Source organism: Canis lupus, chromosome 21, assembly GCF_048164855.1.
Source record: "Canis lupus baileyi chromosome 21, mCanLup2.hap1, whole genome shotgun sequence".
Classification (NCBI taxonomy): Eukaryota; Metazoa; Chordata; class Mammalia; order Carnivora; family Canidae; genus Canis; species Canis lupus.
Window position 1 is genome coordinate 51496911 of NC_132858.1, and position 144179 is coordinate 51641089.

General features: G+C 34.8%; 2 long non-coding RNA genes and 1 pseudogene across 4 annotated transcripts; 2 read left to right on the forward strand and 1 right to left on the reverse strand.

Annotated features, from left to right (window-relative positions):
* Positions 1 to 20880: 20880 nt before the first annotated feature.
* LOC140613546 (uncharacterized) lies at positions 20881 to 49381 on the forward strand. Its single transcript, XR_012014535.1, has 3 exons — positions 20881 to 20995; positions 30618 to 30707; positions 49245 to 49381. It is a non-coding gene; the product is annotated as an uncharacterized lncRNA (long non-coding RNA).
* Positions 49382 to 60711: 11330 nt separating this feature from the next.
* LOC140613189 (14-3-3 protein zeta/delta pseudogene) lies at positions 60712 to 62471 on the forward strand (annotated as a pseudogene).
* A 24612-nt stretch (positions 62472 to 87083) lies between these two features.
* Positions 87084 to 103040, reverse strand: LOC140613547 (uncharacterized). 3 transcript variants are annotated; one of them, XR_012014537.1, is made up of 7 exons: positions 102945 to 103040; positions 101622 to 101730; positions 99807 to 99870; positions 94697 to 94886; positions 89908 to 90056; positions 89074 to 89143; positions 87084 to 87216 (listed from the first exon to the last, which is right to left on the reverse strand). It is a non-coding gene; the product is annotated as an uncharacterized lncRNA (long non-coding RNA). The 3 variants fall into 3 exon arrangements; XR_012014538.1 differs by having other exon boundaries at positions 87092 to 87216; positions 89069 to 89143; XR_012014536.1 differs by lacking the exons at positions 87084 to 87216; positions 89074 to 89143; positions 89908 to 90056 and having other exon boundaries at positions 94109 to 94886.
* Positions 103041 to 144179: the final 41139 nt, after the last annotated feature.

Below are 144179 nucleotides of genomic sequence, written 5' to 3' on the forward strand. Positions count from 1 at the left end.
CTGGGCAAATCTGCAAACCTCCTCGGTCCATAGGGCTCAACACACCTTTCTTAATGAGGCTTGGGCAGTGACATCTCTTCCAAGCTTGTCCAATGCGTGTAGCCCCTCAGCCCTAGAGCACCATGGAGTTTCCTTATATCCTGTAACAGCTTTTTATCATTGGCATTTAATAATTCTTTATATTAAACTTGCGTCTTACTGTTTTACTGGACTAAGATTGGTGCAAAGATTCTGAGTAGAATTCGTTAAGGAAAAACAGTTGTTGACTACAGCTTTTGGCAGGGCAAGGCCACAAGGACTTTTGCTCCTGGTAATTTGCAGGAAACTATACCAGTCCCCTGACTCATTTTTACCCTTTTGCTATTGGGTTTTAGCCATTGCAGCTCAGCAGGACTTTGACATTTTAGGTCACATGTGATTTTGGCCTTGGCAGGTCACTGCAGTTTATAGCAGCTTGTCCAAATGTGAGTGGCTATTTTTATATAGGCGGGGGTGTGGGGCTGAGGATCCCTTAGCCAAATAGCAGTGACCCTAAAGCACAGATTGCTGTAGTTTGAGCTTGAACCACACAAGTGCAGCCTGGTTTCATATTGCAGACAAAAATTCAGGCAGAATTTTGCCTAGAGCGTTTTAGACATCGATGAGTACAACATTTTATAGCTTTAAAAATTGCAGTGCCATTGGGCTTTGTGTTCACTACAGATCACAGTTAGGTTGTACCCTTAACTTGTTATAACCTAGACCTGGGTAAGTATTTAAACTAGCTGCATTCAGAGTTAAAGAACGAATGAAGAGGCAGCTCACCCTGAATTCATCTACATCCTGTTTAGATGTAGATGGTCTATGGCAACACTGATAGTGTTCAGGGGAACAGAACCTGTCCTAGGATTTCTGCTTTAGGAAATGGGCATTGACATATTCTCTGCCTTTATTTTTTTTAATATTTTATTTATTTATTCATGTGAGAGAGAGAGAGAGAGAGAGAGGCAGAGACAGGGGCAGGGGGAGAAGCAGGCTCCATGCAGGGATCCTGACATGAGACTCTATCCTGGATCTACAGGATCAGGCCCTGGGCTGAAGGCGGTGCTAAACCGCGGAGCCACCTGGGCTGCCCCTCACCCTGCCTTTAGTATGAAGCTAACATTGTAATAATTTTTAACATGGAGAATCTAAGATGTGAATCTCATTGAGAGATGTGGTGTTAAATATACTTTATAATGTGACTTTTTCTTTTTTAGTAGGGTTTATTTTTATTTCCAAATTTGAACTCGAGATTTTCTAACACAAAGAATAAAGTGCAAACTAATTCTACACAGTTTTGGAAACACGAATGTCAAAGATTTCACTTTTCTGCAAAAAGTCCCTACTTCGAATATAACTAAACTATATATTTGATTTGGATTTCACCATTTTTTTGTTGTTGTTGTTCCTGCTTCAGAATACCATCCAAGATGCCATGGTGTGTTTAGTAATTGTGCCTTTTTAGTCTCTGCAAATCTGTGGCAGTCTTCAGGTTTTCTCTTGTTGTCCATGACTCTGACACAGCTGCGAGGTCTAAGTATGCTGTAGAATGTCCCTCAGTTTGAATTTGCATGTTGTAGGGTGCCTGGGTGTCAAGTGGCCAACTCCTGATTTTGGCTCAGGACATGATCTCAGGGCTGTAAGATTGAGCCTTGCGTTGGGCTCTATGCTCAGTGGACAGTCTGCTTATGGATTCTCTGTCTCCTTTTCCCTCCCTCTGCTCTCATGTGCTCTCCCTCTCCCTAAAAACAAAGGAATAAAATCTTGTATTTCCATGTGATTTTCTTAAGATTAAACTAAAGCCACATTTTGAGGGGGGAAAGTAATGCAGAGGCAAAAGCCTTTCTCACCCCATTATATTGTCAGTATATGAATGTTAACTTTTAGTCCTTGATTAAGGAGGAGTATGCAGGATTTCTCTGCTATAAAGTTACTATTTCTTCCCATTCTACCCTCTGTTAGAAGCAAATTTCTAAGTCCTGCAATCAAGGAATTTTGTGACATCTATAACTGTATCTATCTACATATATATAATCCTAATATATATAATATATAACCTGTACAAATAATAATATATATAATATATATATGATATTATATATATTATCATATAATATCATATATATTCTAATATATATTAGAAAGATACTTTTAGACTGTGCAAATATGCTGTTTTTCTTTAAAATTTTACCCACTAATTTTGAAATGCATCCATGGATCTTGCCTGCAGCAGTTATTGCTATAGTATTATAATGGTGATTTTGCTATTCCTGCATTCCTTTATATTACTCAGAATTTTTTGTAACAGTATTTTCCCCTGTCTTCCATTTATTCATGTATTTAATCATTTACTTACATTAACATGACTCAAGGATGCTTATTTTATTCAACACAGCACTATCATTATTTCCTTTATTGCACAAATTGTTCCAGCGTTCATCATTGAGAGCTCTTTCAGATTGGCTTCTTTTGACAAGACCCTATCTTCTATTTATTATTTTTAAAGCATTTCATTATTTTCTGGCACTCCAATATGGTCTGCTTCATCTTGTGTTTTTCCTGACCTGGCAGGGAATCATTGGATGCCCCAGAATCAATCATGTATGATGAGAGCTCTGGTTTCTTTTGTTGGGTAGCAGTATTTTGAGAATAAATATGGACACTGGTTGTGCTTGTTGCTATCAGAGTGTCACTGGTTCCAGGCCCTATTGTTAGACAGAATTAGCAGTATTTGGATTCATATATTTAGTTAAGTATATCGAAGTCATGTGACTGATTATCATACCCATTTGTCTATCTACCCACCCATCTATCGAGGTATCAATGTCTATCCATCAAATATTTATCTCTAATACCTCCAAAATCTATCCATGTACAATCTCTTCATCTCTGTTCAAATATACATTAGTTATTATTAATCCCTCCTGCTTTACTCTAGCACCCACCAGGTTTATTCTAACTTTCCTCCTGCTGTTTTATAACCTCTTTGACAGCAAAAGACGTAGCTCCTATTAACTACAATTTATTTACTTATTTGTCCAGTGAAGTATACACATAAAGTGGTTTCAGAATTGCTGACTGTACCTCGGGGAGAACCAAATCTACCAACTAGGGTAAGGGGTTTACACAGAGTGCACACTTCTTTCCATCTTCAGGCTTAACGTGGTCAGCTCAAAAGATGTTTTCCAAAGTTACAAGGGTCAGCTCCTTTTTCCATCCACTATAGCCAATGAAATTATGCTATATGCTTTCAATGCAGTTAGACTCATTTGACACCGTCTGCCTTCCATTCTGGGATTCCCACCTTCTGGTTGATGTTTTAAATTTGCCTACAGTAAAGTTCATCCTTTGTGTTGTAGAGTTCTAAAGAGTTTTGACAAATGCATGGAGCCATTTAGACCAACCTGGTACCACATAGAACAACTCCTTCAACATAAAAATTTCTAACTGACATATTTTGGAGAAACTATACACCTAACCTTGTGAGAAACAGTCCAGGAGGCTGGGAACCTTCCTCCATGCAAACAATAAAGATTTCTTTAGCTGAGAATGAGATTAAGAAATTGATGAGGACTTTATAGTAACTTTATTACCCATACAGATGGGTCATTTGGTATTACATTTAAGTGTCATTTTACATGTTTGGACTTCAACGTAACGTAGAAGACGTTTATTTTCTAATATTTATATTTTCTTTAAAATTGATAGGAAGAAAGTTTATATTTAAATTTGAGCTAGCTCCATGTTGTTAGTGTTGTCATTGAGGTACCTCTACATTAACCTCTATATTACCGTGCAATCTCATTCATGATTTGTTGATGTCATACATATGTCTGAACATAACGGGATGGGAAATAGAAAGCCGTGCACATTCAGGCTTGGAGGTTCTGTAGGCAGTACACTGCTCATGAGCATCACAAAATAAACCTGGAGCATACCAATGTTTGGATTTTATGTTTTGAGAAGTTTGAGATTTTGTGTTTTGAGATTCATTAGAGTTACATTTTTTAATCTTTTTTTCTCCCTTGTGATGGTTAACTTTATGTGTCAGCTGACTGGCCATGGAGAACCCAGATTAAACGTTATTTCTGGATGTGTCTGGGAGAATGTTTCTGCGTAAGATTATACTTGAGTTAGTATATTGTCCCCCCACCCCCCCGCACCCAATACTCATACAATGTGGGTGGATGTCATCCAATTTAAGGTCCTGAATAGCACAAAAAACAGAGGAAGGTAGAATTTACCCCCTTTTCCCCCTGTCTCACTGTTTGAGCTGAAGCATCTCCTCTCATCTTTTCTGTCCTCAGTTGGGATTTACAGTCAGCATTCCAGCTTCTCAGGTCTTCAGACTCAGACTAAATTTTACCACTGGCTTTCCTTGACCTCCAACTTGGTGGGACATCTTAGCCTCCATAAGCACATGAATGTGAACCAATTACTCATAATAACTCCCTCCCCTATAGACTTTCTCCCCCTTTCTCTCTCTCCTCTATCCCTCTCTCTCTCCCTCTTAGATTTGTATGTACAGACAACCCTAATACATCTAGGTATGTGGACAATTGAGCACATTTAAGATTGAATGGACTTAAACTCATTAGCAAAGTTCATAGGGAGATTCTAGTTTGAACAAGTCCATGAATCTCACTGGGAATTACTGCATATTAGAGCCAACTATTTTTAACAATAATATTTTAAGCAAATATATATATATATATATACACACACAATATATATTCTATATATAATCATACACATATCTATGTTCTTTATATATATAATACATATATACATAAAATCTTTCCCATTAAAAAATAGTGTATACTTTTTCATAATTCTAGCACCAGAATGTATGTAAATCTTATAATATTATTTTTTTTCACTCAATGATGCATGAGTGTTTTCTTCCTTAATTTTATATTAAACACCCTTATATATTCTTACATTACTTGTGGACAACAATTGAGACCATGCTTTTTAGTAGGAGAAGTTCTACTTTCTGATAACAGCAAAATTTATGTATTCTGATATCCACAGTGGCTTTTAAATCTTTCTTCATTTTCACTTCATTTTTTTTCTCTTCCCTTCTCTTTTTTCAGATAGTTGGATGCAGAATATGCCTGTATTATATCCTGAAGGTCCGACTCACATACATATCTCATGAGCGAATGTTTAGCCACTGGCTAACTTTAGGGTTAATGAGATCATAGGCACAGAGGTATTAATTTAGAGGACAGCTAGGGAACACATGTTTCAGAACAGACACTAAGTTCCAGTGTTGCACACCACATGTAAGAAAGCTTGTACTGACTTTCTGAGTTATTTATTATGTCACCCTAAATACAAATATTGCAGGTCCCAGATTTTACCTGTTATTGGTAGTTTTTGGCATGTTCTTGCATGGTCCACATGTATATAATGGCTTCTTAAATAGCAGACTACTCTATACACAGCATGTTTTGAATACAGGTGTAGCCTGTAGATGACAGCCTGAGGAAAAACATGGTTCAGGTATTGTTTTCATTTGAAGGCCTTCTGCATTTAGTTATAGGCTAGTCGGACATCTCCTAGACTTTACTCCTACTTGTCTTTCTTCCTCTTTTCTGATGATTTGAATCTATTTTGTTGTGACTTTATTCTACTTGCTCTTTATATCATATGTCCAACTATTTCTCTCTAGGTTTTAGTGTGTCAAGACAGCAGCATCTATGAAATTCACATATAAAAAACAAAATTTTCATTTACTTTTGCTTTCTTTGTCCTTTCTTACACAACATTCACTGAAAAAATATAATCTAGTTTTTAAATCTGTATTTAAATGTTGCTACTAAATATTATTTTATTAATATTAAGGTTTTTTTTTTTCCTTTACACTGTTACAAAAGTATGTTAAATATTTGCTCAGATTTAACGATTTTCCTGTTATCTGATGTGTTTCATGACTGATCACATCTCCATTTGTGAGATCAGCTGGCTCTATAAGTCAACAAGTTTAGATGTGTAACTTGTGGCTATGTGAGAACTTTTTTCTGAGAGCATTAGATATATAGTTTTTCCCCCTTACTTTTCTGACTCACAGAGTATATAGAAATATTTAGTAATAACATACTCTACACAAAGCTCTATGTATATTTCATTATATTTAATCATTTAAAATAAAAACTTGAAACTCTTCTGATTTTAAAATATATTTGTAGATTTATGTCTGAGTACTGGAAACTCTCTTTTTTTTAGTAAGTCTGAAATTCAGCAGGTTTGGGTTTTATTCACTACTTGTGGAGCAATTAGGGAAATTAATTTTAAAATCTAGAGACTTCAGAGAAGAATACATATTTCTTTTATTCATCTTGCTACTTCTACCTTTCTACTGATCTATATTTTAATCAGGTAATTTCTTTCATACATGAGGAAGAGTTTCATTATTTACCTTCAAAAATTCATATTTCCCTTTCATAGTTTGAATTTTATTTATTTATTTATTTAATTTATTTATTTATCTTTTAAAACAAATTTATTTTTTATTGGTGTTCAATTTGCCAACATATAGAATAACACCCAGTGCTCATCCCATCAAGTGCCCCCCTCAGTGCCCGTCACCCAGTCACCCCCACCCCCGCCCACCTCCCCTTCCACCACCCCTAGTTTGTTTCCCAGAGTTAGGAGTCTCTCATGTTCTGTCTCGCTTTCTGAATTTTATTTATTATAGAGAGGGTACCTTTAATTTTATCGATTTGCTTCTTACAGAAGTTTGTTTCTTTTGGGGGTTGTTTTTGCCTTCTTTCTATGTTTTAAGTTGCATGGACGCTGTATTTTTGATCCCATGGAGGGTATTTTAGTCTCAGAATATGCCCTTTTCATAAGTTCACAGGAACCTTTTTGTTTACTTATCGTTTTGCTTTATTTCTGAAAAGCAGAATATAGAATTTTGCTCTGATTTTATTCTTAGTACATTTACCTTTATCCTTGACAAGCTCTGCTTTTGTTCTTGTTTTTGTTATTGTTTTAAGGCATGGCAATCTATGCCATCATCCTCTCTGCTCTCTGAGGGAAGAGGATCCATCTCTTTTAATCACTTTGTATCCCTGGGCTCTATAACAATACATAACAAGCATATCATTCTTAATAAATGTTAGTTTATGAAAAGCACAGGAACAGTGCCTCCATGAGATCATTGCCTCTGCGATTTACAACACACCAGTGGGCATGGACTAAGTGTTCATACCAAGTGATCCACATAAGGCAAAGGCTCAGGTTTAGAATATATAAGTAGGATGTCTCACGTGGCAAGCAAAGGCCTTGAGCAATGAGAAACATCAAGACTGATTTCTGAACAATGAAATCATCAGCCTTACTATTCATAATCGTCTTCTCTAGGATTTGGTGCTATTCTACAGACACAACTATAGTTTTAAGTTTCAATGTATAAAAGATACAAGTGAATTTCAAAAAATACCAAATCCTAATATTCAAAATGGATTTTTAGAGGTACATTAGATACTAATGGAGTCATCTAGAAACATAAAATTTTACTACTCAAAACTGTTGATTAAAAAAACAACAACAAACATTTGGGATGAATGAGACTATATAATTTTCATTCAAAAAAACATAGCTATCTATAAATAATATGGCAAAAACTAAGAGTGTACTTCCAGGTTTTTATGAGATTTATAAATCAGATTTATGAAAATGTTATTACTTCCAACATATCTTTAATCTTAATATATTTTTCTCCCTGAATAGTCTGATAAGAACTGCAAAAGTAATATGTTCCTGAAAGAGCAAATATTTGAGGGAATTATTAATATTAAATAAAACACATTTCCCAAGTGTGTCATCAAGACATGTAATCTAGAGAATAACATTAGATTTAATATTCCCCATCCCAGTCTCTGCAGGCATTATTGATCATATCTATAGCTCTATGTGGGATTTTATATTACAACTTGAATGGATGATGGAATGTGTTTTTCATGTTGTATCTGATATTGTAGTGATTTTATTAGAACTTGATGAAATATATTCTATAGTTAATTCAGTTGATTAATACATTTTCTTTGTGAAGTTACACACATTTGAATTCAGTTTTTTTGGAACAATCCTCCATTCTATTGTCTAAAATGGCCTGCTAACCCCAAGCAATCCATTAGATATACCCAATAGAAGTTGTAGGCATTTAGAGACAGAATGAGTTAGGTGAGTTTCCAGGGGTAATACTCTCTGGTTCCATGTCTTGTGGCCTTACAAAATGTAGTAAGTGAATTCACTGCATTCCAGTGAATTTATGATTCCTTATGTCAAAATTTCATTAAATAAAATGATATTAACGTCTGTCAATTGATTAGTTTTTCAGTGAAAAATGGAAAAGTTTGGCAGGCCACCATCTTTATAGAGACCTGTCCAATATATTCTTTCCTTAGGAATACAATACACAAAGAGACAATCAGTCCTGAGTTTGTTAAAAAGGCAATTTTTACATGGTTTGAAGACTTAAAACATCATATAACAAAATCTCAACATAGATATTGAAGGAGAAATATTGATGTCTGATTTTCAAAAGTAACATCTTCCCAAGAAAGTGTTTTTTTAAGTAGTGCCTATTTCAATTGTTTTGTGTTCTCCAACCTGACAATATCCTTCCTCCTAACTGGCATAGTATTCCTTTATGTTGCAAATTGGGTTATATGCTAATTTTGCTCTGGCCTCTAAACTACTTTGTCTTCATAAACCCTGTGTAAACATTTATAATTCAGGGATCTCTAGGTGACTCAGTCAGTTTAGCATCCAGCTCTTGATTTTGGCTCAGGTCATGATCTAAGGATCATGAGATCGAGCCCCCATGTTGGGCTTGGCGTTGAGTGAGCATGGAGTCTGGTTAAGATTCTCTCTCTCTCCCTCTTCTTCTGCCCCTCCCACCTCTACTATATGTATACATATATATACACACATATATTTATAATTAAGTTATTTGCATTCAATTATCAGAATAAAATCTTATTTTTTTCTTATTTCCAAGTTTTAGAGGTACATGTGTTTATGAACCTATGGGAACCAAGGGCAGAATATATAAAGTCATCTCCAGGATACATCCATCAGTGTAACTACAGATGCCAATATTTACAACATTCAGGTTTGTTCAGTAAAATTATCATCACTTATTAGCACATCCTATCTGAGTTTCATAGGCTTATAGTATGAATTGATTTTATTCAGTCAATTTTCATGTACTTGTACCTTGGAATTTGTATGAGATAAATATTGAAAACTAATAATAAATCAATGCATCTTAAATGTCTCCCTTTAAAAATTTTTGCATTCTTTTTATGTATTTGGGTATCAACATTTATAGTTTTATTCTCTGAAAATATCAATAAAAGTTAAATGTGAAAACAAAAGCGCAAGGGAAAGTCCAAGTCCTGATCATCTTATAAAATTTTCTTCTCCCTAAATTCAAACACTGTTTTCCATAACAAATTTTGTTAGACAATTTTCCAATGTCTTTCTAATTTATGGGCTTGGCATCCAGGATAATTGATAATATTCAATTATTATAGTGCAAAACTTATAAAGGTTTACATTTTATAAACATCTGTCTTTCTAAATTAAAACTTTAATTTTATGTTGAATTTACATCAAAGTTCTTATATTTTGGTAGTCTACATTGTTAAAATTTACTTCTTCATTTTATTTTATTTAAGGATCATTCCAAGTTCTCTTTATCAGTGAAACTTTACTTTCAAAGAGTGCCTTGTTCACTCTGGGTAAATAATTTAGGGGCTTCTCTGGTCTTTAGGTCAAGTATTGGTGTCAAAGGTTCTTAACAGTCCTAAGATCTCCTTTACCTAACTGTATATTCTGTAAGTTTCCCCAATATCATTGTTCAACACACACCTTTCCATGTCCTTTTAACTTTCCCCGTGGATGTCCATGCTGTGTTATTCCTACATTACATGACCCTTAAAGCTGTTCCAAGGAGTGGAGGGGATGTTCTATTGCTCTATGTTCTGTATCCAAAATTATTTTTTTCTACTACTTGGAGCTACCTGACACAATATACTAAGTCTAAAAAAATAAGAAAACCATATCAAGCATAGCAACATAGCAACATTGTGTTTCTATCAACCTCTAATCCAATACCTATTATTTATCTATCTTTTTATGTGTGTGTGTGTGTGTGTATGTATATAGAAAGAGACAGAGGGATGTTTTATTGCTTCCAAATATTAATTAAATTGAGTGGATCTCAATAATTTATCATCAAGCCACATTTTATGTTAGTAAATAAGGGTTCAAAAATCATATAAAAATGAATTTAAACTTGCTGAATGTAAAGATTCAACCTCAAATCACTGTAGCTTCAATAATTTGTTACTGTATTAATTCAGATGCTAGCACTGCATGCACTATGCATAATCTGCTTTTATTAAAATAAAAAGTTGAACACTATGCAAAAAAATCAAAATTGAAGAAGTTTCCTTCTATTCCCAGTTTACAGAGGGTTTTTATTATGAATAGCTGTTGAATTATGTCAAATGTTTTTCTCCATCTACTGATATGATCATATGATTTTTCTTTCTATTAGTATGATGAATTACATTAACTGATTTTTAAATATTGAACCAGACATGAATATCTGGAAAAATCCAACTGGCTTGTGTTGTATAATTCTTTTTATGTACTGTCGATTCAGTTTGCTAATATTTTGTTGAGGAATTTTGAAACTATGTTCATGAGAAATATTGATCTATAGTTTTCTTATAATAGTTTTGCATTATTTTGGTATTAATGTACTGTTTTCTTTGTAAAATGAGTTAAGAATTATTTCTGCTTCCATTTTCAGGAACATATTCAAAAGAATTGGTTTTCTTGAGTTTCTCATTTTTTTTCATTGAGTATATATATACATACCAATAGGAAGGATTATAGTAGATTATGTGTTTAGAGTGTTTATACATTGTATTTATTACATTAGTCAATAAATCACATCATTTGTAATAAAAACTATTATAGCACTGACTCCTCCTGATATGGCTTACACTAATAATTAATTTCTTCAATTATCATTTTCTTTTTCAAATTATAATTTGGTATAAAAATTCAGAGTGGTTTATTTGGAGGGCAGATAGACAAATGTCCTTTTGACTTCAACAGCTATTAGTTACCACTTATATGACCAGATCAATGTACTTAATCTCTCTAAACTTCAGTTTTATAACAAATGGAAATGACAATAGTAATAGTCTCTAATGGCTTCTGTGGGAGTTGGAGGGTTGCATGAGATAACCTGTGTGACAGGCTCAGCATACCAGAGGCTCACAGGAAGTGTTCATTACACATAAGCAATAATAATTTTCTGGACTCTAGGATGAGCAATACTGGGGAGATATTTTCTGAGGTTATCTCATTTTTGAGATTTTTGGCATTTCTCCCTTAACTAAGGACAGGTCTCAGGATGTAGAACTTTGATCCATGTTTGGTTTCACTGATTAGAGGGGAACCCTGAAATAAGTAGAAGAGTAAAGTAGTATGAAGACTGCATTATAGTTGTGCAAAATATTGATGTTGTTTCTTCTGTTTTATCTAATCCAAATAAGACATGCCTAAGGGTATTGATCATGTGCTTTTAATACTGTCTAATTTCACACTTCTATACAATCATACCTTCTTTAAAAAGAGTGCACCCTGTAGACTCCATACAAACGTAAACAGATTATGATGATGATAATGATGATGATCGAGATTAGTACACTCTTGTTTCAAGGGTAAGAGAAAATGAGTTTGTGTTTATTAAGAATACAAAGTAGAACTGTTTTCCTTTGAGAAAAATGGTAAAATTACTGCTATATATTTGCATATTGTTAAAACACAGCTGAAATACTGAAGGCCCTAAATGCTAATGTCCTTGTTTTCTTACCCATCACACTATGAACACTCTCTTTAATTTCTCTCATATTTTAATTTTCTTAGTTATATTGATGCATTATTATATTTTATAGAGCATCGTTGCTGTAAACAACACTACATAGTATGAACTTGAAAATATTTTTGGAATTGCATTTAACATGCATAGAATGTAATGTCCGGCAAATTATTTTTTAATGATTTTAGATTTGTCAGAATAAAGACATCTAGACAGATGAAATCCTCTTTTCTTTTTAGGGGTGGTTGGAGAAGGAAGTCAAGAACATAGCACAGAAGTGATTTTACTCCACAAGGTATGGTATCATTTATTATCATTTTATATAATGGTCCTCCTTTTATTATATTATCAATTGTTCTTTGTTACCTAACACAATTGCACTCACCTTTATTTTCATTGCTACCCATTTTTTGTGTGTTCGATGTGTGCAATTCCAATTCATCTTCCACACATTTGTTTTCATGTATGTTTATCCATTTAGAACATCTATCAGTGTTTTATGTATTTTAAATTTACATTAATTTTCCTATATTATTGGACCTATTTACACTGAATATTATGTTTTTAAGATTGTCCATTTATCTTTGTGTGGTCCTAGTTAATTCAATTGAACTGTATTATAGTGTATGTATATTTCATATTTCATTGTTATTCACTTACATAAAGCCACCAAGTTTTCTAAAAAGGCTTTTCCCCACCATGACAAAGATTCTTCTATATGACTGCATCTGTAGACCAAAGTTTGCTTAGAGTTTACACCCAGAACTGTGTGTGTGTGTCTACATGTGTGTCTATGTAAAAGCAATAAGTATCTGGAATTTTTTTCATATGAGGATCCATTAAGCTATAAGGAAAGATGGAAGGGTATTTAACTGACTAGGTTAACAAAGAAGGTTACAACTTGCCTAAAAATGCTTTTAACTTTAATAAAAATATTTGAGATAAAATGATACATTAGAAACAGTAATAAATTCTCAAGAGTGTCTACTTCAACTTTTGGTACATTATTCTAGGCATCTAGAATAGATGCTGAAAAATGTATTTCTGCTCTTAAGAATTTCACAATCTATTAGGACACTCAGCAAAGTAATACAATATCATAAAATATAATGATAGGTCTCATAGTAGGAATACATTTAACTTATATTGTTTATGTGTATGTGAAATATGGAGGGTGATATCCTAAAACACACGAGTGAAAATATGCTTCCAAGAGTATTATACTTCTCTGAATTTTGGATGATTGAGCACTTATGTACTAGGCATATAGAAAAAAAAATCAAGGTAAAGACAACAAGTTGTAAAAAGTATAGAGTTTGTAACTGATGGAAAATATTTTGTATGTTTGGAAGATTTTGTGACATAGTAGAGGCAAGTTCAACAGGGCAAAATCCTGCCAGGTCAAGTCAGCTAACAGTGAAGCTTGAAGACATATTTTTTACTCTGTGGGCCAATTAAAGCAGTGTGATGTTCAGAGAAGTGAACTTTAGAAAGATAATTCTCTCCCATCAGGAGACTCTTGGAAATCCCTGCCACTTCGATCAAGATACTTGGCAATAACATTTTAACAAAGTTTACTTCAACGGGAAAAGTATATATTTGTTCGATTCTCATTAATCTTGATAGAGTATATCCACATGTGACAGTTCTCTCCAGTCCCAAAAGGAACAGTGACAGAAAGGAAAGCAAGAATTCTTCTGCTAAGTGAGATATGTTGGTCTCTGACCTGAGACATTATGTCTTCTTGATACTTTTATCTATGAGAATAGAGAAACCTGACATGACACCATGCTCCAAAGGAATTTGTTGTACGTGGTGTTATCCTAGTCATTCACCATGGCTATAAAGGAGAAATAACCAGGTCATACATTTGGAATTTAGACATGACTGAAAACCTCTTATTACCCTTCTGAATACAACTTTTCATTGCTGAGAACTTTGAGTTCATATTGATAAAAGAAATTTTCAACTTTCGAGGTTTGTGAGCCTTCTCCTGGTCTCCTAGGGAAGCCATACCTTATCATTTATGAAGGTCAAAATGACTTGGCAAAATCTCAAAGCACGGTCTTTATTTTTGCCCCAAGCACACATGGTACATCTGCTTCATTAAAGAAAATAACCAAAAAAGAGCATTTTGAACACAAAATATTAGAAAAAGGAAGAAACTTCCCTGGTTCCCATAAGATTAAAGTCATATGGCTCTGCATATACTAGAAACTAAAGTCTACAACTTTCTGAAATGTCCTTTGTGTGATAATTTGTAACTTTTTATGGAAAAAAAATATATTTAACCCTGTACAAAATATTCCTTTGCCAGAGCACTCTTTATTGTGAAGAATATGTATCCTGAGCAGCTGTCATAAATTGGGCTTGAACAAAACTCTTTCCTTTTCTGAAGAAATTCTAAAAGGTTCATTTTGTGTTGACAATATGGAAAGAAAGTTCATCCCTCAAAGATGAGAGGGCATTGGATGTAATATTTTCTTATTGTTTTTATCTTGAGTAAAACATACAGGGTTTTCTTTGAATAAAATGAATATTGATAATATTGTCTTTCATGATTCTAACTTCTTTGCTCAAAGTTATAGAAATTAAATAATTAACACTCCATAAGGAAGGAAGAATCTTTATGATATTTGCCAAAGCATCCCCCCAAATAGCAGTATCAATGTGGCAAACCAAATGACACATTCTCTTCTTCTTAGAGGGCCATTATTTTTTTTTTAAGTAAAATATCATCCAAATACAGTTAGAGATACTTGAGGAAAGTAAAAACACCTCAAAACTAAGTGTAACACTAGCACCATTTCACAGTCGGATGTGCTGGAATCCTGGACCAGAACAATTAAAAGAAAGGTTAGCTGAGGTTCTACAGTAGGAAAAGGGAGGGCATTCAAAACTTGGGTAACTCTCCACTTATCCCTGTTTCTGTTTTCTATGCCTACACAGCAAACTACCCAGAACTAAAACAACATTGTTATTGTATTTTGTGGATTAACATGTCAATCAAAGCTTGGCTGGGCAACCCCAATTCACATGACATTGACTAGAGTCACTTGATGTATTTACTTGGGCTGGACTGTAGATACAAAATAGCTGGGACAGCTAGAGGGCTGGGCTCAGGTGGGCTCCTCTTTCCCTACATAGCCTCCCTAGAAGAGTGCTTGCATTTCTTCCGTGGCATCTGAGGCTTCCAAGAAACTAAGGCAAAAGTGGCCAGTCCTTGTAACACCCAGGTTTCAAACCAATACCTATCCATTATACATCCCTAGCCCAAACAGTTCACCCTTGACCCAAGAAGAGTCCAATTAGACCCCACCTCACAATGGGAACAATGTCAAGGAATGTGTGGCCATCTTGAATTAGTCCTAACTCTATAAATCAGAAAAAAAAGATGAATTTTCCTCAGTCTTGCAGCCAAGTTTGCACTTGAGATGCAGAACAGTTCACAGGCAGCTAACAATACTTGGAAGGGAAAAGAAGTAGATGAATACAGAAGACTAGCTTTCTATGCACTTGAATCAAAATCAGGCTTAGTCTATCCCCAAACCACAATTATCAAAGTGAGGAGTAAAAGTCCAGGATCCATTTTTACTTTCCCTTTCAAGATATGGTGGGATACAGGGTTAGAATGAATGAAGAACTTGAGGAGAATTTAAACTACAGATATACTCACATTTAAGATTATCTACACCATGAAGGATATGCAACAATTCAGTAAATACAGAATCTTATCCCTTATAACCATTTTAATATAACAACCAGGAATAAAGCTTTCAGAATTGTGAAGCAGGCCTAAGACATACAGAGGATCATTTCATTCATATATCTGTAGTAAGACATTATGATCAAGAACATGGAGCAGGGGAAAGAAATAAAGGTCCAGGCAACAGAAGAATAAAGTAAAATGATTATTAAAAAAGGTAGATTTTCTGAATAGAAGATTGGACAAGGATTTTCCAAAATTAATGACACACCAAACCAGAGATCCAGTAAATTCATAAAACCTCAAGTAGAAGAGATACTGGAAGTATATTCCTTAGACATACATATCAAAACTGCAAAAACAAACAAACAAACAAACAAACAAAAAAAACCAAAAAACCCAAACCCCACAAAGAGAAATTCTTGAAAGAAACCAAAGAGAATAACATTTATGGAAAAACAAGGATAAGAAGTACAGAGGACTTTTCACCAAAAAAAAAAAAAAAAAAAAAAAAAAGAGTGAAGTATTTCAGTGTTGAAAGAAAAAAAAAGAACCCTACCAACCTAGAAGTCTATAATCATTGAAACTGTCCTTCAAATATGAAGAAAAAATACTTTTTTATATAAACAAAACTGAGACAATAAACAGTAAAACTGCTTTGCTAGACATGTTAAAAGAAGTTTTTTAGAGAGAAAGGCAATGTTACAGTTCAGAAACTTGAATCCACATAAAGGATGGCAGAGGGTTGGGTAAAAAATACACAACGTTGAAATAATCTTTTATTTTTCTCAGTTTTAGTTGATTTAATGTATAGCTGGGTTTTTTGTTTATTTGTTTTAAAATACTAATAGCAATACTACACTAGGTGATTATAGGGTATGGATAAATGAGTGACCACAATGTTTTTTTTTTTTAAGATTTTATTTATTTATTCATGAGACACAGAGAGAGAGAGAGAGAGAGAGAAGGAGAGACAGGCAGAGGGAGAAGCAGGCCCCATGCAGGGAGTCTGACGTGGGATTCTATCCCGAGACCACAGGATTACACCCTGAGCCAAAGGCAGGCGTTCAACCACTGAGCCACCCAGGTGTCCCAAATGACCACAATGTTATAAGAGATGGGAACATGAACTTGGGAAGGATCTTTTGTAAGATACCTGCCACATCCAAGAAGTGGTTTAATGTTATTTAAAAGTGGACTTAGTTGTAAATGTGTATGACAAACTCTAGGGTATCCACTAATTTTTTTAATGTAATTCATATACTAAGAACATGAAACCATATAAAATGCTCAATTAAAACTTGAGAAGGAAGAAAATCGGTAGGTAAAAAGAGAAGATAATATGGTTTAAAAAAAAGACATAACAGGAACAAGACAACTAAAATGATTTGTAGGGACTCAGAAGGAAGATATGAAGAATGCATAGAGAGTTTTTTAGACCAATGAAATTCAAGTTGGATACATGAATAAGACTCGTATTTATCTTAATATAGATACAGATGACTACATGTAGATATATTCGTAGATCTATGCATATACACAGGATACACACATGTACTTTTTTGCTCTGTCAGCTTGGGATACCTAAAGAAATGACTCTGTAGGAGCCAGGAGAACTGTTAGTGTTTAGATTTTGCTTTTGAATACTATTCTCAAAAAATAAATAAAATGAAATGAAATGAAATAAAATGAAATAAAATAAAATAAAATAAAATAAAATAAAATAAAAAATAAAATGAAATATAAAATACAATGAAATATAAAATAATATAATAAAATAATAAAAAAATAAATAAAATAAATAAAATAAAATAATAAAATAAAATAAAATAAAATAAAATAAAATAAAATAAAATAGGAAGTGAAACTCCTTGGAGAAGTGACTTCATGTAAGACAGGAAAAGGAAATAGACAAAGTAAATCTGAGGTATTTTGTAGTGTCAGAATGTAAGGCAGTGCTCAAATACATACATACCTACATATACATACATACATATACATACCTACACACACCCACACATACACACATACATCTTGATGGAGGCATATCGAAATAGGTATAGAAGCCAACTGAAAGAACTCCTAATGGCCAGATCTGAACCAATTTGAGCAACAAAATAATTGAAGTAGTACTGGATTATGACATAGCGTATAAAATAAATATTTATGAGTCCATGCTGATATAAACAAATAATGGAATAAATTAGTAAACTTGATCCTAAGAGGTGAACATAACCTCCCATTTCTTATGTGCAGACTACACATAGATTGCTTTCTCTCACAGAGTACACTATGGAAAGGGGGCAAATAGGAGTAACAATGGTGGAGAAACCTGACAAAGTTTACCTCTGCCAAGTGATCTATATCAATATCAGTGGTCAGAAATCTGGTTCATAGTGTAGGAAATGCTGTAATGAAAATGACAATATATCTTCGTGTTCTTCCTCCCAGAAACCCATAACCCACTCTAGTCATGAGAAAAGCAATAGACAAATCCAGCAGGGACATATCCTATAAAATACCTGAGTCTTTAAAACTGTCAAGGTCGTCAAAAACAAAGAAGGCCTAAGAAAATGTCACAGCCCAAAGGAGCCTAAACAGCCTTGACAACTGAACACGATGTGGTATTCTGCATGACATTCTGTAACAGAAAAAGAATATTAGTTAAAATAAAATAATCTAAATAAATTGAAGACTTTATTTAATAAGTTAATATCAGCTTGCTAATCGGGACAAATGCACCACACTAATATAACTGTGTGTGTATGTGTGTAGGGAGGCATATTGGAACACTTTCTACTATCTGCTACATTTTTTTTCCTGTAAATTCAACACTATTTTTTTAAAGTCTATTTTTTAATTGATAGTCATCAAATACCCCACAAAGTTTAGAGTGTGAAAATTATAAGTAACTAGGAGGTATTCTGAATTGTGCCATCAGATGATCACTGGTAATATTTGCCAGTACATTTGAGTTAAAATGTTGGTGTGAAAGTCAAGAGGAAATGAGCAGTGAGGTAGAGACAGGGCTGTCAGACCACAGAACTGCTTTCAAGGATGACATGTGATCTTTCCTGCTGTTTCCTGCCTACAAGTTTACTATTCAATAGACTGTAAACTTCCCAAAGGCAAGTGTTCATTGTAATTCTTTGGGGAAGAACCCAGCACTGTGTTTTGCCCATATCAGACATCCAATACATATTTTTAACGTGTGAAAATAAAATAAAAAAAGAGTAATCATATTTACCATGAAGTTGAAAGGAACAAAGATAGATATAGATATAAATATAATTATATAGATAGATAGATCCATCTCCTATTTTATATTTTGATAGGTCTGTCAGTAGGAATCACTCAGAAGGAATGTGTAGATTCATCTCTCTATCTGGATAAGTTAAATTATATTTTGTTTTAAAAATTACTTGTCTTCTAAGTAAATTTTAAACTCTAAAACAGAATGAAACAAACAAAAATCTCTTGAAGGGAAGTCCTTTGTGGGGCATGTATGCACATCTAGTCAAGACTGCAATGTTTCAGATCGGTGCTTTACTGACAGTTTACACCATATACGTCTATAATATATTCTGTAGCACAGCATACACTCATAGGTACACATGTGTATGTATGCGTGTTTGCATGAATATTCATACCACAAAATGGTAATCGACAGAACCATTGCCAGCACTATCAGCAGGAAATAGTCTCATGAACATGATTATGATGGAAGATGGGAGCATATGGGATCAAGGGCTCCTGAGTCATAAATCAATGCTGGAACCTGGTATGACGTATACTTACTTTGTGAATTCCTGTGCAAATTTAATTTATGCAGGCTCCACAGCCGTGTCTGTCGGATGGGAACAATGACTATTCCCACGCAGATGCCATATGTGAGTACTGAGTGGACTAAGTATCAAGGGCTGCACACATTGTCTTGTATAACAAGACTTGACAGGGTAGGATTTTTTTTTAATTATATTGTGTGCCTTTTTTTGTTTCCTCAACACACTCAGAATATAGGAATGGGGTTGATGAAATAAAATTCTAGAAGGAATAGCCTGGAAGCCTAAAACTTCTAAAAATCAGCATGAAAAGTAACTCATCAGCGATAATTTAGACATCATAATGTGTACTTCCTCTCTTTCCCAAGTTTATGAGTAGAAAAAATAACCCCAAATTCATGAAGCCATGGTGTTTAATGTCACTTCTTGCCAACCTGGCTATGCGTTAAGAAAGAAACTGCCACAAAGTAGAATATGAAAAGTCTCTGAGAGGATGCTCCGTCCTGATTTGGAGCAGCACGTAGGATGGCTAGGCAGTGAGTCTCTGATCTTGGTTAGTTCTTTATCAAAAGATAATTAAAAGCATTCAAATGTGAAAGTGTAAGTGTTCTGTAACTTCAGTTATATGATTTTTTTTCTCTTCTATTTGTAGCATTTTAAAGCTAAATTTAATAATGGTGAAAGTCAGCTGACACTAATTATGCTTTTTAAATCATGAACAATTTTCGAAGTTACTTCAGTGTCAGTCACGAACCCAGCTTAAGAATTAGTTTATATTATATTCATGATAATGATTACCCCCATAGAGAGGCATTTTACTTGGCATGAATATCTATGTCATATAAGGTTATAATGAAAAAGTGGGGCAGATATTTTTAGTAGAATTTTTACACTCCTAAGTAAAAATCAGTGCTGGATAGTTGTTTGACAAGGACATATTATCTATGCTGATTACCCAGCTGTTTTAAAGCACTTTAATATTCTGGTGAGTCCAATAAATATGAAGAGATGAACCCTGGATTTCAAAATGTATATGAATCTTCCATTTAATTTTTTTTCTGAATTGTAATCAAATTCAAATGGAAGTATCTCAACATGGTGTGGCCAGTATTGAAATCTCTTCATTCATAACATTTTAAAATAACCTGTCTAAAGTTGACAACCTTTAATATTTTATGTAATGAGTTATCTGATTTCATAATTCATTGAAAACATATTTAGGTAAATAACTCATGCCACGTGGGATATTAGAGAAGGGATGACGAGGGTAACTTTTTAGTACAGAGACATTTGAAATCGAGTTTTTGTGGGGAATCAAAACAAGCATAATTTAGAACCGCAGGAAGGCTGAGAGCTGGAAGGTACCAGGAACTTCGGAGGCAGGGGAGTAAAACAGATGCTGGGTTTCAAATGATCCACTAGGAGTATGGAAATTCCACACTCCACCTCCACACCACACCAGATCCCACTTTCTAACATAGAACTGGAGATTTACGTTCTGGAGAGAGATCGCTTTTAACTCTTAATGCCTTCTTCGTGTTGAAGTAAAGATTAATAACAAAGCAAGAGGTAGGAATCCAGTTTTATTTTTCCAGATAACTTCAACAATATTTATGGATATACCTGTCTCCTACTTAATTATGTTATCGTTTTCAAAATATATTATTTTCATGTATGTCTGGACTTATATGTCTGAACTATCTCTTATTCTGTTTTTTTCTGAGATATCTTCTCTGTTCCATATATATCTCTGTTCAATGATAATAAGCATTTTTTAATACTATAGCTTTAAATGTATTTTAAATTTGATAAGTCATGCCTCTCCCTCACCAATTTTTCCAGGTTACTTAGCTACCTGTGGACCTGCTGTATGTCTATGCTGTGAATACGATACATGCCCCACCAACACACGTACAGAAAAATTATTGAGAGATTTAAAACTTCCAATCATGTATTTAAATGACCTTGTACTTATAGATTAATTTTATTAGATTTTACATTTCAAATAATCAGCTATTCATCTTTTCAACTGCCATTTCCATATAGTTGCAAAGTCTTCTCTGTGGGATTCATGCATCTGCTTGGTTAACAACTTCCTAGATACTTTCTAATTCTATTGCTTCACTATGTAGTATCTTATGTTTTCTAAATTAAAATGATCAGTACACAAAATTTGATAATTAAAGTAATGGAAACGTTTCTAATCTAATTAGTTAAAAATTTTGCTGTTGGTTGTTTCAGTTGGTTTTTCCAATTCAATAGGTGATCATATTGTCTTAAAGTGCTGGTAGTTCAATCTTTTTTACTCCAGGATGTAGAGGCCTTATTTGTTTTCCTTTTAACACTGGCCAGGAATAATTTTTGCACCCCACTAAATAGCATGGGAGATAGGGGACATTCTACTATTTATGATCTTGAAGATATTGTCTCTAATGGGTCCCTGGTGAGTATATAATTGTGATTCAGTTTTGTCTAACCTCTCATCTCTTTATCTCTCTATCTCTCTATCATGTATCATAAAATCTTTGCAAGCTAAAGGAGTTCATTTTTCCCACTTAGTTTTGTTGTGTAGTTTTTAATAAGGTATGAAACATTATCAGATAATCAGACTTTTTGGTTTTTGTGTGTATGTGTTCTTTTGCATTGATGGAAATATTAGAAGATGTCCTTTTTAAATTAATCACTATTAATAAATTAATGTAATAAGTTACATTTCTAATATTTATTTATTTATGAGAGAGTGATGTGAGCAGGGGTAGAGATGCAGAAGGAGAGGGAGAAAGAGAATCACAAGCAGGCTCCACGCCCAGCATGGGGCTGACCAGGGGCTTGATCTCACGACTCTGAAATCATGACCTGAGCGGAAATCAAGAGTCGGATTCTCAATGGACTGAGCCACCCAGGTGCCCCTACATTCCTAATTTAAATCATCATGAAACTCCTAGAATAAACCTTAATTGATTATAATGCATTGTATTTCATTTCCTATTGTTATTTAGTTAACTTGTATTTTACTTAATGATTTTTGTATCTATTCATTATTGGAATTGTATTATATTCTATTGTCGTTCCCCTTTATTAGGGCACACTAGATTCAAAACATAAAATTGGCAGCTGTAAAAAAAAAATTGGCAGCTGTAGTTCTTTTCTACTTTCTATCTTGCATAATATAGGAATTAACTTTAAAATTAGTAATATTTACACATTAAGTCATCACGGTCTGGAGATTTTAGGGGCATGAACAGGTTTTCCAATACCGTTTCATTTTCTTTAATTGGTTTATTAAAAGTCTATAGGTAGCGGGCAGCCCAGGTGGCCCAGGGTGTGATCCCGGGTCCGGGATCGAGTTCCAGGACCTTCTGCTTCTCCCTCTGCCTGTGTCTCTGCCTCTCTCTTTCTGTCTTTCATGAATAAATAAACAAGATCTTAAAAAAAAAAATCTATAGGTAGCTTTGTGCCAGTTGTTGACATTACATTTGTTTCTAAAGCCTACTCATTTAACCCGGATTTCAAATTTATTAGCATTCAATTCGTGATAACATTGTCCTGTTTTGTTGATGCTCCTCTGTGTCTATAATGATTTCCTTTTTTTCATCCAACATTTCAAGTGCATCTTCTTCCTCCCTCCTTCCCTCCTTTTCCTCTTTCCCTTTCCTTTTTCTTTTTCTGTGTTCCCATGATCAATCTTGCTAGCGCCAAAAATAAACTTAGTAGAGCAGCAGCAAGGATGAATCTCAAAATCTACACTGAGTAGTAGAAGCCAGATACAAAAAAAAAAAAAAAAAAAAGTATAGTTTTTAATAATTCCACTTATGTAGACTCCTAGAAAATACCAATGAATCTATGCTCTTAAAAAGCAGATCTGAGTTTTTCTGCTTTAAAACTTTATCTCAGATGGTTTGTTGCATTTCTTTCATGGTCATTGTATTGTTCAAATGTCGTATGATTTTGACCTGTGAATGCATGTTATCGTGTGAGGCCTTTCCAGCATCCTGGGCATGTTTTTTTTTTTTTTGTTTTTTTTTTTATGATAGTCACAGAGAGAGAGAGAGAGAGAGAGAGAGAGAGGCAGAGACACAGGCAGAGGGAGAAGCAGGCTCCATGCACCGGGAGCCCGACGTGGGATTCGATTCCGGGGTCTCCAGGATCACGCCCTGGGCCAAAGGCAGGTGCTAAACCGCTGTGCCACCCAGGGATCCCCCTGGGCATGTTTTAAGGGAAGAGAGAAGCAGAGCGCTAGGGCAAGAGTTTAGAGTGGCACAAGTCACCAAAGACCACTGGCATTTGCTGCAATCCCATGCTGACGGACGTTTACTGTTTGACTTTCAATTTTCCATGAAAATAAGTATTTGTGATGAAAATATCCTCCTTGGTATTTCACCCACTGGGGTTTTTGAAGGGGAGAGTAGAGGCATAAATGATGAGGGGCTTGTCCTGCTGGACTGGCCAACTGTTCTCTTGGTTACATTTCTATACCCTTTCTTCTGCACCAGCACTCAGGGCAGGAGATATTGTCCAGGGCAAAGCAGTACAGATTCCAGCACAGAATTTAAAAAACTTCTTACAAGCTATCAACCATTACTTCCAGCAGTCAGTATTTATTTTATTTACTTATTTATTCCTGTGCTATATAGATCCTAGAACGTTTGCAATGCAGGTAGGGACATGTCTGACTTACTCAGCATTAAAATTCCAATCTGATACTAGAAGGCATCAGATCATTATGTGTTTAATGAATTACCAAAAATAACGTGAACCTACACTCTCTTCTTTATACCTCTCTGTGTGTATGTTTCTTCTGAGGCTACTACAGTCCCAGGAGATAAGACACGATGGTATGTTGCTTATTCTCACAAATATGGTCATACTAATTTTCTGATAAAACAAAAGTATAAGTTAGTATTGTGACACAGCACGATTCCAAAAATAATATAACCTAAATTTAAATGATCAGAAAACAAGGAGCATAAAGGAAAATTTCAGTCTATATAACATGTGGATGAATGACATCTAGTCATTTTTCTCTGTATACAAAGCAGGAATAAACAGATCACATTTTACTATAGTATGGAATGTATCAGATTAGTCTATGTAATTATGTTAGATATCTATTAAGAGTATGCTTAGATTAACCATCAATGAGCATCTTGGATAATCAAGGTTATGTATTAAGGCTAGTCTTGCTATAGGTTAATGAACAGATTTACCCACATTATACAGGTTACAGAAATAAGAAGTTTTTGACTGAGAGTAATTAGCCATAGCAGTTAACCCATGGAATACACAGCATACAAAACCTAAAAGGAAACATGGCAAATGATAAATGTCTGTAGGATGTGCCAAGGAACTCCAAGATGGCCAACATTCAAATGGAGACTCTTCCCTATTTTACCTATGCTATAATCCCTTTTAATTGTGTCCAGTCATCCAGGCAAGTCAGTTCATGCAGCAGCCTATTAGGAATATCTATGTGAATGAAAGAGAAAAGAACTGATTTGCACTTGGAGTCACATAAGACCGCTCCCACCCCCAACAGCAGTAAGAGTGTTCCCAGGTTGCCAGAGATACCTGCATCTGTAAACACTCAGAAAAAAGAAAAAAAAAAAAAGAAAAAGAAAAAAGAAAACACTCAGAAATACCAGCGAAGGAACTGGCTTTCTCTTGAATATGGGATGTAAGATTAAGTACTTGTGAAACTCATTAAAGGAAAGAGTAAAAATGAAAGGCAAGAAAAAACTGAGTTGAAATATTTATTTTCTATGCAATATTATAACTTATAAAATTAACAATAGGTCATGACCACCCACATGTATAAAAACATTTATATAACAACACAATTTTAACTTTTTTAGAATGCAGTTCGATACATTTACATAGTCATTTAAGTGGCCTGTCACTTTTTCTGTAACAAAGAAACTATAATGTTTTTCCTTAAATATATGCCCTTCATTTTAAAATAAATTCCTGTCAGTGGAATTATGGGGTAAGTCATTTTAAAATATTTAAGGCTTGCTGCACATTTCCAAATGTCCCTTTAGATTATGTGTGTCAGTTTGTATTTTCCAATACCTTGCATTATATACAGCAGTCTTGTTAGTGCTAGTGTTAGTGGAAAGTTGTGATAAAAATACTAAGCATTTCCAGATTAATTTATAATAGATATAAGTCCTTAGAATTCAAGTTCTTTTACCATTTTATTATTTAACTCAGTACCTGTTTGGAAATTATTTGCCCATCGTTTAAATACTGATCATTTCTGAAAAAAAAAAAAAGTGGATCTACTATTTAAGATGCCTGTAAAGCTGCCCATTGCTTATTCAATGTATCATCAGGAAGTTCAGGCTGCCAATTATTCTGTTATAATTTTAAGTTGCATTTGCTTTTCTTCGTGTTTTGGTCTTAGCATCCATGCTGGCTTTAGAAGAGTGGCAGGAGGGTCTCCATTCCAGCCACTTCCATGGCTGTAAGTCCATCCTTCCAGTGACAGACCCCAGCAAGCCTTCTAATCCCTTTCCAAATGTCCTCCAGCTACCTAGGACTTAAAACTCCCTGCAAATTGGCCCCAACACACTTCTAGTGCCAGCATGCTCCTGACCCTCCAAAGGCAGATTTCAGGGCTAATGAGCATGCCCTGGGCCTGAGGGATGGTGAATGCACAGATGAAGGCAGGAAAGGGGACATTCTCACATGTGTGCAGTCAGCTGCTCATGGTTGTGGAAGAAGCTAGAGCGTAAAGCAGCATGGCTGTGCTGGGTGCCTGCTGGTAGGAGCCAAAGCTCTTCATCTTAAAATCTTATTGCACTTGTTCTATATAAACAACCATCTGAAAGTAAAAAAACCAATAATATTGATACTTCTTTTCATATTTATGCTGTTTTGCCCATAGCTTAGAAAACCGCATGTAAAAATATGAGTATATATTTGTTACTGAGAAACTATGTGATAATTCTTTTTTTTAATGTTTTATTTATTTATTTAAGAGACAGAAAGAGAGCACAAATATGGAGGAGCAGAGGAGAAGGAGAATGAGAACCCAAAGCAAATTCCCTGCTGAGCACAGAGCCAGTCACAGGGCTCCATCCAGGGCTGGACATGGGGCCGGGTCCCAGGGCTCCAAGATCATGACCTGAACAAGAGTCAGTTGCTTAACCCATGGAGCCACCCAGGTGCCTCCCCACCCTCCTTTTTAAAGTTAGGCCTATAAACACACATCCTATGATGTAAAAATTCATTTTTAAATCTTTAAATTTAAAAAGTGGGATGGACTAAATTTTGCTTGTACATGAAAAGTGAAATAAAGTGAAGAAGAAAAAGTAATCAACATCCAAAGGAGAAAGATTCATGGCAAAAGAAAATCAAATTGGATGAAAATATCATTTTTCTAATGATGGGATAAAGTCCACAATGAAAATTTGATTATCTTCAAGTAGAATATTAAAACATACAATACAACATCTCTTTCCATTGCTCAGCAACATTGATTCAAGTTCCAATAATAATGTTAATTGTTGACATTACTATATGTTACCAATGGGTGGAAAAAAAAATACCAGCTAATTAATTCCATTGGTTTACTAGCTATTTATAAAAATATATATATACATTCTAAACTGAAATACTAATTTTTTGAATGCTCAAAATGGTTACAAAATTAATCACTTCTCAAGAATGACAAAAAATCCAACACAGAAACTATGCAGTTCAGTATATCTAATCACAATGAATAAAAATGGATTTTATCACCACAAAGATAAGAAAATTTTAAAAAATAATAAGGTAAAAAGATACGCTCTCCTAAATAACACTTTGATTAATTTTGAGAGGAAATATTTGGGACTAAGTGATAAGTATTAAACATGTGAAGACAAGATTACTAATATATAAATAAGTGGACTGTGTTCACTAAATTATGTCAAATTTGTGCCTGGGTCTGATTTTAAGAGCTATGGCACAGATGTAAGCTCTGTTGGAATCTTCTCTGGAATACATAGATTTTTTTTTCCTTTTGAAATTCTTCTTTTCTTTTTCTTTTTTTTTTTTTAATTTGAATATAGTTGATACACAATGTTACATTATTTTCAGGTGTATAAAATGATTCAAGAATCTCATATGCTATGCTGTGCTCACCGTGAGTGTAGCTACCACTGATCACCATACAACGTGATTACAACACCACTGACTACATTCTCTATGCTGTGCCTTTTATTCCTATGACTTATTCCTTCCATAATTGGAAGCTTGATTTTTAAGCTCCTCAGGATGCTACAAATGACACTATGGTGTGGCCTTTCTCAAGCCATCACTCTACAATTCTGGTGTCACATGATGAAGGTTAAGTAGAACCAATTGGTTCTATTAAAACATTGTGATGTTAACCATTTTCACAGAATCCAAAGATTTGGACTGGTACATATTAGTTACATGAAATAAAAGAGAAAAATTCTAATCAAAGGTCACATTTCTTCAAATCTTCCATCTTCCTGCCTTCCTAGTTGTCTCTCCTTTTCTCCTCCCTTCCTTTCCTCTTTCCTTCCTTCATTTCTTTGTTTCTCTCTGATAAAATTCAATGTGCTTTCGACAAACATTTGACATCTGATTTCATTTACATCCCTGTGTTAACAGAATTATTTTACAGTTCCTTTGAATCACATAAGTTCATCTTATTCCAACTCCCAGTAGATAGGAAATAACTTTGTACCTGTTAGGTTTTGAAGCTTAAATGAAGAAAAGAATAAAAGTTTTATCCCAAATAAGTTCAGCTTTGTGACTTTCTAAAGAAATCTTCTCTTTTATAATTCTTGCTCATTTTAAATTCTATAACTCAGTGAAATATCTGTTCAACAAAAATTTCCCAAAATATTTACAGTATCTTTTACAAAAAATGGTTTTAAATATTCTTATTGAAATTTTATTAGATATGAATTAAACACAAGCTAAATAAATGACCCATCATTTGTGATTTTTAGTAAACTCTAGGCTTTATGTTATAATCCATTCTTTCCTCCTTTAGAATTTAAAATTCTAAAAATATAATAATAGTAATTAATAACAATGTTACTCTAAAATATCCTGTGTTTTATAAATATTGAATGTGGAAATAAATCATTTTAATAATAAATTGGCTGTTCATATATATTACACAGTATAAGTCATAAAAGATCAACTATTTTTTTGACATATGTGTGAATTGATGCATAGAAAAGACTAGGTATTTGTTATCCAATTTGATAATCAAGATGAGGAGGTGGGTTTATAGCCTGTTGTCCTCTTTGTGTGTAATTGCCTTTTTATCCCTAAATGGTCTTTCTTGATAATGCATTGCTGCTATACACTAAGTGCTGTTTTAAAACAGATCTGATGAGCTACTCAGCACTTTGATTTTCAAATGAAATAAATATGATTAAAAGAATTTCTGATATGTAAAAACTGTTACACATTTTGTATCCAAACATTAGATTTTGTTTGAAGTTAGCGTTCAGACAAACATACCACAGATCTAGGAATAAGCATTCTCCCTCCACATCCTGCTATAGGCTTAGCCACCATCAGAAATAGGAGCCAACTGGGAATATGTGGGCATGAGGAGATTTATTTTCATATTCCCAGAAGAGACAGCACATCTTGAACACTGTTCATGGACTACATTCCATGATATAGAGGGCAGTCAATGCACGTGAGTAAATAAAATGACCAGAAATGATAACATCTAAAAATACAACAAAATTTAAGGTTCACTGTTATAAATTTTAATATAAACTCTATTATATCCTTTTTTGGTAAATATTCCATTTATTTATTTGAGAGAGAGAGAGAGGAAAAAGAATAACAGTGAGGAGGGGCAGAGGGAGAGGGAGGAGCAGACTCTGGTGAGCAGGAAGCCTCATGTGGGACTCGATCCCAGAACCCTGAGATCATGACCTGAGCAGAAGGCAGCCACTTACCAACTTAATCACCCAGGCACCCTGTAAACTTTTTTATTTTATTTTATTTTATTTTATTTTTTTATTTTATTTTATTTTATTTATTTATTTACTTTTTTATGATATTCACACAGAGAGAGAGAAAGAGGCAGAGACACAGGCAGAGGGAGAAGCAGGCTCCATGCTCCAGGAGCCCGACGTGGGATTTGATCCCGGGTCTCCAGGATCACGCCCTGGGCCAAAGGCAGGCGCCAAACCGCTGCGCCACCCAGAGATCCCTATATTATATCTTTATAAGAGATATATATGTATAAAATGTTATGTATCCTAGTAGAGATAAAATTCTATCTTAAGGTATACTTGCTATTCTTTTTATGAATAAAGGCCTAATTATTACTATTTCAGAAATACTTACCTAAATCCCAAAGCCTTTGAAAATATTTGTAATTCAACTTTAAAAATCTGAATTAGATAATAATAAAAAATCAAATTGAGAGCCAGTGGATGTTTGAAATAAGATCGTTTCATTAAATGGAAAAATCACATAGAATTTAGGAAAGTACTTGTTGTGGTATAGCAGGACCATTCTTTTCAGAATTAAAAAAAAAAAAAAAAAGTTGGTACATTTGATGGAGAATTTATAGAAAATGAAAAGACGCAGAACAGCAAAAACATCACTGAGGGAAAGCTGAGCATTGACAAAAGGTCAAGTGTGCCCAAGAGTTCATAATGAGATTAACGTGGCATCGCACATTAGGGTCTAGCGACCAGAACCTGTAGAAATGATCCACCAGGAAGTGCAGCCAGCCCTATGGGCTTGGTGATGCATTTATCTTCATGCCTATCTCTTTTGAACTTCAGCAAAAATTCTTGCCTTATTTAGAAGATGCAACCCATAAATTTTATCCATTTCTAGACATTGGTTCCCTTTTTTATTCTCTGAGTCTTGCATTGTCTTGACTTCTTGCCACACATTCCTCTCCTCATCTCCTATTGCTATTGGCAGCACATTTTTCTTTCACTTCTGTTTAGTGTCTGAGGTCTTGTCACCTGAACAGTGCTAATCCTGGTAACCACTGCCTGACCTTCTGGTTAGATTTTTGAATGCTACTGATTCATGGATTTAGAGCCACAGATATTGAAATGCTATTCTGAATCTCTGAGGATAATCAGGTGGCCTACCTCTCAGAGTTGTTTTTTTTTCTTTTTTTTTTTTTTTTGTGGCATTATGAACTGAATGAACTCTATTCCTCTGCATTTTCCTATTACAGAGCTAAAGAACCCACCCTCCCCACCTGCTCTGCTATTCTACTCTACCTGGATCATCATCAGCCCTTTCCCATTCTGTGACATAAATCATGGTAAGTGGCCTCTCTTAAAAAGCACTGAAAAGAAACTCTGACTTCTCTTGTATTTGGCTAATGTATCTGTCGGATAATGATGTATGATGAAATCAAGTAGCAAAGAAGAGCACAAACGAATGTGATGGATCAAGAAGGAAGAATACTTTTGAAAATAGCATTGTTAAAGGTAAATTCTATTTGTTCTCAATAAAAGTAAATTCTTGTTTTCTTTACTCTGTTGAGTTTTTCTGCATTTTCTCTTACCAGATAAGAATCAGCAATTTGCCCTTTATTTTTAGCTTTATGCAGCATAATGAATTAAATTATATTTTAAGTCACCAATTTGATTTAATCATAAATATATTATGAAACTTTAAAATACCACTATACTGAGCCAAAGCCTGATACATGCAAAACTATAGAAAGAAATGAAATAGAAGATTGAATGCTGAGAGTATCAAGACTCATAAATTTCTCTGAAATAATGAAGTAATAATGCATGGTATTCTGAATGAATCAGTAATTTGGTAATGATAACCAAAATCTAAGTAAATAACTGGACTCCCAGACTGAAACTAGTGAAGCTTAACTATTCACATCATATAGCTCTGGATGATGTTTCTTTGGCTTAATTATCAAGAAAGGATTCAATTTTCAAATTGACATCAAAATTTATTTCAAAACTATGGTGCCAATTAGTAACTTTTAAAGTATAAGAAATATATCCCCCTTTTTAAATAAGTTTTCTGAAGTTTTTGGTGCCAAGTAAAAAGAAAACAAAACATTTCTATTCTTTTTTTTTTTTTTAATTTATGATAGTCACAGATTGAGAGAGAGAGAGAGAGAGAGAGAGAGGCAGAGACATAGGCAGAGGGAGAAGCAGGCTCCATGCACCAGGAGCCCGATGTGGGATTCGATCCCGGATCTCCAGGATCACGCCCTGGGCCAAAGGCAGGCGCTAAACCGCTGCACCACCCAGGGATCCCAACATTTCTATTCTTTTGCTATGTATGTTTTCACATAACCAGCTCTTATTTGGTTTAAGAAAGTTGATGACAAATATACAAATCAACTGGTTGGGCAAAATTAAGCATATATACACCAAAATAGTTGGTCTAGTGCCTTCACATTTACATGTTTGAATCCCACCAAATAAATACTCTTAATCAATAGTAGTTTAAATAACTGGGCAAATGGGTGAGTGTAGGGATTCATAGAAATAAATTTCAGGCAGGGTAAAAAGCAAATGATAACGATGTTGGTGGTGGTATAATCCAACACTTTTGAATACTTCTTAAGGATAAGGCATTGTTCTCTACAGAGACTAAATAATTTAATCCTGACAATAACTCAGGAGCCGGAGTACCTTTCCCATTTTCCAGAGGCGAAATAGAGGTGGTTAAAACTGATTAGGTAACTTGTCCATGGTTAGACAGCTGGATTGCCTACCCAACCTAATTTTAGGAATAAAGGATCTAAAGAGTTATAATTTTAGGAACTGGATGGGTGTACTGTTTCATAAACTCAAAGCAGAGATTATGGGAGAGACAAAGAGGGTGTGAAATTACAGAATAGCCAAAATGAAGGCAATGGGAAACAGTGGATTCTTTTTTTTTTAAGGGTTTTATTTGTCTATTTGAGGGGGGGGTGCAGAGAAAGAGAGAATGTGCACCAGCAGGAGGAGGGGCACAGGGAGAGGGAGAGGCAGAGACTCCTAGGCAGACTCCATGCTGACCCCAGAGCCCGAGGGGTATAGATCTCAAGACCCAAGAGATCATGATCGGAGCCGGATCAGGAGTCTGATGCTTACCAACTGAGCCACCCAGGCACCCTGGTAAACAGTAGATTCTGTTCCTAGAGAAACACACTGACCAGGGCTAAATAGTGGGTGACTGACAGGGTTGCCGAGGGCTGGTCAGGGCCTCCACAAACAAGTCTAAGTTAGAATCAGGAAAGGTCATTTTGCCCAGTGCAGATATAGGCCCAGGGAGGATACAGAGGGTGGGGGTGGAATGGAGCTCAAGCTGTATATCAGCCCATAAACTCCACATACTTCCCTCAACCAGGTGCCCTCCAGCAAAGCTGAGAGCTAGGCACGGGGCCAGAGGAAAGTCACTTAGATCAGAAAGATGTTGAGCATCAGAAGGAGAAGAAGAAAAATGTCAAGAAAAGTGGCTTTCCTCTGTGGGGAGTGGTGCTGACCAGCTACCTTCAGCCTTAGAACAGTCATGGTTATTTCCAGAATCTGACCTGAGCAGGCTGTGATATCATCCACTGGGTGAGAGGGAAAGACAGCTGGAGAAGGTTAGGACAGGAAAACAGCAGGGCATTATGACCAGAAGGTGTGCTCTCTACTGGACTCTTATTATTTTGCCACATTTCTATTTTCTTTGCAACTAAATATCAATCTCCTTATTCACAATTTGTCTTTCTAGCTATTATTAACATCTATCCAGTCCTTTCCAACTCTATCCTAAAAATCTACCTGGGATGAATTATTCTTAGTACTTTTTTCAGCATCCAAATTCAGAAGAGTGCCTATCCTTTAGATATGTAGATTCTAATGTATATTTAAACAACCTATGCTATTATTCAAAGTAAAGATCCTATTTTGAGTGACTTTAGAAGTCCTGCAAGAAAATTCTGATTTCTTCTGATGCTCAGATTAGTCTGAATACCATTCATGAAATACTTTAAAGTGTACTTGCTGTCACCTAAAAAAGCACTTTATTTCTAACTGTAACATTAACATTTTTCTAGAAGAGTACAATTATGAAAACTTTCACAAATTCCATTGATGTATATACACTGAAAAAATAATAAATTAAATAAATACTTATTAAATGACTAAGCCAAATATAATACTTAATAATGACTTGACAATTAACTTTGAAAACCACACCAGTCAGGTGTAGTTTGTTTTCAGGTAGGGAAGCCTATAATGAAATAGGGCTAAATTACTCCTGGAATGAGCCCAATTCAATATCTTGTTGATCTCAAAGATAATCTGTTGCTCTAATTAAATTCATGAGTTATAAATTAAAAGTTGGTACAAATAGCATCAAAGAAGTTGATAATACAAAGAGAGAAGGGAAATTAGAAATATGAGAAAAATTATGAATCTTGCTGGAGAAAGCAGAATGACAATGAGGAAGGTGATCACTTTGCTATTTATTAGTGTGGATGCTAACTTAGTACAAGAAAGAAAAAATATCAATAAATTGAAAATACAAACACACATTTGGGTGACTTGAAGTGTTTGAGGAAATATCTTAAATATTATTAGAACAACAAACTGTAAATTTACATAAAGATTAGTTAAATAAAGTTATCCTGAAGAAACTAGAAATGATTTCTTTAGTGAAGAATATATTGAAAAAATAAAACCATTGAAATACAATATACCTATTTTGAAAATGATATCCTTGTAAATTAAAACTCAGCAAAAACAAATAAAAATAATTTCACAAGCTTTTTGATCAGTCAAATATTACAACTTAGATCATAATTTTCCAACCTTCAGATTTGCTTAAAATAATCTTAGAATTTTTCCAAAGAAAATTATTGGAAACTATGTTAAGTTGCTGCAATAGAATGAAGATTTGGTCTCCCTCCCCCCATTCATATGTGAAATGCTAACCCCTACTGTGATGGGATTTGGAGATAGGGGGTCTTTGGGAGATGATAATGGTAATGAGGGTGGAGCCCTCATTAATAGGATTCTTGCCCTTGTAAGAAACTCCTAGAGCTCCCTTGGTCCCTTCTGCCTGTGAGGACACAGCAAGAGGACAGTCTTCTCAGGACAAGGAAGCTGGCTCCCACCACACACTAACTCTGCCAGAGCTGATCTTGGACTTTTAATCCCCAGAACTGTGAGAAATAAATTTCTGTTTTTTTCATAAGCCACCTGATCTATGGTATTTTGTTATAAAAGCCCAGAGGGGCTAAGACAGTAGCCATATAAGTTAGCATTAGCTAAAGCCTGGTGTGGCCAACAATCAAAACAACTATGGTAGTTAATTTTTCTGTCATTTACAATATGAGCAGGAAGCAACTGAGGGCAAGTTTGATTTTGCTCCATGGAATACTAAAAAAAACAGCTTCCTACATTTCTTCCCACTTTCTTCTCCACCTTACCTTGAGTTTGGGCTGCTTTTTATCAGTTCAAGCTTAAAGTTTCATATCCACATTTCCAGCATTAAGAACACTCTTGGAATTACACACAGAACTTCACTTTCCACTAGTCATGACTTAGTCACAGGCCACGCATAGCCATAAGAAAAACTTAAAAAAAAAAATTGCTGTGGAGTGCCATATGCCACCTCAACATTTGGTTTAATAGGCAAAGAAATACCCAGAGAACTTAGAGGTCAATGAAATATATATTTGGAAATTTTAATCTGTTCCTCTTCTTTTCTGTAGATAAGAAGACATGCAGATGGTCAATAGACACATGACAAGATGCTCAACATCACTAAACATCAGGAAAATTGAAAATCAAAAACCACAGTAAGATATGACTTTATACCTGTAGAAAGGGCTAGAATCAAAAACAAGAAATAACAAGTCTTAGGGAGGATGTGGAGATAAAAGAACCCTCGTGCCCATTTTGTGGGAATATAGATTGGTACAGCCACCGTGGAAAACAGTTTGGAGGTTCCTCAGAAAATTAAAAAACAGAACTACCATGTGATCCAATAATTTCTCTATTGGGCATTTGCCCAAAGAAAAACAAAAACACTAATTTGAAAACATGTGCACCGTGGCAGTGTTATTTGCAATAGTCTAGATATGGAAGCAACCTCAGTGTCCATTGACAGATGAATGGATAAGGAATATGTAATTATCTCTTTATCGATCTATCATCTATCATCTATCTATACAATAGGATATTTGACTTCCATAAAAACAGATGCTATTGTGCCATGGGTAACAACATGAATGGATTTAAAGAGTATTATGCTAAGTGAAATAAGTTAGACAGAGAGGCAAATACCACAAAATTTCACTCACATGTAGAATCTAAAAAAATTAAAAAAAAAAAAAAAAAGCAAAATCAGATCTGTAAATAGAAAGAACAAACTAATGGTTGCCAGGAAGGGCATAAGGGGTGTCAGGGAGTGGGAGATACGGAGTGAATAAGTCATGACAATGAAAGGCACACTATAAGGAATAGAGCCAGTGGTATTGTAACAGTAGTGTATGGTGACAACTGGTAGCTACACATGCGGTGAGCATAGCTTAACATATAAACTTGTGGAATCACTATGTTGAACACCTGAAACTAATGTAACATTGGAGTCAACTACATTCAAATAAAAACATATAAAAATGAGAATATTTGGCTTGAGCAGTGATGTTTGGATTTGAAAAGTCAAAAGAGAAAGATGTTCTCCAAAATCATTGTTTAACAGATAGTTCTGTGTTATAGCATTCACAAAATAAATATATCTCATTTTAGTTTCTTTTCTCTGGAAAGCTATTCTCTTATTCTAGAGATGAATATATTTTTAATAACTAGAATTTGCTTCTTGACATTGGTTTTGAGGTTAAATTACACTCTTCAGATTGTTAGAAAATACCGTTAGGATTTAATTGATCAAGTTTAACCCAATTATGGCCACATACGTCAAACCTAGATATTTACATGTCAGATGAAGATAGTCTTTAATTGAAAGAATTTTACAACTAGCAATTCTTATTTTACTTTGCATGTTAACAGAATTCAGCAGAGATAATCCATTTCTTAGACAACAGAGCATAATCTTAAGAACATTGTTTCTACTTCTTATAAATCAGCAAATGGGTTATTGTATTCATTTTTCTTTTTCTTTTATTTTTAAAAGTATGTAAATAACCAGCTGTCTTGTTTGCTCAGAGTAGGGCCTTGTATAGCCTAGCATCCCAGGATACATCTTATGGGGTTAGCTGCTCTGTTTCATAGCTTCTGTTTGGTTGAAGCTAACTGGCCTCTTAAAAGAAGATTCTCTTTTCTTAGAGATTGGAATGCTTATCTATTAACAGATGAGCTGCAGCTTTGTTCCACATCCTTTTGACATGGGCACAAGCTGATGAAGCGGCTTCAGCCTAGAGCAGAGGGACAACGGTGCTTGTCAACTTCTGCCAGGGACAAATGTGTCCCTTCTATTTCTTTTTATTGATTGGGGAAGTCAGAAGGCTAGCACTGATGTCAGTAAGATGGAGAAGTGTCTTTCTACCCTGGTGAGGGGCAAAGAATAATTTGGCGTCACAACACAGCAGGGTCTATCTTCTAGACATCACTTTTGCTTTCTTCCTCCCCTCACAGGGCATATGCACTCCCTCATCAAAAGCATCAAGCCCAAATCCTAATAACATCGTCCATCACAGCCATGTAGCAGTCTGTGCGTCTGGGCTGGAGCTGTGTCTTCTTGATGAGGAGACCTATGAACTAAAACCAAGTTAAATGCCTCCCCACACTCCGTATTCAGTGGAGTCACAAGAAACAATGGAACTGCGATAAAAACTCTTATCAGAAAAGAGAACAATTGGAAGCAGCCAGCTATCCCTGGTCTGTAGTAATCCCCTAAACCTGCTGGGGGATATTTTGAGAAGCTCTTGCGTTTAGGATGCATGTTGTTTAGGCCTCCTCCTCTACAGCCATTGCCTCTACTTTTGGAGATTTCCTTCCTTTTCACCATCTTATTTTGCTGTGTCTGAGAAGGTCTTTGAGAATCTGCCCTCTGTGGGGACTGGATAGACTTCTCAGTGTGTTTCTTGTCCTTTCAAATTTGGAGAATCAATGCTACTTTATGTTCTGAATAGCCAAACTCTCTTTGGGTCATGCTGATGGGAGGTTGGAAATACAACTCTCATAAACTTAGTTATCTTCTCAATCTTCTCTGGAAGAGGAAGAAAATATTTTTGAATATAGTAAAATATTTGTAAATAATTTTGAATATATATATATATAATATATATATAACCTTTGATAAACTCAATAGCTATTTCTATCTGCTTTTTATATTTCATTTTTATATGTGACTGGGGTTTGCTTATTAGAAATGATATTTGAAACACACTTAGAAATTCAGTCTTGCAGCTGATGGTCCCTATATTCACCATTCCTGACCAAATGGTCATTAAGCCTCCATATGAACAAAAGCAATATATGGGATCTTACAGCCTAATGAATCTGTTCACTGATTTTTCTACTCATCAGCTGCTGGAATATAAATCTATCTCCCAGTAGTTTCCAGGTACCATTCTTCCTTCAGTCAACACACATTACCACACAATAAATACAAGCCATCTTATAAGCCATCGCTGACCAGTCAACATATCTCCTGCTGTGAGCCAATAATATTGCCTAAAAAAAATCTCTGGTTATTAAAACTATATTTTCACACAGCATATTCCCCTCTTTGTTCCTCTTTCAGTGTGCTCTATTTAATTTGTGTTTTGTCTTTTAAAGTGTGCCTCACAAACTAATTGCAGATGTCTAGGCATCCTGAGGGTCACTGTAGAATTGAATAGGGCTGTTATTCCCTTCATTTTAAATAATTGCTCTTTTATATTTTGAAGATTATGTATTTGCTCATTTTCCAGGTGTATTCTGAATTGATTTTTGTAAAGGAATCATCTAAATCCTCTATTATTTAATTAGTCATTTAACACAGTTGCTATATATCCTTGCTACTACTTATGCCTTTTATATATTTTTTTTTCAAATGATTGATAAAATTTTGAAAAGGACATAGCCAAGGATAAAGCCAGTGGCACCCTACTGGAAACCACCTTTACACATTGACATCCATCCATTAATCATTTCTTTGGGTTGAGTTTTTCAATCAGCTACTAATCCATCACTTTGATCTTGCACTTTTCTAAATCTTGTCCACAAATGCCTAGTCTGACATGATTTGTTCTTTGTGGGTCTATATTCACCTCCTCCTCTAAGGAATCATCTTTCAACTTTAATGATGTGTTCCTTAGAAAGGAAGGCAATATTATGCTACACAGCAGCAGTAAGCAGAATCTTCATCCAACTTTTCAAAGTGTAATAATTATTTGTCAAACTTCAAACTTCTAGAACTTCTAGGTTTTACCAAGTTTCTTCAAATGTCTTCAAGAATATGTCCGTGAACTCATTTTCAAATTAGCTGAGAATCTTGGGTATTAATCCATCTGCTTTAGTAGACATACCAAATAGCTATGTGTGTTACTAAAATTCTCTTCACCTATCCCAGTTCTCATATCTTTTTTTTTTTTTTACTAGTCTTCTTCCTATTTGTCCATGTCTAAGACTAATTCTAGAAACTGTACCCTCACTTCCTCATTGTGGTTCATCTATTATAACAAACCCCAGACCAAGTGTTTTCTAGTCATTGCTGAAATCTCAGCAATGTTTATTATTTATTAATGTTTATTTATTTATGTTTATTTAAAACATCCATAATTTTTACCTCATCTCTCGTATAGTTAATTTGCTGAAATTAGGTTAAACTAGGAAAGTGGGTGCTTTAAGGTTTAGATGTTACAATGTTTCCATTACATTTAAGAAGGAAAAACAGGACTTGCCATGGAAAGAACCCTGAATGTGGGTTCAGATATAAAGGTCATAGGACTCAACCCAAAACTTTCTAGTTCTCTGTTTGGGGGAGCCATACAATTCTTTAGCTTACAGTTTCGTTCTGTAAGACTATGAACTTTTTTCTAGTGTGGAATGCTGCACCAATGATTAAACTATGTAAACTATCTTGAAGTCCTGTGAAAATGGGGAATATAAAGGGTCCTGTTATTGTTATTACTTAGTAATATAAAGTTGACATAAGAAGGAGGGATAGAAAAGGAGAAATGAAAGCAGCATGTTGAAAACTGAGAGCAGAAATGGATTATATATATGCTGAGATTGTATGTCATGGAGTTAGCCCATGTATGTGATTAATACCTGAGAAATAGTCTATATGTCCTTCTTTAGTAACTAAAATATATTAATTATAAAAAATGAATCAATAATATCATAAATTAAGTGGGAAACTTAGAATTTTTTGTTGTGCTGTCACCACTTGGCATTTGAGAAAATTTTAGCAGGTTTTTCTTTTTTTAATTTCATAGATCACATTTTAAATATTTTTGTAGTTTTCTAAATTTAGAAAGTTTAATTGAATTCCATATTAAAAATATTTGTGATGTGAAATTGGGAACATTTTTCTTTCAATCACTAGTTTTTTAAATAATTGACATTGAATTAACTTTACAGTGAAAATTATAAGTTATTGAACTGGCTGAGGGCATAGATTTATTGAATTCCTTTGTGTCAAAACTTAATTACTTACAGGTATGACCACTTGTAACTGTTTTAAAGTATGAAGTCACAGACATTTTATCCATTAAGTTTTATTTTAATTAAGATATTCATTTGGGACCTAAATTATGTGTATTTATTTTTCAGAAAGAAACACACCTACAAAATTTGTTTTAGCTGTTTATGTATTTTTTTATAATCCTTTAGTAGTTTATGTGCTTTAAGAATGGGGAAAATAACTATCATTAGTATTTCAACACAATTGTGACATCAGAAGATAAAATAATAATGAATACAATAATATCTTTAACCTAGTGTTCATTTTAAATTAATGGCTAGTTTATAATTAATAATATTTAAAGAACTAGTTATTTCTAAAGTGGAAAATGTACTTTAATTTCAAAGGCATTTAAACTATTTAAATGGGCCCCATTACAAAGTTAATCACCTTTCTAAAATATTACAGCATAGATGAGTTTTAATTCTGAGGTTCCTATAATTCCATTTAAATCAGCATTATTGTACTGTGCTATGATGATACTTTGTCACTTCATCATAATTATTTGATTTAGTCAAATTAAAGTCTTGTCATGGGTTTAAGACACAGTAATATACATCAAAGCATCATCCATGTAGCCAATAAAACTCTACTCAATGTTAGTTATTTTTGCCAGATTCAAACATTTCCTTCAGAACAGCCACTCAAAGGGATAGGCAACAGTGATGCCCAACATTTTTTTGTGTAAGTGCAGAAAAAAACAAAAGACATAATTACAGTTATGTGGATGCATGCATGTTCAACACGCTTATGTGTCCCTTGGCTTAGGCCTAATCGTACATAAATGTACTTATTTTTTTCCCCTCCACACTATGGGGGGAGCTTACCAAAGCTCTTCATCTTACTTCCCTTCTCAGAAGATAAAGGTACAAAGATAGTTATTTTCAATTTTCTTTGTTCCCTCTCTCCTCCCCAAAGATGGACAAAATTCGGGGATGATTAGTGGAGGTAAAATAGTGCTGAGAGGTCCTTTTCCAGAGCAGTGCAGAAATCCCCTCCCACGTGGAAGTGATTTCCCAATTCAGTTATTTGTTCTACACAGTTTATGAAGCCACATATCTAAGCCCCATTCTCCAATTAACTGTACTGTTAATTAAGCTGATATTTTGCTCTATTTTTATGATCCCTATATCTTATATTTCAATTGATTCCAAACTATTAGTAGAAAGAAGGAAGAATGTAATTAAATGGCATTTCTAAATCTCACCTGTTGACAAATATATGTTCCCTCACCCTCCACACTTTTAAAATTTCTGATTGAGAGATGGGTAAGTAACTATATGCAGCCCTACTAGGAATTTATTTACCAGAGAATTTGAGTAGAAAAGTCTTTCATTGCTGTTTTTGTGAAGTTTAGTAGTAGTGGGTTTCCAGTGGAGCAGGGCTTACCTGGGAGAAACTAAACACGCAGAAACCCAATGAACACAGGTGGAAGCCATGTCGACTTCTGTTGTTGTTTTCACTTACATAAGCAGATAAATTTCCAAGCTTCTTTAGACAAGCTTGAATTGGATTTCTATATTTTGCAACAAAGAGAGTATATTTAAAAGAGGTAACTGTGAATTAGGATGCAAATACCAGAACATGAAATTGGCTGTGTTGAAGGGAATCCCGGACGATGAGGATGTCTCTATTTCCAGCTAAATAATTGCAAATTCATGTTATGCAGTAGGAAAACATCTAGTTACCTACTGTGTTCAGTTCCACAAGACTATTGAGCACTGAGAGTCATTATGGAAAACTCTTTTTTTTTTTAAAAAAAGAACTCCACTGAGAAATAAATCATATAATATACAACTTGTTCATTTAAAGTACAACTCACTATATAGCAATTATATTTCAGTATATTTACAGTTATGTGATCATAACCATAATCTAATTTTAGAAATTTCACCATTCTTCTCCAAAATAGTCGCAATTATTAGCAATCAAGCTCCATCTCTCCCAAATACATGCCACAGCCCAGACCTTGCAATCATTAGGTTGCTTTCCATTTCTATAGATTTGCTTACTTTGGCCATCTCATATAAATAGAATAATATTTCAAGTCATTTATGCTGTAGTGTGTTTCTTTTTGTTGCCTAATGTTCTTTTTGTTAATATTTTTTTGTTTGTTTCTTTTCTTTTCTTTTCTTTTCTTTTCTTTTCTTTTCTTTTCTTTTCTTTTCTTTTCTTTTCTTTTCTTTTCTTTTCTTTTCTTTTCTTTTCTTTTCTTTTCTTTTCTTTTCTTCTCTTTTCTTTTCTTTTCTTTTTTCTTTTCTTTTCTTTTCTTTTCTTTTTGTTTCAGGGAATCGGGGCCAGCCCAGGGAGGGGTCTCATTCTCAGCATCTCCCCTTCACCTTGTGACCCATCAGGCCTGTGTTTTCTGATGGTTGGGTCATCCAGCAATGAGAGACTGAGCAGGCACCCAGGGATCCCAGAAATCGACTACATGCATGGGAAGAGTTGGGTTTTGTGATTTGTGTGGGAATTTGATCTTTGGAGCTGCCTTGACGGGTTGTAAAGTTTCAGACAAAAGGCAATGTCTGGCATCCTGTATGGATTATACTACATACTATTTATCCGTCCACCAACTGATGGGCATTTGAGTTGTTTTGCTTCTTTGCATATTACAAATAATGCTACTATGAACATTCACGTACAAATTATATGTGGACATTTTTACATTTCTCTTGGATATATAATTAGGAGTGGAATTTCTAAATCATATTGTAATATAATATATCAGCAACACAGAAGAGTTCCAACTTCTTCACATGTACTGTAACTTTTCTTATCTTTTTTATTATATTATATATATTATATTCATCCTACTATGTATGCAATAGTGTCCTCTGATTTTGACTTGCATTGCACTAATAGCTAATGATGTTGAACATCTTTTTTTTTAATAAATTTTATTTATTTACTCATGAGAGACAGAGTGAGAGAGAGGCAGAGACACAGGCAGAGGGAGAAGCAGGCTCCATGCAGGGAGCCCAACGTAGGACTCAATCCCAGGTCTCCAGGATCAGGCTCTGGGCTGAAGGTGGCACTAAACCACTGAGCCACTGGGGCTGCCCATGATGTTGAGCATCTTAAAGTGCTTATTGACCATTTGTATATCTTCTTTGGAGAAGTATCTATTCAGATCCTTTGACTAACTTCTATTTTCTTTTAATATTTTAATTGTTTAGCTGTAAGAGCTTTTTAAATATATATATGTTATATATATATATATATTCAGAGGCTAAGTCCCTTATCCACATATTATTTGCAATATATCAGACAGATATGATTTGCAAATATGAAGGTAAATATAAGAGAGATGTTTAATATTTTTTATCATTTGAAAAGATAATTGAGTATAAAGAAAAAAATTGTAACATATGTAGTAACATAAATATATGAGATGTATAGATGTATAAAATTTGGAAATAAAACAAAACATGAAATAGACAAAATAAAAATATAACATTGTTTCTCTCACTATAAGTGAAGTGTATATTTTTTTGAAGGAATACTGTGATAAGCTATATAATGTAAATCCTAGAAAATCTTCTTAAAATATCTATAATGAGTAACACAATAGTGGACATAATGGAGTTATACAAAAACACCAATTTAATCTGCAAAAGGTAGGAAGAGGGACAAATGGGTGAAAGGGCAGATGAGACAAATAGAAAATGATAAACATGATAGTAGATTAAAATTCAACCATACTGTAGTATCTTATTGAAATCGGTATTGAAATCTTAATTTTTAATAAAAAGGACTCAGTGTAGTTTAAAAAAAACCCTCAGAAACCCATTTACAGTATAAATGTGAGAATGTATACATTTTGTTTTTGTTTCTCAAAATGCATACTGATGTGTATGGACATGAAATAATGTATGTCTTTTATTTACCTTATGATGCTTCATCCAAAAAGGGGGGAGGGGAGATAAAGTAAAGAGAGAAAAGAAAATAAAAAATGAGAAAGAAGGCAAATTAAATACATATTGTGATAAATTGAGTTCTAGGGTCCAGAGATGAAAATGTGGGTGAGTTTAATGCTGTTTTTGTGTATGTCTAAATATTTTTCGTGATAAAACACAATACATAATTATAAAATTTGATTTTTTTTAACTTTGGCCTTTGCAGTGTCACACATTACAAATTATTTCTCAAAAGTTAAAGTAATTGCCAGCAAAGCCAGTAGGGACTAGAAAGCACAGCTGGGATTCCAATGGGTTACTGTCCTGGGGCATCCCCCAGTGACACCACTGAACATTTCCTCCACCTTAGAACCCACTGAGGGAGGAGAGGGACACTGACTATATGCCATTTTCTCTGGTGACTGAAGAAGAAGAAAACCTGTTACTCTCTGGCTGTGTGGTCTCAGAGTGAGAGCTCCTCAGATCAGGAGAGGTCAGCCTGAGTGTAATGCTGGCTTCCAAGAAGGCTGAGCAGAGCTGAGATCAAATCATTCCTGTGACCATATTACATTGTAATTTTATGAATAAATTAGCAAAGGGTGAGGGGCTTTTTTTTTCACTCAATCTGAGTAGAATTTTCTGATATTGCACACAAACTTTCCCAAGTGATACTTATTTAGAGACCAGTTCTAGGGAAGCCCAGTTGACTGACCAAGGCAACCCTTCCAAACCTTTGGTTGTGTAAATTATGGATGTTTGTGGATGAGTGCTGTGTGTTGATTCCACTGTCTGCAATTTACAAATAGCTTCCTTTTTTATCATTTTGTTTTATTTTTATTTTGTTTAATTTTGTTTTGTTTTCTCTTTAATGGCAGCCCTCCTGTTTTCTTTTCATACTGCATGCTGGATGTGCTTGGGGATGTAGTCAAATTTATTGCTAGCTTAATCGTTAGAACTTAAGCACTGATATGTGGAACTAAGAATAACTAGCACCCAGAGGGAGAACACACACACACACACACACACACACACAGAGTAAAATTTCTTTTTATGAGCAGGATATGTTTGAAATTGTATGTACATAAAAATGGAGGCAATTGTAGATTTGTTGACTCTTATGTCTCCCTATTCCCTATCACAGAGGTGAGTCAGGAAATGAGTCTTAATCCATCAGAAAAGTCCATCTTTCTAAACAAAGTGACAAGTATTGACACCCTAAAAAGTCCTTTTCTTTCTTTCTTCTTTCTTTCTTTCTTTCTTTCTTTCTTTCTTTCTTTCTTTCTTTCTTTCTTTCTTCTTTCTTTCTTTCTTTCTTCTTTCTTTCTTTCTTTCTTTCTTTCTTTCTTTCTTTCTTTTTCTTTCTTCTTTCTTTCTTTCTTCTTCTTCTTCTTCTTCTTCTTCTTCTTCTTTCTTTCTTTCTTTCTTTCTTTTTTTTTTTCTTTTTTTTTCTGGGAGCTTTAAGAGCTCTGTAGAAAAGATCCCTCTTTTGTGAGGATTTCTAACCTGATCGAATATGAGTACAAGTATATGATTCCTGGTGATTATGATACTATGCTTGCTTTAGAGGAGGAACATATGTGAGCCGGTGAGAGAATGCATCCCTCTAGATGTGTAGAAACTCCTCTTTCCACAATTTCTGATTCCAAATATCCAGGTATTTTGGCTCACTTTATGGCTTACTGCCAATTAAACTGAGATTTTCACTTGTTGCAGATTAACATCAAAATTATACGAGCATTTTCTGGAAAGACTAAAGAAGAGAGTCCAAAAAGAGGGACATCAGAAAGTCCTGAGTATAGAAATGAGATTGTAATGCTGCAACGTCTGGAGGCTGAAAGTAGAATCCCTTCCCTCTCGGCATCCCTTTCAGCTTCCAGAGTGCCAACAGCCAGTATTACTGAGTTAAGGACAAATGGGGCTATGCAGGGCTAGGAAGGGGACCATGGAATCCCAAAAATGCTGAAGTGTAAGGAAACCAGAGATAAGCCAGACCACTCTACCCTAGGTGTGGATAGGTAGTGTGTCCTTTTTATGACAATCATCTGTGACCAACAAAGAATAACCAAATCCCAAAGAAGAAGTAAGGCATTAAAGATATTATCACTGGTCCTTACACAGTGGTGATATTGGTAGATAATGTTAAAAGGACTTAGGATCCCTGGTTTTCTTCCAATAGAAGACCAACCTTACAAGCCCGCAGTGACAACCATATCAGGACCCTTCTCACTCCTGAGAGCTTTCTCTGTATCTTTACTTAATAAACCTCACTTTACTCATTCTCCATTGTGCATGAGATTCATTCTTCGACTCCATGACACAAATCAAGCTCTCCCATATCATTATGATCCCAGGTAGAAGACTAGATAGAGTTCTTTTCTGAGTAAATTGAATAGGTCAAAATAAGTACCCACAGGATCCACATATGACTAGATCTAGCCCATCATACTATTGTTTGTGAACCCTATGAAAACAGAATTCCAAATAGAGCTTGGCAAATACCTTACCCTTTAATTGCTAATGAAAAGATAACGATCCATAGGCATTTAAAGAAATATGCTAATACCAGAGAGAGAGATACACTTCTTTAAAAGAAAGAGAAGAAGGTAGAGAAATAGAATTCAAAATAATTAAAAATTAATAAAAATTTTGGGGATGCTTGGGTGGCTCAGTCAGTTAAGTGTCTGACTTGATTTCAGTTCAGGTCATGATCTCAGGGTCATGAGATTCATTGATTACAGAGCCTCTTTGTTCCTCTGTCTCTGTCTGTCTGTGCTCTCTCTCTCCCCCTCTCTCTTTCCCTCAAATAAATAAATAAATAAATGAATAAATAAAATCTTTAAACAATACAATATAATTTAGGGAGACTTTTTAAAAATTTATCTCTTAAAATAATTAGTAAGATTGGGATATACCTATGAAATATCCTTGTAGGAATAGAGCTAAAGAGTAAAGAGGTAAAAAGATCAGTGTTAGAAGATAAACTTGGAAGTTCATACCCTTGAATATAAAGAAAAAGAAAAAAAAAGGCAGTTTCCTAAAACTGAAGGAAATGAGTTACCTGATAGAAGATGTCTAGTGGAATGCAAAAGGATGCATATCAAAGACATATTCGCTTACACATGCGCGTACACACACCAGGAATTTTCAGAGAAAATTCTATCAAAGTGATAAAATAGATCACTTACGATGAAATAGAAATCAGAGTGACACCAAATTGTATGATAGCAGTACTGGGAGCTGGAAGCCAATGAATCAGTTCTTTTAAAATTCTAATGGAAAATTATTTCCAAATTATCAATCAAGAGTGAGGCAGGTTAGGGCTCCCATGAATCCTCTTCAATAAGTTTTTAAACAATGGTGTAGATAAACATGAAGACAGACTTGAGAGACAAGAGATATAGCACAGGGCAGAGCAGAGGAGGGAGGGAGGGAAATCATGGTGAAGTCCTTGATGGCAGCTGTGCCAACAGTCTCTCCAGAAGTAATGTTCTCAAGAAAGTGAAAAGGGCATAGGGATGTGCATGATCAGTTTAAGAGGAGGTTTTGGTATTTAGTGTGTATTTGGAAATAACGACCTATATGTATGAAGATTACAAGGTAAACTTTAAAACATAAGACTATTACGTCCACGAGAAATCAATGTACAAAATAAGAAATATAATAATAGTACACGAAATAATAAATAATAAAGTAACCACTGGAAAGCTAAAACTGACAATAGGAGAATTGAATTAAAACATAAATAAATAGAATCATTTTCTATAAAAAATGAATTGATAATATTTACAATTCATTAATCTAAGTAATAGTAGTAGATTCATTTTATTTTGATAAAGTCATATTATTTAGGAAAAGTTGGAAGTAGTTGCCACTTCAGTCCTAATGGAGTAGCTGAAATCAGACTTTTCCTTCTGTTATAATTTTAGAAACTGGAAAAATAATAAAACACTTATTTTAGGCATTAAGAAGCAACCAGAGTAAGACCATGATCACCCTCGGTGAGCCCTCTAGCTTCTCCATCGTTTTCCCAGAGGGCCAGCGCATAGAGCCCAGACAAGGAATAGAGGACACAGAAATCCAAGTTCAGGGGAATGGAGGCAACTGAATTTTGGGAGAATGTTCCAAATAGGAAAAGTCATGAAGGGATTATATTATATGGATAAAAGTTTCTACATATCTTTCAAGGAATTCTGAGCTGGCCTAGGGGAAGCTATGCAGAGGACAGCACCTGAGGAACTGAGGAATTGGGGGCCTGAGTTGTGGCTTGTGGCTGACACTTCTGGGGAAGCCATGGGCATGCAGAGAACCCTGGGGGAGGGATGGAGGGGAGGGGCATAGATTCAGTTGGGATGATGATGGAAAATGTGGCAGCAAATGTTGCTAAGTTTTCAATTTGAGCAACTGGAATTTGGCAGAATGATTAATAAAGACAAAAAACAAGGAGCAGTTAAGAAATTGATTTGGTAAATACTTAAAACATTCTTAGAAAGATTGCAGAACTCTGAAGTTAGTAGGTAGAAAGTTTGAAATTTGTATCATCTGGATCTGGAGAACAATTTGTCCCAGTGTTATGAATGGGGAGATCATTTGTGAATAAATGACAATTGAAATGAATGACTAAATATTATTGAATGAATGAAATCTTCCACAGAATATACAGATTAAAGGAAGTGTCTAAAGGAACACCAACATTTAATGGGTGGCACAGGAAGAGGAGGATGCCAGCTAGGGAATCTGAGAAAGAGTGGCTATAATAAAGAAAAATAAGAGGAAGTTGTCACAGAATTTAAAAGGAATAAATAATAACAATTTCATCTGTCTGGTCTGGTGCCCAGTAAATATTTGTGGAAGGAGTGTGTTAACAAATGAACCAGTGAGGTCAGCAATAGCTGATGACACCAAAGGCTGTGTCAGACCGCGTTTATGAACTACCTTCACAGTCATGGTGTCAACGCATTGTTTTAAGCACAAGGCAAAATGTAGAGAAGAAAATGGTAAGACAGTGCAAGGGAGAGGCTTCTTGTGAAAAGCAAGCCTGATTAGTCTAAATCAACAATGCACACAAGGACACAATGAATATACGAGAGAAGTGTTCAATTATCACTCCACTGAAAATATCCTCATTAAATCTGGTTGTCTCCTTATAAACAATGAGAAGTTTACATTCCAAAAATATGCTTAAAAATCCATCTTCAAATATCAGTAAAGCTTATTTGTTCTCTAATAAAAGAGGAAAATGTAACCATATGCATAGAAGAGCAGTTTCTCATATGATGTCACTGGGATTGACAAGTATCCAACTCTCCCTTCCGCAGGAAGCAGGAGATTTGAGGAGGAATCAAAACTGCAGACAACTTGCTAATGGAGCTTCCAAAAGAAGTGAGTTTATGGTAAATGAAGACAATTAGCACAAAATCTCCATGGACATCAGAAAATGGTTTAATCACATCCATTAAACTTGTAACTGGTATTTGAATTACTTAAAAACTTAATAAAAATTAATGCAATGAAAGAATCAAGCAGGACTCCAAAATTTATTATTATGTAGTTGATGTGCTAATTACATAATTCAAAATGTTTTGGCATATATTCAAAATGCAACCATATAGTACAATCACATTTTTCACGAACAGAAATTTATTTGCAAGCCAACTCAGAATACCACGTTTTATAACTTCTCTCTCTCTCTCTCTCTTTTTTAAGATTTATTTATTTATTCATGAGACACAGACAGAGAGAGGCAGAGAGATAGGCAGAGGGAGAAGCAGGCTCCTCGCAGGGAGCCCGATGCAGAACTTGATCCTGGATCTCAGGATCATGACCTGAGCCGAAGGCAGGCGCCCAACCACTGTGCTACCCAGGTGTCCCACATTTTATAACATTTTTTTAAAAAAATTTTTATCACATTTTATAAGTTTTAAAGCTCATGTTTCAAAACCAAAATAGGCCACCTTAGCACAAAGTTGCTGGTTGATCTCCAGCACCCAAATTAAGTTGAGAAAGCTGAAATTATAATCAAGTTCTCTGTTCTCTCTGACAATAATAAAGATGTGATCGTCCTCAGTGAAATCAGTCATTTGGAGGAAAGACCAGTAAAATAACATGATCACATACATAAATCGATCAAACTTTTTTAAGAGGAAGAATGTTCTAAACAAGTGATTAACCCTATTCTGCTAAGAAAGCTAGAGTTACATGAATATAATCCCTGAATTATAGAAGAGGAATAATACTTTAGAAATGATCCTGACAGGTGGAGCTATTGTTGTGAGAGTTGATTTAATAATTACCTATGATCTCATCAGAGGGATAGAATGTACAATTTAAGGTTATATTTAGAAAAAAAATAATGTTGTATTTAGTTATCAAAGAGTATTAGATATATCCTGATAGTATTAGCATATCCTGATAGGGTATATCAAGTCCACAGTACCCTTCAAATTTCTTCATATGACTTAATCAATAGCTATATTTGTGTTTTATTGTGTATATTTGTCTTTTATTTTGATTGATGCATAGCATCGGGAAATAATTTTTCATGGGCCTTTACGTTTCTGTACAATTTTTCAGCAGAGGCATTTACTTTGTTCTCACCTATCTTCACAAGGATGTTGTAAAAGAAGAAGGAAGACAGCGACAGTGCCTCCGATAGAGGCAGAAGTCAAGTGGGCCTAGAGCTCCCAACTTCACTAAATTAAACTGCAGGTGACCAGTTAAATTTGAATTTCAGATAATTTTTTTTGGCATAAATATGTCCCATGCAATATTTGGAACATGTTCATACTAAATAATGATCTATTGTTTAACAATAATTCTGATTGAACTGGACACCTGTGCTTTATCTGGCAACTTTCTCTTCTGCCCATTGTAAGCAATTTGTTCTCTGTAATTTCAAGTTTCTCTCCAGCAATATGGGCCACTGTTTCAGAGCCATCATCTGGGCCTCTTACCACTGCCTTGGGCAGCTGTGCCTTAGGAAAGCAGTACAAAGGCTGTTTTTGTTTGAAAAATAGTCTTTCATTTCTGACCACAGGTCTCAAGTTCTGTCAACATCTATGAAACTGGTAAGCAAGCTGTTTTAGCTTATAAATAGAGTGGAATCTCAGAAACATCATGGTTCTCGACATTCATCTCCCTTGCTAAAATATAAGGGCCTTTGACAGCAGAAACTAGTTTTGTTTTGTTTAACGCTGTGTGTCTGGCATATTGCCCAGTACCTCTCACTTGATAAATAATTGTTGAAAAGGTGAATAAGAGAATAATTGAATAAGCTGTCAATTGAGTTTCAGCTGCTAAACTCTGGAAAGCTTTGTAATGTAAATTAGACTATATTCCTTGGAGTTAGATTCCTTTGTGTCTCTTTCTCCCCTTGTGTATCTCCATTCTATCTTCATCATCTCTTTCTTCTGTCTTGGCTTCAGAACTCCCCACAGCAGGCCAGTTCCAGGTCTAGCCCTTAACCATTCTTATATTGAAAAGCTAATGTTGCTTGAATGGGCCCAAGAGAACTGCTGAGAAACCTGAGTGAGTTTGTCCTGAAGCTGGGCTTCAATTTCGGCAACTCCACCTCGACTCCCATGTGTGATTTATCATTAGGGTATTCCAGGGACACCTGGAACTAATCATTGATAACTCTCAATTGATAGATTAATATGGCAATGATTGATTGATTGATTGATTGATTGTATAATCACTTGAACAGAATTGAGAGCTAGTTTCCTTTGTAATAATCTGATCCTATCCCTCATTGCACGCCAGAAAGAAATGAGCCTCAGAGTTTGGAATGTGTCTACACCTACAAATCCCAACTTAATGCTGACTTAATCATCTAAGAATTTTTCAGATATATTCTGATATGGTATAAAAAGAAAACACACTATAAATATGAACTATCCACTTGGTTACTTAAGAATATGCATATATCTGTATTTCCATATCTTTCTATCTTTATCTCCATGTCCATCCATCTATTGTTAAGATGAACATGCAACCTCAAAGAAATAGCCTCCTAGCTGTATTCAACTTTAAGTTAAACTCCTTGATCCTTGGGGGTCTTTGTCTTTCTCCTATATCTTAAAGTTTATTCCAGAAAAAAAAAAAATTTGTAAACACCGACCCATTCCTATAATTTCTCATACTTTGCTATTTTCCCTACACCAGTTTTCTTCCCATCTTCTACTCCCCATACACTGAATTTGCCTGCTATATGAGAATGTGAATTCCAGGGAAAAGATAGCCAAAGCACTTCCATGACAAACCAGGGTCTGATCGCCAGAGGTATAGAGTGAGATTAACTGAAGCTTGACTCTTTGCAATGCTACCTATTAGTTTGTGACTTCAGAGAAGCTACTTAAGCCATCCAGCCTGAATTTTCTTGACTTTAAATAAAAACAATAACATAATGATGGCAATTATGAAGATTAAATAAGATAATACATGCAGATGATTTACCCAGCAAGTGGCACAGAAAAGAAATAAAATAAATAAGAAAAGATATTATGGGAGTTCAGACCAAGCTGGTGTGGGTTACAGCAGGAGGACTAGATATCACCTTGACTGTCCATAGATGTAATGTTTCCAGGGAGCTTTCACTTTGAAAAGCAACATATAGATTCACTGAAGAAGAGACCTCAAGTCAGTACTAGAATAACAGCTCAGGCATACTTCATTTTATTGTACTTCACTTTATTGTACCTAGACATTGCATTTTTTTTAACAAATCAAAAGTTTATGGCAACCTTGTGTTGAGTAAGCCTGTCAGTGTCATTTTTTTCCAACAGCAGTTGCTCACCTTGTGTCTCTCTCAGTCACAATTAGATAATTCTCACAAAACTTCAAACCTATAGTGATTATTGTATTTGCTATGGTGATTTGTGATCAGTGATCAATGACGTTACTAATTGTTCTGGGGTACCACAAACGTTCATATAAGACGGTGATCTTAACTGATAAATGTGTATGTCTGACTGTTCCACTGACCAGCTGTTGGCCCATATCAATCTCTCTCTCCGGTCCCCTTGGGACTCCATATTCCCTGAGACAAAACAAAATTGAAATTATGTCAATTAATAATCCTACAGTGGTTTCTAAGTGTTCAAGTGAAAGGAAGAGCAGCATATTTCTCACTTTAAATCAAATGCTAGAAATGATTACGCTTAGTGCGGAAGGCAGGCTGAAAACCGTGTAGACTGAAAGCAAGGTCTCTAGAGCCAAATAGCCATGGTGTGACTGCAAAGGAAAAGTCCTTGAAGGAAATTAAAAGTGCTATTCTAGTGAACACATGAATGATAAGGAAGTGAAACAGCATTATAACTGATATAATAAAAGGTTTAGTGGTCTGCATAGAAGATCAAGGCAGCCATAGCATTCCCATAAACCAAAACTTAATCCAGAGCAAAACCCTAATTCTTTTCAATTCTATGAAGGCTAATATAGGTGGGGAAGCTGCAAATGTTTGCACTAGCAGAAGCTGGTTCATGAGATTTAAGTGAAGAAGCTATCTCTCTGACATAAAAGTGTAAGGTGAAGAACAAGTGCTAATGTAAAACTGCAGTGAGTTATCCAGAAGATCTAGCTAAGATAATCAATTAATAATAATTAAATAAATAATTTTATTACACCAAAAAATAAATTCTCAATGCAGACAAAACAGCTATTGGAAGCAGATGGCATCTAGGACTTCCACAGCTAAAGAGGATAAGTCAGTATTTGTGAGTAAGGGACAGGTGGGGCTAGATAGGGAGAGATAGGTAGGGGGCTACAGGATCAGCTCATAGAAATCCCCAAAATGCTGAGGTGTACAAAAAAAAAACAGAGATAAGGGATTATGACAGTCATCTATGACCAACAAAGAATAACCAGACCCCCCAAAGAGAAATCATTAAAGATGTTATCAGCAGTCCTTATTCAAACTAACACATCGCAAGAATGATAAGGCCACAAGCTCCCTGGTCATTTCTAAATAAAAGACTGTCAGTGGAGCCCCACATTGGGAACCCTGTTGGGGCCCCTCTCACTCCTGAAAGCTTTCCCTATATTCTTGCTCCCTAAACTTCTATTTCTTTACTCACTCTCCCTCATTCCCCAGATTCATTCTTCGGCTCTGTGAGACAAGAACCTAGCTCTCCTACTTCACTTGGCTTTAAAGTTTCAAAGGACAGTCTGACTGTTGCTAGAGGCTAATGCAGTTGATCATTTGAAGTTGAAGCTTCAAGTTCAAGTGAAATGGTCATTTACCATTTTGAAAATCCTAAAGCCTTTAAGAATTGTGCTAAATCTACTACGCCTGTGCTTTATCAATAGAACAGCAAAGCCTGTATAACAGCACAACATGGCTTACTGGATATCTTAAGCCATTGAGATCTACTGCTCAGAAAAGAAAAAATTCTTTCAAAATATCACTGCTCATTGACAATGCATCTGGTCACCCAAGAGCTCCAATGAAGACGTATAACAAGATTAATGTTTTCATGTCTGCTAACATAATATCCATCTACGTCCCATGGATCAAGGAATGATTTAGAGGTTCAAGACTTCTTATTTAAGAAATACATTTCATAAGGCTATAGGTGCCATAGATAGAGATTCCTCTGATGTATCTGGGAAAAGTCAATTGAAAACCTCTGGAAAGAACTCACCATTCTAGATGCCATTAAAAGTGTGTGATGACTCATGAGAAGAGGTCAAAATATCAATATGAACAGGAGTTTGGAGGAAGTTGATTCCAAACATCATAGATGACTTTGAAAGGTTCAAGAGTTTATTGGAGGAAGTAACAGAAGATGTAATAGAAGTAGCATGAGAACTAAAATTAGAAGTGAAAGCTGAAGATGTGACTGAATTGCTGTAATTTCGTGATCAAACTTTAATAGATGTGGAGTTGCTTCCTATGGATGAACAAAGAAAGTGTTTCTTAAGATGGAATCTACTCCTGGTGAAGATGCTGTGAAGACTTTGAAATGACAACAAAGGATTTAGAATATTACATGAACTTTGTTAATAAAGCAGCAGTATGTTTTGAACGGATTGATTCTAATTTTGGAAGAAGTTCTACTGTGGGCTAAATGTTATCAAAGAGCACTGCACGGTACAGAGAAATTAGTCATGAAAGGAAGAGTCAATCCATACAGCAAACTTCATTGTTGTCTTATTTTGAGAAATTGGCATGGTCACCCAGCCTTCGGCAAGCGCCACCCTGATCAGTCAGCAGCCATTAACATCCAGACAAGATCCTCCACCAGCAAAAGCATGAAGATTTTTTGAAAGCTCAAGTGATGGTTAGCATTTTTCTGCAGCAAAGCCTTTTTAAATTAAGACATGTACAACTTTTTAGACATAATGCTACTGCACACTTAACAGCCTGTAGTATAGTGTAAACATTACTTTTATATGCATTGGAAAACCAAAAAAAAAAAAAAAACATTTGGTTGGCTTTTTTGTAATATTTGTCTTACTGGAATGGTCTGGAACTGAACCTACAATATGTCTGAGGTATACTGGTATCACGGATCAGATGCCTGGGATAAGTACAAAGCCAGAGACAAGATATAAGATAAAAAGGCCAAGACTTAGAAGGATGTGGAAGTATCACAAAGTGAAATTCAATGTGAGATAGTTCCTAAAGCCAAAGCCTGTAAATTAGACAAGGATGCTAAGGGCTGATATTTACAGGATGTTGGCTGTGTTCCGTGTCTGGGAGTGGGCACGCAGGTAGCAGACCAAACTAGCCAGAGATACAGCACCATCGATCCTTCTGTACTGCAGGAAATGGTTAAGAAATTATTTTCAACAGACTCTCAGCAAACCCAAGCAGTGTTGAGATATTTTTTAGCTTTTAAAACTCAAGGTAATTCCCAATGTAATTTTTTTTTTTTTCCAAACTATGGTCCTGAGTTTCAAAATTCCACACAGGCATGTCAAGGACAAATGTGAGAGCAAAACACAATCCTTACATTATTTAGAATAGCATTGACATTGCACACTCGGATAAGCACAAGCAAATATAAATTTTTCCAACTGTTGGCTTTTGACTGCATCAGTTTCCCCAACTGACAGGGTTTTCTAATTATTATATTACTGGCCAGTTTATGTGCATAAAAGAAAAAGATATGGTCATTGTACCAACAAATTTGTTATCACAAAGATAGTCATTTTACAACTTTCCCCTCAAGTTCCTGAAGTCTGAGTCATTCTTAGGCCACAGCTTAATACCTCTGGAGAATATGTTTTTATAATATAGCCCTTGAAAGCCAATATAAATAATTATTTTTCAAAAGTTACTAGTCCAAAATGAGCCTTAAAGTTTAAAATATTACAGCATGCTCTGTTTTGTGATTTTTTTCTAAGTTTATTCTGAAATTTCCAGTACATGCTTTAAAAAAAAAAAATCTAATTGTGTACTTTGACTCTGTGAAGAATAGTTTTTGTTGTGGTTATTATTTTGAAGACATTAAGACATTTCGTTTCAATAATCCTGCTCTTCTCACTATAGATGTTAATATTTGCTTAATGTACTTAAAAGCCTTAAATTAATTGAAAAGTAACAATTATTGAGAAAAAATGACATTAATAGTGTTAAATCATCTTTTAGAATCATTTTGGATTTACTGTGAAACATTTTTTAAAAGTATAATTTAGGAAGAATTGGGTTCTTTTTCAAATTTCAAAAGTGGTAGAGGAGAAGAAAAGAAGGCTTGTCAGCCTTCTGATAACTGGAAAGAAGTTTTCAGTTCTAAATTAAGACAGTAACATTTTCAGTAAAAACATACAAAAGACAACCACAAGTGTCTCCCTAAGCCTCGTTGCTGTCTTTTGCAATTTTACTAGAAACTATTGTGCATTTTTGGATAATTAAACCCTTTATCCTTGAACAACAGGGACTTGAACTGTGCAGGTCCACATACAGGCAAAATTTTTACAGTGCAGTATGTGAAATGTATTCTTTCTTTCTTATGACTTTCTTAATAACATTTTCTTATCTCTACTTAATTGTAAGGATATAGTTTATAATACATATCTAACATATGCATTCATTGACTATGTCATCAGTAAGATTCTGGTCAAATATTCGTAGTTAAGTTTTCAGGAGTCAAAAGGTGTGGATTTTTGACTGTGGGAGGTCCACACCCTTCATCCTTGCATTGTTCAAGCATCAGCTGTGTGTATATATAATGCACGATTATTTATAATAATACATAAGATATTCTTTTAAATAATTTAAAGAAAAATAGTTAAAAGATAAAACTACCTAAAACAATGCTACTTTCTAAGGGCATCGCTAAATAGGCCTTCACACCATGTTTCTTAAAGTTCTCTTAGAAAATGATTTTTTTCATACAGTAGAATCTGAAGGGAACAAATTTTTACCACAAAATTAATGCCTGATATTTGTCTTCTCTCAACTTTTCCCTTGATTTAACATCTAGATAACCAGGCAAGCATAGAATTCTTAAAGTCATCCTCTCTCATGTCCTTGGGGGTTGGAGGTACTACTCCCACTGTGCCATTTCCAGAGTATTTTCTCAGGGGATTATGTGGTTGGTTTATCATGAGCACTTAGAGTGTTTAAATCTATTATTTGTTACGTGATATCTGTGACATGGAACCACTTGAAATCATTTTCTTCACTAATGTTGAATGGCTTTATCTTAGAATTAAAATTACAATTAGGACAATGGTCTCCAGATGGGTTTTGGGCTTCAGTTGATCATGAATTATTTTCTTTGAATTTCAGGGACTTAAAATACATCGTAAAACACACAATCCTCCCTATTATTATATTTTAACTTATGCTTTCACAAAATGATGTCATTAGTTATTTGGACTCCACAAGGAAATACCTTTAAATATTTTAACAATATTCTCTAAAAAGAAACATAAGCTATACTTACCTTTGGTTTTAATTCTTGATATATGTTTTGGGCTAATTATTTTAGGCAGTAAAAAACTTATTGAAATATTTAATAGAACACTAGTTTTTGAAAATAAAAGTTACCTAACAAAAATAAACTATACTAAAATAGATAGTTTGCAAAAAGTGCTAATGTTTTGCAAGCTAATAAGGCATGCTCATTTTTATAAGATTTATATTTGTATTTTATTGCTGAATTATTTTATTATAAAAGTTACATTTGCTTGCCAAAATATCCATTGATCTTAACCATTTCTGATTTTGTCTGGAATTGCAAATCACTCAATCAGAATTTATTAAAGGGAATCTGGGCCTTTACAAAGGAGGTAACATTAGAAGACTTTCCTTCCCCAGAGGACTCAGCCTTTTGTTCCCTCTTTATAATACAGCAAATTTCTCACTCAGGTAAGAAAAAAAAAATGTAGGTGGCAATATACCTTTTCATAATAAAGTGGATATCTGGCTATGTAATTTCCATATATAAGGTCTTAGATTTCTCAACACTTAGAAATCCCCATAGGTCAAAATTTGTGGATCATCCATTCCTGGTGAACTGGATAATTATATCAGCTTAGACACTATTTTTGGACAACACAACTGTTAGAAAACAAGACAATAGGCCCAAAATGGAGTCACTCATGCTAAGATACATATCAAGTCAAGACTTAATATAATTACAGCTTTAGCTCTCTCAGTTGATCAGGAATTGTCTGACCAGCACTAGTGAGATAACAGTGCTGACAGACTTCTGTCCTCTAAGGGAAATTAACCTTGCAGTAACCATATACTAGTATAACTTCTTTGTTCCTGCGCCCTTCTGCCTATAACAGTCTTTCATTTTATATAGCTCCTTGGAGCTCCTTTCTATCTGCTAGATAGGATCCTGCCTAATTTGAATGGATTTTTTTTTCTCAAACTCTTAAAATTTGTAAGATGCCTCAATTTATTTTTAGACAAAACACTAGACTTCATGGTTCCAAGATTTTTTAATTTGACAATCACTTAACTTTGTGGTATCTTACACATCAAAGAAGAATGACAAAATATATTTTTCATATTTTTGTGGATTTAATTTCAATATCCCTGTTGCACAGCCTACCACCTTTACTATATTGGTTATTCTAGTTCACAAATGGTTATCATTTTATTTTGAAATGTTTAAGAGGTTCTTTTTCTATATAATATTTTAATTACCTTATCAGTATTATTCCCTTGTAAAATTTGGTAATATTCATATTCTAAAAGAAAAAAATAGATGCAAATCAAAATATAAAGCAGTGTTGACTTATCTTTGTCTTAAACATTAGAAGAAAAACCCATTTACTCTTTTAAAAATACTTTGTTAAATTACTGAGACCCTACAATCTGGTAATTGTTATAAAAAATATCAGCACTTTTGTGGGTTCTTGAGGTTTCCTGGGAAGCTAGAGTGGAAAAGAGTCAAACAGAAGTAAAATACATATGTATGTTCTCACTCTTATCCAAGAAAAGTGCAGCCTGGTCCTGGATGCCTATGAGCACTGCCTGCTGCCCTACTTGAGGAAAATAAGCAAAGCTGCTGCATAGACACATTGGCTTTACTCATGATTAATAATTAATAATTGTAAAATTAAAATAAAAAGATAGTTGTAAATGAAAGCTTATTTTTTCATAATAATTGTATGTTTCCCAATATAGTCAGTGCACTAAGAGCAACTGCTTTCATTGTTTACCATTTATTAATATTGGTTCCTAGGAGATTGGATTTCTGATGTCCTCAAATCAGGCATCAAATGTAGGATACTGGGATCCCTGGGTGGTGCAGCGGTTTAGTGCCTGCCTTTGGCCCAGGGCGTGATCCTGGAGACCCGGGATCGAGTCCCACGTCGGGCTCCCGGTGCATGGAGCCTGCTTCTCCCTCTGCCTATGTCTCTGGTCTCTGCCTCTGTGTGTGTGTGTGTGTGTGTGTGTGTGTGACTATCATAAATAAATAAAAATTTTAAAAAATGTAGGATACTTAGTTAAATTAATTTGAATTTTATCTAAATAGCCAATCATTTAAAAAATTTTTGGTATCAGTATATTTTAAATATTGTATGGGTCATATTTATGCTCAGAAAAAAATATTTATCTTCTCATGTTTATTTGCTAAGTCCAGTAATCCTACATCAAATATACACATATGCTGGGAGAAAAAAAAAAATCCATCTACCAGTTTAGGTCTGACAATAGTCAGATGAAGAGAGAAAACTTTATTATGCATGTGGGACAATTCAAATGAAGAGGCTCCCTAAACAGACAGGAATAAAGGTTTATATACCAATTTAATAGAGGAAAAAGGCAGGGTAGGACTTCTCTGGGATGTAAATGAGTTTTAAGGAGAGACAAATGGGCTTTTAGAGGAACAAATGGAAGGTAAGACAGTTTGTGGTAATGTTTGTGCAACTTCTCATCCCTGTGCTAATGGTCAGTCTCTTTCCCCAATGGAAGCTTCCCAGAGGGATTTATGACAGCTTCGTGTCCAGAATCTCTGTTTTTACGAAGAAAAGGGAACCTTCCAAAATGCTTCTTTCTGCATCTGCTGTATCTCAAATGTCTTCAGTTTGAAGTAGTTTTTATATTGTTGTAAATCCCTTCACATATGCTGGCAAACCAGTGTGGCTAGTGCTTATTGGTGCAATATTTTTAGGAGGCAGTTTGGCATTATCTATACTAGTATCTATTGATTTAACAATTATGCTTCATGGTATTTAACCTGAAAATATACACACAGGCCTTTACAAAGGTACATTTTGTTTTGGAATGCTTTTAACATTAAATTTTATTTTCAAATCGTAAATTAACAAAACACAAACAAAACAAGCACCTAATTGTTTATCAGAACAGGACATAAAAATGAGCTGGTGCAGAAGGCCAAACTGGCCGAGCAGGCTGAGCGATATGATGACATGGCAGCCTGCATGAAGTCCGTAACTGAGCAAGGAGCTGAATTATCCAATGAGGAGAGGAATCTTCTCTCAGTTGCTTATAAAAATGTTGTAGGAGCCCGTAGGTCATCTTGGAGGGTCGTCTCAAGTATTGAGCAAAAGACGGAAGGTGCTGAGAAAAAACAGCAGATGGCTCGAGAATACAGAGAGAAAATTGAGACCGAGCTAAGAGATATCTGCAATGATGTACTGTCTCTTTTGGAAAAGTTTTTGATCCCCAATGCTTCACAAGCAGAGAGCAAAGTCTTCTATTTGAAAATGAAGGGAGACTACTACCGTTACTTGGCCGAAGTTGCTGCTGGTGATGACAAGAAAGGGATTGTGGATCAGTCACAACAAGCAAACCAAGAAGCTTTTGAAATCAGCAAAAAGGAAATGCAACCAACACATCCTATCAGATTGGGTCTGGCCCTTAACTTCTCTGTGTTCTATTACGAAATTCTCAACTCCCCGGAGAAAGCCTGCTCTCTTGCAAAGACAGCTTTTGATGAAGCCATTGCTGAACTTGATACATTAAGTGAAGAGTCATACAAAGACAGCACGCTAATAATGCAATTACTGAGAGACAACTTGACATTGTGGACATCGGATACCCAAGGAGATGAAGCTGAAGCAGGAGAAGGAGGGGAAAATTAACCGGCCTTCCAACTTTTGTCTGCCTCATTCTAAAATTTACACAGTAGACCATTTGTCATTCATGCTGTCCCACAAATAGTTTTTTTTGTTTACGATTTATGACAGGTTTATGTTACTTCTATTTGAATTTCTATATTTCCCATGTGGTTTTTATGTTGAATATTAGGGGAGTAGAGCCAGTTAACATTTAGGGAGTTATCTGTTTTCATCTTGAGGTGGCCAATATGGGGATGTGGAATTTTTATACTAGTTATAAATGTTTGGCATAGTACTTTTGGTACATTGTGGCTTCACAAGGGCCAGTGTTAAAACTGCTTCCATGTCTAAGCAAAGAAAACTGCCTACATATTGGTTTGTCCTGGTGGGGAGTAAAAGGGATAATTGGTTCCAGATACAGGTGTAGTTATTGTGGATACTTTAAGGTTTAGAGCACTTACAAGGCTGTAGTAGAAATGGGTATCCCATAGATACTACATGTGAACCACAAGTATCTGTGGAATACTCATTCTCAATGTGCACACCTTTGACTACAGTTTCAGAAGTGTTCCTTTAGTTGTGACCCAATTTACTCTGGATAAGGGCAGAAACGGTTCACATTCCATTATTTGTAAAGTTACCTGCTGTTTGCTTTCATTATTTTTGCTACACTCCTTTTATTTGTATTTAAATGTTTTAGACAACCTAAGAACAAATGTACAAGTAAAGATGCAGTAAAAATGAATTGCTTGATATCCATTACTTTATGTATATCAAGCATAGCAGCAAAACAAAAATCCCATGTATTTAACTTTTTTTTTTTTTAGGGTTTTTTTTTGTTTGTTTTGTTTTGGTTTTTTGCTTTTGTGATTTTTTTTTTTTTTTGATACTTGCCTAACATGCATGTGCTGTAAAAATAGTTAACAGGGAAATAACTTGAGATGATGGCTAGCTTTGTTTAATGTCTTATGAAATTTTCATGAACAATCCAAGCATAATTGTTAAGAACACGTGTATTAAGTTCATGTAAGTGGAATAAAAGTTTTATGAATGGACTTTTCAACTACTTTCTCTACAGCTTTTCATGTAAATTAGTTTCTTGGTTCTGAAACTTCTTTAAAGGAAATTGTACATTTTTGGAAATTTATTCCTTATTCCCTCTTGGCAGCTAATGGGCTTTTACCAAGTTTAAATACAAAGTTTATCATAACAAAATACTACTAATATAACTACTACTGTTCCCAACCATGTCCCATATTCCTCCCCTACCCTGGGGGGGGGGGGGGGAGCTTTTTTTCAGAGACAGGGGATTGATTGGAAAAAAGTAATGCGTTCCATTTAAAATTTTGGTATATGGTATTTTCTAACTTAGGAAGCCACAATGTTCTTGGCCCATCATGACATTGGGTAGCATTAACTAAGTTTTGTGCTTCCAAATCACTTTGGTTTTAAGAATTTCTTGATATTGTTATAGCCTGCCTTCAATTTTGATCCTTTATTCTTTCTGTCAGGTGCACAGGATTACCTTTTTTAGCCTTCTGTCTTGTCACCAACCATTCCTACTTGGTGGCCATGTACTTGGATAAAAGGCCGCATGATCTTTCTGGCTCCACTCAATGTCTAAGGATACCTTGCTTCCTTTGCTTGCATCCCACAAACTATTTCCCTCATCCTATTTACTGCAGCAAATCTCTCCTTAGTTGATGAGATTGTGTTTATCTCCTTGTAAGCCCTACCTATCCTGAATGGTCTGTCATTGTCTGCCTTTAAAATCCTTCCTCTTCCTCTCTTTAAATAATGATGGGGCTAAGTTATACCCAAAGCTCACCCTACAGACTATTTCCTCAGTACCTTGCAGAAAACACCAAACAAAAATACCATTTTAAAAGAGGTGTATTTTTTTTTCTTTTAGAATGTAAGCTCCACAAGAGCAGGGACAATGTTTTCTGTATGTTCTATTGTGCCTAGTACACTGTAAATGCTCAATAAATATTGATGATGGGAGGCAAAAAAAAAAAAAAAAAAAAAAAAAAGAACAGGACTTGTGAAATCAGCCTTGATGAAACTATATAATGAAATACTAAGTAGCACTTAAAAAATAAGCTAGATTTATTTATATTAATATAAAAATACGCATTATGATTTTATGAATTCTCCCTGCATGTTCTTGTTCCTAATAACAATACACAATAATAATTTTAAATGAATCATATATGAGTCCACATACACTGAATTCTTATAAATTAAGGAGCTAAGCCCTATTGTAAGAGTTTTATGTGCATTATTGCACTCAGTCCCCACAAAAGATTTTTAAGATGTGTATAATTCTTATTTTTATTTATTTATTTATTTTCTAGGAAATAGTGACATGCAGACAGAAATCACTTGTTAAGGTCACACAACTAAGAACCAGAACTTAAAGATCTGGAAATCTCAATTAGCTACTCCAGCAGAAACACTACCAGTCTGAACTGAAGGGGACAGAGACAGAACAATATGAAGGAAGGCTACCAGACTTTTAGTTCCTAGAGGACCAGACCATTTTGCTATCTGACTGCAATTGTGCACTGTTCTTCAAGATCAAAGAATGGCCCCAAAGGTAATTCAGAAGTCTTCAGGGTCGCCTCTTCGGTTTTAAACCTGCGGGAACTGCCTCAGTCTTCACAGGTCAGGCAGCCACCGAGAGGCTTCGGAGTGCAATTACTGTCTGCAGAGGAGCTACTGAGGCAGAGCTATTGCTTGAATGAATCCCAAGGGTGGGTCTACTGTGTCATAAAGCAGAGCATCCATGAGAATATTCTCATGCATTAATATCTAGTGGCATTGCCTTGCTGGGTTTGGGACTTGCTTGGGACCAATACCCCTTTCTTCCTTCTGATTTCTCTCTTTTAAAGTGGGAACATCTATCCTATACCTGTCTCATTATATTCTGGAAGCACATTACTTACTTGGTTTCATAGGTTCACAGCTGAAGAGAAACTTTCCCTCAAGATAAATTATATGTCAAGGCTCAGTCATACCTAATTTAGATGATATTCAGATAAGACTTTGGACTTTATAGACTTTAGAGTTGATCCTGGGATGAGGTAGGATTTGGGGGACTGTTGAGATGGTCTGAATGTATTTTGCATGTGAGGACATAAATTTTGAAGGCCAAGGGTAGAAAGTTATAGGCTGAATATTTGTCCCCCTTCAAATCCATATGTTGAGTCTTTACCTTCAATGTGATGGCATTTGAAGGTGTGGCCTATGGGAAGTAATTATGTTTAAATAAGATCATGAGAGTGGAACTCCCAAGATGAGATTACTGCCTTTAGAAGAATAAGAAAGAATAGAGATCTCTCTTTCTCCTCCATGTGTAGATATGGAAAGAAGGAAGCAATCTAAGAAGAGGACTCTCCTCAGGCATCACATCTGTCAGCAGATTGTCAGGTTCCAAAACTGTGAGAAATAAATGGGTTTTGTTTAAGGTACTACAATGTTTTGTTCAAGTAGCTTGAGATGAATAAGACACTATGCTTTATTGTATTGGCATTTTGAACATTTGAGATATCTTTGGGGTCTGGCAGCAGGAAAAGGTTCTAGAAAGAGATAATCTGTTCAGATATTACTTGACTTTTGAGAGAAGAAAAAAAAATAGATACTTTACCATCAGTAAGCCTTTAGCTAGGCTAATTAAGGAAAAAAGAAAGATTATACAAATTATTTATAGAAATCAAAGAAGGGACATCACTCCAAATACTGTGGACATTTAAAAGAAATAAAGGAATACCATGAACAACTCTATGCCCACAGATCTGATATCTTAAATAAAACAGACAAGTTCCTTAAAGACACAGTCTGCCAAAACTCACACAAGAAGAAATAGAAAATGTGAATAGGTCTATATCCACTAGAAAATTGAATCAATGATTAATAACTTCATAACACAGAAAGCACTAGGCTCAGAGAGGTTCATTCACTAGTGAATTCTACCAAACATCTGATACCTTAATATGCAGTATAGATATTTAAAATATGAGACACTAGGAGAAGGACAAATGTTATTTGAGAACTGTATTTCTTCTTTTGTGGAAAGGGTTAGTATGTTTCTGGTTATCCATAGGATAGTTGTATCATGTCAGAAAGGTTAATCACCTTGTTATTGTTTTTATTTAAAAATTAAGTTTGGTTAAAAGATATGGCATGTAAGTAAGTGCCAAGGTGAATAGGAAGACTTGTGATAGTTTGCTTTATGTGTCAACTTGACTAGGTCAAGTCAACCTAGGTCAACCCTGACTAGGTCAGGGTTGTCCAAATTAGACATTATCTTCTTTTGTGTCTTTGAAGGTGTTTCTGGAAGAGATTAGCACTTGAATTAGTCAACTCAGTAAAGTAGATGTCCTCCCCAATGTGGCTGGGTGTCATGCAATCTTTTAGGGCCTAAACAGAACAAAAAAGAGAAGGAAGAAGGAATCCGCCCTCTTGCTTCCTGTCTGCCTGCTTGAGCTGATACATTGTTCTTGTGTTGTTGGACTCTAATTTACCCATTGGCTCCCTGGTTTTTAAGCCTTTATTGGAATTGCACTTCTAGTTCTATGGGTCTCCAGCTTGCAGACAGCACATTATGGGAATTTTAAGTCAATTCTTTATAATAATATCTATATGTATATCTATCTATCATCGATCTATTTCCCACTGATTCTCTTTCTCTGGAACTAATACAATTAGTCTCAAAATATAGAAGGATCACCTACAACTCAATAGTTAAGAAAACAACAACAACAACTCATAACTTGAATAAAAAATGGACTGAGGACTCAAATAAGTATTTCTCCAAAGAAGACATACAAATGGCCAACACATATATGAAAAAATGTTCCACATCACTACTTATCAGGAAAATGCAAATCAAGACCACAGTGAGATACTATCTTACACCTGTCAGGAAGGCTATTAGCAAAACAAACAAACAAACAAACAAACCACAGAACACAACTTGCATTGAGGAGGTTGTGTAGAAAAAATTGGAATTCTTATATAGTGTTGGTGGGATTGTAGAATGATGTAGCCACTATGGAAACAGGATAGAGATTCCTCAAAAAATTAAAAATAGAACTCTCATATGATCCAGAAATCACACTTATGGGCTTTCTTCCAAAAGAATTGAAATCAGGATCTAAAGAGATATTAGCACTGCTATGTTCCTTGCTGCACTCCTATGTTCATTGCTGTAGTATTTATAATAGCCAAATAGGGAAGCAATATCAATGTTCATTAGCAGATAAACAGATAAAGAAAATCTGGTAAATGCATAGAATAGGTGGGAATGTGAACTGGTGCAGCCACTCTGGAAAACTGTGTGGAGGTTCCTCAAACAGTTAAAAATATACCTGCCCTACGACCCAGCAATTGCACTGTTGGGGATTTACCCCAAAGATACAGATGCAGTGAAACGCCGGGACACCTGCACCCCGATGTTTCTAGCAGCAATGGCCACGATAGCCAAACTGTGGAAGGAGCCTCGGTGTCCAACGAAAGATGAATGGATAAAGAAGATGTGGTTTATGTATAAAATGGAATATTACTCAGCTATTAGAAATGACAAATACCCACCATTTGCTTCAACGTGGATGGAACTGGAGGGTATTATGCTGAGTGAAGTAAGCCAGTCGGAGAAGGACAAACATTATATGTTCTCATTCATTTGGGGAATATAAATAATAGTGAAAGGGAATATAAGGGAAGGGGGAAGAAATGTGTGGGAAATATCAGAAAGGGAGACAGAACGTAAAGACTGCTAACTCTGGGAAACGAACTAGGGGTGGTAGAAGGGGAGGAGGGCGGGGGGTGGGAGTGAATGGGTGACGGGCACTGGGTGTTATTCTGTATGTTAGTAAATTGAACACCAATACAAAATAAATTAAAAAAAAAAGAATACTATTCAGCATTGATAATAAAAAGACATTCTTCAATTTGGAACAATATTGATGAACTTTGAAACCATTATGTTAAATGAAATAAGCCAGATGCAGAGACAAATATTCCATGACTCCACTTTTATGAAGCATCTACGTAGTCAAATTTATAGGATCATATAGTGGAATGATGTTCACCAGCACCTAGAGTAGAAGAAATAGGGAATTACTCAACAACAGGTATAAAGTTTTAGTCAAATAAAGAGAGAGAGAGAGAGAGAGAGAGAACTCTAGAAATCTGTTGTAAAATACCGTATCTATAGTCAACAATAATCTATCATATCGGTAAAAAATTGTTGAAAGGATAGATCTCATATTAAGTGTTACCATCATAAAGTTTTTAAAAAAAATCTTTGCATCTACTTTTGTAGAGTGTGGTAAAATGGCATTCAAGCAATTATGATTAATAAGGGATCAGAATTAATAAGTTAATCATTGCTAAGTAATGCTGAGAAGCTTAAATATATTTTGAAAAAGCAATTCTAACTTTTTTATTATAGGTGAATTTGAGCTATGGGAAAATAGTTATGTGCAAATAACTGTCTTTTCACCATCATTTATAATATAGATATTTCTATAAAACATGATAATCATCAAAGAAGAATTTACATAAAATGAAATATGTGGTTGACATGGCCCCAAAGTTTGAGGCACTTACCTTCCTCTTCTACACTAAATGATTATAAATTGTAAATAAAATAGAAAAAAAAATAGGAAACCAAAAAAGACATAGGTATGGTTAGTAATGAGATTAATAAGGGTGAAAGTTAACAGGCTCTGCTAGACTTCGATTTAAAAACAGGCAGTGGCCTCCTAGATGTGGATCCTTGAGAGGTGAAGCACAATTCAGAGTTAAAAATAAAGTGTCCTGTCATTCCAGGGGGAATAAAAGAGAGAGAGAGACAGAGAGAGAGAGAGAGAGAAACACAGACAGAGAGATGCTTACTATAGCATGAGGTTTTTAACCTTTATAGGTACCCAATGCATAATTTGTCTCAATACTAAAAATGACACATAAGTTGGAGGATGCACACCACCTGATTTTACTGGTCAGGAGTCAGGAGTCACCTGACTCCTTATAGCGCTTCAGAAATGAAGTGATATTGGTGAACAAATAGATTCATAGCTCAATGGAACAAAGTAGAAAGCCCTGAAATAGACCCACACAAAAATGGTTAATTGATTTTTAAGGAGGAAACAAAGAGAATTCAATGGAAAAGGGATAATTTTCAAAAATGGTGCTGAAGCAACAAGATATTCACATTCCAGAAAATGAAATTCAATCTATATCTTACACTTGATATAAAATCAACTCAAAATAGATCACTGACCTAAATATAAAATGTAAACTATAAAACTGTTATTAGAAAATGGGAGACAATCATTATGACTTTGGTTAAACAACAGTTATATACCTCTATACAAATGCTATATACATGATTCATGAAGGAAAAATGATTATTTAGACTTCAAAAAATTAAAATAAACAAAAATTTGCTCTGTGAAAGATACTGTTAAGAGAATGAAATGAAAAGCCACAAACTGAGAGAAAATATTTGAAAGTCACTTTGGATAAAAGGCTTATAACCAGAATACTTAAAGAACTTTTAAAATTTAACAACCCAGAAAAACTGGGCAAAATATTTGAACAGACATCTCACCAAGGAAGATATACAGATGGCAAATAAGCACATGCAATGATGCTTGACATCATTAGTCATCAAGAAAATGCAAATTATTACCACAAGATACCTTGGCACATATTTTAGGTTGCTGAAATTTAAAAAAATGTATTTACAGTACCAAGTTCAGACAAAGATGCTGAGGTCTAGAAATTTCATAAATTGCTAGTGGAATGAAAGATGCTATAGCCACTTTGGAAAATATTTCAGTATTTTTTTTATAAAGTTAAACATACCTCATATGAGCCAGTGGCCCCACTTCTACATATTTCCCCGAGAGAAATGAAAATTTACATTTACACAAAACTTGTAATTTCTATTCATAATAGCCCTACACATAATTGCGAGAAACAATATAGTCTTCAATGGATAGATGGATAAACCATTGGTACATTATACAATGGGCCACTGTTCAGTAACAACACAGAACAAAGTACTAATATGTTCAACAGTGTGGATTAACCTCAAATGCATTATATAAATGAAAGAATCCTAGAACCAAAAGTCTTTATACTGCATGATGGCAAAGTATAGCATTCTGAATAAAGGCAAGAGAATAGGAACAGAAATTGCTGAGTTGGGGAAGTGGACTATAAACTACAATGGATTACCAGACGGAGTTTTGTTTTTATGGGGACAAGGGGAGGGATGAAACTGCTCCATGTCTTGACACGAGAGTGATTCCATGGCCCTGTATTTGGGAGGAATTACTTTTACTCTATGTCCTAAGGAATTACTTTTACTCTATGATCATAAAAAGAAATAATAATTTTAAAAGTGGTTATATAGGAGTGAAAGTTTATATTATTTTAAAATCTCTGTATTTTCAATACCATGACGAAAAGTGGGACATTATGAAGAAAGACAGCTCATCAAACTTTACACATATAGTCAGCACTGCAAAGTTTCCGCATGTTCTCAGATTTTCTTGCTCTTTGATGTCAAGAATGTCATCAGTGCCTCCCAATATTCAGGATAAATGGTCAGATATCCTCTAAATGATTTAAAACCTTTACCTCATAAGAAGGAGACTGAAGATGAATCTTTTGAAGATAGAAGGAAGGAGACCAGTCATCTACTGATGTGCCCTCTTCTACAATAAAGTAGTAAAGAAGAATAAAGGATATAATACTTCCTAATGCTATTTTTTCAGTGTTTTGCGTATTCTCAATTTTGTGTAACATAAATCAGTTACTCTTACAAATTGAAAAAATACACATTTATTTTCATAAAATATTCTCTATGAAATATGTCACTCTTTGGTTTGTCTCAAGCATTATTATTAATACGGCACATATAATGAATTTTGTGACTGTTTAAGCACATCTTCCTATAATGCTTAATAAGGAATCTAACTTATATTTAGCTTATATTTAGCTTATATTTTATCTTAAAGACCCTTACATCACCCCACACACACAATTCAATGTAAATTATTTTATTTTAGAATAATACATAATTAGATGCTTGGATGTCTCAGTGGTTGAGCATCTGACTTTGGCTCAGGTAAAGACCCCGGGGTCCTGGGATCGAGTTCCACATTGGGCTTCCTGCAGGGAGCCTGCTTCTCCCTCTGCCTATGTCTCTGCCTCTCTCTTTCTCTGTCTTTTATGAATAAGTAAATAAAATCTTTTTTTTTTAAATATATACTGATACACCTCTCAGATCATAGCTTTTATGTTTCTACTACATAGAAATGTTAGCTGGTGTTGACTTTTACTTTTAAAAGTTTTAGTGTTTCTACCTATATCTGCATTGCAAAGTTTCCTCAAAATGAAAATTAAAAATCTGAATTCAGTGTATATTTAGTAAGAATGGAGAGTCACTTGAAAACCTGATTTCAATTCAATGTGAATTTTTTGCTGTAAGATATAACACTGTCAAACTAATATTGAAAAATACATCTGATCTGTTCTGTCTTCATGGGCCAAAGACTATGCAGTACTGTCCTCAGAGGACTGTGAATAGTCTCTCCTTTTAAATTTTATTGTGATCCATTACTGCTCCTTTACTTCATTGCTATCTAACATTTTAGGGAACAGAAATTAAATGATTATCCATGATCTTCAAAAGTAAGAATAAATATTTTTTAACTAATCAATATGTAAAATTGAGTTTCGTAAGTCATGAGTTTTTGTGATGGACCAGGCTATATTATAGGAAAAGATAATTTATTCAAAAAGAAAATAAAGTATTCTAGTGGATTAAATATTCTAGTTAACATTGGTTTACTTTTTATGAAATAATTACTGATTTTCAGTCACATAGATTCAACATAATTTATCCATTTTGCTGATAAGTCCCTCTTATGTTTAGTGTCATCCTATCAGCCAAATGGTCATTGTTTTTTCAAGAGGAAAAACATTGTTTTTTCAAGAGATCACGTTCTTTTAAAATGTGGAACAACTGTGAAATGAAGGCCAAATTAAACAAAATAATCTAAGAGATCACATATAAATGTATTCAAAGGCTTTGGTCCATATTTTTTTTTAATTAGAATATTATTGAAATGCTATAGGTAATTTTTGGAAAGGGTGATAGAAGGTAAATAACTGGCCACTCGTATTCCAATTATCAGAAGTGAAAGGATTATTGTAAATATTAAGCTTGACATTGAGACTGGAAGGATAGCATAAAGTACTATTCGAGGAGTGTCATGTCTGTCCTCAAATGGGTTCTGGTTCACTAAGAATAACTTGCTGTCTGACAATAATGCTTGTGTGTTAAACAATGGAAATGCATAATGGTATGTTTGGAAGGCAGTAGGAAAGTAAATGATATTTCTGTGGAAATGAAGAAATACAGGCTCACTGCTGGTTCAATGACGGGAACTAGTGACTATTTGAAATACTTACATTAACAGTTACTCGTCAATTTTGTCGTAGAAGAGAACTTTGATTGCAACCTACCTACCTAAGCATTGTTTTTTTCCAATGAACTGGATGAAGATATGTTTAATAATTATATTCTTTATTTAAAGATATGTGAGGGGTCCAAGTTTGGGGTGACTGAGTGAAAAACTCATGAAACCTCAAGGAGCTACAACATTAGAATAAATCTAGTAAAATATATTTTTTTAAGATTTTATTTATTCATGAGAGACAGAGAGAGAGAGAGAGAGAGAGAGGCAGAGACACAGGCAGAGGGAGAAGCAGGCTCCATACAGGGAGCTCTACATGGGACTCAATCCCAGATCCCAGGAACACGCCTTGAGCTGAAGGCAGCCGCTCAACTACTGAGCCACCCAGGCATTCCCCCCGCCCCCTTTTTTTTCTGGGTTTAGCTGACTTCATTAGGTCCAGATAGAGCTACAGTGGTGATGTGTGTATGTGGTGAATATGTGTAGCCAAGGGCTTGCTGCACAGCAGGCTTGTGCTAAGTGCCTTCTTGCCTAGTGTCCAATAGCTTGCAGGATTTCCAGGGCCAAGGAAGCCATCACACTGTCAGCAGATAATTCCCCAGCTGGGGCAAGCCACTCCAGCGCCCGCAGCAGGCTGCCTGCATCCTTGAGATTCTCCAAGTGCTTCTCATTGGATGTGACCTGCCATCATTTTTCTCTTCTATTTCATCAAAGGCCATATAAGGGCATTTCCCTCTTTCACCTTGTACACTGTGATCATAGGAGGGTTTTCTTTGCTTTTCTTGTTTCTCAGCATCTTGTGACAAACTATGCACATTTCACTCTCGCATGGAGGAAGTACTGTACTAAAATATTAAGCATTCTTCTGAGAATCTTCAACAGAAGCTTCTGTTCTTTGGAGTCCTCCTTAGATGTTAGTAAATCAGCGAAGTTCTCTGCATTTTCAGGAGAGCAAAGTGTAAAAGGTACTGTAGATGAACATGAAACTGTACAAGACAAGATAAGGAGGTCACTCTATTTAACCAAAAGAAAAGAGTATGGCTACTAAAAATAGCTACTTTCATTGACAAAAGTATAAAGCAATTCAAATTTAGTATTTTGTAGTTAATTGCAATTCTCTATACCTGGAGTTTGGTTTTCTGTTTTCAATATTACTCTGTAAATAAAATATTAATCCTAGAATATGATTAGCAGCAAACAGCCAGGATAGCAAAGGATCTGGGTATATTTAGTTTGGAAAAGGAAAAAACGTGGGCAGAAAATTAGAAAAGTTGGTTGTTAGAAGCTCCACCATGTAGAAAAGGGTCTATTTGGCCCCAAGGGATAGCACTGGATCAAAGAACAGCCTTTACAAAAAATAGGTCTCAGGGATTCATCAAGCCATATCTAATCCAACACTGAAGGGACTCCAGAAACAATGACCTGCTTATCATTGGAATTGCATAAAAGTAATCAGAAGGGTTCGAGGGTGAAGGGGGTGAGACTTAGAGGTAATTATTGTGCAAGGGGGTTGGGAATGTCACCTATCACCTTTCAGGTCTTTACAGTCCCTACATAATTAGAAAATGCATATCTAATTGTGCATATGTATGGATTGGATTTGGGAGTCCTAGGAGTTCCTTTTCGCCCCCAAATAGGAGTTTTTCATGACAAACCTACACAAGACATTTTACTCAGCATGCAAATCTTCTGGAAACTTGCCTCTGCCTCTGGCCATGGCTCTTATAATCAAATATTAAGGTATTTTAGTGTTTCTAAAAAGTTTAATACTTCTGATTTTAGGATTAATTATGAAATTCATTATATTGTATATATATATACATAGATATATAAATATTATGTTTCTATTTGATAGAAAAATCATCAAATATCCAAGAATGATTTATAATAGTCATCTCTTTTTTGTTTTGTTTTTTGTTTAAACCTATGAAAAAATTTTACTATTATTTATTCTGATAAGATATGATAGGAGAGAAGATGGTTTAGGTTTTCCAAGAATTAGAAACACAATCTTTTATGTTTTTATCAATCTCATGGGGTTCAAAATCGTATACCCAGTGGTTAGTGCCATTTTGTCCAAAAGAAGTCCAATTTCATACTGAAACAGTATGAAAGTCTTGTTTTGTTCTAAAATGAGGAGAACAGCGCTTTTTGCTGTCCCACTATGCATACTCTCCTTTTCCCTATCTTCCTCTGTACCTCTCCTACAGCATTACCACATGAGTAAGGCTCTGAGTAGCTTTATGAAGTATATAAAACCTTGCACATATTTTCTGAATGTTTTCTTTTTCTCTTAACAGTTGTGCTGGATTGAATGATGGCTCCCAAAGATGTCCACCCAGAACCTTATTTGGACAAAGGGTCTTTGCAGACACACATAATTGAAAGATATCAGGATGAAATTGTCTTGGATTACCTGGTGGCTCTAGATTCAGTGATATGTGTCCTTAAAAGAAAAGAAGACTTAGGCAAAGAGGGAGAGGCCATGTGATTGAAGGAGACAGAGATTAGGGTTACGTTGCCATAAATCTTGGAAAATCTGGACCTACAAAACTGGGAGAGTAAGGATTGCTTCTCTTAGAGACTTCAGGAGGGAGTGTGCCTGCCTCCACTTTGTTCTGACTTCTGGTCTGAAGAACCATGAGGAAATAAATTTCTGTTGTTTTAAGCCACCAAGTCCATGGCAATTTATTATAGTAACCTGAGAAAATTAACACAGCCATCATTTGTATTTAGCCAGAGTCTTACTTTTAAAATAAGAAGATTTCATATTCATAGCTCAAAAAGAAATAAATATGAGAGAACAATCAGTCAGAAAGTTAGGTTGCCTGATACAGTAATTAATATACTTTTAAAGTCAGGAAGGTAGGAATTAGTGAGAAGCTCTGGAAAAGTTCTTTGGTCTCCTTGCAAAGATAGGGAGCTGCCCGTGGCATTTTTAAACTTTTCACTCAGAGTGATTTTTTTTTTTAATGATGGGTGATTTAAACTACTTATTTCTAAAATAAATTATGGACACTAAGAGTGAAATATGTTAAAAAAAATTAAAAAGTAACCTCCACTTCTGGTCCTGGAATAGCAAACATCCAGTCCTCCACTGGTAGTTTACTTAGTGTGCAAAGCATATGTCAGCTATTTTAAATCCAATTTTTAGGTAAAGCAAGTGAAATGCAGAGTGGTTAAAAGAAGCTACTTCAGGCATGTTGCCATTAAAAAAAATATACGCTAGGCAGGCCTAAGTGTTCCCACCCTGTGGCCAGTAATCTATCACACAGCTGCCACATTCCTTTAAATATTAAAATGATGAAATATGGAGTAGACATGCCATGGAAATAAAATTGGCTATAACAGTGGGAGAGGAATGGAAATTAGTCCAGCGGCATATACAAATTTTGTCAGACATGCTGATTGTCCAAATGAGATTGAAGGCCATTAATTTATAAGAATACCCAGCTACATAGTAGATGGTATAGACTGAACCTAGTTTGCGATTTAAAGAGGAACATACGGTAAATTTGAAGTCAAATTATTACTAATACACATAGAGACTCTCCAACATAATAGCAGAGGAAATTTATATTCAAGACTTATAACCGATCAAGGCTGCTAGATCAAAGATTTTATATCCTTATATAGTTTCTTGTTAAAAAAAATTAAATGAAAACACATGACCTCAGACAATAATTTAGATAAAAACATAATTAGGGTATGGACTTTTTTTAATGGATACATAAATCTTATTTGTAGAAAATTGCACGCCATTCCAGTTAGTTAACATAGGGTAATATTAGTATCAGGTGTAGGATTTAGAGACTCAACACTTAATTACAACAGGGTATGGATATTCTTATACTTTCTTTTTGCAAATAAATTTCAGAATCAGTTTCTCAAGTCTCATCATAAATAAGGCTGATATTTTGATTGGGATAGCATCGTATTTGTACATCAATACTTTCACTTCTTAAGAGTATTTGTCTAAAATCATAAGTAGATTTTGAATTTTATCAAGTAGCTTTTTAACAGTTATCACTATGTTCATTTTGATCTTTTCTTGATAAACTGATAGAGAACATCAGTCTTGGTGATATATTGTTGGAGCAGAATAGCTAATTTTAAAAAAAAGTTGCATTTATGGTCACATGTAAAATGAGTCTCTATTCTTGTTTTACATTTGTTTTAGTATGAGAGCTTTTCTGGATTTATAAAATGACATTTTCTATATCTCTTAGGAACTTAGTTATATGGATGTTGAAAAGAATTTATTTATTTTATTTTTTTTAAATCCTTTTTTTTTTAATTTTTATTTATTTATGATAGTCACAGAGAGAGAGAGAGGCAGAGACATAGGCAGAGGGAGAGGGAGAAGCAGGCTCCATGCACTGGGAGCCCTACGTGGGATTCGATCCCGGGTCTCCAGGATCGCGCCCTGGGCCAAAGGCAGGCGCCAAACCACTGCGCCACCCAGGGATCCCCTGAAAAGAATTTATAAAGCAAGCCATTTAGAATTAGAGCATCTGTGAAGGTAATTTGGGAGCAATCATTTTTTTTCCTTGTCATATTGTTCAATTTGGATTTTTAAAATTTTCAGGCAATTTTTATCATTAAAAGAATTATAACAATTCACTTGTGATGATAGTTTCAAAATGATTAACATGTAGATGTATCATTACGCAACGTTATAAAAGCAAAATAAAGCAAATTTTTCTGCTGCAGTAGCATCCTTCTTTTTCTTAAATAAATATTTTTTGTTTTATACCTTTATTTTTAATGAGCTATTTCTCCAGGAAGTTGTCTATATTTTGATTTTATTCTTTTGGAAGTTGTGTATATATTTTTTAAAGGTTTTATTTATTTATTCATGAGAGACACACAGAGAGAGGCAGAGACACAGGCAGAGCCTGGGATCATGACCCGAGCCAAAGGCAAAAGCCCAACCACTGAGTCACCCAGATGTCCCTGAAATTGTCTATATTTTAAACTAAGGTGTCTGAAATTCTGTTTTCTTCAAATCTTCATTGTGGTTATATTACTAAACTTTAATAGTATTTATTTATTTATTTCTAATTTGTGAAATAAGATAATTATTTAATACAATTTTTTTAAATATGTGGTGACACACTTGTTTATCTTTCATAAGTACTAATGGGTAATATTTTTATTGCTGTTATATTTAAATATTCTGTAGACAAAATTTAAAACTTCTCAACTACAATTATTCAGATGCATGTTTTATTAATTTCCAATTTGTTGAAATAATTTTGTTCAAACTTTTAAAAATGCATTATTATTCCAGTGACAAATATGAACTTTGAATGATGAATCTACATTCAAGCTCTGATGGTTGGGTAATGAACTCTGTTTACATTACTTATTTTATGCAATGCATGACACATATTTAATACTTAATAAATTGTGGTACCATTAATAGTTCTTATCTATACTATTGCTTTCATTATTCCCAAAGAATGTTATCTGCATTTTATGACATTTGCTTTGTGCCCCAGTATATAAACACATATACAAACATTACAGGGACACATGTTGTAAAGGTATAATCACATTTATTATAGTAGAGAATGATTGATTTTAAAAATACTCATACTGGGCAGCCCCAGTGGCTCAGCAGTTGAGTGTCTGCCTTTGGCCCAAGATGTGATCCTGGAGGCCCGGGATCAAGTCCCACGTCGGGCTCCCTGCATGGAGCCTGCTTCTCCCTCTGTCTGTGTCTCTGCCTCTAGCTCTATCTGTGTCTCTCATGAATAAATCAATAAAATTTAAAAAATAATAAAAATAGAAATACTCATTCTAATACCTTTCCTATAAAAGCCTTCATTTTTTCATTAAAAAAACTCATTATGAAAGCATGAGAGTTTTAAGGGTTTCTCCCACTATAACTGTTTTTCTTTAAATTGTCCAGTTATATGATCTGCACATGAATTAAGTTTCTCCCATTATCTTGCCACTCTTGTTATTTCATTCTCTATTCTGTGGTTCAAAACCTCCATAAGAATATTATATAATATGAAAAATATACCGAACATTTAACGTAATATGTACAATTACAGACTAATTTGTTTCTTGTTTCATGTTATTTTCCCTTGCCACAAACATATTTACCATTGGCATGAAACATAGCTCTAACAAATTGAAAATAAGAAATCCTTTAGTAGCTGAGAAAGTTTAAATATACGTATATCTAAAGCCACTTGCCTTAAAGTAACATGATTGGCATGTTTTTGTTTCATTATTAATGCTTGAGGAAGAAGGTAAAATAGCATCCAATTTCACAGTGAAATATAGGCTATGAAACATGAGACTCACTCTAATTGAATTAATTGAAAATTTATAGCTTGGAATAAATATGCACTAACATAATGCTAATGCTTGTACTGCTAAATGTTTCAAATAATATTTTCTCAATTCAACATCTGTTTTTTTTTAAGTGTGCTAAAAAGTGTCTTTTTCAAATAACAGAAAGACCGAAATTTGATGTTAAATTATTATAGAAAGTATGTTCCATTTGACAGTTTCCATTGTGGGATAGAATACATTTCTGTCCAATGAACACTACTGATTTAAAGAAAGTCTTTATAAAATGTGCTATCATTAACATAAGAAGATTATGGTATGAATAGAACAATCTTAAAGATTGTTTATCACTAGAAAAGAAGATTCAATGTCTGTTTCATTGGAAAGTTATTTGATCTGATTTAGGGAAAAGATAAAATGGAGGCTTACTTCCTTGGGCTTAGTAAGAAGCAGTGTTGGCAACAGCCTATAGAATTACATGATCAGAGATGATCAGAGTACAAATTGGACAATGGCTTTAAGTATTCTTCCAAACTTGTTTCTAATTACTTGCTGAAGCAAATTTAGAAACTAACTACACAGTAACACTGTAATTATAGCCAGATGAGTTGGAATGCACATTGCTGATAATTTATAAATTGATTTTTATGATGTGTATGAAGAATGTAGTAAAGTGCTTATACAGGGTGGGCTCCATTCAGGAATCATACATTATAATTACTTGTCCTCATCTTAGTCTCATTTTTAAGCATAAACACCCAAACCATTTTAATTATCTGTAAGCAAAAATTGAAACTTTCCTCCTCCAAGGCAGTTGATATGCTTTGGTTTGAACTCAATTTTATCAATATTAAGTGGTCCTATTTATTCTCAACTATTTGCTTTTGTGTTTCATTTATGAAATTCCTAAGGAAGAAAAAATTACCTCTAGTTATTAAGAAGGTTGAAAAAAAGGTGGGCTCAATTGAGATTTCCTGCCAAAATTTTAGTGTTCAGACTTGACAGAGCAGACAAGCAAAGTGTCACTCAGAGAAAAATATCTATTAGGGGACATGGTGTCATGGGGTCTTTGGCAGCATCAGGGATGCACTTGGGACTCTGACTGGTTTGATTTCACGAGAACCAACACAGAACAAACCTTTCTCAATTTTGAATGTCTTACCCTTTGTACTGTCCTTGGCATAGTCAGTAAGGGCCTTCCAAGCCCAAAAGTAGGAGTCAAATGTACCAAGTGCATGACTGGTAGGGAGATCATCCTCCTCCCAAAGCCCTCCAAGCACTTTACAACCCTGGTGCTGTCTTGGGGCAGTTACAGCATCAAATAGGCACTGACCCACTCCTTCGATAGACTTGTACACAAACAAACCCACTGCAAGAGTTTGGCCAAGGAGTCTTGGAATCTCATCTTCTACTGTGCTTGATTCAGACTCCTTAGAAGTAATAAAAGATTAAAGTGTAAAAAGACTGAATAGGATATAAATATTCCTTCAAAACAGATACACATTTGCAGAAGACAAGAAACAATGAAGTTTGTACCAATTAACTTAGCTGTCTCTGGAGATAATTACCAGATAGGCGTTTTGATTTTATCAAACATGTATGGTACTTGAGCTATAAGAATGGGTAGAAAGTGTGAAAACACTGCATTTATGAATTCATTTACTTTGAGCTATGCATATTGCTATGCTATGGGGATACATTTTGGTAACAGAAAAAAATATATTTTTTAATCAGAATGATGTGTAATCATGAAGATGTTATAGAAAGCACTTTGTTTTAAAGAAAAAAAAATTATTCCTTAGAAGAGTAATGCATTATTGAAACTGTGCAGGGTGTTGAGGACAATTGTCGCTGTATTTGCCTAGTCATTCCATCAATCAGAGAACATACTGATGGTCTAAATGATGTGGTACAAGGGTTGAAACTATGAGTACCCTTCTTTCTTGGGGCGACCTTCCGTTCCCTAGGGAATGATCAATAACTATTAATCAATTGAGACTGAGATGAGGCAGTAAAGAATGATACATGGCCCAGGGATGCATGGGCTGTGCTAACCTGAAGGAACCTGTACAACTAAAGTTTAAGTCTAAAAGATAATGTAAACATAATTTCAGAAATACTCGATGCTAAATCTAAGGAAAACAAAACAAAACAAAAATACGATCCATTAACTAAATGTTGTCATTTTTAAGTTTATGGCTTGTCCTTCACGTTTATTGAGGAGATAAGGAAAATGGTTTTGTCTTAAAAATTCTGCACCTACATTATATATGAATGTGGAATTTCTGCACTTTGATATAGCATACTTTGTCAAGCACACAAAAATCATATCAGAGTTTTTGTTGCTCTGTTGCTTGGTTGATTTATTTGTTTTCAGACTAAATTGAATTCAAGGCAATAGCATTAAGGAGAACACAGGACTATTTTTATTGTAAAACACAGTCTGCTATGAGGTTATATATGGGAAATTATAACATAAAATATTTGAAATAAAATATTCATGGATTTGAGGTTTGCTTTGTAAGTCCATAAAGCCATGAAGCACTTCCTGGAAAATGTATTTAAACATATACCATTCACATAAGACCATACAAATATGATGTTGCACATAATTTTTAGTAGGACATACAAAATAAATAATTATGAAGAAAACAGTAGAAAACATTTCTTTGAAAAACCTAACAAGAAATATGTAGAAAGTACTGGATAAAGACTAGATGTTATAATAAGAAATATTTTTTAGAAAAGAAAGTATCTTGGGCCTGAGTGTCTTTGCCTGAGTATTGGAACAGTGAAAATTTTTACAAACTAACTTATTGCAATAAAAACTTAAGAAAATATATTGAACTTTTATAATATAATGGGGTGTTAATAAGAATGTGAAAATGGTAAAATCCAATTTAAAAAGAAAAATAAATTGATGAGATTAAAATATGCTACAATAAGAAAATTATCTTCTACTAGCTTTTGAGGGTATATTATGGATGAGGAGCTACTTAAGTACTTATTAATACATTTATTCTTCACAAAAGCCTTTGAGGCAGATAAAGAAATTGAGGCATGGAGAAGTCTCATAATAGAAATTAACTTATCTGGGAGGTAAACACAAACAACCTGCACTAGAACTCAATGTGTTATCTGGTATATTATGCTTCCTTTCTGTATACAACTACAGTAATTAAAAGTGGAAACTGCACAACCAATAGTATGTTGATGAACAGAAAAAGTATTCCTGAAACAGAATTATGTATATAAAATCACACTTTTAGGATGTCTGGGTGGCTCAGCGGTTGAGTGTCTGCCTTCAGCTCAGGGTGTGATCCTGGGGTCCTGGGATCGAGTCCTGCATTGGGCTCCCTGCATGGAGCCTGCTTCTCCCTCTGTCTGTGTCTCTCTGAATAAATCAATAAAATTCAAAAAAATAATAAAAATAGAAATACTCATACTAATACCTTTCCTATAAAAGCCTCTGTGTCTCTCATGAATAAATAAATAAAATCTATAAAAATAATAAATAAAATAAAATCACACTTTGTATGTAAAATGAAGTCTCACAAATCAATCAGTGTTATTTGGGTGCCATAAGGACAGCATGTTACTCAATCAGAGTAATCTTAAGTAATAGACAATACTACTCTTTTGGTGAAATCTAATGTTTTTTTATCTCACTCCATGTTTAAGACAAACTTATAAGGGTGTACAAGGATCAAAATCATCTGTCCCTCTGTCCGACTCCCAGGATTTGCTTGCTATCACTTCCTTTTAGCAACAGAACCTGAGGGTTTTACTGGGCACATGGAAATCCCATCTAGTGTCATATTTCTCAGATTCCCATACAGCTTCAACCGCTGTGTGGTTAAGTTTTAGCCATGCTGCACAAGAGAACACAATGTGTGAAATAGCTCATGGACTTTAAAGATAATTTCTTGCTTTCCACCTCTTTTCTTTCTCACTTTTCTGTACACTGGAACCTTGGAATATGGACTTGGTGCTGATAACCCTGCTCTGATAATGAAATGAGAGCGAGACTTTAAAAAATAATGAAATAAGACGATAGAAGGAAACTGGGTATTGGATGAAGCTGTGATCAAGTGCTGCCTCCCCATTAGAAACACCTGCCTGTGTTTGAAACTGCTGTGTGCAAGAAAAATAAATGTCCACTATGTGTTAACCGCTATATTTTTTTGCTCTCTTTGTTGCAACATATATCCTCATTTGTAATGGTTTCTTTGCTACCACTACAGTCTCATTTCTTACCATGTTCCCTCTTTATTTATTCCAATGGCAGCAATAGACTCTCTGTCATTTCTCAAAATAGAACAATCCTAATTCAAGAACCTTCACATTCTCTTCCTTATGCCTCTCCTCACAAATATCTCATGGCTTCCTCTCACACATCTTCAAGTTTCTGTTTAAATATTAAGTAAACATGGAGATTTTCAAACTAACTTGTATATACCACTCCAAATCTCTTTAACCTCTCTAGAATTTCCTATGGATTCTGTCCCCCAATGTGTGTTGTCCATATTGTCCTATGAAAAATAAAAATCTTTCTTTTTTTAAAAGTGCACATGAAACTCACAAAATCAATCATATATTAGATAACTAAGCCACATGAAGTTAAATTATAAGCAATATCCTTTGATTATAATTCAATGAAATAAGAAATTAAATGAAACATAAATGGAAAGTTTACAAAAGAAAAGAATTCAAATACATATAACATCATGTTTTCTTTTACTCTATGGAAATCAAATAATATTAAGATAGAAATACATTTTAATCAATAAAACTAGTTAATTTATTCTTTTTTTGTTAATGCTGTATGTATGTAATGCTTATGGGAGCTTAATTTACTACAGACTTTGAGAAAAGCAATTTGACTATATTTATATGGATCATTAAAAATGTTTATATACTCTAGACCGTTAGTCTTGCTTCTGTAATTATTTTTTTACATAAAATGATCTACAAGGCAATAAAAAGTTGGTATATGAATATATTTATTGCACCACTTTAGTAATATGGATAAAATAAAAATATGCTACATATTTATTGAATAGTCATCTTATCAGGCTGTTCTAAACTGATGTGGTATAATGAAACTTCCAAAATAATAACTTTTAGGTATAACCCAGTTATTAAATAATAATTATTGAATAATAATAATGATTGATTTATTTTCTTGTGCTAAATAAATGACATAGTGCCTCCATGCCTCCATATATAGAAGTACAATTGAAAGAAACATTTGTTTCACTTAAGACAGAAGTGTCAGGAAAAAAAAATGTCTATATAGGATTGGGGATAATGTGTATATTCTGTAGGTAGAAATATAGCTCAAATAGTTCTGGAGAACATACCTTGTTGTCTGCAAGAAACCAGATAAAGAAGGAGATGCTACATTGTGTTAGCATTCTTGTAACTGAAAATATGGATAGTCAAGAACAGGTGATACTCAACCAAATGGAGTAATTGTCCCTGTAAGATGAAAGTATAAAGACAGTATTTCCAGTTTCCTTGATGCATCTCCTACTGCTCATACCCTAAACATGAAATGTGAAATGATATGTAAAATAAAGCGAATAGTTTTGCAGTAGACAACCCCTGGTAGAGTCAGTCTCTCAATTGAGGAATAGTCAAAGAATGGGAGAAAATTTGGTGCAGGAAATAATATGGGATATGAAGCAATGAATTTTCTTTACAAGTAAGTTATTCCATTAAGCAGAAAGTGCATTGCTTCTTGGGTTTCATAGACTTTTCTCACTCTGTGGTCAAAGACTGTATAAGTAAGTGTCCTTGAATACACACTGCACAGGAGTGGGCTACTCAGAGATAGAATCTGAGAGGTGGGGGAAGAACTGTCTGTAAGTATTCAGCAAATAACAATGTGAAGAAATTATGCAAGATCAAAGAAAGATTCATCCAAAAGTATTTGAAGGAACAATACTGAGAATTCACAGAGAACCAGCAATAGAATCAACCTAGAAAACGACTCAAAATTCAGTGTATTTGACAGACTACTTTGCCTGCCAACCTATCAAATAAATCTTAAAAACAAATATATAGAGGGTCCACTTGTCCCCAAGTACCTAACCTGTGTCAAAGAAAGCTCAAGAATATACATAGGACTAAAGAATATATAGCACCCAATAAGTTATAATTCATAATATCTGACATCCAATTAAAGATTACCAGACATGAGGAGAAGCAGTAAAATACAACTCCTTAATGAAGAAAAATAAAATCAATCTAAATTATTTAATAACTGGCAAAGATACTAGAATTAGCAGGTATAGGCAATGGAGTAGTTCATATCCCATTTGTTCTGAATGTATTTCAAGGTCATGAAAGATTAAAAAGATCCAGTGTGGACGTAGAGAGAGAAAAATATAATGTCTGAGGTAAAAAAAAAAATGTACTCAATGAAATTAAAGCAGACTAGGCATTGCAAAAGTAAACATTACTGAATTTGAAATTATAGCAATAGAAACTATCAAAAATAAAATGCAGGGAGAAAACTAATTTAATTGTTAAGCTATGGAACTTCATGCAGACATATGTATAATTAGGCTCCCATAAGGAGATGGGCAGGCAGAAATATATTTTAAAAATAATAGCTAGAGATTTCCAAATTTGGTGAAAATTGTGAATAGTCATAACCAAAATCTCAAAAAACTCTAAACACGAGAAACATGAAGAAACTTATACCAAACTATACCAAAGCATAACAGGAAAATTGCTCAAAAATGATGATAGCAAATGTTAAAAGTTGCCAGAAATAAAAAAAGAAAATGACATGCTACATACAGATTAATGATGATACAAAGATAAACATAATGGCATATTTCTCTTCAGAATCATTACAAAAGACATTACACTATTAAAAGAAAAAAATAAGAAACAAACAAATAAATACATAATATAATAAAATAGTCAACCTAGAACCTTGTACCAGGTAAAACTATACCTCATTAAAAAATAAAAAAAAAAATTCTGACATACAAAACTTAAAATAATTTGTACTGAGCAGAATTGGACTAAATAAACAAGGAAACACATGACAAAATCTATGAAAAGAAGTCTCCCAGACAGAAGTGAAATCACAGCAGGCAGAAAACTGATCTACACAATGAAGAACACTAACAGTGATAACTATGTGGGTAAACGTGTACAGTATTTACCAAGTAACTGGTATGATAACAATAATATAAAACCCTAAATATTGTTACATTGTTATGTGTCAAGTGGTAGATTATCACTTAAGTACAGACTGTGTGAATCGAAGATATATACTTTTGTTGACCTAAAGCAACAACCAACATAACACCAGAAAAATCTTATGCCTAACGTGCAGTAAAAACTTAACCTCTCACAAAAAGTGTGTGGCCTTTGCCACCTTACCCCGTGTTCCCATCATTGAAGAAAATCTTTCTGTCATGGCCTTGGGCTGGCCAGAGTGTAATAATGTGATTTAGGGTGCAGGAAAGCAATACCAAAAATGACCATAAATGTGATTTAAGGTAGGGAATTTGGGTGACATTTTATCAGATAACCTGGAGACTGAGATCAACCATGTGGGCGATGGACCCCAGTAAAAACTGAACACTCCGCCAAAAAAAGAAAAAAAAAAAAAACTGAACACTGAGATTCAGGTGAGCTATGGTGTGAGCAAACACACTCTGTGTGTAGTTCCCCACATGACACCAGGAAATCAATGCACCCCAACTCCATAGAGAGAGGAAGCTCCACATGTAATACTTTTCCAGACTCCAATGTGCTTCTTTCCTTGAATGACTTGAATCTGTGTTTTTCCCATAATGAACTGTACGTATTAGCAGACCAGCTTTAAATCAGTTCGGGGACTCTTTCTAGTGAATTATGAAACCTGAGAAAGATTTAGGAACCCACTTGTGATGGTTAATTTTAATTGTATGTGTCAGTATGGCTAGGCTATAATATCCAGTTATTTAATCATTCATTGATTTAAGTTTCGCCATGAAGGTATTTTGTAGTGTGGTTTCTCTACGTGATAAATTCACTTTAAATAAGCACATTACCTTCGATAACATCAGTGGGCCTCATAAATAAGTTTCCTGGAGAGAGAAGAAATTCTGCCTCAAGAATGGCGATTCGAAGTGTGCCAGAGTTTCCACCCTACCAACCTGCCCTACTGATTTTAGTTTGGACAGCACACACAGTCACATGAGCCAATTCTTTATAATATATCTCTTCATATCCTGTTTCCAGTAATAAAGACACCACTAAAAGTCTATGGCATGATATAGCAACAGAGATAAACAAAATATCACCATTAGCTAGTCCTAATCAATATATATTCAGAGGTAAGCTTCTAGGTATATATATATATATATATATATATATATATATATATATATATCACACCTTAGAATATTTTTGTCAAAATCATGAGTATAATGAAATTGACTTGTTGCTTGTAACTGTGCTAGATCAATTGGGGAAAGACAGGGATAAGATCAGGGCTTCAAATTCTAATTTAAACATATGTCATCATTTGCTCCAGGGATCTGATAATTCTTTCCTTCCATATGACATACACTGGTCCCTTATATTGATGACAAGTTGGTTGGACCTACTGAGCAAGAAGTAGCAATTATTCTAAACTTCTTAGTAAGACATTTGAAGATCAGATGATGGAAGATAAATCTGATGAAAAAAAATTGAGGGGGCATCCATCTCAGTGAAATTTCTAGGGGGTCCAGCAGTGAAGGACATGGTAAGGTATCCCTTCTGAGGTGGAGGATAACTTGTTGCACTTGGCCTTTCCCACAACTAAAATAAATAAATAAATAAACAAACAAACAAACAAACAATTTCCAGGGCTTTGTGCTACTCTTATTTAGTGAATGACCCAAAACTTGCTAGTTTTAAGTAGTGTCCAGAGCAAGGGAAGGCTCTGCAGCTGCAGCTCTTCCAACTGAGTAGTATGATCCAGATGATCCAATGGTACCTGAAATGGCAATGGAAGTTAGGGATTCTGTGTGGAGGTTTTGGGTGTGAATCATAGTGCAGGACTGGAGGAGTTTGAAACAAATGCCTGCCTTCCTCTCAGAAAACTAATTCCTTTTGAGCAAAAGCTCTTGGTCCATAATTGGGCCTTAATCAAGATTAAATGTTTAACCCTAGGCCACCAACCCAACCTGCCCGTCGTGGACTGGATGTTGTATGATTCACCAAGTCATAAATTTGAGCATGCTCAACTTCCATCGTGAAAGGGCTAGCACTTTTTTTTTTTTTTTCTGGCTGAAATATATACTTTCTATGGGTATAGATGAAGTGTTTTTGCCAAAACTACCATCTGCGGACTTACCCATGGTCATGATTTTTTATGCAACATTATTTCTAATCAAATAACTCACTTCACAGCAAATGAAGGGTAGAAAAGATCTCATGCTTATGGAACTCATTGTCTTACCGTGCTTTCATCATCGTGGACCAGTTGCCTTGATAGAGGGGTGGACTAGCCTTTTGAAGATTTATTTGCAATGCCAGCTAGATAGCAATACTTTATGAGGCTGTGTCAAGGCTCTTGAGAAGCTGTTTATGGTCTGAATCAGTGTCAAATAGATGGTGTTTTTATCTCCGGGATTCACGGGTCCAAGAATCAAAGGATGGAAATGAGACTGGCACCACTCACTCCTACCCCTAGTGACCCACTATCATTTTTTTTTCTGCTTTGTTTTATTTTGGTTGCTTTCTGTTACTTATTTGCCACTAGTCTAGAGATCATACTTTCAAAGAGAGAAATATGCCAGGAGACACATAACAATTCTATTGAATTGGAAGTACAAATCAAAATTACTTTGAGAACTAGTGTTTTTATTTCCAAACAAATACTTATTAATAACATGGATCTTTCATAAACTGTATCTCCTACAGGATAGTTAGTCTAAGTTACAGAGCATAACGAAGACATCTAATACTGTTGGCAAGTTCTGTGAGTCATTCCAGTGAATTATCAAACTTGCAGAAATTTTAGGAACCCCTCTGTGATTTTTTTTTTTTTTTTTTTTTTTTTTTTACTTTCTAGGCTATAGTACAACTATAGCCAAAATTGAGTTGGACTATACTATACTCCAACTATACCTATATAGTACTATAGGTATGATCTCAGGTCATGATCTGAGTTGTGAGGTTGAGCCCTGTGTAGGGCTCAGACTCAGTGCCAGGTGTAAGCCTGCTTAAAATTCTCTCTCTGCCCCACCTTGCACATGCTCTCTCTTTCAAAAAAAAAAATCTTAAAAAAATTGCTAATTTAGGTTATGCTATGAAGATATTCTGTACATGTGATTAACATTTGTAATCATTTATTTGACTTTTAGAAAAGGATTACCCTCCATAATGTTGGGTGGGCCCTATCCAATAACAGAAAAAAATATATATCAGTAAATAGCTTCAAACTAGTGAAGAGCTATTGTTCCAGTTCTCTCTGGTATCTTCACCAAGTGTCTCCAGTCTAAATACTGTAATCCCAATTAGCCTGCATCTCCTCCTCTACCCTTTTAGAGTCTCTGGGGGTTCCCAGTGATTCCAGTTCCTACTGCTCAGGAAACTGTATGCTTCAGTGGTTTGGCCAACCAACTTTCCTCCCAGCCAGTTTCTTTTGCATATAGGCAATGCCTTTATCTGATATGCCACCTTGATTTGGCCTAGCCACCTCCACAGGGATGCCTTCCTTTCTGTAGCTCTGAAGAGAGAACTCCAAAGTAGATCAGGATATGCATATTATCACGGCATGTAGTGCCCACCTCAGAACAGTAATGGAGACCCACTCTCTTTCTTGGATCCTAGGATTTCCCTACCTCACCTGGGGCCAAGAACCATGTTGCTGAAGTGGGATGCCAACAGTCTTCTGTGATGCACCTTGCATTGTCCTGCTGGATGGAGAATGGCAAGTAAATATCTTTGCCAAGAGCCAAGAAATATGGGTGACTGATGTTTCCTTTACATATATTTTCTCTCTACACTACTTTCTATAGTTTTGTTTTTAAACAATTTTTGTATCAAAAATGTATATCTTAGTGTATATCTTTCAGAAACACAGATCTGGGGGAGGCACTTCACTCTGGTCTGTCAACTTAGAGAGAGCCCTTGAGTATGCTTCATGAGACTGGAGTACCAAGCAATGTCACTTAAGATGTTATAATGTGAATTCTCCCTGTGAGGCAACTCTTAGATACAATCTTTATTCAAAATATTTTATGTCTTCCAAGTTTATGATCATCTAGCATCAAGAACCATGATGCTTAACAGACCTCATTGGATGTTTTAAAAATCATTATTTTACCACATTTGTTGAATAAAGGAATTTACTCAATGTTATTTTTGCCAAAGTGTAGGTTTTATAATATAGTCCCACCATAATCTATCTCCATGGAAATTAGATTTCAATATTTAAATTTAATTTGTAAGAGGTTTGATTACTAATTTTAAAAATTGAATTATCCACCATTTAACTAACCACTATTACTTAGAATTAATAAGTAGGTTTTTAAGTAAATATAATTAACATTTAGAAAATTACATTTTCTCATTCAGTGAAATTGACATTTCATGTAAAATTCTAATATGCTGACCATGTTTCCACTGCATAAATTTGGTATGTCTAATCATAAATATAGGAGATGGGGTGAATTCTTACTTTTAGCTCCAGAGATCCAAACAGGAAGGAAGTTTCCAACAGAGGAACTATTCAGCTCCATTGGATCACAAAACCATAGCTGCCTAATCTGTTCTTTTTCTTCTTCTTCTCTTTACTTATTTCTTTGGGCTCAGAAGTGGAGGAGTTACCTGTTTATATACAAAAAGCAGCTAGCAAAAGTGCATTTCATTTTTTTTATGTATAGAACTTAACATTTCATATTATTTGCTTTGACAAATTATTTCTAACTCCACAAGTAAGTGAAATCTATTTAAAATTAGATTACAGAAGGTCTTTTTAGATTAGAATAATTTTTAAAGAAGTTTTATAAGTGATTCCCTAAAAACTTCCTTATTATAGTCCTGAATATACACAGTGTGTTCCTTTCTTTGTAGTGACCTCACTTAGAGCAATATTTAGCGTTCACCCTGAGCCAGTATACTTTTATCACAATATTTACATTTGTTGGTTTACAACCTTCTTGAGAGTTTTTTAGGTGGGATCTGAAACTGGTTCCCAATGGAGATCAGGGAAATGCTGAAGAAGGAGGCAGGCTATTCCAGATAAGCAGGTGGTGGATGTAGAAAGCAAGGGAATTTACATATGTGGCTTATCTTGGGCAGCCACAAGACAAGGAGATCTCCACCCCGGTCTGCCAAATCCTAAAAAAAAGTTTCTATGATGACCTTGCCTGGGTTTAGTCACATACTTAATCCAGATGGCCTCAATACCATCTTTTTATTTCAAGGCTGTGACCTTGGGGCAGCCTGTGGGAATAAGGAAGGGAAGAGGGTTGCACATTCCAAGGACAGGGGAGGGGCTTAGAAGCCTCCTATTCAGCTCATATATCAGCTGGTGGTCATGTCTTCTTGAGGACCTCCACTAACAGTATAATCCTGACGTCTCTTGCAAATTTGGAATGCATGGGTTGTTTTTTGGAATTCATTCCTAATTATTGCATAACAGCATAAAAACTATTTCACATATGTGGTGAATTGCTTTGTCACTTGCAGAAATCAATGCATGTCCCACTCATGTATCTGTTCCATTTTGATCTATTTCAAGATTCTTTTCACAATTCAGGCTGTAATGATTTTTACCACCAAATGCTTATGTTCACACCATTTTAATAGCAGTTTTAGATCTTTGAGCAACTGGTCAAATGCTTGTTCTGGGTTTTTTTCCTTTATAAGTGGGTTCGTTTTTCGTAACAAGGAAGCCAAAGTCACGTGGCACAGTAAGAAGAGAATGTATTTACCCTTAATAGTCTTATACAACAATAACGCACACATTACACACACAAATACACACATATAAATTGAAATTTGCAGTAGCTCTGAATTACCAAAATGTGTTTGACTTTTATTATCATTGTGATATTTTTAGTGATCTCTATAGAAATTGAACAGATGGCTTCATGTTATAATGGAGGAACAATTATCATTAAATGGGTAATGATCTACAACATGTGAAAAAGAGAAAAAATAAAATTCTTTTTATAGGTTTTCAGGAGATGTTTCTTTTTCAAATAGGTAATAATTTTGTGCACTCTTCTATACTTCTTTTGAAAAAAAAATGGCAAAAATACTGATTAAAAATGCATGTATACTCACACTGGTGTGTTGTTCCTAAGACATGTCTCTCTCATGAAATCCACACCTTCTCTAACACTGTCCTGACAGCTTACATTGCAGAGTCTTGTAAATACACAAGCTCAAGAAAGTGTCATAAAGGATGCAAATTCTTGTACATAGTATTAAAAAAAAAAGCACAGAAGAAAGAATTAACTCTCTTAAAGCCTGCTGGTGAGGATAAATCAAAGAGCAAAATTTCAAAGGAATTTGGAGGCAGCTGGATTGGAAAAATCAGTATGTGGACATTTAACCAAATCATGCACAGCAATTGCAAATAGTCAGGCATTGTTCTTGGAACATAAAGATAATGCTTTTAGAAAGGAAGATTTGGGGACAGAGTGAGAGAGAAGGTGCCAGAGAAACAGATCTCTGGATTTAGACACACCTTCACTCCCCCTACCTCAACACACACAAATACCATCTCTTTCCTGGGCTCTAAACTGTACCTCGTTCCTGCTCAGGGACCCCTTGAGATACTTGAGCTGTGTAGGCCATTACTACAGGCCAAGAAAAGCATTTGCATGACTTTAAGGATGAGCATTTGGAAAGGAAGAAGGATAATTCATAGAGCCTAGACAAAATATTAAAAATATATATTAGCAGAATTTAAGTTCATGACTTTTTGTCTGTAATCTTTCGGCAGTATTCCAAGAATTACATGCTCTCCAGAGACAACTTATGTTATCTTCATATGGATCTGAATGTGAATCCTCTTTCTCACTTCCCACCTGTAGACAGAACTCTCAATTTGTACCATGCTCTCTGGAACAGCCGTTCCACTGTAAACAAACTTCTCCCATTGTTCCTCTAGCTCACAGTGGACATGTCTCCTCACCCCAACTGAAATATGATCTTAACTACCTTACCTTACTTGAAATAAATCTGCCTTCTCATATCCTCCACATCCACCGGGTGGGTGTCTGTGACATCTGTAGGTAGTCCTTGACCCAGCGGTAATGCATTAGACAAGCTCACACAGGGATATCACCTTGGATTAACCACTGATTCCCCTTGTTCCTAAATTGGTTTTCTCTTGGTGATATCCACAGTTTGTTGTTGTTGTTTCCACTTCTATTCTTAAATAAATTTCTTGGCTTAAATATCCAACGTCCCCAATTTTCATAATTCCTTACACTGCACTTGAGAAACTCATTCCCTTAACCACTCTCTGCATCTTGCTATTCCAAGACTGTTTCACCTCTTTGATCTTAAATTCCTAGGCACTCCAACCCTCCAATTCTAATTAGTTCTTCTACCTTTGACTTTCACACTGTAATCCTATGTCAGTGTGCTCCAGGAATTCACCAAGACACCCACTCTGTTGTATTCATGATTTTCTCATTCCCTTCCTCCACCAATTGAGACTGCATGATCTGATATGCTTGCCACTTTTCATAATTTTGTAACATATACCTTAGAACCTAAGAATTTCCATTAGTTAGGTAGCGATGGAGAAACTGGAATAGCCATTCAGGCTTTGGTTACTGCAAATTCTTGAAATCAGACCTGAATTAGGTATACTTAAATATTTACTTATAATTTTTCTGCATTTAATATTCATTTTCTCAGCCAATAGTTTCAAACATTTTTTTACTCAAACTCTCATCGTTTCTTCATTTTCACAATGACACAGATAAAGATGTCTTTATCTTACATCTTCTTTAATAGAAGCCCTCTGATAAGATCTATCTTACCTGTACCTACTCCTAATGTTTAGAAAATTACTGAATCCAATAAATGTTGTTCTCTTTTCTAGTATCAGAAGAATAATAACTTATCATACTATTCTAACATCAGAGCCCATCGCAAGAGGTCAGTGTACAGAGCCAGAAAATATGGAGAGCCATCAAAACATTCTAAGCAGCAGAGGGGCTTATCAGAATCATGGCATGGTTTATCAGATGCATATTTTAAAGAGATAAGTGGGCTGTATTGTTGAAGGAAGCTTGGTAGCAGTCTGGAATCCCTAAATACTATTAGAGAAGAAATGGTGGGAATGAAAGGCCGGGTAAATCATGTTAAGTGGCAAGGTCAGAATCATTAAAATTTGTTGAGTCATACTGAGATTATGTGGAGAAAGCCCAGTGCAATCCTCTTGTAATTTTTCTGTTGAGCTGCCAGTGAGTGCAACATGAATCACAGGCTCAGTAGCAGTTCCAAGTAAAGATTCTAAGTTTCTTGGATGTTTTAAATTAAAGGTACCTAAAGCGTTTTCATGTAAAAACACAGTAGTCAATCAGATGTACTCAACAGATACCCCTGGGTTGTATATAGAAAACTGAGATTTATCATAGAGATGTGTGGCTGCATCTCCTGGGTGAACACAAGTCACCCATGCATTGTATATAGACTGAGAAAAACAGATGCTTTAAGACAGACTACTATAGATAACTAGCATTTAATGGTTAAAACAAATAAACAGACCCGACTACAAAGACAGAAAAGCCATAGAATTAAAACCAAGAAAAAGCAGTTTGAAAAACTGTGAGATGAATGAGTGTTAGAAACTGGTTCATCTGTATAGTTTCTAATTCTGGAGGAAATCAGAATTTTGTTCAGGGCTGTGTTCTGTATCTGTGACATATGTCAAGTGTAAGGATGGAAATTCAGCTCTAGAAATGTCAAGTTTAAGTGGACATTTAAAAAAAAGTTTTTATTTTGAAATAACTTTGGATTTATGTAAGAGTTGCAAAAATAGTATAGTTCCTGTAAACGCTTCAGTGGTTTTTCCTGATGTTAACATCTTATACAACCAATGTATGTTGATTAAAACTAAGAAATTAAGATTGGTACAATATTATTGCAATACTAGAGCTTTTATTTGCATTTCAGTGGTTCCACTAATGTCCTTTTCAATAGTGTCTCTTTTATGTAGGAGAATGTACTCAGCATAAAACATGGCATATTCATCATTTTTCCTTAGTCCTCTCTGGTCTGTTAGTTTCTTGTTTTTCTTTTGCTTTTATTATTCTGATACTTTTGAAGAATACTGATCGGATAGTTTGTTGAATGTTCTCCATTTTGATTTGTCTGACATTCACCATCATTAGACTGAGGCTATGGATTTGGGGGAAGAACACCACAGAGTTAAGTGCTCTTCTCATTACATCATACCAGACACAACAGCAATGTGTCTTTTCACTAGTGATGCTAACCTTGGCCTCTTGATAAGTGATATCTTCCAGCTTCTTCTACTGCAAATTTACTGTTATTTATTTATCATGCTCTAGTCTCTGGAAGTAGCTCACTAGGAAGAGAATGTTATTTAACAAGCTCATTTTGTAATTATGGAATTTGAAGACAGGAACCAGGGGTCTTTCAAAATATGAAGATGTAGGCAAATCTCTGGAAAAAAATTTAAAAAGATAAATTTGGAATTAACATTCAAGTCTGATTTTGGAAATAAAAATCTTGAATAATAAGGATACCTTGAATGGCACAATTTCCTTCAGACACATAAATAATTGCTCTAGGTAAGAAAGGAGAATACCATCCCCTCATGAGACACTTCAAGATGCAACTTAGGTGAATTGTCACCTAACCCTCTGGATTAGGTTCCTCAACAAGGAAATGAAGAATGAGGCCATGTTGCCTAATAGATATGTTAATTCTACTGCTCAAGTCTTGTGACTTTTTTTTTTTTCAATTTCACCATTCAGTTAACAGACAGAAATTTTTCAGTGTTCTTCCTGTAGAATAAGGATTCCAAAGAGAAAAAATAAAAATAATCATCATTCATTTTTTGAGACAGTAGGTAGTTTCAGTTTTTGATGAAGACAATGCTCTTGAAACCGTGACTTTCAACTAAGATCCCGAGAGAAAAAAATATATATATATATATAGATTTGTATCAATTCCAAAACCATAACTTCAATAGTAAGATCTTAACAATTAAAAAAATTTAAAAAATCAAGCATATTTGGAAAAGCAAGATCTATTTGCTAACCAAATGTAAATATGGTTCAATATAAAGTTGAAAGAAGACAATCAGAGATGATGTGACCAGGGTGGGACACTGGTAGCCAGGAAGGGAATTGGTGTCAATTCCTGTCACAAGAGGAACTGCAGACAGAAAAAAAACTCTTCACCTTCATAAGGTTTGCACAATGATTGATCCTGGAGTAGAAGTTGACATTGTGTGTGGGCAGTAAAAGGCAATGAGTGAGGGGAGATGAGAATGCTTGTGGCTCTGAAGGCATCTTCCTAGGGTCCAGTAAATCCCAGTGTGGCATGAAAAGAGTAGTTTATATTATCCGTTTCCTGAGAATGGGAAAGTGCAGGCTTACATGGATGGAAGGGGGAGGAGGAGGTAGGATGGAGCCACAGGCACCAGGCTACTGCAGGCAGCAGAGACATTTATTCCTATACCTTGTTCATAACCCAATAGAGGACAACTAAAAAAGAAAAGTAAAGACCAGACGAGCATCTCCATCCTGGATGTTAAGCAGTTCTCTCTTGAAATAAGAAGCAACCAGAAAAAGGAGGTGGGCAAGAATAAAGAATGGAGAATCCTGAATTGACTAATTAGCGATTTGAAAGAATTTTAATGAAAAAAAAATCACAGAGAAACAGCATCAGATGCTCAGTAAAGGTGGCAAAACATTTTTGTTTTGTTTTGTTTTGTTTTTTGAGCACTGCAGTAGGGGAGAGACTCCAGTATAAATTGATCTCAATGGGTGCCTGGGAGGTTCAGGGGATTAAACTTTGGACTCTTGATTTTGGCTGAAGTCATGATCTTAGGGTGGTGAGATTCGGTGGTGATGAGCATGCAGTCTGCTTAGGATTCTCTCTCTCCTTGTCTTTCTACCCTCCCTCCACCCCAGTCTCATGCTCTCTCTCTCTCTCTCTTAAAAAAACAAAACAAACAAAACAAAAAAACAGAAAAACAAAACAAAAAACCTTGATCTCAAATCTAACTGACAAAGTTGGCTGAAGTTTAAAGGGAAACAGAGAGGAAACAAAAAGGAGCTATGGGGAAGTACCAAGGGGAAAAGACAAAAAGGGAACAGAGGACACAGGGGAGATAGCAATTTCAGAAGGAGGATGATTGAAAACTTCTTGAAGACAGTTTGGCTGTGGACACAGTGTATCTTCTGGTTTAGCAGTATTATATTTTCCTGAGCAAAGAGAACAAGGCCTAGGGTTGACTTTAGTGACAGGCCTGGTACAGATGGAAACCTGGCAAAAATGAGTTAATTCTCTCCACACAGTGTTTGGACATGTTTTTGTGTTGTGTGGGAGTTCACAATTCCCAAGGAATACTCTCTCTGTAAATTCTCACGATCCAATTTTCAATTATCAAGAACTTGAATGAGACTCCTAGGTTAGTTCAATTATCAAGAAATAAAGAACAGTCTTAAAAATCATATCTGAGATTGTTTTTAATGCCTGAGTAGTAATGTAACTTTTAATACCAGTACAAACTAGTGGTATTAAAAGCTTTTTACCCCATCTGTGAGAGAATAAAAGGGCATTTTCAATTCCAACACACGTAGTACCATTCAGCTTCCATAAAACAAACAGCAGGGAAGACTGAGATGCTAGGCCACATACTATAGAAGGATAGCAACACCAACTCTATTAGCAAGAAAAGTTTCATTTGGGAGCCAAGTTGAACCTCATCAGCAAATAAAATTCCATCTGATGCTTGAATAATAAGCATAGTGGGAATTGTGGGCTGTTTCTCTCACAAAGTGGATGATAATCACCCTGGAGAGTGCTAATGCAAGCGGAGTTGTCTGGACTTAAGTTTGAGTTCTGGAAGGCTCAGGAATATCCTGCTTTTTCTGTCCCTTTGCTATGTAGGCACACCCAAAGCTAATTTAGCTGTTTCTTGGCATCCTTTTCTCTACCAACCATCATCTAAACTTTGGTTCTGTTGTCTGATGTTATAGCATTCTCTCCCAGCAAACTGACACCTCACAATTTGGGGTATTAGTTAATATCTGCCCAGTACTCATAACCTTGCCCCTAGTGTCACTTCTGTGGCTCAGATGTTTTTAATTATTTTTAGATTGGAACATTACAAAAATGGAAGGAAGAAAGACATATATATGGATAAGTTATGTGGAAAAATGCATTTAATCATAATATTCAACATTTTGTTGTTGTGAAAAATAAGTCTAATGAAAAATTATTTGCTTGCAAAATCCCTCCAGATAAATTATAGAGATAAACTTGAATTCTAAATTTAAATGATATCCCCAGTTTCTGAATAAGCAGGGATTAATTAATAAGATATTTAATTAGTTAATTTAGACACTTAATAAGGGCAGTTATAGGAGGTATCCTAATTATTTGGGAATTTTCACACACAAGATGGTAATGATTACCAATTATATATAAAATATATAATAGTGAATTATTTTTAATCCTTGGAATTATTTTCAGAAGAGATTTGTCAGAACAAAAACTTGAAATTTAAATGTGATATTTCTCAAAAGATGATATTCAATATAAACATTTAAAAATAAATAAATTAGAAAAATAGATATATTTAACTTATGAATAGAATTAATTATTAATATAGTAACATAAGTAATTAGACAGTTGATCCAGGGGTTGTTGCTATACAAATATTTGATGAGAAAGAAAATAGCAAAAAATTTTATCAACTAACTTTTTTTTTTTTCCAACTAACTCTTTAAGTTACTTTGCATCATTTGGCTAAGTGAAATTTCTAATTGAGGACTCAATTACTGCTCCTGTGTCTCTAGTTACACTCTCCATAAAAGCTGGGATAGGAAATCTAGAGAGTGGTGTCAACAAGATTGTGGAGACTATAGGAAAATAAAATTACAAGCCAACATACCTGATGAACAGAGATGTAAGTATCTTCAACAAAATACTAGCATTCCAAATTCCACAGCAGAGTAGGAAAATTATAAATCATGATCAAGTGGGATTTATCACTGTGATCAAGTATAGTGCAATATATAAAAATCAATACATGCGACATGCTATATTACAGGCTGACATTAGCTGTCAATACAAGGATGCCCACTCGACCACTTGCACTTAATATCAGAGTAAAAGTCATAGACAGAGAAGTTAGCCAAGAATAATGAATCAAAGGCATCCAAATAGGAAGAGAAGACATGAAAAATGTGTTTGCAGATGACATGGTCTTACACAGAGAATCCTAAAGGCTCTACCAAAAAACTATTAGAATAAATGAGTTCAGTAAAATTGTAGGATACAAAATCAATATACAAAAATTAGTTTCATTTGTATACATTAACAATGAACTACCCAAAAAAAGAAGTTATGAAAACAATCCCACTTATAATACCATACAAAACATAACCAGGAATGAATTTGCCCAAGAAAGTGAAAGATCTGTATGCTGAAAACTCTAAGACATTGATGTGATAAATTGAAAAACACAAATAAGTGGAAATATATCCCATCTTCATTGATCAGAAGAATTGATATTGCTTAAATAGTCATATTACTCAAAATAATCTGCAGATTCTGTGCAATCTCTATCAAAATCCCATTGGCATTTTTACAGAAGTAGAAAAAACAATTTTAAATTCATTTTGGTCCACAAAGGACCTCAGTAGCCCAAGTAATCTTGAGCAAGAAGAACAAATCTGGGAGCATCACAGTTTTTGATTCTGAACTATGTAACAAACTAATCAAATAACATGGTACAGCTGTGAAAACAGACATATAAAAAATATAGTAGAATGGAGAATCCAGAAATAAACCTATCCATACATTCAATGAATTTTTGAGGAGGGCACCAGCTAAAGGGCACCCACACAAGGGGGAAAGAATAATATCTTCAAAAAATGGTGTTATGAAAACTGTGTTCCACATGAAAAATGAAGCTGAACTGATAACTTGTACCATTCTCCAAAATACATTCATAAAGGAGTAAAGACCTAAGTGACCTGGAACCATAGAACTCCTAGAAGAAAACAGGTGGAAAACTCCTAGATACAGTACTTGGCAACGATATTTTTGCTGTGACACCAGAAGCAAAGAGGACAAAAGAAAAAAGAACACACTTCAGCACAACAAAAGAAACCATCTTCAAAAAGAAAAGGCATATGCAATGGGAGAGAATATTTGCAAAACACATACCTGATAAAGGTTTAATATCCAAAATATAAAAGTGGTTCATAAGCCAAAAAAAAAAACAAAAAAAACAAAAACCAAAAACAAATATCCAATTAAAAAATAAGCAAGGACCTAAATAGATTTTTTTCCCCAAAGAAGATGTGTAAATGGCCAATAGGTATATGAAAAAGTACTTACTCTTCATCAGGAAAATGGAAATAAAACTACAGTAAGATATCACCTTGTGGCTGGCAGGATGGCTCTTGTAAAGAAAACAAAAGATAACAAGTGTTAGTGAGGATGTGAAGAAAAGAGACTCCTATGCACTATTGGTAGGATCGTAAATTAGTGCAGCCGCTGTGAAAAACAGTATGGAGATTCTTCAAGAAACTAAAAATGGAAGTATCATGTGATCCAGTGATCCCAGTTCTCGGTATATACCCAAAGAAAATTAAATCATAGGATGCCTGGGTGGCTCAGTGGTTGAGCGTCTGCCTTTGGCTCAGGGCATGATCCCAGAGTTCTGGGATCTAGTCCCACGTGGGGCTTCTGCATGGAGCCTGCTTCTCCCTCTGTCTGTGTCTCTGCCTCTCTCTGTGTGTCTTTCATGAATAAATAAATAAAATCTTTAAACAAAACAAAACAAAAAAAAAAAAAGAAAATTAAATCACCATGTCTAGGAGATATCTACATTTTTATGTTCATTGCAATATTATTCACAATAGCCAAGGTATGGAAATCTCATATATATGTATGTATATATGTATGTCTTTGTATATGTAATATGATGTAATATAATTGTATATATATATTGGAACATCTTTCAACCATAAAAATGAAGAAAATCCTGCCATTTGCAACAACATGGGTGAACCTAGGGGGCATTATACTGAGTGAAGTAAGCCTGAGAGAGAAACACGTACTGTATGCCATCAGTTATATGTGGAATTAAAAAAAAAATGAACAAAACAACAACAACAACAACAAAAAACAAGAGTAGAATGGTGGTTGCTTGCAGCTTCGTGGTGAGGGAAATGGGGAACATTGGTCAAAGGATTCAAACTCTCAGGTATAAGATTAGAGACAGCATAGTGACCTTGAACATGGGTTTGAACACTGCAGGTCTTACAGATTTCTTTTTCTTTTTATATATATACAGTACTGTAAATGTATTTTCTCTTCCTTATGATTTCCTTAATGATCAATAATTTTCTTTTCTCTAGTTTACTTTATCGTAAGAATATAGTATATAATGCATATAACAGAGAATATGTGTTAACTGTGTTAGTGATAAGGCTTCCAGTTAACAGTAGGCAGTTAGTGGTTAAGTTTTGGGGGATTCAAAAGGTAAACATAGGTTTTCAACTGCACTGGGGTTTGGCACCCCACATCCCCATGCTGTTCAAAGGGTCAACAGTTCATCAAATACTGAATTGCAAACTTGAAATTTGCCAAAAGTAAATTTTAAACATTCACACCAGGAGGAAAAAAAAAAAAAGTAACTGAGGTAATGGGTTGTTAACTTGATTGTGGTGATTATCTCACAATGTATTTGTATAGCAAGTCCTCACATATACATCTCAAATATATATGATTTTATCTTTCAGTTTTACCTTAATGAAGCTAAAAAAAATAAAAAAAATTAAATTACTTAAATTTTAAAGATAATATGTGTATGAGGAATGGATTTAAATTAAATCAGCACTTTTAGTGCAGGGATAAGAACCACATGCTCAGCAGTTATTAATTCAACCTTTTTATATGATTTACATTACCTAAATTTCAGTGAAACTGTCAATCCAATTGAGAGAATGCTGTGACTCGAGGGACCATGTAACTGGCAGGAATAACACACAATTTAAACCATTTTATCCTTGATCAGTGCATAATTGATAATGTCCTTTTCTGGACACATATTATTTTTTTTTAACTTTCTGAAAACCTCTCTATTAGCATGAATTAGCTTCATTATTTTTCAATGGTTAGACTAAAGGAAAAAAGGAATCTACTCACCCTAGGCAATGTTTCTCAAGTTCCCAGTACAAACCATCATCTGGTCCAATCCTCTTTGAATTTTGGCTTGATCTCAAATCTCAGAGTAAAAGTAATATCCATATTTTGGCTAAAACAATATCGATGTTATTTGAGATTATTCTTTAGTACAATTTTGCTCAAAGTAAAATATCACATTTATAAATTTTCAGAACCCAAATTATATACTCCTTTGTGACTGCTCTATAGATTCATTATTTTTGTTTTATATGATGATTTTAGCTTTCAGTCTTCCTATTCCAATTTTCATTTATTGGTGTTTATTTTGTTTATCTGCATTTCTGTTTGCAAATCATCATAAATCAATTTTTGATACACAACGAGTCATAAATGAATAATGAGATATAATTAGATGGATATTGACATTATCAAATTCATTTAAATCAGAACATATTCTGTTAAGATTGCACTAATTAGTTTTTTCCTTTTGAGGAAATCGCAAGTCAAACTTCTCATCAAGGAGAAGTTAATTTAGTTGCCAATGGCTATGTTTAATGACCCAATGGCATTTGCTTCCACTTTATGGGCTTAAGTAGTCAAGGTTAGCGTCCCAAAAGCTGTTTTATTTTTTATCATTCTGTCTTCATTTTTTTTTCTGTCTTCATTTTGAAGAGTTAAACTAAGGAATAAGAATAATTCTGAACAGAATAATTCTGTTCTTTAAATAAACAAATTAAAGATAATTTAGGATGTTTTATTTAAATATAATTTCTAGAAAAATAACAAAATAAGCAATGTAGTGGTAAAATTATTCACATAACCAAAACTTTTTATTTTTGTTATTGGTTCTGTTAAACACACTTCTCATTAGACTAGTACTGGGCTCTGACATCAGGCCAAGAGATTTTAACAATCAGGAAACCTTCCTGATAGTACCTTAGAAAGAACTTGGAAAACCAGGCATAGTTCAAGGTAAACCGAATGGCCTCTCTCTTCGGGTACAAAACAGATATGATACTCAGCAGTTTTGATGTGAAATGTGTAATTAACTGCTCACGTGTCCTAAGTACGGTATAGTGGCCTTCTTTTCTTTGTACCTCTTAAATGGTAATGCCAAGAAGTATGCTTTCCACTAAAATAATTTTTGGCCTTACCATTTAGGCAGAACAGAGGAAGAAGGAAAGCCACTATCACTCATATAATTTAATACTGTTCCAAATATTCTAGCTAATAAGGTAGATTGAAAAGTAAAACAACAAAAGATAGAAGATAACAATATCAAGAAAGAAACTTATTGTCACTTCCTATCTCTCTTAGGCTCAGATCTGTTCTATGTGGCCTTACCATGGTGGCCTCAGAGCAGCTGGACAGATCACAGGTTGACTCAGGACCCTGAAGAATAGAACCTAAGCTGTGTTATCCTTTATGACCTAAGCCTTAGGGCTCACTCTGCCATATTCATCAATTATAGGGGCCTCACTAGCTGAGCCAAGATGTCTTCAGGAGAGACACAAAGGTCACCTTGTAGACAAAGGCTAAATCTGGGGGAGATTGCCTCAGCCCTCATTAGGACATATCACCTGCAAATCCAGTGTTCCACCTGAAAATAGAAACAAAAACAAAAAATGATATATTTATATCCATCTATGTCACGTGACACCTGAAGGAAACCAAAACACTTTATTAAGAGAGTTGATTTGTCTTTAAAGCTTTGAACACGTGCAGAAGTAAGCCACATTTCTGAATGAAAATAGTAACTTTTGTAAAGATGATATACATATATTTCATATAGTTCAATAAAATTTCAAGAGAGTTTAATTTTTTCAATAAGTCAGAATTATTCTAAAGTACATCTGTGGGGATCCTTGGGTGGCTCAGCAGTTAGGCAACTGCCTTCGGCCCAGGGGGTGATCCTGGAGTCCTGGGATGGAGTCCCACGTAGGGCTCCCTGCATGGAGCCTGATTCTCTCTCTGCCAATGTCTCTGCCTCTCTCTCTGTGTCTCTCATGAATAAATAAATAAAATCTTAAAAAAATAAATAAATAAAATACATCTGTCGAAAGAGATATATGAAACTAGCAAGGTCCCCTTTGGCAAAAAAAGTATGAAGAGGAGAGCTTTTAATTAACAAATAATAAATAGAGAGTAAACTAAAATTATTAAAGTTATACAATGTCAGTTAAAGAAATAATCATCTGCTCAGTGGAATAAAATAAATATTGCGGACATAATATAAGTAAAAATAAGAATTGGATATATGATAGAAATGGCATTTGAAGTCAATCGAGAAAAAGATGTATTATGTAATTATTTATTAAATAAGGTTTGCTTTGGAAAAAATAAATTACAGGTGTGTAGCTTGCATTTGAAACACAAGTGACCAAATTCCTGATGTATTAAAGAGAAAACTGTAGGGGCTCCTGGGTGACTCAGTGGTTAAGAATCTGTCTTTGGCTCAGGTTGTGAATCCCAGGTCCTGGGATGGAGTCCCAGGTCGGGCTCCCCATGGGGAGCCTGCTTCTCCCTCTGCCCATGTCTCTGCCTCTCTCTGTGTCTCACATGAATAAATAAATGAAATATTTAAAAAATAAATAAAAGAGAAAACTGTAAAAATTAAATCATAAAGATAAAAATATATGAGGTTAATACAATAGAAATATAATACATCACAGCACAATCATATATGATATACAATCACAAACTTATAGTCTCGTTTTTTAAATTTTTTTTATTGATTTATGATAGTCACACAGAGAGAGAGAGAGGCAGAGACACAGGCAGAGGGAGAAGCAGGCTCCATGCACGGGGAGCCTGACGTGGGATTCAATCCGGGGTCTCCAGAATCGCACCCTGGGCCAAAGCAGGCGCCAAACCGCTGCACCACCCAGGGATCCGCTTATAGTCTCTTTTAAGGAAATTGTTGATAGTTTGTAAATAAGTATAATAATGGTAGCTTACTAAAGTTAAAGCACACAGAAAAGGAGAGAGAAGCCTTACAAGCAGGATGTGAAAGAGGAATAAAAGAGGAATACAGAAGCCTAAATATTGTCATAATTATGAAAAGGAAACTTCCAAAAGAAATAAGAACATCCAGCTCAAAACACATATATTAGCATTATCTGTATATTGTCATTGGTGTTATAAGCAAGATGACAATGGCCAAAAGAAATTATAAAACAGAGTGATCAGATGCTAGAAAGTGGGTTCTTTTATCCTCCGCCGGTGAAATTATAAATTAGCATATTCTTTCAGGAAGGCACAACAATGAAATGTTTTTGCACAACCAATTTCTGTCCCAGGAATGTATTCAAATAAAATAAAAGTGGTTGTGCAAAACTATTTTTTCCAATATTCATTCACAACTATGACTGCACATGGGAACCCCTTGGAGGTTTTGAAAAGTGTGCTGCCTGGCCCCCGCGTAGATTTTCTGATGAAATTGCCTGGTTGCCTCCTAAAAGACTTGTGAACATTCTCATATGATTCAAATTTGCAGTCAAGATGGACAACAATCGATCTAAAAATATATTCGATGATGTCTTACATATACTAATGGATGATGTGGAAGTAAACTGGATCCTAGGAGAACAGCTAAATGTGGTAAAGTAATAGTATGATGACAACTTTGAATCATTAAGACATAATATGGCTTAGAATTAATATAAATTACTTTAAACCATACATTACTTTAGAAATTATGCCATATTTACAGTATTCCATAATTCTACCTATTTATTTATTTCTAGCATTCTATTTATTACCTCCATTCATACACTTGAATAAACGTATATATATATATATATATTTGTTCTTTAATATTCCACTTATTTTGTTTATCATTATTATTTATTAGCTATTCAAGATGGATACATTTTTCCCATGACAACTCTCAGCTACTTATTGCTAGTATAAAGAAGAGTCATTGAATTTAAGAAAAAATTACACATTATTACTTTTAATAATTCTTTTAGTTGATCCTGAAAAATCAGTATGTGTTCTATTTATTTTTCTATTCTTTATTCCTTGACAAAAAATTTTTAAATCTCTTTGGTGTAGATAGGTAAAAACAGTTTATTGGCATGACTTTCAAACAAATGTGCTTTGAGAAATATCTATTTCAGATTTTGAAGGTCATTTTACCATGAATTTAAAACATTGTATCAAATTATTACAGAATTTTATTTGGATGGGGATCTATTTATTGATCATCTGTACAATTCTAATTATGCGAAAATATCCTAAAATTATCAACCTTGCATTAATATGATTGAAAAATAGTTGGCATGGTGGATAATTATTTTAACATATTTTTTAATTTAACTTGCTGATAGGTTTAAAGGTTTTTTTACATCTATATTCATAAGTCTATAGAGTTAATTTATCATAGTATGTCCGTATTTATTTATAAAATTGGCATTATTGTTTTATCATTGATGTAGTTTTAAGTTCAACTTGAAAAAATTTTAAAGTGTTTGTTTTTAACTGTTTTTCCAAAGTCTGTAATGACCTACAGGGTTACTTGTATCATTATTTCAAGAGTAAGTGGTGCCCACATGACCCACAGCAGTACCTCAGCATTTTTCGAGCTGGGAAGGGTCACTAAATGCAATATGGATTTGGTCCCTTCTGAATGCTTGGTCATATATTCGATCTCATGTCTCCTGATTTCCAGACTGTGCAGGCCAGGCCTCTTCAATCCTCTGGTCCTCATTTGACAGTAAGATGGATGCCTCCAATATATCCTCTGCTCCAGATGTTTCTATCATTCTCGGAACATTTCTGTAAATTTCCCCTTCCAATACCTGTGGAAGAGACTGTGACTTTGTCAATCTACGGATTATGCCTCTGAGGCAAAACCTGTTGTCTAAGCAGCGATGAGATATTTTGCACAATTAAAACATTCAATACCTGAGTTGGTTGTATGACAAAGGTGAGAAGACTTCTTCTAATGATGTTCAAATAGGTGCCTGCATGGCTGGGATCAAATTATAAACACCTCCTGCACAATAGGGGTGCGGTTGGTTCACTTCTGGAAATATGTAGAAGTTATTTTTATTTGAATTTTGGGGAATATAGAAATTAGTTAAAATTGTTGGAGTTTTCTTCAAAAAAGTTTTTTTTTTTTAATTTTTATTTATTTATGATAGTCACACAGAGAGAGAGAGAGAGAGAGAGAGAGAGAGGCAGAGACACAGGCAGAGGGAGAAGCAGGCTCCATGCACTGGGAGCCCGACGTGGGATTCGATCCTGAGTCTCCAGAATCGCGCCCTGGGCCAAAGGCAGGCGCCAAACCGCTGCGCCACCCAGGGATCCCTCAAAAAAGTTTTTGGGGTTTCTTCCATGTTAGTCTGTTTCTGTATCTCCATTACACTCCTCCCCACTGTTGTTTAGATTAAAAGATTAGGGTGTCCCAGGGTAAAATTTCTCCCCTTAACCCAGCCTCATTCCTTTACACTTCTGTGCTATTGCCAATTTTTGTCTCTTATAGATACACTACCCAGCATATATTTTAGTGTGAACTTTAGACAATATTTATCTAGCAATACACTTCAAACTAGAGTTAACTTCAGATTCCTTCTTCCTGAGATTGTTCTATGTCCACACAGAAACTGTGCTACAGTCAAAAAGTCAGTCTCAGAAGTGAAAAGTGTCATCCTATCATCAGTGGAATGTGCCTGATGCTCAGCTCACACACTCTTGGGACCTGAATCTATTCAGCTGATATTAAATGCTGTGTAGAATTTAAAATGATTCACGAAGGCTTTTTTTACTCACTGTGTATGAAATAAACCAAATGTTCCTCTCAGGTTTTTTGTATTCTGAATATCAAAGTGAAGCTGGAAGACTATTAACAAAGTCTAGGTTGTGCACACTTTATTCAGCATCAATTTTAGCCTTTCCAATAAAGTAAAATTGCTACTGGATATTATAGTAAATGATCCCTTACCAGGTAGGCAAGGTGAGATGGAAATAGCAACATTTATAGAGTGAATTTAGGATTCCAGGGATACTTCTAGCATAATCAAAAAGCACAATCATATTTGTTGGAAAGACTAGGTCAAGCTTATTTATTTAAGCTGAGTTTAGAGTACAAAAGGATCTATTAAATGTCTTGATCCGTTTCAATGCTATTTTTATGCCCGTCGTGTCCCCTAGGGCCTTCTGTTGTTTGACACAATCACTTGCCAGTCTGAGGAGTCTTGATTTTCCTTCAGGTACAGATGGTTTCTCTAGTTCTGTATTTTCTTCCATTCTTTCCAATATTTTTTTCAAAGATCATTTACGTTTTATGCTAAGATAATGAAAATTATTCAGAGCAAATAGTATTGAGAAGTGGAATGAATGCTTCATTAACAGCAAACCTATAACAACTAAACACAATTTAAATGGGTAAAGGTAGTGGAGAACATAATGGCAATTTACAATGATCTGAAAGCTATATACCACAGCTTTAATAAATAATAAATTGAAGTAATAACAATTACAATGCAGAGTGATTATAAGTATGCACATTAGAATATAAATTTTAATTAATAATATATTAGTTTCCTAATCTGCTGTAACAAATTACCACAGACTTAATACTAATTTATTATGTTATAGTTCTGAAATTCAGAAATCTGCAAAAGGTCTTATGGATGGAAATAGTGTTGGCAGAGCTGTGTTCTTTCCATAGACTCTAAGGAGTATCTGGCCTTTTTCAGCCTCTGGTGACCACACGCTTATCTCAGCAGATGATCCTTCCCCACATCCCTCCAACCTCCACCTCCATCACCAACTATCCTGCTCCAACTGAGACCCTTGATCATATTCTCCTTAGAAGGACTCTTGTGACTACACTGGACTCACTCACATAATTCAGGAAAATAATCCTTATTCCAAACCGCCCCCCCACCCTGTTTTTTTTTTTTTTTTTTTTTTTTAAGATTTTCTTTATTTATTCATGAAAGGCACAGAGAGAGGCAGAGGCATAGGCAGAGGGAGAAGCAGGCTCCCTGCAAGGAGCCCCATGCAGAATTCGATCCCAGAAGCCTGGGATCACACCCTGAGCCAAAGGCAGATGCTCAACTGCTGAGCCACCCAGGCGTCCCTTTATTCCAAAATCCTTAGACTAATAGTGTCTGCACAGTTCCTTTTGCCATGCAAGGTAATATATTCACAGGTTCCATGGTTGTGGACATGGACAGCCTTGGAGGTCAGTCTATAACAAATAATTATCATATATTTTTTCATTAATTAAATAATGTTAAAAAAACAAAATAAAATAAAACCTCATTTAGGTGGGTCATATATAATAGGAGATGATTGGGTAAATTCAGGAAAAAATCGATATATCTACATACCTTCATTTCAAAATCTTTACCATTATTTTATTTTATATACTTTATTTACTCTTTCTTGACATTGTTTTATTTTTATTTTTTGACATGGTTTTAGTTTTAACTCATAATAAATCTGATATGTGTGTCCTAAGAAAAGTAATTGTTTTATGTTGTTAAGAAAATGAGAATAGAATAAAAGCATAAATTAAATGTTATAAAATACTTAACATCAATAATCCCATTATTCTTGTTTTTATCTTTAATTTTTAATTAATCATATTTGCATGTGTCATGCCACTTTTACCTTAAAGGTGGATATAATCTAAATTATAATGAATAAACATTAATGTAAATAAGCAAATAGAGATTCTATCTTTTCTAATGATACTTAGTTACGGATTTGTTAGTATTTTAACTTCTATTTCTTAATATAGCATTAGTACATTCACAACAATAAATCACATTTTTCTAAAAAATTCAAAGATATAAGGAAAGTCAGTTAATTTTTACTGATACCATTTTAACTTTTAAGCAGCAAAATATAAGTGCAAATATACAATTGACATTGTGTTTGCAGTACATTCTAGTTTTCAATAGATATGCTATCAAATTTAGAAGCCTTCATTCAGCTATGATCAATTGTCAGTTATTTAACAAAACGTTTTACTATTGCTAAGATAACTGATGAATAAAACTATTGTCAGTGCTTGTTATTACCATAAGTAGACTCTTCTAATAACTAAAGAGAAGTGATAATTTTAGAAGTATTACATTAATATATCTTTCTACTCTCATAAGCTATGATACAGCTATTTTAAAATATTTATTTCATAAGACTTTGTCATTTTTAATTTCATCTCTCAAAAATTTAGTACACTGTAATACAAGGCCAAAGTATATCCTTGAGGAGAGACTTGTAGGATGCATATAAATGTACTTGGCACTAACTAAATAAGTAGAAAATTAGTGTGGCGTACTTTTCTTCACTTAGTAAAAGAGAAATGTTCCATATCGTATTATTAGCTGAATAATGTAAAGTAGTGCATCTTTTAGTAAATTCAGTAATTATTAATATATGAATTTAGAACCTGCAATATCCAACTCTGCAGCAGAAAATTGAATATAACAACTCCTTAAAATAGCTTATTTCAGAAGATCAGATAGTAGTTTCTTGATTCATATATTTTTTAAAGATTTTATTTATTTATTCATGAGAGACACAGAGAAAGAGGCAGAGACATAGGCAGGTGAGAAGCAGGCTCCATGCAGGGAGCCCGATGTGGGACTCAATCCCAGGTTTCCAGGATCACGCCCTGGACCGATGGCAGGCGCTAAACTGCTGAGCCACCCGGGCTGCCCTTGATTCATATTTTTTAAGTAACCATTGTATCTCCTAGAAAATGTAAGTAAATAAGAATGAAATGAATATCTAACAAGCATTTTGAGGGTCTGGAAGTATGGACTTCATCTATTCATTCAAATCTTTAGTCAGTTTATTACGTTATGCTGTTTTCCACATGGTAGATTTTGAATTTATCAGTAGTTGCACTGTGCCAACAATACAATACACTTGAAAATTAGGTTGCATTGCTAAGAGAATTTTGATAGAAAAATTATTTTATAAACACTTTGGCATTAATTTATGGTTACCTATTGCATATCTTCAGTATGTGGAAAATAATTACACATGAAATGAACAATTACTAGGAATAAACTCATGACATTTTTCACCTGAAAAATGGTGCTCTAATTCTTTCTACTTAAAGCAATAATAACATGTTGAAAGATGGACAATTCTGTCCTCAAAGATTTACTTTTACAAGACAACATATAACTGGTTTTTAACTCTTGCTAATATAATCAAATGTATTAAATATTACAATACCTTGTACACATAAATGTTTGGCAAGAAGTATAGTAAACAAGATCTAGGTTTAGTAATGAAAGATCCAGAAAGTTGGAGTATCTTTGGATAAATCACTTTAATAATACTAGACAGGCATACAGCATGGTGCTGGTGGTGGTAGTTGTAAGAATATACTGAGTGTTTTGGGGGCAAATACTTTCAAAAGTACTTTACAGATGTTTAATCACTGAATATTAAATTTAACAATTTTATATATTAAGTATGTAAATATTTAATACTAAAATATTTTACTATTAATATTTTAAAAAGAAAGGTGGGTATTATTTAATATAAAATTAAATTTGTATTTAATATAAAAAAAGAAGGGTGGGTATTATTATCCTCATTTAAGAAAGGAGGAAGCAAATATTCTGAGATGCAAAGTAACTCAGACAAGATGCTAACCCAGATTTTCAGAGTACATCCAGAACCTTTATTATAATTTTGAAGTTACTGGGACGCCTGAGTGACTCAGTGGTTGGGTGTCTGCCTTTGGCTCAGCGCATGATCCTGGGATCCTGGGATCAAGTCTCACCTTGGGCTCCCTGTATGGGGTCTGCTTCTCCTCTGCCTGTGTCTCTGCCTCTCTGTCTGTGTCTCTCATGAATAAATAAATAAAATATTTAAAAATAATAATAATAATTTTGAAGTTATTTGCCACTCTTATGTTACAAGGGGCTTACATTCAAATTTAATTTGCTTACATAAAATATCGTGATTTGTTGGTTTAAATAAATAAACCCCAGAAAGGTGGGTTAAAAATACAACCAGACTGCCAGGACTCCGTTTCTCATGATTATCTCTTATTTCTACTTTTTTCATCATGTGTGATTCATACTCTCAAACCTTTGGTATCTATGACACTAGAAGCAGAGATGTGGGAGTAGCACATGGGCAAGGCCCAGCTAGATCACATGACTGTCTCAAGGTTAACCACTGTTTCCTATCAATATGATGATTTTTTCATCAAAGTCAATGCCACTTTCTTACATTGGAAACAGAGTAGGTACTGTCATAGTTTGAATAAGTGAGGAGAGGTTTTCTTTCTTTTTTCTTTTTTTAAATATAAATTCAATTTACCATGATATAGTATAATATCTAGTGCTATCACATCATGTGCTGTTCTTAATGCCCTCGCTTTCCAGAACCATTTGTTTGTTTCCTAGGGTCAGGAATCTCTCACGGTTTGTCTTCCTCTCTAATTTTTCCCCACTCAGTTTGCCCACATTCCCTTATGGTCCCTTCCACTATTTCTTATGTTTCACATATGAGTGAAACCATATGATAATTGTCTTTCTCCGATTGACTTATTTCACTCAGCATAATACCCTCCAATTCCATCCACATTGATGTAAATGGTAGGTGTTCTTTTCTGATGGCTAAGTAGTATTCCATTGTGTATATGTGTGCATGTATTTGTATACACACACACACACACACACACACACACGTCAAAGGACATCTAGGCCCCTTCCACAGTTTGGTTATTGTGGACTTTGCTATTATAGGTATCAGGGTGTAGATGTCCCTTCATTTCACTACATCTGTATCTTTGAGATAAATACTCAGTAGTGCAATTGCTGGGTTGTAGGGCTCTATTTTAACTTCTTGGAGAACCCCCACACCGTTTTCCAGAGTGGCTGCACCAGCTTGCATTCCCACCAACAGTATAAGAGGGTTCCCCTTTCTCCTCATTGTCATGAACATTTGCTGTTTCCTGTCTGGTTAATTTTAGCCATTCTCACCAGTGTGAAGTGATATCTCATTTGGTTTTGATTTGTATTTCCCTGATGACAAGTGATGTGGAGCATTTTTTCCTGTGCTTGTTGGCCATGTGTGGGTCTTCTTTGGAGAAATGTCTGCTCATGCCTTATGCCCATTTCTTGCCTAGATTGTTTGATTTTGAGGGTTGAGTTTGATAAGTTTTTAATAGATCTTGGGTACTAGCTCTTTATCTGATATGTTATTTGAAAATATCTTCTCCCAATCTGTAGATTGTCTTTTAGTTTTGTTGACTCTTCCCTTTGCTGTGCAGAAGCTTTTTCTCTTGATTAAGTCCCAATACTTCATTATTGTTTTTTTTTTCCCCCTTTACCTTTATAGACATGTCTTGCAAAAAGTTACTATGGCCAAGATCAAAAAGGTTGTTGCCTGTGTTCTCTAGGATTTTGATGGATTCCTGTCTCACATTTAGATCTTTCATCCATTTTGAGAGTATCTTTGTGTATGGTATAAGAGAATGGTCCAGTTTCATTCTTCAGCATGTGTCTGTACAATTTTCCCAACACCATTTGTTGAAGATACCGTCCTTTTTCCATTGGATATTCTTTCCTGCTTTGTCAAAGATTAGCTGACCGTAGAGTGGAGGGTCCAATTCTGGGTTCTCTATTCTGTTCCATTGATCTATGTGTCTGTTTTGTGCCAGTACCATGCTGTCTTGATGATCAGAGCTTTGTACTAGAGCTTGAAGTCAGGCATTGTAATATCACCAGCTTTGGTTTTCTTTTTCAACATTCCTCTTGCTATTCAGGATCTTTTCAGCCAGTTTAGCTGCCCCAGATTCTACACAGTGAAGAGAACCAATAGGCCTATTGTCTTCCATGACCACATATGAGAAAGTACTATGAAGTTACTTCTTTAGACGGATGTCTAGTGATATAGTGGACAATATAGACACCTATCATAAGATGACACTTGAGAGAGGAATTGGGTCAAGAAAGGAAAGCATGGCACACATATTCAAGTATAAGAAGCTAAAAGTAGAGCAGTGGAGACTGTAGGATGTTAAAAATTGAAACTGGACATGCCTTGTTAAAAGTTTAGTTTCCAACTATAAAATCTGTTTCTTCCTCTTGATATATTGCACACATTTCTAATATATGCTATATCTGTTATCAGTTTTTTGTCTCAGAAATATGATATCTATCTCCGGGTACTTAGTAAAAACATGTCAATTTGATTTTCCAGTAGAGAACATTAATATTGTCCCATTATCACTATAAAATTAGATAATCTAGGGTTTAAAATCTAATAATAAAAACCAAGTCTATCATAAAATATTGTCAAGGCCAATAAGGAAGTGAGGTAACATAAATTAAGAGAATTATTTTGCTTGGTAAAATCTTAAGCTTGTTCTTGAGCTTGGATTTCCCATCTCCAGCAAACATACCCATGGTTCCATGACCAAGTTCCCAAATGAACCTGACTCTCCAAATGGTATTCTTACAGAGTCTGTAAGTTTAATAACAAGTATCACTCCACAATCAGTTCTATCTCCTTGATCAATGTCTACCATAAAGATTGGTAATATTGTGGAGGGGAGTGGATGAGGAATGGGGAGCTTTCCTTACTAGCTTATACAATTTCCACTTTTTCCTAACAGAACCAATCCTTTCTTGTTTAGTTGAGATTTCTTGTTTGATGATCTTCATCATTTGCACCTAAATATTGAAGACCATGGCCTTTAGTTGACATTTCGAGACTATAGGCTAAATCATGGTAATTATCAGTTTTTCAGATGTACAAGCTTCTTTACAAAGTTTTGTAATTGGGACAAGTTAATTGAAAGAAAGATAAACTGTTTAATAGATAAATTAGTTTTCAAACCTATTCTGTTTTGAGATTTGTTGGCAATGAGTTGTTGGAGGGTGCAAAGTCTGAACTTTTAGTGCTCTAAGATTCCATCTCTAACCTCTCTGTGACTACTAAAAAATGATGGCTCAACAAAGGCCAATTATGTAATTGAGGAAGTTACTAATAGATTGATCATTTAGCAGTCATTTTGCAGATCTACTTAAGGTCTTTGACTGGGAGTAGAACCAGTATATATCTTGAAGCCAACACAGTATATATCTTGACTTCCACATGCCTAAATTAAATAGGAGCAATAAGCCAAGCTAAACATAACTGAAATATATTAATCAGAATTTATCACATAATTCTAAACTTACTATTAGAATTGAATATGCCTGCTCTGCAAAAAGAAAGAGCTCTAGAGTATGATGACAAAATGCTCAAGGACCCGGAAAATAGGCCAATGAAAGAAGCTATTAGAAAACCAGATCATTGGAGAAGGGGTTTTTAAAAATCTAGGCAGAAATGATCTGCCTAAATCATTTTTAAAGTAATTTGTTACCTGAGAAATATGGGGATGGGCTAACTAGTATCCTACTCTCTAAGCTTAAAGACCAAAAGCAATCACTTACATAGTTAACTAAAAATACTTAAATTGTGTACACCACGAGAAGAAGTATATGCATATAAAACAGAACATCTCTGCAGTACCAGGAGAGACAGAATATCTGGGGTCAACTGAGTCTAGTTATGTTAAAGAAATATAACTTTATATTATTTGTTTTAGCTTATATTAAAGAAAATTCAAATGTCTTACCCTGGATATACCTTGATTTATAGTGCTCACCTTTAAGATTGAGTGTTTTAAATATTGATCTCCATAAGATACAATTCCAATGAAATATCAATATTTTTTGTGGAATTATATAACTTTTAAAAATTGAAGTTGGTACAGGTAAGAATAACTTGAAAAATACATTTGAATAAGAGATTAAAGTATGGGAAACTATACTTATTGCTTATTAAAATATACTTTAAAGCTTTGGTAATCAAAAGAGTATGATCTTTTCAAAGAATTAAAATAAAAAACATAAAGTCATGGGGGCCTAAGAATTTAAGATATCATAAAATAGAAATTAAAATCATTCTGGGCACGTGCATTATTTTATGACTTGTGTTTAGGAAAAAAAGGGGGGAAATTATTTTAAACACATACAATAAGACCAATTCTTTTTAAAGATTTTATCTATTTATTCATGAGAGACACAGAGAGAGGCAGAGTCAAAGGCAGAAGCCGAAGGCAGATGCTCAACCACTGAGCCGCCCAGGTGCCCCAAGATCAATTTCTTAAAGCTAAAAGGTTTTATAATGAAAAATACTTCATAGAATAATAGACAAAGTATATAAACAAGTAGTACACGGATTAAAAAGAAAATATAATTAGCTATTAAGCGTGAAAAAATGATACACAACATGAAACAAAAATAAAAATTAAGATATCCATGACATTGGGTGTTTTACTTGTCAGTTTGGGAAAGATAAAAAATTATGAAAATAATGTCTGGGAAGAGAAGCCACTGTTTACTTGTCTAGATGGTTCCAAGATTTGCCATAATTATGTCTATCCATTATGTTTTACTGTCTTTTCCTTTATTTCTTTTATTGTTTGATTCAGTAGTTTGTATTCCACCTTCTGCCTGGAGCATGGGATACCAGAAATGGAGACATGTATTCAAGAGAGTAAAGCAACCAGTGCTGGCAATCATGACCTCTGGGATATACAAATAAAGGCAAATTAAGTGAAAGCAATTTATCATTGCAGGTTGCTCAAAGTTTTCTTTTTTTTTAAGGTTTTATTTATTTATTCATGAGAGACACATAGAGAGAAGCAGAGACAGACAGAGGGAGAAGCAGGCTCCTTGCAGGGACCCCTATGAGGGACTCAATCCCAGGACCCCGGGATCACTCCCTGAGCCAAAGGCAGGCGCCCAACCACTGAGCCACCCAGGCATCCCTCTAAATTTTCTAAAGGGTTCAAGTGGCTTCACTCCATATTAGCCTTTGTTATTTAAATTCTCACCATTGCTGTTACAGATAAGAACAGAATCCAGGCTTTCTACACGTATGTTTAGAAAGCCCATCTCAGGAAATGAGGGAATATGTAAACGTAAAATATGAATTAGTTCATTGGTAGTCGAGTTCCCTTGCCTAGAAAGTTAAGTGTGGGGATCCCTGGGTGGCGCAGCGGTTTGGCGCCTGCCTTTGGCCCAGGGCGCGATCCTGGAGACCCGGGATCGAATCCCACGTCGGGCTCCCGGTGCATGGAGCCTGCTTCTCCCTCTGCCTGTGTCTCTGCGCCTCTCTCTCTCTTTCTGTGGCTATCATAAATAAATAAAAATTAAAAAAAAAAAAAGTTAAGTGCTATCTTCCTCAATTGCCATGCAGGTAAATAAATTTAGAATGAATTATTTTGATTTAGTTCCTTAATTGCTCAAAGAGACTTATATCAGAGACATGGCTCATAAAGAAATATTTACTTGTTCCATGTCTCTGTTTTGGAAGGGCTACATAAATATTATTTTTGATCCTTTTTCCTTAATTATTACTTCAATCTAAGGTATGGGAAAAGGATTCTCATGTTTCTTTACAACCAGAGGTACTGGCTGCTGTTGTTCCAGGTTATTTTTCCAAGGATTTCTGCAGAGTGAACAGTCTTAGAATAGAGAGGCACAGGAGCAAAGGGTGTGTTTATTAGGTTTCCAGCATGATAAGTATAAACATACTGTCCACCTCCAGGACAAGGGCCAGGAGGCCTCATCTCCACTATGAGAGACCTGGGTCCTTGCACTTGGCTTTCCTGTCCTATGTAATTAACTGCCTTACAGGCATTACCTGACCCACTTTATGTCATCCAGAGGGACTTGGTGATTGAGGAACCAAAGCGAATGCTGATATTCAACTATTGCTATGTCTGTACTAATCTTTTTTCCTCTGATCCGGGAGTTCTATGTCTTATGCCTGCATCCATATGATGAAGGCAAACTAGTTTGTTACCTTGCTAGAAAAGTAAAATATCAAACCCTTCACAGCTCTTGACTATTGAGGTGACAAGAATGGAGTGGTGTAACAGATGTGTCTTAATGTGAGAGGTAGGATGAAAGTCTCATGGGTTGATTAAAAAGATTTGAGGAAAGTCCACGGAAACCAGTGATGAACATGTTCATCTAATTGTGTTATCATACAGGAATAAATAGTTCTCTACTCTATTACCTATTCAAAGGGGGAAACTGGGGAGGTAAATAAACTCCTAGGGCTAGCAGCACCTGGGAGACTATGTTGTAGGTGTCATTCATCAATGTCTCTGACTCATCTATGTCCCACTTAAGGTCCCAACAATTGTAAACAGCACTCTTTCCAGAGGCACCATGTATAAAATTATACTATTTGTTGAAACTGGACATTAACTGGGCCCCTCGCCACCCTCAAAAACAAACAAACAAACAAACAAACAAACACTAGCCAAAAACCTGACAAAATGCACTTTGAGGCTGGTCATAAGTAATCTTTAAATGTTAGGAAGACACCATCAACGGGTCATGTAGCCTTCACACAATTGCAGACATATCTCTAAAATGACACTGACCTTGGTTATTTAGGGGATATTCCTCAGCCATTAGAAACAACGAATACCCACCATTTGCTTCAATGTAGTTAGAACTGGAGGGTATTACGCTGAGTGAAATAAGTCAATTAGAGAAAGACAAACATTATATGGTTTCATTCATTCGGGGAATATAGGAAATATTGAAAGGCATTAAAGGGTAAACGAGAAAAAATGACTGGGAAATATCAGTGAGGGGGACAGCACATGAGAGACTCCTAACTCTGGGATAAGAACAAGGAATAGTGAAAGGGAGGTGGGCGGGGGACTGGGGTAAATGGGTGATGGGCACTGAAGAGGGCACTTGATGGGATGAGCACTGGGTGTTAGCTATATGTTGGCAAATCAAGCTCCAATAAAAATATACAAAAAAATAATAACTAGTAGATAATTCATTACTTAAGTGCAGAGAGATAACTTCATTCATTATTTAGGCACACAATGTTGGCAGTTTCCTCCATGAAGGGAATCATCCAATTAGAAAAGATAGTACAAAAGTTTGTGTCTGACTTTACCTGAATTGATCAATGGCAACACAGTAGCCCTGGAAGGCGTTCAGGTTTGCCTTAATATCCTGCAGGGCGGTTAGGATGACAGAACTGCTCTAAACTTCTTCCTGGCAGGTAAAGGTAGAGACTGGGCGATTGAGAGTACATCCTTCTCTACCTGGATTACTGCCTGGGGTCCAATAATGCTGCATCTAGGACTCTGGAAGTGAAGCTCAAGTCAATATTTTAAGTTGGACTCATCCTTCAGGAGTCCTATAGAAAGTAGACTTAATTAAATGATGTATGAGATACATTGAATGGATGTGGAACCAGCTTCTGCCAGTCAGATTAATTAGACTGGTCAAAGTAGTGGCGGACTAATGGGGAGTTTTTCAGAAGCCAAAACAGTATAGGATACAAGGGGAAGATATTACCGGGAGAAATTTTGCCATGGGTCTCTCACATTGCTGCAAGTCCTGGGATCGTGACTGCCTTTTTGTTTCAGACCATCTTTCCAAGAATCTTTGTACAGTGAGTGACCTTGAAGACAGTGTCTTCCCCACACCCTCTTATCTCCACATCCCAGAGTACAGAGTTGTTTTATTCATTGTCCAGTATGATAAGGAAAATGCCTTCACCTTAGGCAACAGTCAGATGGTTGATGTTTAATTTTATGTGTCAATTTGGCAGGGCTAAGGGATGCAAATAGCTGATAGAATGTTATTTCTGGGTATATCTATGAAGGTGTTTCCTGAAAAGATAAGCATTTGAAACAGTAGACCAAGTAAAGGATATCTTCCCTTACACTGTACCTCACCAATGTGGGCTGACCATACGCAATCCATTGTGGGACCGGACAGAACAAATAGTTGGAGGAAGAGTGTGTTCTATCTCTCTTCTTGAGCTGGGACATTCATCTTCTTTTGTTCTCCTGGTTCACAGGCCTTCAGACTTGGACAGAATTATACCACTGACTTTCCTGCTTCTCTAGTTTTCAAACAAGATGATGTGGGATATCTCAGCTTCTATAACCATGTGAGCCAATTCCATAATAAGTCTTATTATTCATATGTAGCCTATTGGTTCTATTTGCCTGGAGAATCCTAACACATAGGCTTATCGCCCCTTATAGAAAATTTGGTTTCCCTAAGATAGGCGTTGTTTTCTTCTAACACAACTCATTACATGTGTGGGCATCACCTGACCCTCTTTGTATCATCCTAAGTGATTTGGGGCACAAATGCTGATTCTCTAGCTACTACCATTTCTCTGAGCACGACACTATCCTTTATTCTTGACTCAGAAGTCTTATATCTTCTGCTTAGCATCCCTGGAGCTGTGACAAGTTAAGCTTTCAATTTGGTAATAGGATAAAATCTCAGAACTTTCACAATTTTTGTTAGAGGATATTGGCAATAAGTCATAAAAATGAACACTAAAATTTAACCAAATATATACTTGATATGTATTATCAAAGGAACAATCTTCAGCACGGAGAAATGGACTTTAATAGTAGATAACACAAATGTAGCTTGAGTGATATTTATTGAAATCCATGTGGTGAAAGAAAGAAAGAAAGAAAGAAAGAAAGAAAGAAAGAAAGAAAGAAAAGAAAAAATAAAAGAAAAAGTCAACAATTCTTTATGTCAGGCCTAACACAGAGCATGTAGGAGGGAATTAATTATAAAAAATAAAAGGCCTTTTTCTACTTAAACTCCATTTTTTTTTTTTCTTCCCTCCCCTCTCCAGGTGAAACAGGAAGTTGAATCTATGACTCTGGACACAATAAGAAAGTAAATTAATGGAAGTGGAAATGACCTGAGAGGAGCACAAATTAAAAAGCAGCTCATTGAAGGAACTTTGGAAAAGCTTAGTTTAAGAGCAACATAGAGGAAATATAGTCATCAAAATGGACTGAAAGTGAACATTTTGAGAAAAAGACTGAATTAGGAACATGTAGAATCAGGGAAGTCGAGAGAAAAGGGTATAAAATGAATGTGGGTTTTAACAGGGTCAAGTAACTGCAGAAAGGACGATTAGCATAAGAACTCTAAGGAGGCCAATGGTTTTTGCAATTAGGAGGTCATTGATGACATTTAATCTTGCAAGTCACCACGTAAATCAGCTAATGAAGACAAAGCTGTCTGGTGCCCCCAGTGTATCATAATATCAGCCCTACGGTGAATGATATTATTCACAGGGTAACACTTAATGATGAATAGCATTGTGATTAAATTGCTATAGAATACCAATGGGAATGTTCATTGCAACCCTTTAAATACCAACAGCACGATTAATACTCCAGATCAGACACGTAAGAAATAGATAGTGGTTCGCCACTTATATCACTGTCAAATTTTATGTCACCCTTGGGTGTTTATTGATGTGAAATGAAGTACATTTATTCAAATAGAGTTAGTTCTGCTTTATAAGGAATAAGAAACTATTTAAGTGGGCTTAACATAAAATAAAAAGTTGAAGTATTTTTTAATATGCATATGTTGTTGCTCTTCTATAATTGCCATGGCTGCAGTTTCTATAATTTGAAGTATTTTTTTTAAAGAACTATGATGACAATTGTCAGGTGACAAACATACCTTTAAGAAAGGTCATCTTTTTTGATCCCTGAAATAAGTATATCTTATAGGTATTTTCTGTATTAAGGAATTCAATTCTATGTAATTAAGTGTGTTGTTCTCCTGTGGTATTGTGAAATCATATTTTTTTCTTTCAAAAATGAATATATTTCAGAATTTCCCAGATTACCTTACATTTATCATTACACTCTTAAAAAATAACCTTTAAGTGCTAGACTGACAGTATATAATAGTAGATTGTCACTACTTGATTTTGATGTTTAAAATCTGCTTTACATGCCAAAGAGAAGTGTGCATATGTGTGTTTAGATAAGGGATTGATAAATATTGTATTTAAAGGGATAGATAGAAAAAAAATAAAGGGATAGATAGTAAATACTGTGGACTTTTGCAGCCATAAGATCTCTGTCACAATTATTCTTCTCTGATACTAGGGTGAGCGAACAGTCACAGACAATATGCAAACAAATGGGTGTGCTGTATTCTAATAACACTATTTACAAAAACAGGCAGAAAGGGGAAGATTTGGCATGAAAGGCTGTAGTTTGTCAAACTCTATTATAAATAAATACATAGTGCTTCCTTCCTGACAATCATTATTTAGAGTAAGATTGAATCAAGTATGCATAAGGATCACCAAAACTTTTAAGGTAGGTAATAGTAAAAAATGCATAATTTTTAAATTACAAAATCACTCAGAATATAGCAAACTGAGTAATCTTTATAGCATATTACAACAAAATGAATATGTAACACCGAAAGCATTCAAGCAGGTGACAGAAGTGAAACTGGTGTCTTCAGTTAGAAGAATAAATGTAAATGTGCACATTTTTCCTTAGAAAGAGAAAAACACTATGGTTAATTTTTCCTTTCAAATCAAAATTATTTTAAGAATATCATATATGGGAAATAGAGACATTTTAATTTTTAAAGTGTAAAGATACATCAATTAAATATAGCTAGATAAAAGATAGGGTGACAAGTGAAAATAATAATACTGGATGGCAGAGTAAAGAAGTGATAGAACAAAAGAATAAATTTGCTACAGAGAAAAATACCAATGAATAATTTACCCAGATTTCCCATGTGCCAAGTGTTGCAAGAAATAATTATATTTTAAGTATAAAAAACAAAAGGAGAAATGTTTGGTATGAAATGGATACATAAAAGATAACTTAAAAATAATTAAACAGAACTGATTTTTTTTTATTATATTTTATCTTTTGGAGAGTATTGTTAACAATTTATGTTGGATATTGGCAAGAATGCATTTTATACTGGACTTCTATGAAATACCACGATATAAAATATTGTTTGCTTTTACTTTCTCCATATGAGTGGTGTGTCTGTTTCCTCATTTGGTTCTTCTTTCTGCTTGAAATTGAATCAAAAGACTGAAGGTGGAGCCCCCCTTGAAAGCATGTTGGAAGGAATAAAAGGAGGAACAGGGTAACAGAGACGTGGACCTTTAATGAAGAGGGTTCACTAGCCCTTCTCTGTTGATCTCAGTTTATAAGTTATGCAAAACAAACAAATAAAGAAGCAAAAAACAACATTGTTTTACTGACCTACATTAGTGTGATGTTCGTTACATGCTACAAATCATACTCAACTGAAATGATGTTGGAGATTTTTGCTTAAGTTCCGTTTTGCACCTGGTAATGGAATATTCTATTACGACCACACATTTATATTCTGACACTGAAAATAGATTCAGCACAGGAAAACAAAACAAATAAACAAGCAAAAAACAAATCTGAGTCTTCCTGCCTCCGATTCTGCTCTTGCAGGTCTGTTTGAGTGGATTTGTCCTCCGTCCCAGAACAAAATCCACTAGGGCCTGGCACCAGTCTCCTCCTTTGTCCTGAGTGTTTGCTTTTTACCTTGGAGGCCTCCTAATAGGTGGATCATGAGAAATGTGGTAGAGAATCTAGATTTCCAACTACCTAAAAAAACATATACTCGGGGGCCAAGGGTGACATTATTATTGCTTTGATTACAAATATGTGTTGCAATGGAACAGAATAGAGAACCCAGAAGTGGACCCTGAACTTTATGGTCAACTAATATTCGATAAAGGAGGAAAGACTATCCATTGGAAGAAAGACAGTCTCTTCAATAGATGGTGCTGGGAACATTGGACATCCACATGCAGAAGAATGAAACTAGACCACTCTTTTTCACCAGACACAAAGATAAACTCAAAATGGATGAAAGATCTAAATGTGAGACAAGATTCCATCAAAATCCTAGAGGAGAACACAGGCAACACCTTTTCTGAATTCGGCCACAGTAACTTCTTGCAAGATACATCCACGAAGGCAAAAGAAACAAAAGCAAAAATGAACTATTGGGACTTCATCAAGATAAAAAGCTTTTGCACAGCAAAGGATACAGTCAACAAAACTCAAAGACAACCTACAGAATGGGGGAAGATATTTGCAAATGACATATCAGATAAAGGGCTAGTTTCCAAGATCTATAAAGAACTTAGTAAACTCAACACCAAAGAAACAAACAATCCAATCATGAAATGGGCAAAAGACATGAAGAGAAATCTCACAGAGGAAGACCTAGACATGGCCAACATGCACATGAGAAAATGCTCTGCATCACTTGCCATCAGGGAAATACAAATCAAAACCACGATGAGATACCACCACACACCAGTGAGAATGGGGAAAATTAACAAGGCAGGAAACAACAAATGTTGGAGAGGATGCGGAGAAAAGGGAACCCTCTTGCACTGTTGGTGGGAATGTGAACTGGTGCAGCCACTCTGGAAAACTGTGTGGAGGTTCCTCAAAGAGTTAAAAATAGACCTGCCCTACGACCCAGCAATTGCACTGCTGGGGATTTACCCCAAAGATTCAGATGCAATGAAACGCCAGGACACCTGCACCCCGATGTTTCTAGCAGCAATGTCCACAATAGCCAAACTGTGGAAGGAGCCTCGGTGTCCAACGAAAGATGAATGGATAAAGAAGATGTGGTTTATGTATACAATGGAATATTACTCAGCCATTAGAAATGACAAATACCCACCATTTGCTTCAACGTGGATGGAACTGGAAGGTATTATCCTGAGTGAAGTAAGTCAATCGGAGAAGGGCAAACAGTGTATGTTCTCATTCATTTGGGGAATATAAATAATAGTGAAAGGGAATATAAGGGAAGGGAGAAGAAATGTGTGGGAAATATCAGAAAGGGAGACAGCACATAAAGACTCCTAACTCTGGGAAACGAACTAGGGGTGGTAGAAGGGGAGGAGGGCGGGGGGTGGGGATGAGAGGGTGACGGGCACTGAGTGGGACACTTGACAGGATGAGCACTGGGTGTTATTCTGTATGTTGGTAAATTGAACACCAATAAAAATTATTTTATTAAAAAAAAAACAAATATGCGTTGCATTTTTAAATCAGGGAGCAAATAGTAGGGGAGTGTCTGAGAATTGCACTGTTTAACTTCAAACTATAAAATCTTTCTTTTTTTTTTTTTTTTCTAGATATTTGAGCCCTGAAGCCAAAGCCTACAGTATGGACTCCAGTTCTCTCTATTGAGTAGTTGGTGAAACTTTACCCAAAGCATGAGCACCAAGTTGATAAATTGTTTTTGAATTTTTGTATGATTTTTTGAATTCCCACCCAAACTTCAGAAACTTAACAGAAATTGTCAATTTTACCTCATCACCATTTCTAAATTTCATTCTTAGATAGCTGCCCAGAAATTTGCATATGCTTTGCAAACATTTGTTTCCAAATATTCATAGCAGTTTTGTGTAAATATAGAAACAATCTATATGTTGATCAACTAACTAATGAATGGATAAACAGAGTGAATGCTATACCCATAAATGAAGTACTATTTTTAAAAGATATTGATTTATGCTATCGCATGGATAAATCTCAAAGTATTATTCTAAGTGAAAGGAACCAAATACAAAAGGTCACATGTTACATGATTTCATTTAATACAAAATGCCCAAAAGGAAACAGTATGGTTACAAAAAGTTGATTTTTGCCTGCTAGAGCTAAGAGTAACAAGAAGGAATCCTTGCAGATGGACACAAGGAAATCTTTTAGAGTGACAGATATCTAAATTTGAAACTGGATTGTGGGGACGCCTGGGTGGCTCAGCAGTTGAGCATCTGCCTTCAGCTCAGGTCATAATCCCAGGGTCTTGGGATCTAGTCCCGAATTGGGGTCCTTAGGGTGGGGGCCTGCTTCTCCCTTGCCTGTGTCTCTGCCTCTCTCTCTGTGTCTCTCATGAATAAATGAATAAAATCTTTTAAAAAGTGTGAATTTTATACTTCATGAATTATATTTCAAATTTGTAATTTAATAAAACTTTAAAAAGATATTTTATGTAAAAATAAATAAAACTACTAAATCATTAGAAAGCTACCACAAGAAAAAAAAATAAGCTACAAAAAGAATGTGGGGCACACAATATCAAGGATGCATTGCATGCTGTTTTGCAGTAAGGTAAATATTTCCCTGTGAGTAAATCTTATCATTAAGTAGGATATGAGCTCTGATCATGATTCTGAGGCACATCTATTTCAGTTGAGATCTCAGACACGTATCAATGCCTTATTGTCCTGCTTCTCATGTGTTAATTTCTTACATACAATAGTTTCAGTACTGGCTTTTAGTATTGGTAAAGCCAAGAGATGAATGATTGCAGACTGATAACATTCTAGTGGAAACTCAGGAAATTAGGAAATAGGGCCACAAGGATAAAACCCAAATTGAGATTTAAACCAAAATTGTAAGGATCAATAAAGATGTAACATCTGAATTTGGGGTAAAATGAAACATTAGTAATGCTAAAGGTGCATTCATACTGTGGAAGCTTAGCTCTCAAGCTGTAAACTAAACCCAGGCAGGGATGGGTGGCATTGCCAGGGAGAAGTGGGAAGATTACAACACATTAGCAACAATGACCCTTGAAGTGTTTTTTCAAGTTTCCATGACTACCCAAGCCTAAGGCAAAGAGTCATCAGGGGTTCTAGCTATCTAGTCCTGAGAATTCCATTAAGGGACAGCCAGTGCTCAAGGACAGAAATTCTGATCCTTGAGACCAAACTATGAATTTTGGCATATGTATTGAGTAGTGAATTGTTTATCTTGAATCTTCTTTATGTGCAAAAAGTACTCCTAAATCTCCTGTGGTTGGCTGAAAAATACTATCCCCCATCAAAAACCCAGATATCCCACATCTTAATCTTTGGAGTCTGTTATTACCTCAAATGGCAAAAAAAAAAAAAAAAAAAAAAACGAGAAACGAGGGGTATTTGCAGATGTGATTAGTTGAGGGATTTTGACATGGAGATATTATCCTAGATTATCTGAGTGGGTCCTACATGCAAACGAAATATTCTTCTAAGAAGAAGGCAAAGAGAGATTTCATACACAGGAACAAAGAAGTGGTATGAAAATGGGATGAGGAGAAATTTCAAGATACTAGCCTGAAGCTTGGAGTGATACAGTCAAATCCCAAGGGATGCTGCAGCTACCATCAGAAACTGGGGATCACAAGGCCCCAGAGAGAGTGACTCCCTGATGACACCTTCATTATAGCCCAGTGATAGAGATTTTGGAGTACTGGCCTCTAGGACTATGTGAAAAAAGATTTATTTTATGCCATTAAGTTTATGGTAATTTGTTACAGTAGCCACAGGAAATATAGCTCACAAAATTGTTTTGGGACAAAATGTTATTACATTATTGAACCTAAAATGAAGACACTGAGCCCTCTCACACATCCCCAAATTCCTTTTTGGATAGATGACATATGGACATTGTATTCTTACAGGAAAAAGATTTCAAAATATTATGGATCAATCAGGAGTTAATTTATCCCAGTGCTCCACCAGGTTGACGTAAGCAAAGCCTCAACCTCAATCTTTGTACCCTGAGGTTAGTGTTGTGTTGTGTGTGTGTGTGTGCGTGTGTGTGTGTTCTGCTTCTTCAGTTTACACTGCTGGGTCAACACAGAACTGTAGCACATGTCACAAATGTATGTGCGGTACAAAACTGCTCTTGCCAAAGAAGTCATTTCTGTGTACACATGCTCTATAATGAGCATTTCCTGTCATTTATTTGAGAAGAGTAATAGAGACATCCCTTTTACCCTGTGGGCACTTTTTTTTTTCAGTCAACTAAATCAAATCCTACTCGCATCTCCTAGTCTTTCAATTATTTTTATTACTTGCTTTACTTCCCTCTCCAATTTACTTTTGTTCATTTAAAATTGGGAAATTAACCATTGAATTAGTGTTTGCCGACACCATACAGATAAGACACATAGTCTGCCTGATATCACTGGGGAATTCTTTATTCTACTTTGTTTGATCAGTTATAAGACTTAATTTTTAAATAAATATAGCACATACGCAACCAGATAAATGTTACCCTTTGACATAGTTACTGCAGGTAAAGCACTCTTTCTGATACTTGCACTTAACAATTCTACATTTTTTTTATAGCAATTGCTTATAGTTGGTTTTCAGGTTAAACAATAAAAACGAGTATCCTATTATTTGAAGGTTGCAATTTGTTTCACTTTGGGCAAGAACAATATCTAAATTCATCAACTATCAATTTTCATCCATTTATAACATGTTAATCTATATTCTAAGGATTTTTGTTGACTGTATTTGAGAACATTTTAAATGAGAATTTAGTGTTCAAACAATCTAATCCTTCTTCTGGTAGTGGTTAAATAGAAACAGCTTTGTCCTGCAGTTGAGTCCCTAGACTCAGGCATGGAAGCCTGCGTCTGGTACCTCTGGGAACCGTGGGTTTTGGAGAGACCTTCTGGATTCCAAGTTCCCTTCAGGTGCTTGAAGCCTGTTGGCCTCCAGTGTGGCCTGGACAGGGTACTCTGAGTAACTCAGGGAGCACATGGCTCTTATTTCTCCTCTTTGACTCTTCACCTTGCCTACTTCCCTTGCTCTTGGGGACATTCAGGTGCTCAAAAGATAGGGAGTTGGCATCCATGGTATGGCCTCCTACCAGAATGGTGTTGACACACTGGCTTGGGGTAAAACTCAGTTGCTTTGGATGCAAGCCCACAGGTTCCTGCCTACCTTTTGTCTGCACTCTGGTGCAATGTAGAGGTTAGCCTCCCCCTCTGCAGTCTCAACCCAGGGGCAGGCCAACCTAGGGTCCTTTGCTCTGCAAAGTCCATAGGCCTTTTGGATTCACAGCAGCGGTGGCATCGCTCTCCCAGGGTGTTCCTAAGACACTCCTGACTGAAGGAAGGATTTAGGGTTGCTTGCTCTGTCCATGGTCCTGACCATTCTCACCACTCTAGAAGTGTAGGGGAGTCCTGTGTCCTCAAACATTGAAAGAGACCCTTCCTGTAGGTTAAAGTGTTCCAGAAAAGACATGGTTGAACCATGTGTTTTTTAAAATTTACACCATAAAATTTAATTAACATGACTAGGAAACAAATCATCATTCACATTTTTCCATGTATTTTGGACATCATTTGCATTTGGATTTGTCAATAATGAAGACAAGTGACAACTTTTGAGGAAGTCATTGTTGCACAATGGACAGACTAGATGAGGCATCATGAGTAATAATGTAACAGCCTTAAATAAACAATATTAAGGAAAACAACAAAGGCAAGATCATCTATACTACTTGGGTGCAACAAGCCCTGAGATGAGTAATAGCACTGCCACCTTTTCATTCAGTGGAGTCATGAAATTATGAAGAAATTGTGCATTTGAAAATAAAAAATAGAAACATGAAAAGATGTTTCCTAGACTTAGAGGAAGAGGGTACTTGGACATTATGAAGACTTCATCATCTGTATTTGATTGGACAGAGAACAAATATGTAGGAAATTTCCTTTTCTCTACACATCATCCTTCACTGATAATCACTATACTTTACTTTTCTTGAGCCCATGAACTTAAAAAACCTTTTATTATTATTTTTTTTAACAAAATTGTTTATTTAGGCAAGGGCCCTGCCCACAGAAAAATATTTAGTGAGATCCCTGTGTATACTTTGGACAGCTTTGTACTCTAAATAAATAACTATACTGACTCCAGATTCATATGATAGTATGTATGATTTACACTACAATTCATTTATCTAATACATAGTTACTGAGCTCTCACTAAGCGCTAGAAATTGTTTTTTGGGGACAAGAAGGAGGAATGTATTTTATAAGAACATCCTCTCTGAAGAAGTGACATTAAAATTGAAGCCTTGGTGAAGTTTTTCCAAAGACCTGGGGAGAAATTATTTCAGAGAAAGTAAGAAGAAAGTGCAAAGCCTTCAAAGTCAGAGCAATACAGCTGATGCAGCTTATTCAAATTATTTTTAATATCTGAGTATCAACACATATCATTGGGATGACATATCATAGTAAAGATTGTAATTTTATTTAGTAAGATGGGAAACCATTGTGATATTTTGAACAGTACCTTTTTATGATCTGATTTATATTTTTAAATAATAACTTTAGTTCTTGCATAGACATATGTGTAGAGGGCAAAAGTGGAAACAAGAACTTCTTGGGATCTTCTGTTTGTTAAGATAAAATTTGTTGGTGACTTTATTTTTGTTTTTTTAAGAATTTATTTATTTATTTATTTATTTATTTTATTTATTTATTTATTTATTTATGAGAGACACAGAAAAAGAGAAAGAGGCACAGACACAGGCAGAGGGAGAAGCGGGCTTCATGTGAAAAGCCTGATGTGGGACTTGATCCCGGATCCTGGGATCATGCCCTAAGCCAAAAGCAGACTCTCAACTGCTGAATCATCCAGGTGTCCCTTGTTGGTGACTTTGAAGAGGGAAGTAAATCATTGAACATTGAATCATTGATCATTAAATCATTGAACAAAGGCAGTGGTGGAAAAGTCTTTTGTGAAGTTAGAAGTTGAATATGAAAGTAAAAAAGAGAAAATAATGTCTAGAATTTTCTTTGGAACAATTAAATAAACTGAGTGCCATTTTCTGAGAAGTTAAAATGGGTAAGAGAGAAGCAGATTTTCTGTTTCTTTATTTGGAAAAAGCAGCATGGTCTTGGACATACCGAATTTGGCCAGCCTATTAAGCACTCAAATAGGAACCAAGATTAGCAGTTAAAGGTTCAAGTCTAGAACTCAGCTGAAAGATCAGTTCTGTGGGTATTAGTTTGAGGATCATTAGCAGAGAGATGGGATTAAAAACCATAGGATGGTGTGAGATCTAGGGATTGACTATGAGGTAGAACAAAGAATGAGCTATAGACAATATTTAGGGGAAAAAGAAGAGGAGGAGGATTTAGCAAGGTAGAAAGAGAGAGATGAAATGGTCAGTTATGTAGAACGATGACAAGGAAGGGACTTGGGAGTCAAGCAAAGAAAGTATTTTAAGAAAAAGAGAACTGTCAACTGTCAAAAGTTGTCAGAAGATCAAGTGAGATAAGACCCCTGAGAATGGTCTTAAAAATGAAGACATTGATGGAAGCCTTGGTGGCTCAGTGGTTGAGTGTCTGCTTTCAGCTCAGGTCATAATCCCAGGGTCTTGGGATCTAGTCCCGAATTGGGGTCCTTGGGGTGGGGGCCTGCTTCTCCATCTGCCTATGTCTCTGCCTCTGTGTATTTCATGAATAAATAAATAATTTAAAAAAAATGGAAACAGGGCAGCCTGGGTGGCTCAGCAGTTTAGTGCCATCCTCAGCCCAGGGCCTGATCCTGGAGTCCTGGGATCAAGTCCCACATCCAACTCCTTGCATGGAGCCTGCTTCTCCCTCTGCCTGTGTCTCTTCCTCTCTTTCTCTCTGTGTCTCTCATGAATAATTTTTTTTTAATTGGAAACATTGGAATTGTTCATGTTCATGAAAAGAGTAATATTCACCTCAATGGAAATGAAAGTGTAATTTAAATAGCTTTACACTGAATGGTAGTTAAGGAAATGGTGAAAACACACAGACATATAGCATTACATTAGTTGTAATGTGGCTTTTATATAAAAAATGAGACAAGTGAAGAAAATTAGTAAAATGAAAAGATCCTAGATTCTTTTTGTTGAACCTAACCTAGATTCCTAGTAAGTATAACATGCATGGAATATAAATCTACACATACACACACACACACACACACACACACACCATACATAGCTAAAGTATGTCTTCAATACTTTGCAGAATAGTTAATGAATATGGTAGAAAAAAGTGATTATGAATGAATCTTTAGTGAAAAATATGTTTTGGAGGATGTCATGTATTATATGGAAAACACAAGAACACATCTTTATCTATACTTGGAGGTGAAAATATTTTACTGGATTCTAAAAACTCTCCCACTCCAATCTAAAATTTAAATGATAGTTATCATGCTTTTAAACTTCTGGATTACAGGTTAGAGAGAGATTGAAAATCCTTTGTACCACCAGTAAAATAATGAAAATGTTTATAATTGAAATATATTGTTGATATTTTCAATAGCAAATCTTCATTAATTAAAATGGGTTTAATAAGAGTGACAGTTCCTTCTCTTGCCTGGTAACCTTAATTACAAATAATTTGATCAAGAGGGACATCCTTTCTGAAGTGTTAACTGGTACAGAATGGACCTAATATGAGTAAGTTCCTGGTTCTCTCATGAGTCATTGAGGGTGTATGGGGTGAAAGACTAGTGAACTCTTAAGTGAACTCTAGCCCCAAGTTGAAAATCTAGCCACTGATGTTCAAAATCCTGGTTTTCCACATAATGCCTATAGTCCAGCTATTTCTCTCTAGAAAAACAGTTAAGCTATGGGGAATTAAGAATCACTGTTAGCATATCCCACCCTCTGCCATCTTCTTTATAAGAATCATGATTGCATGTGAAAAATATATCTTTAGATCAATGGCTGAGGTGGGAACAGATGAGGGTGCTGTTCTACCTTAGAGTAAATGTGTTTGTTCTAAGAACAGAGGTATTTTGTATCATTAATGTGGTTCAACCAAATGGACTAGCTAGAAGCACAGAAGACAGTAGTTTGTTGCTCTATCTTTTAGGTTATCCTAAATCAATTCAAGATGTGGTAAGAAATGAGGGACAGTTAGGCTAAGTGTTCATGCATTTGATGGAAAGTAAGCATACATCATGGAATCATGTGATCCATGTGACATTTGATTTAGTATAGGATTTTTTCCATAGGGTGAGCCACCTGGTAAACTATGACACAGTAAACAATTTACTAAGTTTATCATATGATCCCTCTCTTGCTAATAATTTAATTGTATCTTGTTCTCTCTAAGCTAGCATCTAATCTTTATGTTTATCAATATGGTACATTTTAGAACACAGTGATGAAATGAAAATACAGACCATCAAAGCACAAGGCACCATACTAAAAACACATTAAAGGTTAAGTTTCTCCAGTATGGAAATATACTGGAATTAATATTTGGAACTAGGGCAAATTATATGAAAACAAAATTCCCAGCATCCTTTCTAGGCCTTTGGTCTGGACAAGCTAATTACCTGGAACCAGCGAATAATCTGAATATAGCTTTCTGGGGCTAAGGGTAGTTCTAGGATGGGGATAAATTAATGAATTGTTCGCATATAGATGTTATTTTAAAAGAGTTCCTACAATTAGAAAAGGAAGTGCCTACAAAAATAAATTAAAAATGAGAATCCAACTGATGAATTATTGAAAACTATATCTGAAACTAATGATGTACTCTACATGTTGGCAAATTGAACTTAAATATAAAAATTTAAAAAGAAAGTTGTTTTCTACAGAAAAAAAAGAGAGAATCTAAAGAGTGGGAAGGAAAGTATACTATCAAGAAATCCAAAATGAGAGTATACCAAGAATAAGTGTCCTCTATACTCCTAGGAAGACAAGAGAGATGAGAGTTCCTCTCTCTGACATAAAGAGAAATGGTATTTCTGTCAAGAGGCAGAAATGAAGAGCTAGATTCTCTTTTCCAAATCAGAGGCTGCTATAGGTTCTCTCACACATACAAGATTAAGAAAAAGTTATAGATTTTATTCAGTTGCCCTCTAGGGAAGCAGAATGACACAGATAGTCTCTCATAAATAGAATATGAACCACTGGCTTGATATCAGATCTGTATTATCCACATGTAACCATTTAGCAAAAGTTCTAAGACACCTATGAAAATATTGGTTCCTAGGATTGTGTGGAAACACTCATAAAGCAATCAAAATAGAACGAAAAAACACAGAAAAGGAATTTGAAAGCTAGATGATAGAAGAACAAAAATTAAAGCAAGTAATAATGTTTAGTAAGTTGGATTTCCAAGCAAAACATTGAAAACATACAGAAAAATATTAACACTAAAAAAGAAAGCCAACCATATCCACCATAATGATGCAATTTATTGAGTCAAATGAAAAAAAAAAAAAAAAGAAATAGCGGAAAAACTAACACAAGTTTAAATTAAGTATATTTAGGATCTTCAGAGAGATAAAGGAAGAAAGATTAGCCAAAAAATGAGAATATGAATTTACAAAATAAGCAGAACAAAAAGAGATATGTATTAACATATTATTTAATCTTAGTAAATTATAGGAACCAAAATGTTTTAAAAAGTTGATCGTCATTAAGAAAAAGAAGAAAAGGGGGAAAAAAAGTTGATTGTCTCAATGAACTGTATGCCAGACTGGAAACAGGCATGTTAATGAATTGCAAAATGATACAGAAGTAATCTAATTGGCATCATGAAACAGCAAGAGGATTCAGTTTTTAAGGAACTTAAAAGAAATGGTAGCAGCCTCTTCTTAAGTGAGGAATAAAAGATTCCCAAGGACAAGGTCTAAAATATTAAAGATTAGTGCAAACAAATAGTAAATGCAACATATATGTAAATTAATTTAACTATCGACTATAAAAACTTAACTAGTGTTTTGTGTTTACAAAGCAAAGCTATCTCTCTAGACAGAAATAACACAAAAAATTATTGTAGAGAAGGTATCTATAAGAAGTAAAATCTCAGTAAGAACCTTGTTTTATTCAAGAAGAGGGAAGTGCAACTGAATAATTTTAGACTTTGTTAGAAACTTTGAAAATTTAATTAAACATGTTAAAATTATAAAGCTAACAGATAAATAATTGAAATGTTCTCTATACCTTCCTTCTAAGTAAGAGAAAAAAGAAAAAGAAAAAATAAAAATTTGATCAATCCAACTTTAAGCAAGAGAAATTGAAAAGAAGCCCAGAAATATGAAGGCAAACAAAAATATGAATATTATGCAAAAAATGTTACAAATATATGGATAAATATAATTATGACAATCTCACCAATTAAGAGCCTTTTTCATTAACACTTGTAGATATAGCTAAACAGTGTTTAAAAGAGACAAAACTAATAAACAGCGTTGAACATTAAAAAAATAAAGGTGGAAAAAGATATATCAGATGGTTTATTTTATGCGTCAATTTGACTGGGTCACAGTATCCAGGTATTTGGTCAAACATTTTTCTGGATGTTTCTGTGAAGGTGTTTTTTGTATTCTACTTACAATTAAATCTGTAGAATTTGAGTGAAGCGGCTTGACTTCCATAATGTGGGTGGATTGCATTCAATCAGTTGAAGGCCTTATTGCAACAAGACTGATCCTCTTTGAGTAAAAAGGAATTCTGCAGCAGATGACCTTCAGACTCAAACCACAACTCTTGGGGCACCTGGGCGGCTCAGTGGTTAAGCATCTGCCTGTGGCTCAGGTCGTGATCCTGGGGTCCTGGGATTGAGTCTCTCTTAGGCTCCCTGTATGGAGCCTGCTTCTCCCTCTGCCTGTGTCTCTGCCTCTCTCTCTCTCTGTGTGTCTCTCATGAATCAATAAATAGACTCTTAAAACAAACAAATAAGCAAACAAACAAAAACTCACAACTCTTCCCTGAGTCTCTAGCCTGCCAACCTTCCCCTCCATATTTTGGACTTGAATGTCTATAGCCATGAGGGCCAATTGTTTAAATTAAATCTCTCTCTCAATTTCTCTCTCTCTCTGTTTTTCTCTCTCTGCACAAACACACAAATCTGTTGATTCTGTTTTCTGGAGAAATACACTACAATAACACATATATTTCTATGTTAAATTATGAAAAATTATTTTTAAAACCAAAAGGCGGTCACTGAGGACTAGTTAACCATAACTAATTTACAACTCCAAATTGTGTATCTTTCAGCGTTCAAATAGGGAAGCAGAATTAACACTATATATATATGCATATATATATATATATATGCATATATATATACACACATATATATATCAATTGGTTTATCAATACATATATATAGTGGTAATAAATAAATATATATAGTGGTAATAAATATATATATTATAAAAGCATATATATATAAATATATATGCTTTTATTCTCTGTACACTATACCTCAATAAAACTAAGAAACCTTTGTGATTGAAAGCTGAAAAGGCAGCCTTAAATAATGAGTTGGGTAAAAGGATGAAATTTTGAAATATTTATAATTGCACAGCAAGAAAATCCATTTCTAAACTTGTAGGATAGTACTAACGCATTAATTATAAATGTTTTTATCTCTTTACACTTAATTGCGAAGGAAATGTAGACATAAAATTAGAAGTCAGAAAGTTTGTTGGATATAAATTTGCTGAATTCAAGATGAATATACACCAGCAATAACTCATTTGAAAATATAATAGCAATAAAATAAAGGGGAAAGAACAGCTAATATGAATAAAAACTAAATAAAATGGTGGGATCTGTATTTTTAGGTATCAAAAATTATTACAATTAAAACAATTTGCATTTAGGTGGCCTAAAAATCAGTGGATCCTACTGAAGAGTCCAGAGATAGTCTTACACCTAGAGGACACTTTTAGAGATAATATCAGTAAATATAATTACCTAAAAATATAAAGCATTTATAAAAAAAAAGACACAGAGATCCATTTTAAAGCAAGGGCACAGCCTACAAGAAGATATAATTTATGTCATATACTTGTCAAAAAATTAGATTGCAGAATATGTAAATCAATCCTATATTTAGACAAAGGCATGCAACTTAATAAGTGGCAAAGTAGGTGAAGAAGTAATTTACAGAAGAGGAAACCCAAATCTCCAGTATATGGAAACCTGTCAATCATAATGATAATCAAGTAAATGCAAATGCATTTCACACACATTGGGCTGCAAACATTTTGAAAGACTGACCATAACATATGCTATTGGTCTGATGGAGGAAAGTGAATCCTCATGGTGTTGGGGCTAATGCAAATTGATAAAACCAATTTACAGGGCAATTTGACATCTACTCAAGTTGGGAATGAGCATATCCAATGAGCAAGTTACTTATATCCTGGGTATTTCCTGGAACTGATCACACCCGTACTTGAAGAGAAAGGAAGGCAACTTTTCATCACAGTATGGTTTGAAATATGGAAATAAGAAACAACTTTACTTTCCGTCTAAGGAAATTACCAAAACATGGTAGTGTTATTCAATGGGATAGTATACAGCATCTGAAATAAATTATATAATTCTATATGGAATGGTGTAGATAAATCTCAAAAGGTTAAAAACTACATTTTGTAGCATAATGTTATATACTATATATGGATCTAAACAAATGTGGTAAAAATATAAACATGTAGGACTAGACTAAAATTTCAAAACAGTAGTTACCTTCAGAGAGGAATGAGAAAATAGTAAACTGGAGGGGGAACTCTGGCATTTCATGTGATACATTTGTATTTCATTTCTAAAATTAGCAATCTGAACCAACTACTTAACAAAATAACAATTATGAAATCTCACTGTAGGGCAATACACTGATTTGGAATTTTCTACATGAGTGAAACATTTCAAAATTCAAAATGAAGAAAACGTGTAAGAACATGCAAACTGTTGCATAGAAAGCATTTAAGGATTTAGTTGGGTGGAGAAATATATTTTTATGGTGAAAGAGGTTTTGGAGTAAAGGACTGGCTTGTTATTTTTGTGTTTCCTTTGATTTAAAGATAAAGAATTATTGATCGTGTGTGGATTCTTAGGATAAACAAGCCAGCAGAGAAAGAAGTTGAAAGTATCTGGAAGGACGAAGCATCCCCTGGAGCAAGGCCCCAAGAAAAGAGAGGTGGGTGGATGAGGTGAGTGACCTAGGTGATGGGGATTAAGGAGTCCACTTATCGTGATGAGTATGGAGTAAGGTACAGAATTGCTGTATATTGTACACTTGAAACTCATGTAACACTGCATATTAACTACATGAATTAAATTTAAAAATTGATTTAAAAATAAAAAACAGTAAAAAAGAAGGAAAGAAAAGTAAGAAATAAAGAAAAAAGAAAAGAAGAAAAGGAAAAGAAAAGAAAGAAAAGAGAAAAGAAAGAAAAGAAAAAAAAGGAAATGAAAAAAGAAAAGAAAAGAAAGAAAAGAAAAAAGAAAAGAAAAGAAAAAAAGAAAAGAAAAGAAGAAAAGAAAAAAAGAAAAGAAAAGAAAAGAAAAGAAAAGAAAAGAAAAGAAAAGAAAAGAAAAGAAAAGAAAAGAAAAGAAAAGGAGAAGAGATGTGGGAAGGATGCCACAAATGGAAGTAGGGGTGTGTGACACTGGTCCTTGACAGAAAGAGGGTCATCTCTTCCACGATATCAAAATGCTCTCCAGATGGAGTGGAGAGTGGCCATATTAGTTCTACAAACAGAGTGGCCAGAAGATGAGGGAGATCCTAACATATTTTCTGATTTTCTATGAAATACAGACAAATTCTTTTCTGAAAAAAGGATTGCAAGGCAGTTTTGTTAGATTATAAGTCATTTGCCAGAAACATTTTGTAAGTCTGCAAGGCAACACTGAGTACATACCTGTGGTTATAATCATGAATTTATAGTATTATCATTATTGCATTATTCATCTTATTTTTCCTAACAGCAATAGACATACAGGCAAGAAGGAGGCCAGGGAATCAAAATGCATATTGATTCTTAATATTTTTTATATTAAATAGTGAAGTATGTGTGTGAATTTGCTGTGAATGCTTTATATTTATTTTCTTTTTAAACTGGGCTCTTTATCTAAGGTAGTATATACATTTGTTTTGTAATTACATCTTAAATCCTAAATTTTTTAACTTTCTGAATATCCTCCCTTGCTCAAATTCATTGTTTATTCATGCACATGGCTTATTTAATACAATATGCTTATTTATCCTTTTGAAATTGTGTGTCTCTTAATCTTGTGGACTTAGATATCAGACTAATTGATTTGTTTTTGCATTGCTACTACTTTGCTGAATGATTATTCACAATTATAGTGGATTAAACAAGTGGAGATTTTGTCTAAGTAACATTCTTCCTTATGTTTCATGCTACATTTTGAGTGAAATGAAGATTTATCTCGTCTTGCAGAAAGAATATAGTCTCAGCAGGGCTTTGCAACAGCTGAACAAATAAAACTATTCCCATAAAAGAAAACAGTGACATCTACTAGTTCTTGATAATTATAATTGAACACATTAAAAGGTACAAGTAAAAATGCACTTTGTATAAGTGATGCTGGAGTCATTGCCCAGGATGAATGTATTCTGAGTTTGCTTTCTATGATGCTGTAGCGTGGACAGGTCAGTTCTCTCTCCTACATCTTAATTTCTTCATCTGTAAAGTGGCATAACTCATAACGAGACTGGAATTTGGCCACAGTTACCTAATATGTGAAGCAATATGCTGTTCCGTAACAATGATTAAAGGTAAATCCTGTTGTAGAGTCCAAAGGAGTCTCTCTGTGTGTCATGAAATACACCGTCCCAGAAAAAGCATAAGAAACAGAGCAAAATGTTAAAGATGGTGGAGTTATGGTGAGTTTTGTTTTCATCATACTTTTTCCAAATTTTCCATAATTAGCATGTCATACATATTTTTATAGACAGAAAAGCAAATTTACAAAAATAAATTGATGGCAGGATTCGGGGGACTGAATTAGTTTTATTTTAAAGGAACTCATTAGATTGGATTATCACTGGAGGCATGATTTGAGATATATTTGCACAATGTAATTAATTTTAATATAAGATGTATGTGATCATTTTCTCAAAGCACAGAGTAAGGCTTACTCCCTGCCCTCCAGAAGCACACACTCTCAGTGCTCATTATGTTTTAAGTGTTTTCATTTACTTACTTACTTCATTTACTCCATCATATTCATCAGGATCATAACAGTCACAAACTTGGCTGCAGTGTAACAGATGCTATCAGCATCTCCCATATGGAGCTTACAAACTAGGTGATTTTTTTTTAATTTTAAAGTTAGGAACCAAAACTGATCAATAAAGACCTTTATTCCATTTTTAAAGAGAGTGTATGAACCGTACAAGAAATAACAAAACCTGAGATGATGGAAGTTTTAGCAACCCAGGAGACCACTCAGATATTTCCTGAAAATAACCCACAGTCACACACCGGGGGACACAAAACAAAAACAAAACCAACTTATCTTTGGTCACTAGAGAATTAGAGGTTTTTAGGGTTTTTTGTTTTTACTTTTATTTTGGAATAATTTTGGACATCAAAGACATGTTGCAGCATCATCTAATGTGATCAAGCTACATGATCATATAATGATAAGGGTGTGGAGATTAATATTTTTTTTTGAGATTAACATCTTAATGCCTTTTTTCCTCCTGTTGAATGGACGTTTATAAGGGGATTCCCCTTTGTTACATCCATAGGAGATTGTCTCTGGAGATCGACTGTTCACATAGAGAATGACTCAAAGAGAAAGGTGGCTAATGGATTTCTGATTAGATTCAAAGCCTAGAGCTTCCTTCATGGCACAGACAATGACCTTCATCTTGGTCAGACAACTAGTCCAGCCCTATCTATTGATCATTCAGACCTCCCCCACCTTTAATGTAATTCCATCCTCCTCAGTGAGAAATCTGGTTCTCTTTATTATTTTCAATCTCTTTATGCATTTGCTCAAGGGGACATACACAGAAAACAGATTTGCAATTGGTGATTCAAAGCACTATAAAAAGAAATCCTACCATCTAAAGTTCATTATTTTTATAGTCCTATTTTTTAAATGTACACGTAAGTTTGTTTAAAAAATTTCATGTATCCTAAATACACAATTTGATGAGTTTTGATACAATTTATAAACTTAACTGATACATGATCTTCTCACCGTACTTTCTTCAACCTAGGAATTTCTAATGAAGGATTTTGCAGTGAATCCTTCCACCCAACCAGGATCGGCCTTTTCTCCAAAGAAATGGGTTTTAAAAACACCAGCTAAGATTGTGAGTTTCTGTATATCTTTCTTTAATTTTGTCAATTCTGCTGCATCCACTTTGAAGCTCTGCTATTAGATACATGCAAATTTAGGACTGTTCTAATTTATTTTGCTGATCAAAGACATTTTGTCATTGCAAAATGGCTTTTTGCATCTATACTCATTCATTTTGTCTTTAAAACTATTTTTTTCTGATTTTAACATAGACATTCTAGGTTTCTTTTATGTTTATAATTGGCACGTGGTGTATTTTCTATCTTTTCATTGTTAATCTGAATCTATATTTGAAGGATGCCTCTTGAAGACAGAGTGTCTTAGATCTTACTTTATATCTAGTTTTACTTGTATGGGTTTGTTTTATTTTATTAAGACCACTTGATATATATCTAGCACTCTTAACAGATAACTTAAGTGTCCAGTGGAGTATTGTTACCTGTAGGCACACTGTTTTATATCAAATGTCTAGAACTAATTTATTTTGCATAACTGAAATTTTATGCCTATTGATTAGAAACTCTTCATTCTTCTCCATACTAGCCCCTGGCAACCACCACTGTTATTTGCTTCTATGAGTATGATTATTGTAGATACAACATACAAGTGTAATCATGCAATATTTGCCCTTCTGAGATTGGCTTAGTTCAGTTAACAAGAATATCATCCAGGCTTATCTATATTGTTGTATATTGAAGGATTTCCTTCTTTTATAAGGCTGGATAATATTCCATTGTGTGTATATATTTTTAAATAAGTGTGTATAATGACATATAAAAATGTGATATATACATATATTCATATGTACATATGCATTCACATGCCGATGAGTTCATCTGTTGATGGACATTTAACTTGTTTCCTTGTCTTGGCTATTGTGAATAATACATAATGGATAGGAGGGTGGCAACCTCACTTTAAAATCCTGATTTCAATTATTTTGGATAAATATCCAGAAGTAGAATTGCTGGATTATATAATAGTTCTATTTTTATTTTTTATTTATTTATGATAGTCACAGAGAGAGAGAGAGAGAGAGAGAGAGAGAGGAGGCAGAGACACAGGCAGAGGGAGAAGCAGGCTCCATGCACGGGGGCCCGACGTGGGATTCGATCCCGGGTCTCCAGGATCCCGCCCTGGGTCAAAGGCAGGCGCCAAACCGCTGCGCCACCCAGGGATCCCTAATAGTTCTATTTTTAATTATTTGAGGAAACTTCATACATTTTTTAACAAAAAGGCTATACCGTCTTGCATTCCCACCAAAAGAGTACACGGGTTACAATTTCTCCAAATCCTTGCCAACACTTCTTGTCACTTTTGTCTGTTTTTTTTTTTTTTTTTAAATAATAGACATCCTACAGATGTGAGGTGATACTCATCAGGGATTTAATTTTAATTTCCCTGATGATTAGTGATGTTGAGCATCTTTTCATATACCTATTGGCCTTCTGTATACCTTCCGTGGAGAAATGCCTATTCATCTCTTTAGCTCATTTTAAATAATTAGTTATTAGGATTTCCCCCCTTTTTAAAGTTATTTGAATTCTAGTAAGTTAGCATAAAGTGAATATTAGTTTCAGGTGTACACTCAGTATTTTAATATTTAACATACAATAATAGCTGGTTCTCATTAGACAGATACACTCCTTAGTCCCCATCACTTGTTTTTTCCCCCATTCCCCCCATCCCACCTCCTCTCTGGTGACCATCAATGTGTTCTCTATAGTCTCGCTCTTTTTTTCTGCTTTGCATTTGTTTTGTTTCCAAAACATTATTCCAAAAATTAGTTTAATCCTATGGTATTTGTCTTTCTCTGACTGACTTATTTTGCTCAGCATGATACTCTCTAGCTCCATCCACATGGTTGCAAATCACAAGGTTTTATTCTTTTTTATGGCTAAGTAATATTCAATTATATATTTTATATATATAAATATATATAATTCCATTATAATATAATAATATTATTCCATATGTATATATATATATATATATATCAACTTCTTCTTTTTAAAATGATTTTTTATTTATTCATGAGAGATGCATAGAGAGAGGCAAGACATAGGCAGAGGGAGAAGCAGGCTCCACGTGGGGAGCCCGATGTGGGACTTGATCCCAGGACTCCATGATTATGATCTGAGCTGAAAGCAGACACTAAACCAGGCATCCCTATACCACAACTTCTTTATCCATTTATCAGTGGATGGACATTTGGGCTCTTTCCGTAATTTAACTATTGGAAATAACACTGCTACAAACATCAGGGTTAATGTACTCCTTTGAATTAGTAATTTTGTGCTCTTTGGATAAATACCTAGTAGTGTGATTGCTGCATTGAAAGGTATTTCTATTTTTAAATTTTGGAGGAACCTCCGTACTGTTTTCCGCAGTGGCTGCACCCACCAACAGTCTAAGAAGGTTCTCCTTTATCAACATCCTGGCCAACACCTGTTGTTTCTTGTGTTATTAATTTTAGTCATTCTGACTGGTGAAAGGTGATATCTCATTGTAGTTTTGATTTGTGTTTTCCTGACAAGGAGTAACATTGAGCATCTTTTCATGTTTGCTTGCTTTCTTTCTTCCTTCCTTCCTTCCTTCCTTCCTTCCTTCCTTCCTTCTTTCTTTCTTTCTTTCTTTCTTTCTTTCTTTCTTTCTTTCTTTCTTTCTTTCTTTCTTTCTTCTTTCTTTCTTTCTTCTTTCTTCTTTCTTCTTTCTCTTTCTTTTTCTTTCTTCTTTTTCATAATATTATTATTATTAGGTCATAGTAGTTCCTTATATATTCTGAAAAGTTAACTTCTTATTGGATATATGGTTTATAAATATTTTATACTTTTTTTCCTATTCTGTAGGTTGCTTTTCCACTCTGCTGTGTAGAAGCTCTTAAGCTTAATTTACTCCTATTTGTCTAATTCTGTTTTTGTTGCATGTGCTTTCTGTCATATCCTTGAAGTCCTTTTTAAAACCAAGGTCAAGGTTCCCCCTATGTCTTCTTCTAGGACCTTTTCAGTTTTATGTGTCACATTTAATTGTTTAATGCATTTTAGATTTAATTTTTATAATTTTTATATGAGTTAGGGGTCCAATTTCATCCTTTTGCCTATGAATGTTTAGTTTTCTAACCAAAAAGAAAAATCAGAAAAGCAATTCAATGTATAGGAGCATCAAAAAATAAAATATTAGGAATAAACTTCACAAAAAAGGTGAAAGATTTGTATACTAAAAACATTGATGAAAGAAATTAAACAAGACACAAACAAATGAAAAGACATCTAAGATTCTGGATGGTAGGTCTCAATATTGTTAAAAGGTCCATGCTACAAAAAGCAAGGTATGGAGTCAATGAAATCCCTATCAAAACCCCCAATAACATTTCTTACAGAAATAGAACAAATTTTTCTAAAATTATGAAATCACAAAAAATCTTGAGTAGCCTAACAATCTTAACAAGAATTAAGCTGGATATCTTACACTTCTACATTACAAAATATATTACAAAGCTGGAAAAATCAAATCAGTATGGTGCAGACATAAAGACAGACACATTGGGATCCCTGGGTGGCACAGCGGTTTGGCGCCTGCCTTTGGCCCAGGGCGCAATCCTGGAGACCTGGGATCGAGTCCCACATCGGGCTCCCTGCATGGAGCCTGCTTCTCCCTCTGCCTGTGTCTCTGCCTCTCTCTCTCTCTGTGACTATCATAAATAAATAAATTAAAAAAAAAAAAAAGACAGACACATTAGCCAATGGAGTAGAATACAGAGCCAAGAAATATATCCACATGTAAGAGCCTGATCT